This window comes from Lepidochelys kempii, chromosome 2 (assembly GCF_965140285.1).
Source record: "Lepidochelys kempii isolate rLepKem1 chromosome 2, rLepKem1.hap1, whole genome shotgun sequence".
Lineage (NCBI taxonomy): Eukaryota > Metazoa > Chordata > Testudines > Cheloniidae > Lepidochelys > Lepidochelys kempii.
Window position 1 is genome coordinate 2,583,091 of NC_136381.1, and position 125,149 is coordinate 2,708,239.

At 58.0% G+C, this 125,149-nt stretch overlaps 4 protein-coding genes across 15 annotated transcripts; 2 read left to right on the forward strand and 2 right to left on the reverse strand.

Moving 5' to 3' along the window:
* Nucleotides 1–40,512: 40,512 nt before the first annotated feature.
* On the reverse strand, nucleotides 40,513–49,367 carry CATSPERQ (catsper channel auxiliary subunit theta). Its single transcript, XM_078851920.1, has 6 exons — nucleotides 49,253–49,367; nucleotides 48,026–48,123; nucleotides 47,591–47,783; nucleotides 47,408–47,493; nucleotides 46,428–46,553; nucleotides 40,513–40,731 (listed from the first exon to the last, which is right to left on the reverse strand). Exons 1-6 carry the CDS (start codon nucleotides 49,365–49,367, stop codon nucleotides 40,513–40,515), a joined length of 837 nt encoding a protein of 278 aa, XP_078708046.1.
* Nucleotides 49,368–57,683: 8,316 nt separating this feature from the next.
* FBXL6 (F-box and leucine rich repeat protein 6) lies at nucleotides 57,684–74,607 on the reverse strand. Of its 5 annotated transcripts, none has more exons than XM_073329862.1 (10): nucleotides 74,527–74,607; nucleotides 71,581–72,153; nucleotides 68,615–68,773; nucleotides 68,320–68,383; nucleotides 67,797–67,928; nucleotides 66,224–66,331; nucleotides 65,553–65,666; nucleotides 61,032–61,263; nucleotides 58,790–59,030; nucleotides 57,684–58,225 (listed from the first exon to the last, which is right to left on the reverse strand). In XM_073329862.1, exons 2-10 carry the CDS (start codon nucleotides 72,111–72,113, stop codon nucleotides 58,084–58,086), a joined length of 1,725 nt encoding a protein of 574 aa, XP_073185963.1. In that variant the 5' UTR covers nucleotides 72,114–72,153; nucleotides 74,527–74,607; the 3' UTR covers nucleotides 57,684–58,083. The 5 variants fall into 5 exon arrangements, with proteins under 5 accessions (XP_073185963.1, XP_073185964.1, XP_073185965.1 ...); XM_073329863.1 differs by having other exon boundaries at nucleotides 71,581–72,235; XM_073329864.1 differs by lacking the exon at nucleotides 74,527–74,607 and adding an exon at nucleotides 72,938–73,165.
* Nucleotides 74,531–88,066, forward strand: SLC52A2 (solute carrier family 52 member 2). 7 transcript variants are annotated; one of them, XM_073329869.1, is made up of 7 exons: nucleotides 74,531–74,656; nucleotides 77,323–77,496; nucleotides 77,885–78,023; nucleotides 79,615–79,724; nucleotides 79,800–79,939; nucleotides 83,068–83,926; nucleotides 85,603–86,374. In XM_073329869.1, exons 4-7 carry the CDS (start codon nucleotides 79,720–79,722, stop codon nucleotides 86,009–86,011), a joined length of 1,413 nt encoding a protein of 470 aa, XP_073185970.1. In that variant the 5' UTR covers nucleotides 74,531–74,656; nucleotides 77,323–77,496; nucleotides 77,885–78,023; nucleotides 79,615–79,719; the 3' UTR covers nucleotides 86,012–86,374. The 7 variants fall into 7 exon arrangements, with proteins under 7 accessions (XP_073185970.1, XP_073185969.1, XP_073185975.1 ...); XM_073329875.1 differs by lacking the exon at nucleotides 77,323–77,496 and having other exon boundaries at nucleotides 74,539–74,656; nucleotides 85,603–85,726; nucleotides 86,282–88,066; XM_073329870.1 differs by lacking the exon at nucleotides 74,531–74,656 and adding an exon at nucleotides 75,768–76,246.
* A 6,187-nt stretch (nucleotides 88,067–94,253) lies between these two features.
* Nucleotides 94,254–107,196, forward strand: LOC140906258 (riboflavin transporter 2). 2 transcript variants are annotated; one of them, XM_073329877.2, is made up of 4 exons: nucleotides 94,254–94,369; nucleotides 100,253–101,068; nucleotides 101,927–102,050; nucleotides 102,271–107,196. In XM_073329877.2, exons 1-4 carry the CDS (start codon nucleotides 94,257–94,259, stop codon nucleotides 102,481–102,483), a joined length of 1,266 nt encoding a protein of 421 aa, XP_073185978.1. In that variant the 5' UTR covers nucleotides 94,254–94,256; the 3' UTR covers nucleotides 102,484–107,196. The 2 variants fall into 2 exon arrangements, with proteins under 2 accessions (XP_073185978.1, XP_073185977.1); XM_073329876.2 differs by having other exon boundaries at nucleotides 94,256–94,369; nucleotides 100,253–101,260.
* Nucleotides 107,197–125,149: the final 17,953 nt, after the last annotated feature.

A 125,149-nucleotide genomic window follows, 5' to 3' on the forward strand; every position in this document is an offset into this window, starting at 1 on the left:
ACTCCTCCGGAGCAGCTCAGGGGCCTTGAGAGGGAGCAGGGGGCACCAGGGATTCCCAGCCCGTCCTGGGTGCATGGGCCTAGCCTGTCTGGAGCACACCCCTGTGCCTCCCAGCCCTGCACACGCCTCTGGCTGGCACAGCCAGAGAGACGGCCCAGGCCCTGCGCCCCCTCCAGTGAACAAGCAGGCCTGTGTACCCCACGGATACACACCGGTTCCCACCTGCTAGAGCCGCTGGGGGCTGGGGAGGAGGGACAGGCCCCCTGGGCCCCCCTGCAGGGCGCGGTGCCTCAGCTCCAGGTCAGCCTGGGAGCCCCCAGCCTGGCTGTGTGCTCTCTGACCCAGTTCTCCCCATCCGGCCTCTGAGCCCGCGGGGAAGGGAGCCCACGTCGGAGGGGGCCCCTGCTCCTGGGCCAGAAGCCCAGGGAAGGGCCGGACCCGAGGCCAATCCCCCGTACAGCCAGGCCCAGCCTCAGCCCCGCCGGGAGGGCCTGACCCCCCTCCCCAGCATCACCCTTCCCCCAGTGTCACCCACCGCCCCTGTCCGCATGCGGGAAAAGCTCTAACCCGGACCCCAGCCCCGCCCGGCTGCCCCCGACGGGACCTGGCGGGATCCGGCCCCGCGCGGCGCGGATCGGGGCCCTGGGCGGGCGCCCAGCGCGGTCTCGACTCGGCCCCTCCCGGCTGCGGGGCTAATTGCGGAATAATCAAGCGGCGAGGCGCATGTGGCCGCCTGGGTAATGTGCCATAAACCCCCCTCCCCTGCCAATTCCCGGCTGCTGCCGCCCGCCCGCCCCCGAGCCGGGGGGGAGGCCGGGGAGCCACATGCGCCCCTCGCAGCCCGCGGCCCCTCCCGCGCCGCAGCCGGTGATTTATCACTTCCCGGCGCCCTGGCGTGGAGCAGATGCGCTGGCGGCGCCGCTATCAGGGTCCGGGCCGGGGGAGGCTGCGCGCACATGCGTCCCCCCACCTTTAATTAGCCCCCAGCCGGCCGGGGCCGCCCGGAGCCGCGCGCTCCTGTCCCCGGGGCGGCTCCGCTCAGCTGCGCCCCCAGCGCGCGCCTTAATTGGCCTCGGGCCCCCCCAGCCCACAGGTGGGCGCGGGCCGGGCCGGGCCGGGCCGGGCCGGGCCGAGGGGCCCCCGCGTGGGCCGAGGAGCGTCCGCCAGCCGGGCGGGGACCGGACAGCGCAGCTCCCGGCTCTCTGCGCCCAGGCTGCGCGGCCCCTGGCCCGGCCCTGCGCTGCGCCTCTGTCCCCGGAGCGGGACCCCGGCCCCGGCCCTGCGCTGCGCCTCTGTCCCCGGAGCGGGACCCCGGCCCCGGCCCCGGCCCTGCGCTGCGCCTCTGTCCCCGGCCCCGGCCCCGGCCAGCGAGCCTCGGGCTCGGCTCCGGCTCCGCCAGCCGCGCACAGGCCTGGCCCGCCGGTGTGCGGGGACTGGGGCCCCCCGGCCGGGGCAGCACCCGGCTAGACCCTGCTCCCCACCCGGCCAGCCTGCCTCCTGCAGCCCGCGGGTGGCACCTGCTGGCCAGGGCTCAGCCAGCCCCGGGCTGTCACTGAGCAGGGCAGGGAGCGGTAGAGTCTCCGCGTGTCCCCCCCCCCCCCAATATACACCCCAGCCCTGCCTCTTGTGGCCCTGCAGAACCCTCTGCTCACTGGCTGGGCCAGGGCAGGGCATACCTGGCTCTGGGCTTTACCCCTGGGTGACGGGGACAAGACACTGCTCCGTGCCTCAGTTTCCCCATCTGTCATATGGGCTCCTAACGGTTCCTCTTGTCGGGGGCTCTGAGGTGCCTGGCCTTGCATGGAAGCCCTGAGCACCTTTCAAACACTCCCTCCATCTCCCCCCTGCCCAATCTATGATGATCCACAGGTTGCCACTGAGACCGGAGAGCTCCAAAGCAAACTCAGGGCGCTCTGAGGAGTTGGGCCAGTGACTCCGCAGGGGCCACTCTCCCCGGCCAGCCCTGCCCCACTGCCCCAGTGTGGTGCTAAGGGCCACTGAGCTGCAGAGAGGGAGCAGGCTCTGGGGAGGGGGCAGTGGGGGGGGCGTTGCTGTCCTCTCTGTCAGCTCAATCTCCCCCTTCAGGCTTCAAGTTTAATCTCCACTCGCTGGCCCGCACTGGCTGGGGGCTGTTAAAGAGCTGCCACGCTCCACCCCAGAGGCAGGGCCAGCGAGTCCCTTCTAGTGCGACTTGGGACCCTGGGGGAGGAAGGTGCAGAGCGAGGAGGCCAGAACAATTCCTCACGTTCCCCGAGTGCCCTCAGTCCTAGGCTCCCGGAGGACGTACCCCCGTGAGTGAATTTGGCCCCGTGGCCTCCTGGGAGCTGGGCCGGGATCAGTGACCCCATCGTACCTGGGATGGAGCTCATGCACATCACACGCTGTGACTCTGGGGAGGCCCATTCACAGGAGGGGCCGGTGTCTGGTTCTCCTTCAGGGATGGCACAGCCTCTCCTGGCCTTTCTGGCCTCGGGAGCCTGAGCCAGCTGGCTGTGGGGCTTTGCACCCTCCAGAGCTCCCAGGGTTGGGCGAATCATGACTCATGCATCAATTGCTGCTGCAGCCGCAGAGAGACTGGTGCTGGCAGCATCTCTGAGCTGCATTTAAAAGGGTATCAGGCATTGGCTCCCTTACAGCCTCAGGGGATACAACTTGTTCTAAGGAGAGTGATCACTTTAGATAAGCTATTACCAGCAGGAGAGTGGGGTGGGGGGGAGAGAAAACCTTTTGTAGTGGTAAACACCCATTTTTTCATGGTTTGTATAAAAAGATCTTCTACACTTTCCACGGTATGCATCCGATGAAGTGAGCTGTCGCTCACGAAAGCTCATGCTCAAATAAATTGGTTAGTCTCTAAGGTGCCACAAGTCCTCCTGTTCTTTTTGCGGATACAGACTAACACGGCTGCTACTCTGAAACAACTTATTCTGGTCCCCCGCTGAGATCCAAGCCAGGCCACTGGCTGCTGGGTCTGTCCGGGGTCCTGGATCCCTGGTGGTGTAGCTACTTGGGACAGGTTTCAGAGTAACAGCTGTGTTAGTCTGTATTCGCAAAAAGAAAAGGAGTAAATTGGTTAGTCTCTAAGGTGCCACAAGTCCTCCTTTTCTTTCTACTTGGGATACTGGCTTTCAGGGGGGAGGCAGAGGCCTTGGCCTGCTGTTAACAACCCCTCTGTGAGGCAGCAGGGAGGGGGGAGTGTTGACCTGGGAATGTGCCCTGGGGATGGGAGACCTGAGAGCCTGTCACCTGAGCCAGGAGGGGGAGGGGGAGGTAACACCTCTGCCCAGGAATGTGAACAGAGGCTGCAGGAGGGAGCCTGCTGGGGGGGGTTAGTTTCAGTTTTGTGCTGGGTGGAGGAACGCAGGGAACCCCAGGGCTGGGGTCTAAGCTCCCTGCTCCCCGAGAAGGACGTGACTGAGTGGTCCTGGTTGTACCCACTAGCTCTGTTGTGGACTGTGTTCCTGTTGTCCAATAAACCTTCTGTTTTACTGGCTGGCTGAGAGTCTCAGTGGATCCCAGGAAGAGGGGTGCAGGGCCTGGACTCCCCCACACTCCGTGACACCCTCCCTCCCCCAACTCTCCACACCGACCAACCCAACTTCCTGCAACGCCTTCAGGGCAGCACCGCCCAACAAGAGTGTGCCAAGCAGCAAGATAGCTGGGGGGTGTTCAAAACCCGCTGGGCCGGGTTCTCCCTGCCTGGAACCCGTGTGGTCATTAACACCAGGGCTAATGGTTCCCGCTGTGACAGGGTGATTGGTACCCACGCAGCATAGTGCTAGGGACACGCGCTCAAGGTGGCAACCGGGGGCACTATGTGCCCAGTGCCGTGACATGGGACACACCTAGCGAGGCACTAGGGTTGCGGGATGCTTGCCCAGGGCGGTGGCATCAGATGCGTGCCCAGGGCCTCTTCCCCACTGCCCTGCATTGCTCTGGGGCCCGTGTGGAGGAGAGGGGCAGGGCAGGGCAGGCTGTCAGTCCCGTGGCAGCCGCAGGGCTCCGTGCTAGGAGCCGGCTGGAGGGAGTCAGTGTAGGAGCCTGCGCCATGCTGCCGGCCCAGCGGGGAGGCCACAGCCTGCTCGAGGGGACAGAGCCATGCTGGGGCCTTGGAGGTGGCCCTGCGAGCCCCAGGGAGCCACAAGGGCCGGGACACACACGGGCGTGGGAAAGGCCTCGCTGGGCAGCAGTGGGGAGACTGGGACACGAGGGTCCTGACAGCCACCCGTGGCCATGGCCGGGCCAAGTCAGGCTGGGCAGCTTACACAAGCCAACGCCCTGCAAATCAGTCAGGGCACTGATTGGCTGGGAAAGATTCTCGGCCACTTGAGGCGATTGTTGGCTGCTTTGAGATCGGCTAGCGGAGGGCGGGGAGCTCAGCTCTGTGGGGAAGCCGCTGGCTGGCTGGGAACGAGCTGGTGGGGGGGGTGTCTCTGGCCAGACTGGGGCAGATCTGGGGCAGGGCCCCTTGGCTTCTCCATCGCAAACCCCACTGTACTGTCGGGACCCTTGTGGCGTGAGCCATTTGATAGATGGTGGTCACAGGCCTTGGCTGGTTAGAGGGATTATGTCAATTTCACACCTGGCAATGCAATCACATCTCTGCCGGTGCCCCTCAGTCCTGACCCGCAGCCCCCTGCCCCAGCCCTGGGCTCCCCACATCCCTGCCGGTGCCCCTCAGTCCTGACCCGCAGCCCCCTGCCCCAGCCCTGGGCTCCCCACATCCCTGCCGGTGCCCCTCAGTCCTGACCCGCAGCCCCCTGCCCCAGCCCTGGGCTCCCCACATCCCTGCCGGTGCCCCTCAGTCCTGACCCGCAGCCCCCTGCCCCAGCCCTGGGCTCCCCACATCCCTGCCGGTGCCCCTCAGTCCTGACCCGCAGCCCCCTGCCCCAGCCCTGGGCTCCCCACATCCCTGCTGATGCCCCTCAGTCCTGACCCGCAGCCCCCTGCCCCAGCCCTGGGCTCCCCACATCCCTGCCGGTGCCCCTCAGTCCTGACCCGCAGCCCCCTGCCCCAGCCCTGGGCTCCCCACATCCCTGCCGGTGCCCCTCAGTCCTGACCCGCAGCCCCCTGCTCTTCCAGCCTGCTTCTCTTCAGGACACAGGCTGCTGGCTTTGCTACCTATATCCCCACTTGGGGCTCTCCAGGCTGAGACTCCACTAAACTCATCTCACGTGAAAGACAGGTCAGATTCCATCACACGAGCAGGGGCCGTTGACAAGGGCTGCCCCTCTGACCGCCCCCCTCCCATGCCCTTTGCCAGCCCAGATCTGAAGAGCCCCCTAGTCCCAGCCTGGCGCAGCGCCCCAGGGCCAAGTGGGTGCAGAGAACTCGGCCCTGCCACTGGGAAGCCAAATGCAGGCGCTTCCTAGCAGGAAAACGCAACAGTTCGTGTGAGAGGCGCTAATGGGCCGACCCTAGCCTGCCTCCATTCAGCATGGCTGAGCCCCGGCAGGTGTTCGGGAGGTGGGGGGAGCGGGAGCCTTTTCAATAACCCGCTGATTTGCTTGGAGAGGCCTCATTGTGGGCTAAGCGCTGCTCTTCCTTCGCGCCAGCCCGCCGTGCCGGAGCCTCCCTCCACCTGCTCCAGCCGCACAAGCCCCTCATTAGCGCTGAGTGCCGCCAGGAGAGGGGCCTTTGTTGGTGCAGGGGGAGGGCCGGATGCCGGAGCTGCCTGGGCTCTTTGCTGGCGGTTTCAGGGGCAGAGGGGAGGGGGACGGGGCAGCCGGACCTGTGCCCCTCCAGATGGGGCCGGGGCCTGGCCCAATGCCTGCCTGGCCCGGGCTCTGCAGGCCCAAGCCTTTGGCTCTCACACTGGCCCTGAGGAGGGGGGCTCGGACCCCCTTCCTGGCACGGAGTCCCTGGGAGCCCAGCTGGGTGTGGACAGCGAGGCTGTGTCCTCACCCTGGGCCATGCAGGGCGGCAGATGGGGCTGGTCCCCAGGCAGAGCCCCTGGAACCTTGGTACCCTGGGCCTTGCTTTGCCAGCCCTGCCCCCGCCTGCAGGGGATGCAGTGGCGGGGGGGGGGTGACGGGAGGGGCGGGGGGTAGTGACGGCCCCTTGGGTGTGGCACTGGGTGATTGGGTCGCAGGGCTGGCGGCTGGGAGAGGGCAGGGGAAAGCCAGGCTCTGGATAAGGAGCTCGGCGTGTGGGACCAGGACCCCTGTGATCAGCTCATTTCAGCAGGAGGGGGGCTGGGCTAGGGACTTCCCATGGCTCCCCACACCGAGGCAGCCTGGGAGGAGATGGGGCTGAGAACTGCTCAGGGTCCTGCCTGGTCAGAGACCATCAGACGGGGCGGGGAGGCAGGGCTGAGGGAGAGGGAGGAGACAGAGGCAGGCGGGGCGGGGGGGTGGGGAAGATGGGGGGAAGGGCAGCAGGGAGGGGGAGGCAGTGAGGAGATGGGCAGGCACGGGGTGGGGCAGGCAGCGGGGAGAGGAGAGGCAGTTTGAGAGGGTGGAGGTGGGGGCAGGCAGTGCGGATGGAGGAGATGGGCAGGCAGGGTGGGGGAGGCAGGGTGGGAAGGCAGTGGGGAGATGGGGGCAGGTAGGGGTGGGGGGGCAGGCAGCAGGGGGAGGCAGTTCGGGGGGAGGTGGGGGCAGGGGCAGGCAGGGGTGGGGGTAGGTGGGGCAGGCAGTGGGCAGGCAGGAGTGGGGGAGGCAGCGGGGAGGAGGGTAGGGCAGGGGGCGGGGGAGGGGGCTGGCTCCTTTCTCTGGGGCTGATGAGTTTGGTTCCAGGAGCCCCTATCAGCCCAGCCAGCTGGCGGCTCCCGGGCCTGCCTGCCCTAGATAAGGCCCAGCGCTCCCTGCCTAAGCCTGATTAGTCAGTGCTGGGAAAGGAGCCGGCATTAAGCGGGGCTTTGTTGGGAGAATTACAGGGAGCGGTGCCTGGGCAGGGGCTGATAGCGGCACTGGGCTGCCCAGCCTGCTCGGTGCCCCATGGGGATGGGCCCAGGGGGGATCTGGGGGTGGAGCCTGCCTGGCCTGTGCGGGCAGACAGCAAAGAGCCTCTGTCCAGCTCTGCTGGGCCACGGGTCCCCTGGGTTGCAGCGGTTTGCTCTACAGCCCCCGAACACTCCCGGGGGGAAGGGCCAAGCCCCATTTCATAGCCCGATAATCTGGCCCTATGTGGGGAAACTGAGGCACCGGGTGGTGTGTACCAGGGAGTCAGCAGCAGAGCTAGGAAGAGAACCCAGGAGTTCTTCCAGCCCCCCTGCTCTAACCACTAGACCCCACTCCCCTTCCCGAGCTGGGAGAGAACCCAGGAGTCCTGGCTCCCAGCCCCTTGCTTGCACAGCTTGCCCCAACCCCAGTGTTGGGAGCAGCTGCTGTCAGGCAGTGACAGCCAGGGATTCCCGTGACAGACCCTCTCCCCCTCTGGGCACAGCACTGGGGGGAGCCGAAGGAATCGGTGCCCAGGGGCCTCTCTCTGCCATGCCCCACCGCCCTGGTGCCCCTGCATAGCCCCCGCTCCCCATTGGTGCCTGGTCTGGGAGTCAGGTCCTTGAGCCTGCCCAGCTGCCCTGTGAGTGGGGAGCCGGGGCAGCAGGCAGAGGGGCCTGGCCAGCTCCCTAGCCAGGCCCGGGCCCTCCATCGGTCCCTTGCCCATCCCGCCACCTTCTCCCCACCCTGCCAGTCTTGTCTCCTGAGAGCGAATGGCTGTATCTCCCCCCAGGACGGCCGCCTGCCCCCCTCGGCGGGAGGGCGTCCCCGACGGGCTGCGCAGAGTGCTGGGGTGCTCGGGAGTTTCTTACACAGGTTTCTGCAACACCGAGCGCACGGCTTTGCGCCGTCCGCAGGAGGACGCGGGACCCACGGGCCTCGCACACGGGCGCGCTACTGGGGCCAGATCCACAGCTGGTGTCGGGGAAGTCAGGGGCACTGCACACCTTGGTACCAGCTCCGAATCTGGCCATTGTGCCTAACAAGCCCTGGAGAACGGGCTGCCACGTGGCATCCCAGGGCGCGATCCTGTGGGGTCCCTGAGTTTCCATAGGGCAGAGTTAAGGGGGTTCAGGTGCCTTCGCTGAGGGTCCCCTTGCTGGCTGAAGGTTTCAGCTCTGGCCCAACCACCACAGAGCCTGAACCTAAAACACTATGCCTGCGGCTTGGGGCACAATGGGCACCGTTCAGGACATTCAGGCTTCCTGGTGCCCTCCCTCTTCCTCACTGAGTCCCTGGGTGCCATCCCCAGCTCTCTGTGCTATCAGCCAGCCCAGCCGCCCCTCACCATCGCCCCCTCCTCACCTCCTAACCCCACGGGGTCACTCATCCCACTGCTGCTGTGTGGTTGTGAAACGGCAGTGGGTTCCACCCCAGAGGAGGCTGCATTGCAGCAGTGATGAATATGCATAGTAACAAACCGGCCAGTGTGCATGTCCTCCATTGCCCTCTACTGGGAGGAGCCCGAACTGCTCCCCAGTCATCCCCCCTATACCGCTAACCGCTCTGAGATGCCAAGTGGCAGGGCAGTGATTTGGGAGCCGGAGGCTCTGGGCAGGGTCTCCACTGCATGTGAAAGTGCCGGGTGGATAATGCAGGCGATTTCCAGCAGTCAGCTGCCCCTGTGGCAGCTGGGACCATTTGGGATTTGCAAGGTTCTGCGAGGGTTTCTAGAGGTGCCCAGATACCATAGTGATGGACACGCTACACACCTGGCTGGGTCGCTGGATCTGCTGCTCACAAACGGGGAAGAATTAGTGGGGGAAGCAAAAGTGGAGGGGAACCTGGGGGACAGTGACCATGAGATGGTCGAGTTCAGGATCCTGACACAGGGAAGAAAGGTAAGCAGCAGAATACGGACCCTGGACTTCAGGAAAGCAGACTTCGACTCCCTCAGGGAACGGATGGGTAGGATCCCCTGGGGGACTAACATGAAGGGGAAAGGAGTCCAGGAGAGCTGGCTGTATTTCAAGGAATCCCTGTTGAGGTTACAGGGACAAACCATCCCGATGAGTCGAAAGAACAGTAAATATGGCAGGCGACCAGCTTGGCTTAATGGTGAAATCCTAGCGGATCTTAAACATAAAAAAGAAGCTCACAAGAAGTGGAAGGTTGGACATATGACCAGGGAAGAGTATAAAAATATCGCGCAGGCATGTAGGAATGAAATCAGGAGGGCCAAATTGCACCTGGAGCTGCAGCTAGCAAGAGATGTCAAGAGTAACAAGAAGGGTTTCTTCAGGTATGTTGGCAACAAGAAGAAAGCCAAGGAAAGTGTGGGCCCCTTACTGAATGAGGGAGGCAACATAGTGACAGAGGATGTGGAAAAAGCTAATGTACTCAATGCTTTTTTTGCCTCTGTCTTCACGAACAAGGTCAGCTCCCAAACTGCTGCACTGGGCATCACAACATGGGGAGTAGATGGCCAGCCCTCTGTGGAGAAAGAGGTGGTTAGGGACTATTTAGAAAAGCTGGACGTGCACAAGTCCATGAGGCCGGACAAGTTGCATCCGAGAGTGCTAAAGGAAATGGCGGCTGTGATTGCAGAGCCATTGGCCATTATCTTTGAAAACTCATGGCGATCGGGGGAAGTCCCGGACGACTGGAAAAAGGCTAATGTAGTGCCCATCTTTAAAAAAGGGAAGAAGGAGGATCTTGGGAACTACAGGCCAGTCAGCCTCACCTCAGTCCCCAGAAAAATCATGGAGCAGGTCCTCAAAGAATCAATCCTGAAGCACTTACATGAGAGGAAAGTGATCAGGAACAGTCAGCATGGATTCACCAAGGGAAGGTCATGCCTGACTAATCTAATCGCCTTTTATGATGAGATTACTGGTTCTGTGGATGAAGGGAAAGCAGTGGATGTATTGTTTCTTGACTTTAGCAAAGCTTTTGACACTGTCTCCCACAGTATTCTTGTCAGCAAGTTAAAGAAGTATGGGCTGGATGAATGCACTATAAGGTGGGTAGAAAGTTGGCTAGATTGTCGGGCTCAGTGGGTAGTGATCAATGGCTCCATGTCTAGTTGGCAGCCGGTATCAAGTGGAGTGCCCCAGGGGTTGGTCCTGGGGCCGGTTTTGTTCAATATCTTCATAAATGATCTGGAGGATGGTGTGGATTGCACTCTCAGCAAATTTGCGGATGATACTAAACTGGGAGGAGTGGTAGATACGCTGGAGGGCAGGGATAGGATACAGAAGGACCTAGACCAATTGGAGGATTGGGCCAAAAGAAATCTGATGAGGTTCAATAAGGATATGAGCACGAATAGAGGGACATGATCGTTCCCCTCTATTCGACATTGGTGAGGCCTCATCTGGAGTACTGTGTCCAGTTTTGTGCCCCACACTACAAGAAGGATGTGGATAAATTGGAGAGAGTCCAGCGAAGGGCAACAAAAATGATTAGGGGTCTGGAACACATGACTTATGAGGAGAGGCTGAGAGAACTGGGATTGTTTAGTCTGCAGAAGAGAAGAATGAGGGGGGATTTGATAGCTGCTTTCAACTACCTGAGAGGTGGTTCCAGAGAGGATGGTTCTAGACTATTCTCAGTGGTAGAAGAGGACAGGACAAGGAGTAATGGTCTCAAGTTGCAGTGGGGGAGGTTTAGGTTGGATATTAGGAAAAACTTTTTCACTAGGAAGGTGGTGAAACACTGGAATGCGTTACCTAGGGAGGTGGTAGAATCTCCTTCCTTAGAAGTTTTTAAGGTCAGGCTTGACAAAGCCCTGGCTGGGATGATTTAATTGGGGATTGGTCCTGCTTTGAGCAGGGGGTTGGACTAGATGACCTCCTGAGGTCCCTTCCAACCCTGATATTCTATGATTCTATGATCTCCATGGAGCATTCCCTACCCCACCAGTTAGCAATGGCCTCTTAGGCTTTTTCCTGACTCTTTATGGCACCTTCCAGCACCTGTGATGGCCACTTCTTCCACCTGGCTGGGGAAACCCTTCTCCAAACACCCCACCCCCACCTTGGGGCAGGTTGTAACGCAGATACTGGTTCTGGCGGGACCCAACTGAAAGTGCCAATTCAGGACACATTGCTTCGAGCAGGGCAGTTACAGCCCAAGGCTGGGGTTTCTGTGCACACCAAGGCAAACCAAACCAGCCAGACGGAGAGGACTTTGGTTTTACCCCACTGACTAACCACATGTCACACAAGCAATTCCCTTAGACACTCCAGTTTCCCAGTATCCCCACCAGTGCCCCTCGTTATGGGGACGAATGGTTACGTAAACCAATACCCCAGTAAAAGAAAAAGGGTTCTCTCGATCCCAAAGGACCAAGCCCCAGACCCAGGTCAATATACAAATCAGATCTTACCCACAAATCACGCTGTTGCCAATCCTTTAGAATCTAAAATCTAAAGGTTTATTCATAAAAAGAACAAGATAGAGAGGATAGCTAGAATGGGTTACATGGAATCAATGACAGACAGTGATGGCCAAGTTCTTGGTTCAGGCTTGTAGCAGGGATGGAATAAACGGCAGGTTCAAATCCAGTCTCTGGAGAACACCCACAGCTGGGATGGGTCCTTCAGTCCTTTGTTCAGAGCTTCTGTTTGTAGGAAGGTCCCTCCAGAAGTAAGAAGCTGTACTGAAGACAAGACGGAGATGAGGCATCAGCCTTTTATAGTCTCCTACAGGTGTAAGAACCCCTCTTTGTTCTGACTGTGGAAAATTACAGCAAAATGGAGTTTGGAGTCACATGGGCAAGTCCCTGCACACCTTGCTGAGTCCCAAGGGGTGTCTGCCTTCTCTAAATGGGTCAGTTGAACAGCAGATGGTCCTTAATGGGCCATCCAGCAGGCTAAGCAGAGCTGACCCCAACTTGTCTGGGGAGTCACCCAGAAACAGAGCAGAAGTTTGAACTACAGACAGTATAAAGCCAATACTTATACCCAGTGGTGAGCTGGAGCTGGTTCGCACCGATTCATGCAAACTGGTTCTTAAATTTTGAAGCCAGTTTAGAACCAGTTCTTAAAGGGGTGGGCAAACTCCAGCCCGCGGGCCACATTTGCCCGCGGGACCGTCCTGTCCGGCCCACCTGAACTCTTGGCTGGGGAAGCTCCCCTGAGAATCCCTGTTTAATTTTTACTCACCCGGCAGTGCTCTGGGTCTTTGGTGGCACTTCGGCGGTGGGTCCTTCTGTGCCGCCGAAGACCTGGAGCGACTGAAGGAACCGGTTCTTCAGCTTTTGGCAGCTCATCACTGCTTATATCTTTAAATTCAAAAATGATACATGCACCCAGATAGTATAATCCTAACCAGCCAACCATAACCTTCTCTTAGACGCCTTATTTGACCCTCTTTATACAAGATTTGGTGCCACAACAGGGTCTTGGTTGCATCAATGTTCTATACGGTCCCAGTTCAAGTCAATAAGGTCACACAGGTCTCTCTGCCAGTCCCAGTTAGGTGGTGTCGGTGTGAGAGCTAGCTGAGCCTGGATCAGGGCATGTCAGTGGCCAGCAGTGTGACCTGCCAGCTGAGTGCTGACTGCCACACGGGTCTGATGGCAGGGAGGGTGTCTCCTGGGGCGAGGGGCCTGCAGGGGCTGGGGACCTCAGGGAGCCTGGCCGTGTAGGGGAGAGGGCCCCAGGACTGCTGGGGTTGAGGGGAAGGTCAGTTAAGGCTCGGAGCGCTCTGGGGTTCCCCTCTCCTGGGGGCCCTGCAGCGAAGGCCTGGCTCTGGGCACTCAAGGGTTAACACTGAGGGTTTGATATGCCTGCACACGCTTGGGGTGGGTCCAGGTGCTGGTAATTAGCTGCTTCTGCTAATTGGCCCCTCAGAAGTCAGTCGTGGAGCAGGTCAGCTGGTGTGAGGCCTGCGCCGGCCGATTGCTCATGGCAGCGTTAATGAGACGGAAAGTTCTGCTCGGCAGCCTGGTGCAGTCCGCTCGGCCCTTCCCCGAGCCCATCTGCTCCCCCACCGATGCCGCTCTCCTCCCCACACTGCCAGCTGGGGACCCCGTCCCCCACCTGTACAGGGACCCCATCCCCCGCCATCTGCATGCAGCCACTGAAGGGATGCAGCCATGGGGCACAGTGGAACCCAAGTGAAACCACTGGGGGGGTTAGGGCAGCTGAACGGAGAGGGAGAGCGGGCTGGGCATGGTGGTTGCACTCCAGATCTTGCACACAGGGCCCTGGCTTCGTGCAGGCCACAGGCTGTCGGATCAGTTTCCCTCTGAAAAGGGAACCTCCCTGCAGCACAGCGCCCCCTAGCACTGTGCTGGGGTACTGGGGACAGCACAGATGGAGGGAGAGCGCCCCCTAGTGAGCCACACGTACTCTTGTTGGGTCACGGCAGCCCTTTCCGCGTGCATGGAGCTGGGATCCCTGTGTCCTAGGAGGGGTGCTGGGAATGTCGATCTGGGGCTCTGGGTGACCAGTCACCTGGCTGGGCTAGCTGGGGCCAACACTGTCCTCAGGGATGTACAGGGTGGGTTCTGCCTCCCCCGGTACGAAGTCTCCCTGGCAGTGCCCCCTTTCCTGTGCCCTACGCAGGTCCCACACTTTTCACAAGGGCGAGCCTCCCAGCTCCATGGAGTTGAGCCCGGACCTCGGGTTTCAGCATTCCTGCCTCACCATGGTGCTCCAATGGGTCCACATGCAGTCAGCCCGTGGGAGAGACTTCACCCCATTGGGAGCCATGCAGCCAGCAGGGATCTGCAGTGTCGCAGAGCAGCCTGTTCCCAGCCAGCCGGCATTTACCGTCAGCTGGGATCCAGGATCGGCGGGCTGGACAATTTATAAAGCCGGGGGGAGATGCTGAACTCTCTGGAGGGACCTGTCCCATTCGGAGCGTGAGGGTGGCTTGCCCAACCCAGAGGATGCCCTCCCTCTGCCCAGCTGCTTCCTGCAGGCTGAAGGTGAGCCCAGTAAGGAAAAGTCTTCCCAGTGGGGACCGACAGAGAACAAGCGCTGACCTGGGTCGTCCCCGACCCCCAATGCCTCTGCTGTCCGCATGCCCCAATCCGGGCTGGGCAGGCCGTCCCCAAGCGGGGGCTGAGCCTCACTGGGGATTCCATCCCCACCCAAAGGAGAGCCTTGGGCTGGGCTCTCTCTAGGCTGAGCAAGAGGGATGCTCTTCTCCGGAAAACACCTGGAGCGGAGCGTTCTGCACAAGGCAGCTCATTGAGACCCAAAGCTGCTGGAGGTGAAACTGGTCCCCCGGGGCCGGGCGGTTCTGAGAGCGAACTGGCCTCCACGGGAGACCAGCTGCCAGCCCTCGACCCAGCGCAGCCCCGTGTTGACAGGCTAGCTGAGGTGCGGGATGGGGCTGTTAGTAAACAGCAAGGAGCCCTGGAATAGGGAGACCACCAGGGCAAACTGATGGCGATAAAATGCCCAGTTCTGAAAAGAGTCAGAAGGTCTGGCCCTGTCTAGGAGGGGAAGGAAGGACACCTGAGGGCACCCCCACCCCTGCTGGCGGTGATCCTCTGCCAGTGGGCGTGGCTCGTGAAAAGTGGACCCCAGCTCTCTGGACTGGCCAAGTGCTGGCAGGCCTGGCCATTGGGTGGGAAATACCTCACCAGCCAAGCGTGTCTCCAAGCCCTACACTGGCTTCTCTTTGAACCCTTCTCTTCAGCTCTGTCAGTGAAAAGTCCCTTTGGTCTTACAATCGGCAGGGCTCAGTGCTGTGTGCTGAGGGGAGGGCTGAGTGGCGGTGCAGTTAGGGATGCACTGGTAATGACGGCTTCTTGGAGCAGCTAGTCCTGGGACCCACAAGGGGAGAGACAATTCTTGATTTAATCCAAAGTGGAGCCCAGGATCTGGTCCAAGAGGTGACTATAGCTGAACTGCTTAGTAATAGCAACCATAATTGTAATTAAATTTAACATCCGGGGTGGGGAGAGGGGAGGGAGAGACAGCAAAGAAGGCTGACATGGTAGCATTTAACCTCAGAAAGGGGAACTACACAAAAATGAGGAAGCTAGTTAAACGAAAATTAAAAGGCACAGTCCCAAAAGTGAAATGCCTGCGAACTGCATGGAATTTTTTTTAAAGCACCATAATAGTGGCTCAAATTAAATGTATACCCAAAATTAAAACACACAGTAAGAGGACCAAAAAAGTGCCACCGTGGCTGAGCAAACAAAGTAAAAGAAGCAGTTAGAAGTAAAAAGGTATCTTTAAAAATTGGAAGTTTAATTCCTACCAAGTAAAATAGAAAGGAGCATAAACAAGTAAGTCAAGTGGAAAGTCTACTTAGCCAGGCTAAAAAAGAATTTGAAGAGCTACTAGCCAAAGACTCAAAAACTAACAGCAAATTTTTTTAAACACATCAGAAGCAGGAAGGCTGCCAAACAACCAGTGGAGCCACTGGACGATCGAGATGCTAAAGGAGCACTCAAGGACAATAAGGCCGTTGCAGAGAAACTAAATGAATTCTTTGCATCGGTCTTCACGGCTGAGGATGTGAGGGAGATTCCCAAACCTGAGCCATTGCTTTTAGGTGCCAAATCTGAGGAACTGTCCCAGATTGAAGTGTCATTAGAGGAGGTTGTGGAACAAATTGACAAATTAAACAGTAATAAGTCACCAGGAACTGATGGTATCACCCAGGAGTTCTGAAGGAATTCCAGGCCGGTGAGCCTAACTTCAGCATCAGGCTAATTGGTTGAAACTATAGTAAAGAACAGAATTGTTGAACATGATTTGTTGGGGAAGAGTCAACATAGCTTTTGTAAAGGGAAATCATAGAATCATAGAATCATAGAATATCAGGGTTGGAAGGGACCCCAGAAGGTCATCTAGTCCAACCCCCTGCTCAAAGCAGGACCAATTCCCAGTTAAATCATCCCAGCCAGGGCTTTGTCAAGCCTGACCTTAAAAACCTCTAAGGAAGGAGATTCTACCACCTCCCTAGGTAACGCATTCCAGTGTTTCACCACCCTCTTAGTGAAAAAGTTTTTCCTAATATCCAATCTAAACCTCCCCCACTGCAACTTGAGACCATTACTCCTCGTTCTGTCATCTGCTACCATTGAGAACAGTCTAGAGCCATCCTCTTTGGAACCCCCTTTCAGGTAGTTGAAAGCAGCTATCAAATCCCCCCTCATTCTTCTCTTCTGCAGGCTAAACAATCCCAGCTCCCTCAGCCTCTCCTCATAAGTCATGTGTTCCAGTCCCCTAATCATTTTTGTTGCCCTATCAATCATGCCTCATCAATCTACTAGAATTCTCTGAGGGGGTTAACAAGCATGTGGACAAGGGGGATCCAATGGATGTAGTGTACTTGGACTTTCAGAAAGCTTTTGATAAGGTTCCTCACCAAAGGCCCTTAAGCAATGTAAGCTGTCAGGGGATAAGAGGGAAGGTCCTCTCCTGGATCAGTAACTGGTTAAAAGATAGGTGTGACATTATTGACACAAACTGTGACCATATAGATCATTGTTGCAACCAAGATCCTGTATTGGCACCATACCTTGTACAAAAGAGGTCAAGTAAGGCGTCTATGAGGAGGTTATGATTTGCTGGTTAGGATTATGCGATCTGTACGCATGTATCATTTTTGTATTTAAAATTATACGTATTAGTTCTATACCATCTGTATTTCAAATTCGTGCTCTGCTTCTGGGTGGCACCCCAGACAAGGAGGTGTCAGCTCTGCCTAGCCTGCTTGATGGCCCATTGAGGACCATCCGCTATACAACTGACCCATTGAGAGACTCACCTGGTGACTCAGCAAGGCATGCAGGGATATGTCAATGGACAGAACTCTGAGGCTTTCAAGCCACAGCTGGGCAGTTTGTATTTGAGACAAAGGAAGCACAAGCCACATGGCAGAGGATATAAAAAGCCCTGGAAATGCCTCCATCCTGTCTTCAATCCTGCTTCTGACCTCTGGAGGGACTTTGCTACACTGAAGCTCTAAACAAAGGACTGAATGACCCATCCCAGCTGGGGATGGACTCCAGAGACTTGATTTGAACCTGCAGTTTATTCTCTCACTGCTGCAAGCCTGAACCGAGAACTTAGCCGTTACTGTATGTCATTGATTCCATTTCACCAATTTTAACTCTCATCTATATTTCTTTCTTTTTATGAATAAACCTTTAGATTTTAGATTCTAAAGGATTGGTAACAGCGTGATTTGTGGGTAAGATCTGACTGGTATATTGACCTGGGTCTGGGGCTTGGTCCTTTGGGATCGAGGGAACCTTTTTTCTTTTACTGGGGTATTGGTTTTCATAACCATTCTTCCCCATAACGAGTGGCACTGCTGGGGATACTAGGAAACTGGAGTGTCGAAGGGAATTGCTTGTGTGACTTGTGGTTAGCCAGTGGGGTGAGATCGAAGTCCTTTCTGTCTGTCTGGTTTGGTTTGCCTTAGGGACACCAGCTTGGGACTGTGACTGCCCTGCTCTAAGCAATTTGTCCTGAATTGGTACTCTCAGTTGTGTCCTGCCAGAGGCCACATTATTACAATAGGAAACAAAGGGTAGGAATAAATGGTCAGTTTTCAGAATGAAGAGAGGTAAATAGTGGTGTCCCCCAGGTGCCACAAGTCCTCCTTTTCTTTTTGCGGATACAGACTAACACGGCTGCTCCTCTGAAACCAGTCCTATTAAACGTATTCATACATGATCTGGAAAACAGAGTAAACAGTGAGGTGACAAAATTTGCAGACCATAAAAACTACTTAACACAGTTCAGTCCAAAGGAGTTTGTAAAGAGCTACAAGGGGATCCCACAAAACTGGGTGACTGGGCAAAAAAATGGCAGATGAAATTCAGTGTTGATAAATGCAAAGTAATGCACATTGGAAAACATCATCCCAAATTACACATATAAAATGATGGGGTCTAAATTAGCTGTTACACCTCACGAAAGAGATCTTGGAGTCATTGTGGATAGTTCTCTGAAAACATCCACTCAGTGTGCAGCGGCAGTCAAAAAAGCGAACAGAATATTAAGAACCACTAGGAAAGGGATAGAGACCAAGACAGAAAATATGTTGCCTCTATATAAATCCATGCTATGCCGACAGCTTGAATATTGTGTGCAGATCTGGTCACCCCATCTCAAAAAAGATATATTCAAATTGGAAAAGGTTCAGAGAAGGGCAACAAAAATTGTTAAGGTATGGAACAGTTTTAGTATGAGGAGAGATTAATAAGACTTTTCAGCTTGGAAAAGAGATGACTAAGAAGGGATATGCTAGAGATCTATAAAATCTCAACTAGTGTAGAGACAGTGAATAAGGAAGTCTTATTTATTCCTTTGCATAATACAAGAATTAGGGGTCACCCAATGAAATTAATAGGCAGCAGGTTTAAAACAAACAAAAGGAAGTATTTCTTCACCCATCGCTGTCAACCTGTGGAACTCCTTGCCAGATGATGTTGTGAACTGGGTTCCAAAAAGGATGAGGTAAGTACATGGAGGATCGGTCCACCAATGGCTATTAGCCATGATGGGCAGAGATAAAACCCCATGCTCTGGGTGTCCCTAAACCTCTGACTGTCGGAAGCTGAGAGTGAGTGACAGGAGCTGGATCACTTGATTCCCTGTTCTGTTCATTCCTTTTGGGGCACCTGGCACTGGCCACTGTGGGAAGACAGGACACTGGGATAGATGGACCATCGGTCTGACCCAGTCTGGCCGGTCTTATGTTAACTGAGGACCCTGCTTCCATGGAGGCATAGGATCTGTGTGCACTGCAGTTGTCCAGTGGTCAAGGGATTGGGCAGCTGAGTGTGATTCAGGGGGGTGTACAGACAGATGGAAGGGAACTGTGCCCTGGGGCAGGGAAGAACTCTGCAGGTAACTATCTCCATAGACTGAGATCTCTGCTCTGCCCCTAGGATGCAGGGAGCCCACAGGTGGGGAGTGCAGACGGAAAGAGTGGGTCTTGTGGAGCCCAGAATGGGGCACTTGTGCTACCAGCATCCCATCGTGTGGGGTGAGTTTCCCACAGCGGGCACATACAAGCCTCCCTCACGCTGTAAACAGGCGACAGTGATTCACCCTGCGCCCCTTGGGTAGCCCCCAAAGTGTCCCAGGGAGCTGCTCCCAAGCCCGGGGAGCACCTGGGAGAAGCACGAAAGGTCTTGTTTGAAAATGTAAGCCGTGGGCGCCGGAGGCTGGCAGCCTGGACTGAACGGCACCGAACGAGGTGACAGGTCGTGCGGGGCTGGGCCGTGACGGTGCAGGAGAGTCGCTCGTGTCTGACGTGGCAGAGCAGGGGAGCCGGCAGCGGGAGGCGAAGCGAGGGGTGACCCGGTCCAAGCAGCAGGCCGGGAGAAGGAGCTCTGCAGCAGCATTGCCGGGCAGGGCCGGGCTGCGTTTGTCCAGGCCAGAGAGCCGGAGGTTGCACTAATCGAGACGTGAGCCGGTGAGAGCCTGGGGGAGCGTTTTAGCTGCGTGGACGGAGGGGAGAGGCCGGATCCCAGAGATGCTCCACAGAAAGAACTGGCAAGACTCAGCCACAACCTGGCTGTGAGGCCTCGAGACGCCCCGGTTCCAGGCTGGCGTGACGGGCAGGACGGTGGGGTTGTCCACAGTGATCAAAGTGATGGAGGCCCCGGGGGTTGGGGCCAGCTGCAATGGGCGGCCTGGCTGCACGTGTCTCCATCTCCAAGGCAGCCAGAGCAAAGCCCGGGGCTGGGGGCTGGGAGTGGTCCTCTGAAACACGGACAGAGACACAGGCTCCTGCGCACCTCCCCAACAGCCACAGGTACCACACACTGATAGCAACACCCACGCACACCGATACCGACAGGCCCTGACACCCGCGCACACCGAGCCTGCGCACTGTGACACCCGCACACACCAACACCTGCTCGCCCTGACGCCCATGCACACCGGCACCCCCGACACCTGTGCACACCGACGCCCGCACACACCAACGCCTGCACCCCCTGACACCCGAACACACCGACACCCGCACACACCGACACCTGCACCCCCTGACACCCGCACACACCGACACCTGCACCCCCTGACACCCGCACACACCGACACCCACACACACCGACACCTGCACCCCCTGACACCCGCACACACCGACACCTGCACCCCCTGACACCCGAACACACTGACACCCGCACACACCAACACCTGCACCCCCTGACACCCAAACACACCAACACCTGCACCCCCTGACACCCGCACACACCGACACCTGCACCCCCTGACACCCGAACACACTGACACCCGCACACACCAACACCTGCACCCCCTGACACCCAAACACACCAACACCTGCACCCCCTGACACCCAAACACACCGACACCCGCACACACCGACACCTGCACCCCCTGACACCCGCACACACCGACACCCACACACAGCGACACCTGCACCCCCTGACACCCGCACACACCGACACCTGCACCCCCTGACACCCGCACACACCGACACCCACAGACACCGACACCTGCACCCCCTGACACCCGAACACACCAACACCCGCACACACCGACACCTGCACCCCCTGACACCCGAACACACCGACACCCGCACACACCGACACCTGCACCCCCTGACACCCGCACACACCGACACCCGCACACACCGACACCTGCACCCCCTGACACCCGAACACACCGACACCTGCGCACACCGACACCTGCACCCCCTGACACCTGAACACACCGACACCTGCGCACACCAACACCTGCACCCCCTGACACCCGCACACACCGACACCCACACACACCGACACCTGCACCCCCTGACACCCGCACACACCGACACCTGCACCCCCTGACACCCGAACACACTGACACCCGCACACACCAACACCTGCACCCCCTGACACCCGAACACACCAACACCCGCACACACCGACACCTGCACCCCCTGACACCCGAACACACCGACACCCGCACACACCGACACCTGCACCCCCTGACACCCGCACACACCGACACCCGCACACACCGACACCTGCACCCCCTGACACCCGAACACACCGACACCTGCGCACACCGACACCTGCACCCCCTGACACCTGAACACACCGACACCTGCGCACACCAACACCTGCACCCCCTGACACCCGCACACACCGACACCCACACACACCGACACCTGCACCCCCTGACACCCGCACATACCGACACCCGCACACACCGACACCCGCACACACCGACACCTGCACCCCCTGACACCCGAACACACCGACACCTGCGCACACCGACACCTGCACCCCCTGACACCTGAACACACCGACACCTGCGCACACCGACACCTGCACCCCCTGACACCCGAACACACCGACACCCGCACACACCAACACCTGCACCCCCTGACACCCGAACACACCAACACCAGCGCACACCGACACCTGCACCCCCTGACACCTGAACACACCGACACCCGCACACACCAACACCCGAACACACTGACACCCGCACACACCGACACCCGAACACACCGACACCTGCACCCCCTGACACCCGCACACACCGACACCCGCACACACCGACACCCACACACACCAACACCTGCACACACCAACAACTACATGCGCTGACGTCTGCACACACGCCAGCCCACGCTGCTGTTGACACCTACACACACATGCCGCAAGAGCCGCACACGCCAACTCCCGTGCACAGTGCTGCTGACACCTGTGCACTCTCTGACACCAGCAATGACACCAGGCACCCGCCCGCCGACACACAGAGGCGCACGAGCTCTGCCGCCCTCCCGCACCGACATCGCTGCTCACACCCACCGACACCCGCATCCACTGACGCTGGCAGCCGCCGACACCGGCCTCGCCAGGGACCAGCCCCGCCCTTGGGCAGCCCACAGCGACAGGCCCGCTGCTAGGGGCAGGACAAGCCGCTTCTGCTCTGTATCCGATCCTGCTCCCCCCGCCCCGCAGCGGCTGGCCAGACCCAAAGCAGCCCCCGCAGCGAGGGGGAGCCCCCATCTCTCCCTCCCGCGTTCCCCCGCCCCCCTCCCACCCCGTGGCCCTGATGGCTCCAGCGAGAGGCTGCGGCGCTAATGAGGCAGCTGGGGGGGCAGGGGGGGGTTGAAGGAACTCTTGGCCAGGTGGCTGCAGCGGGGAGGTGCTGCCGGGCGGCTGCGCAGGAATCTGCCCCCCGCCACTCCCCCCTGGCTGGCAGGGGGAGCAGATGCTCTGGCAGCTCATTAGCTGCTCCTCTGCCAGGCCCGGCTGCCAGCTCCCATCTTCATCACCTCGCACCAGCTCCTTTGTTACACAGCCCCCACCCCCAGGTCCCCCGTGCACATGTCTCTGTGCTCTGGGAGGGAGCGGGGTCTAGTGGTTACCGTGTCGGGGGAGGGGGAGGGGGAGCCAGGACTCCTGGGTTCTCTCCCCAGCTCTGGGAGGGAGCAGGGTCTAGTGGTTAGAGTGTGGGGGGAGGGGGAGCCAGGACTCCTGGGTTCACTCCCCAGCTCTGGGAGGGAGCGGGGTCTAGTGGTTAGAGTGTGGGGGCAGGGGAGCCAGGACTCCTGGATTCTCTCCCCAGCTCTTGGAGGGAGTGGGGTCTAGTGGTTAGGGCGGGGGGGGCGAAGAGATGGGGCAGCTGGGGGCTCAGACTCCTGGATTCTATCCCCGCTCTGGAAGGAAGTGGGGTCCAATGGTGAGAGCAGGGCACTCTGGGAATCTGGACTCCTGTGTTCAGTCCCTGGCTCTGGGAGGGCAGTAGGGTCTAGTAGTTTGGGCCAGGGAGTTGGGGAGGCTGGAAGCCAGGACTGACTCAGTATGATCCTGTTAAAGTCACAGCCCCATCTGTGCCTCAGTTTCCCCATCTCCATCGTGAGGCTGGCTGGTGCATGGGTTAGTGGTGGCTGGAGGGCAGAGCCAGACTCCAGGTGTGTTTTGGATCGTGGGGCCGGTCTGTGCCCTCAGTTCCATGGCGGGACCCCAGCTCAGCCCCATGAGTGGAGCTGGGGGCCTGGTCTCTCTGCACACCCAGCGGGGCTGGAAGTCTCCCTGCTGCAGCCATGCTGATTGGCCCTGTGTGTAGGCTGTGATCCAAGGGACACCCCAGGTCCTGTTCGTCTCTGCTCCGCCCTGCCTGGCCTGCCCCACACTGCAGCGCTCGCCCCCCAGCCTTGAGAGGCTGCACCTCCCTGGGGCCCAGCAGGTGCCAACCAGCCCCACTGTTCTGCACAGACCTGGGGCACCGCAGCCTAGTGCCCTGCCAGGGGTGTGTGCTCTGCCCTGCCCTGCAAGGAGCCTGGGGCTTGGAGAGGGGGCTGGCTGGTCGCCTGGCCCAGCAGCCTCCGAACTCTGGTGGGGAGAACAGCTCATGCCCACTGTGAGGCAGCAGGAAGTGGGGAGTGTTGACCTGGGAATGTGGCAGGGGGGTTTCACTGGGGATGGGAGACCTGAGAGCGAGCTGTAGCTCACGGAAGCTTGTGCTCAAATAAATTTGTTAGTCTCTAAGGTGCCACAAGTCCTCCTGTTCTTTTCACCTCTGCCCGGGAAAAGGTAGGGGCTATGAGGCTGGGGCATGCACCTGGCAGCCCTGGCCTTCGCCGTCCTCTCTTCAGCTAGTCTCACCTGTGCCATATGGGGGCGGGCGAGGCGAGGGGTCATAGAATCATAAAATTATAGAATCATAGAATCTCAGGGCTGGAAGGGAGCTCAGGAGGTCATCTAGTCCCACCCCCTGCTCAAAGCAGGACCAATCCCCCTCTAAATCATCCTGGGTCCCCACTGACCTCTTCAGGGACCCAGGAACTTGGGCATTGGGGGAGGGGCTGCTTCACAGGGGTGTCCCCCCCACAATTCCAGTCACCATGCAGGGTGACTCCTTCCTGAGTCTTCCTCGCCGGAGGCAGGGGGACCCCGTGGCTACAGCAGGATCCCGCCCCCATTACCACGGGCCCTGAGCTCTGTCCCCACGGCGGGATGGCTCAGTCCAGGGGGAGGCAAACTCTCCATGCAGAGCGAGCTTGCTTCCTCCACCTCCCACAGGGCACTAGCACAGGGAACCGGCTCTGGGGAGGAGCAGACCGGCCTTGGCTGCTGTGAACAACCTGTTCTCTGGGCCACTCCCAGTGACTTGCATGGGGCTTGGGGGCACCAGGAATGGCCAGGCCAGAAGGGACCAGTAGAACATCTGGTCCAGCCTCCTGCCTGGCACTGGCCAGAGCCCCTCAGCCAGGGACACCCTGTCACGGAGTCCCCGGGAGATGCTCTGGAACTGCTCCCCATGAAGCCAGTCAGGACTCTGGGGCAGTCTCCTTCCTGTGAGCAGCCTGTCTGCAGGACACACAGCTCACACGGCTTCCACCTTCCTGGGTTTGACCTCGGAGCATTCAGCATCCTCTGCCCCTCCGGGCGCTTCCCACGGCGAGTCTGCTCAGGTGGGGTTCTGGGGAAGCCAGAGGGTCCTGCCCCACAACTCCGCAGTCAGACGTGACTCTCAGCCAGCCAGTAAAAGAGAAGGTTTATTAGACGACAGGAACATGGTCTAAAACAGAGCTTGTAGGTGCAGAGAACGGGACCCCTCAGCTGGGTCCATTTTGGGGGGCAGTGAGCCAGACAACCACATCTGCCCTTCACTCCATGTCCCAGCCAGCCCCAAACTGAAACTCCCTCCAGCCCCCCCTCCTCTGGGCTTTGTTCCTTTCTTGGGCCAGGTGGTCACCTAATTCCTTTGTTCTCCAACCCTTTAGCTCTCACCTTGCAGGGGGGAAGGGCCCAGGCCATCAGCTGCCAGGAAACAGGGTGTCGGCCATTCTCTGTGTCCAGACCCCTGCACACACCTGCCCTCTAGGGCTCTGCAACCATCATACACCCTTATCCCACCACCTAGATACTTAAGAACTGCTTCAGGGAAACTGAGGCACCCCCACAATATTCGGAGGAAACATTAAGAACAGTCCCTCTTCGTCACACACCCTGTCCAGCCCAGCGCTCCCGGCTGAGCCAGAGCAGAGCAGGTAGAAAGAGGCACCCTGGCTGGGGTTACAGCCTCCAAGTGACAGCGAATCCACCCGGCCCGGAGAACATTTCCAACATACAGGATGAATCCCCAGCTCACAGTGAGAGCTGGAGCCCAGCTCAGGGACAGGAAGACACAGATTCCTGTCATAGAATCATAGAAGATTAGGGTTAGAAGGAACCTCAGTAGGTCATCTAGTCCAACCCCCTGCTCAAAGCAGGACCAATCCCCAACTAAATCATCCCAGGCAGGGCTTTGTCAAAGGAAGGAGATTCCACCACTTCCCTAGGGAACGCATTCCAGTGTTTCACCACCCTCCTAGTGAAAATTTTTTTCCTAATATCCAAAACCTCCCCCACTGCAACTTGAGACCATTACTCCTTGTCCTGTCCTCTTCTACCACTGAGAACAGTCTAGATCCATCCTCTTTGGAACCCCTTTTCAAGTAATTGAAAGCAGCTATCAAATCCCCCCTCATTCTTCTCTTCCGCAGACTAAACAATCCCAGTTTCCTCAGCCTCTCCTCATAAGTCATGTGTTCAAGTCCCCTAATCATTTTTGTTGCCCTCCGCTGGACTCTTTCCAATTTTTCCACATCCTTCTTGTCGTGTGGGGTCTAAAACTGGACACAGTACTCCAGATGAGCCCTCACCAATGTCACCAGTCCCAGCCCTGCCCCTGGCCACAGGCTCACTACTCCCCTCTCTGTGCCAGGGCCCCTCCTCTGCAACGCGGGAAGTAACGCTCCTCCCCTGCCTCACATGGGGGTGTCAGGCAGAAATCCCACTGGGGCGGCACACCGTTGCATTTACACCCTGCTCGCTACTGTAACCATCTCGGTACAAGGTACGCCTGGTGAGGGACCACTGAAAACTCAACACGTGCTGGTCAGTATCAGCCTGGTAACGTGTGTGTGGCAACGTTGTGTGATACGATTCCCCTGTCTGGTGTGATTTACACACGTGCCAAACCCCACCCCCCTCCCCAGGCAGACGTTGGCAAACAGGCCTGTCCTACACCAAGGAATGGGTGCTCCGCTTAATTTGCATTTAAGAGTAAACAGAGTCATCAAACAGGGAGGGAAGACAAAGTAAGTTCAAACAGGTGAGGAAAAGCAGCAGGGAACATCCTTCCACACAGACTCTGTGTCTCCTGGTGCCCAGCTGGAAAACTTTTTGAAGAGGGGTCCTGAAACTATAGAACTGAGGGACAAACACCACACGCCCCACACACCCCCTTCACCCTGGCCATTGCATTCACCGCTCCCGAAGAGACAAGGGAAGCAGGCCTTGGACTCTAGGGGAGGAGCCCTGATCTGAGGGCTTGGTCAGGAAGACTGTGCAGGAAGCATATGGTGAGAAAACTCTGCTTGGAATTGAATGTCCTTTGTTAAGGGAGGCCCCAGTAAGTGTTTTATCTTTATTTTTCCTGTCACAGTTTCTGACTTTTTATGCCCCATTACTTGGACTCACATACCATCTCTCTCTTTGTAGTTAATCCACTTGGTGTATCGTTTTGTCTATTCCCGTGTGTTTCCGTTGAAGTGGCTGGGTAACTGCATTTAAGAGAACAGGCTTGCGTCCATTATTCCCTTAAAGGAATAATGAACTTAATAAATCTGGACTGTCTAGGAGCGGGCTGGGCAGCACAGGACGTACATTTCTGAGGGAAGTCCAGGGCCGGGAGTGTGTTGGGGTCACCCTGCAGTGTAACCCAGGCTGGTGAGAGCTGGGGTGTGTGTGACGAAGTGGGACTCTTCTTAATGTTTCCTCTGAATAGTATGGCGGTGCCTCAGTTTCCCCTAGGCAGTTCTTAAGTATCTAGGTGGTGGGGTAAGGGTGTATGATCATTGCAGAGCCCTAGAGGGCCGGTGTGTGCAGGAGTCTGGACACAGAGAATGGCCGACACCCTGTTTCCTGGCAACTGATGGCCTGGGCCCTTCCCCACTGCGAGGTGAGAGCTAAAGGGTTGGAGAACAAAGGAATCAGGTGACCACCTGGCCCGGGGAAAGGAACAAAGCCCAGAGGAGGAGGGGCTGGAGGGAGTTTCAGTTTGGGGCTGGCTGGGACATGGAGTGAAGTGCAGACGGGGTTGTCTGGCTCACTGCCCCCCAAAATGGACCCAGCTGAGGGGTCCCGTTCTCTGCACCTGCAAGCTCTGTTTTAGACCATGTTCCTGTCGTCTAATAAACCTTCTGTTTTACTGGCTGGCTGAGAGTCACGTCTGACTGCGGAGTTGGGGTGCAGGACCCTCTGGCTTCCCCAGGAGCCCCACCTGAGTGGACTCGCTGGGGGGAAGCGCCTGGAGGGGCAGAGGATGCTGAATGCTCCGAGGTCAGACCCAGGAAGGTGGAAGCCGGGTGAGCTGTGTGTCCTGAAGACAGGCTGCTCACAGAAAGGCGACTACCCCAGAGTCCTGACTGGCTTCATGGGGAGCAGTTCCAGAGCATCGCCCAGGGACTCCGTGACAGTGTGACGGGCAGGTTGCAGTTACACAACCGCATCTGGGAGTGACCTGCATGCTGGAGGCTGGTTGTGAGCAGTCCAGGTTGGAGGCTACAAGAGCAAGGCATTGCAGGGCACCCCAGTTACTGGGCAGGGGTGACACAGCCCCTGGCTGCTCTGGCTTCTATCCTGGTATGTCACATCAACCCTCCCAGGAGCTGCTTAGATGCTACTCTGGTGAGGCTGTACACAAGCCAAGCTGGCTAATCAGCTCCTTAGAAATGAGGGGGAAATACACGTGCACTGTACGGTTTTTCAGATGACAGGATAAGGGAATTTCTCACATGAATTGCTGACTTAGCAGCTCTCCCTGGATGGACAAATGGCTTCAGAGCCCCGGGGGAACATGACTTAACCCCAGCAAAACCAAAGGGGTGTCAACATTACACCTTTAGGGAAAGCTTGGAAATTGGCTTAGTTTACTAATGGGTGTGGGCTGGGGGCGGGGAAGAGAGCACGTGTGTGTGCATGTGTGTTTGTACGTGTGTGTGACACAGAAAGAGCATTTCACAGCACCCTGCTTTTAAAAATACCCCTTTGGCCGTGGGGTTTCTAAGGTGGTGTAATGCAGCAGGGAGCAGGGTGGATTGACCGGGGAGTGCCATTTAGTTCTGCTGGGACTGTCTGCAGGGGGGATGGGAGAGCAGGGGATGACTCCACTGGAGTGAGGAGACCTGAGCCTGTCACCTGAGCTGGGGGGGGTGGACCCAGGTGACACCTTTGCCCGGGAAACTGGACAAAGGCTGGAGGAGGAGCCAGGGGGAGGAAGAGTGAGACTGGGGGAGGGGGGTTTTTTGGTTTCAGTTTTGGGCTGGGTGGTCAAACGCAGGGAACCCCAAGGCTGGGGTCTAAGCTCTCTGACCCCCAGAAGGACTTGACTGGGGTCCTGGCTGTACCCACAAGCTCTGTTTTAGACTGTGTTCCTGTGGTCCAATAAACCTTACATTTTACTGGCTGGCTGAGAGTCACGGTGAATCCCAGGAAGAGGGGTGTAGGCCCCGGACTCCCCCACACTCCGTGACAACTGGTGGTAAAGGTGGGATCTACCGCACCTCGTGGATGGCACTTCCTGCAGTAAGTGACCGGGGAGTGTCACGGAGTGTGGGGGAGACCGGGGCCTGCACCCCTCTTCCTGGGATTCACTGTGACTCTCAGCCACCAGTAAAATGGAAGGTTTATTGGACAATAGGAACACAGTCCAAAACAGAGCTTGTGGGTACAACCAGGACCCCTCAATCACGTCCTTCTGGGGGAGCAGGGAGCTTAGACCCCAGCCCTGGGGTTCCCTGCGTTCCACCACCCAGCACCAAACTGAAACCAAACCCTCCCAGCAACTCTCTCCTGCAGCCTTTGTCCAGTTTCCCGGGCAGAGGTGTTACCTCCCCCTCCCCCTCCTGGCTCAGGTGACAGGCTCTCAGGTCTCCCATCCCCAGTGAAACTCCCCTGCCACATTCCCAGGTCAACACTCCCCCCTCCCTGCTGCGTCACAGGGAGCAGTAAAATGAAGAGGGATTGACAAGGACCAGGCGTGCTGAAGGCTCAGAGAGGAGCAGTTTTTGGGGGGCGGTTACCCCTGGGAGTGTGTGACCAGTGAGAAGGACTTTTGCAGTAACAGGGTCCCCCGGGGGATTGCAGTGAGTGGTCCCGGGGCGGAGGAGTCTGCAGCTCGACCCTGGCAAAGAGGTGGTGACCTCGAGAAGGACTGGCACCCTCGGGGTTCTCCCTGGAAACTGTGGGGAGCAGCGAGCACACAGGCCTGCGAGTGGCCAGCAAGTAGATACATAGCAAGCGCCTTAAGAGTGACCTGGTGGAGCTGTGCAGGCAGAGGGGGCTGCGCATTGAGAGGCTCACCAAAGAACAGCTGATTGCCCAGCTGGAGGAGGGAGATGGCTGGATCGAACCGATCCCTGTCTCTGAGGGAAGCCGCCTGGCAGATGCAGCGCAGGCACCAGTCTGTCCCAGCAGGGAGTGAACAGGAGGCTGCTGAGGGCTTCCCGAGACCCCTCCGACCTATGTCTAGGGGAAGGGCCTGGAGGAGCCCAGTGATTACTGAGGGCACTGTGACCCCTGTGGCCAGCAGGGGATCCTCCCAGCAGAGCGCCCCATCCCTGGAGCTGAGGCAGCTGCAATGGGAGAAGAAGCTAAAACTGAGAGTTGGAGCTCAGGCGGCGGGAACTGCAGGAGGAGCAGGAAGAGCAGGAAAAGCAGCATCAGGAGCAGGAAAAGCAGCGTCAGCATGAGCTGGAGGAGAAGGAGAAGCAGAGACAGCATGAGCTGGAGTTGGCCAGGCTGAGGAGCAGCGAGACCCCGGCTGCAGTGAGTGATGGGGGACCCCGGACAGCACGGAGCTTTGATAAGTGCCTCCTGGCTCAGTGTAAGGATGGGGAGGACATGGATGACTTCCTGGATGCCTTTGAGATGGCCTGAGAGCTGCACCAGGTTGATCCTGCAGACAGGCTTTGGTTTCTCACCCCCTTATTGGACCCCAAGGCCGTGGCATTGTACCGCTGACTGGAAGGGGCAGAGAAAGGGGATGACAGACTATTCAAAAGGGTCCCAGGCCAGCTCCTCTGGGGGGCTGGATGTCCCGGACTCAAGGGTGGACACGGGGCTGTCCCTGCGGAACAAGTGCCTTGTTCCCCTGGAGGTGGATGAGAGGAAGGTCAACGGATACTGGGATATGGGCACGGAGGTGACGCTGGCCCAGCCTGGGTGATGCCCAACACCTACCTGACCCTGACGGGGGTGGGTGGGACCCCATTCAAGGTGCCCATAGCGAGGGTACATCTGAAACAGGGGGGGCCAAGGAGGGCCCCCAAGGAAGTGGGGATGCACCACCATTTGCCCACTAAGGTGTTAATGGGAGGGGACCTGGAGGACTGGCCAAGCAAACCCCAGGGTGCCCCGGTCATGACCCGTAGCCAGAGCCGGCGAGGGGCTCTGCACCCTGACCTTGGGGTGGGTACCTTGCCCAAGGTGCAGGACTCTACCCCGGAGGGGAAGGAGCACCGAGGGGCACGGCTCAGAGAGGCTGTGGCCTCAGACCCAGCCAGTGAGAGGGAACTGGTCCCCATCCCTTCCCCAGCCGCTGAGTTTCAGGCCGAGTTGCAGAAAGATCCCTCCTTGCGGAAGCTCAGGGACCTGGCCGACCTCGGTGTGGGACGGACCATGAGGAGAGGCTGCCAGGAGAGGTTCCTGTGGGAGAAGGGGTTCCTGTACCGAGAATGGGCTCCCACAAGGGAAGTAGAGTCCTGTGGGATCAGGAGGCAGCTAGTGGTCCCCCAGAAGTATCGCCGCAGGCTCCTGTACCTGGCCCTTGACATCCCCCTCGCAGGGCACCAGGGAATCCGGCGCACCCGGCAGAGGTTGCTACAGAACTTTTACTGGCCCGGGGTCTTTACCACGGTCCGGCAGTATTGCTGATCCTGTGACCCCTGTCAGAGGGTGGGGAAGGCCCGGGACAAGGGGAAAGCGGCTTTGAGACCTTTGCCCATCATAGAGGAGCCTTTCCAGAAGGTGGCCATGGACATCGTGGGGCCTCTCAGCAGGACGACCCGGTCGGGGAAGAAATACATTCTGGTGGTGGTAGATTTTGCCACCCGCTACCCCGAGGCAGTGCCCTTAGCTTCCATCGAAGCAGACACCGTGGCCGATGCGCTTCTGACCATTTTCAGCCGAGTGGGGTTCCCCAAGGAAGTCTTGACAGAACAAGGATCCTACTTCATGCCGGCCCTGCTCTGGTGCTTGTGGGAGAAATGTGGGGTCTGGGACAACTGGGCCTCAGCTTATCACCCCCAGACCAATGGGCTGGTGGAGAGGTTTAACGGGACGCTAAAGATGATGCTGAAAACCTTTATGAACCAGCACCCGCAGGATTGGGACAAGTACTTACCTCACCTGCTGTTCGCGTACAGGGAGGTGCCTCAGGAGTCTACCAGGTTCTCACCTTTCGAACTGTTATATGGCAGGAGGGTGAGGGGGCCCCTAGACCTGATGAGAGACGAATGGGAGGGGAAGGCCACGCCTGACGGGGAATCCGTGGTGGAGTATGTCCTGACCTTCCAAGAGAGACTCGCTGAACTCATGGGCCTGGCCAGGAAGAATTTAGCCAGAGCCCAAAGGAAGCAGAAGGCCTGGTATGACTGTACAGCGCGGGCCCGTGCCTACACCACCGGGGATCCGGTGATGGTTCTCATCCCCATGAGAAAAAACAAACTACAGGCCACTTGGGAAGGTCCCTTCAAGGTCATCAAGCTAAGTGGGGGGAAACACAGGCAGGGCAGGGGATCTGTTGGGAGTGGCAAGGTGCTGGGTAAGGAAAGTCTGGATGAGCCCAGGCAGCCTTGTGAGCTGATGGCTGTGTCTAGTCAGCAGGGTGGGAAGGCGAGGAGAGTGGAAGATGAGTGTCCCTGGCCCTTACCTGTTACCTGGGTGGAGAATTGTGACAGTGAAGGAAATGTGCCTGTGTCTGTCAGGGGTATTGACTTGCCTATGGAGGGAGCTACCCTGGTCTCCAAGCAGTTGTCTGTGACCAGCCCTGTGTGCTGGGACAAGGGGAATGAGATCCCAAGCTGGGTGTCTGGGAAAGGAGAAAGTGTGTCCGGCTCTTCTGTGTCCGTGGAGCAGACAGAAGGGGCCTTTCAGCCTGTGATGGTTGAGGGTCGTGCAGTTGTCTTAGAGCTGGTTCTGGATTCAGCTAAAGCACAGGAAGGGAAGGGTCCTAAGTTTGTGTCTGCTCGGGAGAATGGCCCTGTAACTAGGTCGCATCCAGTTAGTGTCTACATAAAATCCCAGAGACCAGACAATTCTGGTGCTTGTATTTTGCCTGTTGCTAGTGTGTTGTTGGAAAGGGTGCAGCAACTCTGTCTAATCAGGGTGAGATCCTAGCCAGGGCACAAGGAGAGCGTGAAGGTGTGTGATTGTGTTACCTACTGAGGGAGTGGAAACCTGTAGCAAGAAGGAAAAGATTCCTGAACTTGTGTGTGGCAAAGGGAAGGAGAATGCTTCTGACCTTTTATCTAGGGAGTCTGTCAGTTTGCCTGAAAGGGGATTGTGTAGGAATCCGCCGGATGGCCAGAGGTAATTCTGGATGTAAGGGAGACCCAGAAAGAGTCTGTTGTTGCTCAGGAAAGTGTTTCTCTAGAGCAAGCCCTAGGTGAAGAGGGTAAGGGCAGAATTTCTGTGAGGGGTGAATTGTTGTATAGAAAAGCCCTAGGGAAAGGAATCCTCATGGAGTCTTTGCAAGCAGTTTACTGCAACTGAGGGGTGTGAAAGTGATTTAATCAAGAAAGTTTCAGTTCCTAACAGCCCAAAATTTTCTGTTGTGAATGGATCCACTGACTGTCCTGTTGAAAGATCCAGTGTGGATAGCTTTGAGAAGGTCTCAGATGAAGTGAAAACTGTTAAGAAAGTTAAACAGTCCGAAAACCAAGTGGCTGTGTTTGGCCAGCTTGTTGGGGAGAAGACCCAATCCCAGTTTGACCCCCTGGGGTTTTGGGGTGGCCAAAGGGCACGGGCCGCATAAACCTTCCCACATGCGGCCTGTGAGTGCTATCGACCACCCCGGACCTAAGGGAGGGCGTGAAACTGGAAGGGCCTTGTGTAACTCCTACCAAGGAATGGGAGAGATGCTGGGGCATCCATGGGAATGTTGTGGCTTCGAACTTCCCCAGGTCACTGGCTAAAGTGACCCCGCTCAGTTCAATCTTGAAGGGGGGAGAGATGTGACAAAGTGGGACTGTTCTTAATGTTTCCTCTGAATAGTGTGGGGGTGCCTCAGTTTCCCCTAGGCAGTTCTTAAGTATCTAGGGGGTGGGGTAAGGGTGTATGATCGTTGCAGAGCCCTAGAGGGCAGGTGTGTGCAGGGGTCTGGACACTGAGAATGGCCAACACCCTGTTTTCTGGCAACTGATGGCCTGGGCCCTCCCCCAGGTGAGAGCTAAAGGGTTGGAGAACAAAGGAATCAGGTGACCTCCTGGCCCGGAAAGGGAGGGAGGGAATTTCAGTTTGGGCCTGGCCGGGACATGGAGTGAAGGGCAGACGGGGTTGTCTGGCTCACTGCCCCCCAAAATGGACCCAGCTGAGGGGTCTTGTTCTCTGCACCATGTTCCTGTCATCTAATAAACCTTCTGTTTTCCTGGCTGGCTGAGAGTCGCGTCTGACTGCGGAGTTGTGGGGCAGGACCCTCTGGCTTCCCCAGGACCCCGCCTGAGCGGACTTGCTGTGGGAAGCGCACGGGGGGCAGAGGAGGCTGAATGCTCCGAAGTCAGACCCAGGAAGGTGGAAGCTGGGTGAGCTGTGTGTCCTGCAGACAGGCTGCTCCCAGAGCGGAGACTTCCCCAGAGTCCTGCCTGGTTTCGTAGGGAGCAGTTCCAGAGCATGGCCCGGGGACCCCGTGACAGGCTGAAGCTGGCATCGGATGAAGCTGGATGAAGGATCAAGGATGAAGCTGGAAACGGAGTCAGATGTCAGGCCAAGGGTCATGCAAGAATCGATCCCTGGAATTAGGGCAGGAGACTGGGACCTGCTGCACCCAGCAGCTGGTGGCCCAGACAAGGCGTGGGAGAGGAACAAGAAGCTTTATGCCCAGTGGTGTCCAATCAGCCGTCTACTGCTAGTCACCTGACCCAGCTGCGTCAGTGGGCGCAGCTCTGGCGGTGGGGTGTTCACTGCGGTTCCCTGGGCTGGCCTTGCTTGGCAGGGGTGCAGCGGGTTAGGCTGTTGCTTGGCAACCCTGGGGGCCTGGGTTCCAGACTCCTGGTGCCTGATGGGGAGGGTCTGTATGTGCACTAGTGGGTGCCTGGGGGGGTCTCTGCATGCCCGGGGAGGTGTCCGTGTCCTCAGTATTGCAGGTATCTGATGTGTTTCTGCAGGTGCCACTGTGCATGGGTGGGGGTGTGCGCACGGGTACCTGTGTAGGTGCATGCCCGTGTGACACTCTACCTGTGTGTGAGCTCAGTGACACTGTGCCCCCCGGGCTGGGGAGCTGGGGGTCAGCACAGCCTGCCCAGGCTAGGGACTGTAGCGAGGCTGGGCAGCCGGGCGGCTGGTTGCACGGAGGCAGGAAGGACCATGTGGGGCAGCGTGTTTGACTGTGCATCCCGCATGGCTGAGGCCAGCCCTAGGGTCACTCTGCCCCTGCAGCCATTCGCTCCAGCATCCCAGCGCCAGCTAACCCCCAGGGGGTCAGGAACGCCAGCCAGGAGCCCAGCGATCCCTGCTCGGCTGCATGCTTGGAGCGGGGCCTCTCCAGAGCAGGGTTGGCTCGTCTCCTGGCGAGGCGGCACTGGGGAGCCCTGCTGGAGACGGGCAGGGGGACATCTCCCCCCCTCCGTTAGCACTGCGGCTGCTGGGCATGTGCCCGGGAAGGAGGAACCAGAGAGGCTGGAAATGAATCTTCATAAGCAAAGATCTGCTCCGTCCCGCACCTACCCCCAGGCCTGTGGGGACCCTGAGTGCCCAGGGAGCAGCTGCCCTGGGGGCTGTGGATGACGTGTGGGTATGTGGGGCTCTGAGGGGGCTATTAGGGGACTGGAACACATGACTTATGAGGAGAGGCTGAGGGAACTGGGCTTGTTTAGTCTGCAGAAGAGAAGAGTGCGGGGGGGATTTGATAGCAGCCTTCAACTATCTGAAGGGGGTTCCAAAGAGGAGGGATCTAGACTGTTCTCAGTGGTAGCAGATGACAGAAGGAGGAGTAATGGTCTTAAGTTGCAGTGGGGGAGGTTTAGGTTGGATATTAGGAAACACTATTTCCCTAGGAGGGTGGTGAAACACTGGAATGCGTTACCTAGGGAGGTGGTGGAATCTCCTTCCTTAGAGGTTTTTAAGGTCAGGCATGACAAAGCCCTGGCTGGGCTGATTTAGTTGGGGTTGGTCCTATTTTGAGCAGGGGGTTGGACTAGAACCTCTTGAGGTCCCTTCCAGCCCTGAGATTCTATGATTCTGTGACCCCACCGAAGCCGTAGCTCTGGGGGCGTTCGCTCTGTCTGTGGAGCTGTGCACACGCATGGGGAGTGTCAGCGGCAGATGGCACGAGCCCAGGGAACTGCCATGGGGCTTGTGCCTAAGTCCATGGGGGTCTGGCAGCTCCGAGAGCCCCTCACACCATGTCCATGCCCCTGCCAGCTCAAAGCTGGGGCCTTGAGCTCTCCTGGGACAATGCAGCTGACAAGGCCTGAGATAGGGAGATAAAGGGCCCTGGAGCTTGGGATCAGACTTGGCCAAGGACCCACCAGGGGAGCCGCCATGTGCCACCCTGCAGCAGTTGGGGAGCAGCCAGCCTGGGCCCCGCAACGCCCTGGGGCGAGCACAGAAAGCAGAGGGGCTGCTGGGAGGGGGGCAATCAGCAGGATGCACAGTGGGCCAGGCTGGACGCCAGGGCTCAAGTGCTGCGGTGACGTAGATCGGTAGCTGGGGGATGGGAGGCACGGACGATACCTGGCTGCAAGCCTCAGTCTGTGGACTGTGTGGGTCTGATCCCTTGGAGCACGGGCTCGGCCATCCAGGCCCCCAGGCAGGTCAGGGCCACCTGGGCCTCATCCCCGTAGGATACGCCTCGCCCGCGGGGGCAGTACGTGGGAGAGGTAGCCCTACCAAGATGGACAGGCAGCCTCTGTCCGTGGGAGGCTCCGCGCCCGGCTGTGTCTTCCCCATGGGGGGCCGCTTTGCTGCCACTTCTCGTGAGCTCAGATTGGGGGGAGCCGGGGGCACTCAGCCCCTCCCCCTAACCAGGCGGCATTAGAACCCGGCACTGCTTCCCCTGCCATCTGGGCAGCCCCGTGCTCCCCTTGGCCTGCCCCTTTGTGTCTGCCCCCGGGCGCCCGCCCCGTCACTGGGCACAAATGAAGCGGTAAATAAAGAAACAGATCCCCTCTCCTCTAGGGAATGCCACAGGCGGCTGGAGCGGCGGGGGCAGCGGCTTCAGATGGAGTCTGTTGCCTTTGTGCACTTTATAAAAGCAATTAAAGGGCTCTGGCTCCCGCAGCAGCGAGAGCCGGGGTGGGGGATGCGGGCGGGCGGGCGGGCTGGGGTCTCTCCCTTACACTTGTAGAAGTGCAGTGGAGGCTGCGGGGTGAACTCGGGCTCAGCAGCCTGCCCTGGCGAAGTGCCAGGCCCCTGGCGGGCTCCTGCCCAGCGGCCACGTGGTGCCACCCTGCTCAGGCGGGACGGGCTGGGAGGCCCCCCCGAACGGGTCAGCCCATTTCTGGGCCTCGCGCTGTACAGGGCACGGTGCACAGAGCTCCCATCGGGGCGCCTGGCCCGGGGAGTGCCCTGGGGCACGAAGGGGCAGCATCCCAGCCAGCCCCATGAGAACACTGGCTTGGACAGGCCTCATCCGGGGAGAGGGGGCTGCCTCGCAGGGCTGACCTCCAGCAGGGCAGCACCAGCTCAGAGGGGGCGCAGTGCTGCAGGGCCCCCCTCCCTCCACAACCCACACAGCTGGCAGGGACGACTGTGCGACAAGACACCCGCTCCCAGGCCCCAGATCTATTGCTTCCCCCCCCCAACTCCCGGACGGGAGATGCTGGGAGGGCCCACGCATGCCCAGGTACCCACCTCTGCTGCCCTCACACGCCAGCCTGCTCCCCTCTCAGGGACCCACTGCAGGGAGCAGCCCCTGCCCCATATGTCTTGTGGGCAGATTCTTTCCCAGCCCCCTGCTGCCTTTGCTCTGGGGAGATGCCCAGACACTACAGTGGGGGGGCATGTGAGTACCCCAGACTGGTAAACAGCCCTCCTTCCAGTGGGTCAGGTCCCTGGCCCCTGTCACAGAGGGGCAGCTGGAGGGGCCTTGCAGCGCTGATGCAGGCCGGCTCGATGGCTGGCGCCAGCTTGGCAGGCACTAGAGGGGGGAGCGGGGCTGGGATGCCAGCAGTGGGCCTGGTGTCAGAGAGAGCTCCTGAGAGCAGCATCTGGGCAGGGTGCCGCTCGTGGGCTCAGCAGCTCCCCTGGGAAAGGCCCAGCCCAGAGCTGGCAGCTGCCCACGGCCCCCCAGAGAGCAGGTTTGGCATGTCCTGGAGGGAGGCCGCTGCTGAGGAATACCAATGAGCCAGCCATTCCCACCCCAGTCTCTCAGATGCACACAGGCTTTGTCTGCGCCAGGATGGGACCCAGGGGCCCTGGCAGTTGTGATTGATGAAGCCAGGCCCCCCAGCATGGATGGCGCATGTTGGCTGCAGCATGGTAAGACTAATGAAGGGGGGAAACTGACGCTCCCTCCCTTCGGAAGGGGGCGAGACCAGCACCTCCTTGGGCTGCTCGGATCGGCGGGAGAGAGCCCGGCTGGCTCTGTGGGCTGGACCTAGTGGGCCCCACGCAGAGATCTTCCCAGGCTGGGGACCAAGGGCTGGGGGGAGCAGGGTGGCAGGAGGGTCAAAGGGAACCAGAGATACCTCTGCACTAGTGCCGTTGAACGGTGCCCCAAAGCACCCGCACGAGGGGGCTGGGCCCAGCCGTGCATGAGGTGGGAAGGGGTCATAGAATCATAGAAGTTCAGGGTTGGAAGGGACCTCAGGAGGTCATCTAGTCCAACCCCCTGCTCAAAGCAGGACCCACCCCAACTAAATCATCCCAGCCAGGGCTTTGTCACGCCTGACCTTAAAAACTTCTAAGGAAGGAGATTCCACCACCTCCCTAGGGAACCCATTCCAGTGCTTCACCACCCTCCTAGTGAAATAGTGTTTCCTAATATCCAACCTAAACCTCCCCCACTGCAACTTGAGACCATTACTCCTCGTTCTGTCATCTTCCACCACTGAGAACAGTCTAGATCCATCCTCTTTGGAACCCCCTTTCAGAGAGTTGAAAGCAGCTATCAAATCCCCCCTCATTCTTCTCTTCCGCAGACTAAACAATCCCAGTTCCCTCAGCCTCTCCTCATAAGTCGTGTGTTCCAGACCCCTAATCATTTTTGGTGCCCTCCGCTGGACTCTCTCCGATTCATCCACATCCCTTCTCTAGTGTGGGCCCCAAAACTGGACGCAGTACTCCAGATGAGGCCTCACCAATACTGAAGAGAGGGGAATGATCACGTCCCTCGGCCTGCTGGCAATGCTCTTACTAATGCAGCCCAATATGCCATTGGCCTTCTTGGCAACAAGGGCACACTGTTGACTCATATCCAGCTTCTCGTCCACTGTGATCCCCAGGTCCTTTTCTGCAGAACGGCTGCTGAGCCAGGTGGTCCCCAGCCTGTAGCGGTGCCTGGGATTCTTCCGTCCTAAGTGCAGGACTCTGCACTTGTCTGTGTAGCTGTTCTGCACTGTCAGAGGAGGGCAGGGCATTCAGCTCCTTTGCCAAGTCCTCCTGGCCCCTTTCTGCTCCCCGGCACCCCGCCAAACTCTACAGCTGGCCATGCCCGTGCAGGTTTGAACCCCACTGACGGTGCCAATGGGCCATGTTGGCGCCTGCTTGGACCGGTACGCAGCTCCGTCACCGCCTGCCCTGTAACATCAGGGGCCTCTGCGCTGTGGGGGTCTGGGTCAATTCCCTGCCATCAGCCGCCTGCCCACGAGCACCAGCTCTCACTCTGGCTCTCCCCAGCCTTGTAGGGCAAGGGCAACACCCCTTCTGGTCCTGGGTCTCCCACATCCACCCTCCGAGTTCTTAATGCTCAGGCCCTGGGACCGTCCCCTCTGGTGCGTCAGCATGAAACCAGCCCCCCAGACACCAGCTCACTTTGGGGCACGCGCTCCCCCCAGTTTGCACCCCAGTGACCGGCTTGGGGGGAAAATAAACGTTTATTTCATGGGAAAACTGCAGATTCCCAGAGGAAATAGGGCTGTGGGGGGAGGGGAGCAAACCCACCGAGTTACACAGACAGTAACGATGCACCCTCGGGTGTTACACTTCCAGCCTAGACAAAGTCCTGGGTGCAAGTAGCGTTCCCTGGTGCCCTAAACCAGTCCCACCGTGTCCCTGCAGCTACAGGAGGGCTCCCGGCTTCCTGGCCAGCCTCCTGCCGCGGGACTGTGCCCCAGGGCTGCTCACTCAAAGCCCTTCCATTGTGGCCGGGTTTGCGGTTGTTTGCGTCACTCGCTGTAGAGACTCCAGTGGGGAAAGTTCCCTCCTTTCTCAGTGGCCGAAGCCTGGCGCTTCCTTTTCCCGCAGTTTTATCCTGGGACGGACAATGGCTCAGGGCCCGAAGCCGGGCTCATCCGCTAGCCCCTCCCTGCCAGGCTGCGAGGTGGGGCTGGTCACATTGCTGTTGCAAGGGCCTAGGCACACATCCCTTCACCCCTGACCTGGCCGCATGGTGCCTGCCGGCTGGGAGGGGCCATGCCGCAAACTGACATAACACGCCAACGGCTGGTTTAACTGCTTATGGGCGGGTGGGTTTAAACCTCTGGTTCTCCCCCTGGGGTCTCTGGACCCTGATTGCCCAGGTGTGCTGAGTGCCGGGCCCTAGAGCGGGGCTGGGTCGGGGACCCAAACCATGTGTTTGCTGCACAGCCCCTTCCAGCCGTCCAGCCCCACTGCTCCCTCCCGCCCACCACCTGCACCACACAGGCTGAGGGCAGAGGAGTTGGTTCTCCGTTGCCCTCTGCCGGGACCATGGGCCGAGAAACTGGAACTCCCGGCCAGCCTAGGGGAGCGCCTGACCCCAGGGTGGCTGCACCGCTGGCTCACCAGACCTGTCACTATCCCGGGGCAAAGCTGGCTGAGCAGTGGGCCCCTCTCCCCTCCCGGCTGTGCTCTGGCCATGGGGGAGAGGCAGCGGAGAGTCCAGGTGTCATGTCTTGGGCAGGCTCTTTCCTGGCAGGGTGACAGACGCTTGTCTGCTCCCCGTGTATGGGGCGTCCCGATGGAGGCCTGTTTGCAGACTGAGCCAGATGCTGATTAAGAGATTGTGAAAGCTACACGAAAGACGGATCCAGGCAAAGACACCCGGGGGTGGGGCCGGGGTTCGTGAATAAGGCAGGTGGATGGTTCTGATACATCTGGGGATGCAAACAGGTGTCTGGGATCTTTCTCGGGGGGCAGGGAGCTGCCAGCTGCCCCGTCCCACTGGTGGAAGATGACAGCCAGGCCTGGCTGTCCAACGCTGGAAGGACTCAGAGGGAGCGTTGCTCTCGAGGTGAAAGTATCTTGTTAAAGAGCTCGAGGCTCCAGAACGTGTCCGATGGTTTTCTTTGACAGGTGGCCATTTGCTGCCCGCCTGTCTCCTGCCCATCACTCGGCTCGCTGAACCTTGTGCCATGGCCTCTGCCTCGGTTTCTCTAGAGCCGTCTGGGAGCGCTGGGTGTGCGTCCGTGCGGTGACGGGGCAGCCGGCGTCACTGTTCCCAGGGAGCTGCAGGTGGGTGAATGCCGCGTGCCCAGCGGAGCAAGGGCCGGGTGCTCCTGGGGGCGCTCCGAGGGCCTGGGACTGGCCTGCCGGGGACGGGGGGGCCTGGCAGGCAGAGCGGGGAGGGCTTGTGCAGCTGGTGGCCGGCAGAGCTGGGGAGCTGGTCCCGGCCGGCACAGATGGTCCTCACACTCGGGGCAGGTGTAGTGCAGTGCCGCACAGCCCTGGGTCCCCCCCGGGCAGCATCACACCCCTCCCCTAGTGCTCTCCGCTTCCTCCCCATCCCCAGGGGGCAGTTTTCTTGGCTGCTCTCCCCATCTAACCCCTCCCACCTGCCCCAATGCCTCCTCACCTCCCTGCCCCCCCCACCCCTCACCTTCTCCTCACACACCCCGTCACCCTGCCCATCCCAGAGCTGTCCCTCTTGGTCCTCACCTGCCTCTGCAGCAGTGCAGGGTGGGTGGCAGTGAGCGGGTGGGCAGTGGCAGGGGGCTGGGTATTGGTGAGGGGGGGTGGATGGCAGTGAGGGGGTTGGTGGTGAGGGGAGTGGGCAGTGGCAGGGGGCTGGGTGGTGGCAAGGGGGGTGGAAGTGAGGGGGTGGGTGGCAGTGGTGGGTGGCGGGTGAGGGAGATAGGCAGTGACATGGGACTGGGTAGCAGCCAAGAGGTGGGTGGCAGTGAGGGGTTGGGCAGTGGCAGGGGGCAGCGGGGTGGCAAGGGGGGGTGGAAGTAAGGGGCTGGGTGGTGGTAAGGCAGCCAGGGGGTGGGCAGCAGCAGGGGAGCTGGGTGGTGGCGAAGGGGGTGGCAGTGACATGGGGGTGGGTGGTTGTGAGGGGGGGTGGGCGATGATGTGGGGCTGGGTGGGTGGTTGTGAGAGGAGGTGGGCGGTGATGTGGGGCTGGGTGGTGGTAAGGGGGGTGGGCGGCAGCCAGGGGGTGGGCAGTAGGAGGGGCCTGGATGGTGGTGAGGGGGATGGGAGGTGACGTGGGGCTGGGTGGTGGTGAGGGGGGTGGGCAGTGACGTGGGGGTGGGTGGTTGTGAGGGGGGTGGCAGTGAGGGGGTGGGTGGGTGGTTGTGAGGGTGGGTGGCGGTGATGTGGGGCTGGGTGGTGGTAAGGGGGGTGGGCGGCAGCCAAGGGGTGGGCAGCGGCAGGGGCCTGGGTGGTGGTGACGGGGATGGGCGGTGATGTGGGGCTGGGTGGTGGTGAGGGGTGTGGGCAGTGGCGTGGGGGTGGGTGGCAGTGAGGGGGTGGGTGGTTGTGAGAGGAGGTGGGCGGTGATGTGGGGCTGGGTGGTGGTAAGGGGGCTGGGCGGCAGCCAGGGGGTGGGTAGCGGCAGGGGCCTGGGTGGTGGTGACGGGGCTGGGCGGTGATGTGGGGCTGGGCGGTGGTGAGGGGGATGGGCAGTGGTGAGGGGGCTGGGCGGTGGTGAGGGGGCTGGGCGGTGGTGACGGGGCTGGGTGGTGGTGACGGGGCTGGGTGGTGGTGACGGGGCTGGGCGGTGGTGACGGGGCTGGGCGGTGGTGACGGGGCTGGGCGGTGATGTGGGGATGGGCGGTGGTGAGGGGGATGGGCGGTGGTGAGGGGGATGGGCGGTGATGTGGGGTGGGTGGTGGTGAGGGGGCTGGGCGGTGATGTGGGGCTGGGTGGTGGTGAGGGGGCTGGGCGGTGATGTGGGGCTGGGTGGTGGTGAGGGGGCTGGGCGGTGATGTGGGGCTGGGCGGTGGTGAGGGGGTTGGGCGGTGATGTGGGGCTGGGTGGTGGTAAGCGGGGTGGGCGGCAGCCAGGGGGTGGGCAGCGGCAGGGGCCTGGGTGGTGGTGACGGGGATGGGCGGTGACGTGGGGCTGGGTGGTGGTGACGGGGATGGGCGGTGATGTGGGGCTGGGTGGTGGTGAGGGGGCTGGGCGGTGATGTGGGGCTGGGCGGTGGTGAGGGGGATGGGCGGTGGTGAGGGGGATGGGCGGTGGTGAGGGGGATGGGCGGTGATGTGGGGCTGGGTGGTGGTGAGGGGGATGGGCAGTGGCAGGGGGCTGGGTGGTGGTGGGGGGGCTGGGCGGTGATGTGGGGCTGGGTGGTGGTGAGGGGGCTGGGCGGTGATGTGGGGCTGGGTGGTGGTGAGGGGGCTGGGTGGCGGTGAGGGGGTGGGCAGCGGCAGGGGGCTGGGTGGTGGTGAGGGGGCTGGGCGGTGATGTGGGGCTGGGTGGTGGTGAGGGGGCTGGGCGGTGATGTGGGGCTGGGCGGTGGTGAGGGGGATGGGCGGTGATGTGGGGCTGGGCGGTGGTGAGGGGGCTGGGTGGTGGTGAGGGGGCTGGGCGGTGATGTGGGGCTGGGTGGTGGTGAGGGGGCTGGGCGGTGATGTGGGGCTGGGTGGTGGTGAGGGGGCTGGGTGGTGGTGAGGGGGTGGGCAGCGGCAGGGGGCTGGGTGGTGGTGAGGGGGCTGGGCGGTGATGTGGGGCTGGGTGGTGGTGAGGGGGCTGGGCGGTGATGTGGGGCTGGGCGGTGGTGAGGGGTGTGGGCGGCAGCCAGGGGGTGGGCAGCGGCAGGGGCCTGGGTGGTGGTGACGGGGATGGGCGGTGATGTGGGGCTGGGTGGTGGTGAGGGGGCTGGGCAGTGGCAGGGGCTGGGCGGCAGCCAGGGGGTGGGCAGCGGCAGGGGCCTGGGTGGTGGTGAGGGGGATGGGCGGTGATGTGGGGCTGGGTGGTGGTGAGGGGGATGGGCAGTGGCAGGGGGCTGGGTGGTGGTGGGGGGGCTGGGCGGTGATGTGGGGCTGGGTGGTGGTGAGGGGGCTGGGCGGTGATGTGGGGCTGGGTGGTGGTGAGGGGGCTGGGTGGCGGTGAGGGGGTGGGCAGCGGCAGGGGGCTGGGTGGTGGTGAGGGGGCTGGGCGGTGATGTGGGGCTGGGTGGTGGTGACGGAGATGGGCGGTGATGTGGGGCTGGGTGGTGGTGAGGGGGCTGGGCGGTGATGTGGGGCTGGGCGGTGGTGAGGGGGATGGGCGGTGATGTGGGGCTGGGTGGTGGTGAGGGGGATGGGCAGTGGCAGGGGGCTGGGTGGTGGTGGGGGGGCTGGGCGGTGATGTGGGGCTGGGTGGTGGTGAGGGGGCTGGGCGGTGATGTGGGGCTGGGTGGTGGTGAGGGGGCTGGGTGGCGGTGAGGGGGTGGGCAGCGGCAGGGGGCTGGGTGGTGGTGAGGGGGCTGGGCGGTGATGTGGGGCTGGGTGGTGGTGAGGGGGATGGGCGGTGATGTGGGGCTGGGCGGTGGTGAGGGGGATGGGCGGTGATGTGGGGCTGGGTGGTGGTGAGGGGGATGGGCAGCAGCCAGGGGGTGGGCAGCAGCAGGGGGCTGGGCGGTGGTGAGGGGGCTGGGCGGTGATGTGGGGCTGGGTGGTGGTGAGGGGGATGGGCGGTGATGTGGGGCTGGGCGGCGGTGAGGGGGCTGGGCGGTGATGTGGGGCTGGGTGGTGGTGACGGAGATGGGCGGTGATGTGGGGCTGGGTGGTGGTGACGGAGATGGGCGGTGATGTGGGGCTGGGCGGTGGTGAGGGGGCTGGGCGGTGGTGTGGGGCTGGGCGGTGGTGTGGGGCTGGGCGGTGGTGAGGGGGATGGGCAGCAGCCAGGGGGTGGGCAGCGGCAGGGGCCTGGGTGGTGGTGAGGGGCTGGGTGGTGGTGAGGGGGATGGGCAGCAGCCAGGGGGTGGGCAGCAGCAGGGGGCTGGGCGGTGATGTGGGGCTGGGTGGTGGTGAGGGGGATGGGCGGTGATGTGGGGCTGGGTGGTGGTGAGGGGGCTGGGTGGCGGTGAGGGGGTGGGCAGCGGCAGGGGGCTGGGTGGTGGTGAGGGGGCTGGGCGGTGATGTGGGGCTGGGCGGTGGTGAGGGGGCTGGGCGGTGATGTGGGGCTGGGCGGTGGTGAGGGGGCTGGGCGGTGGTGAGGGGGCTGGGCGGTGATGTGGGGCTGGGTGGTGGTGAGGGGGCTGGGCGGTGGTGAGGGGGCTGGGCGGTGGTGAGGGGGCTGGGCGGTGATGTGGGGCTGGGCGGTGGTGAGGGGGCTGGGCAGCAGCCAGGGGGTGGGCAGCAGCAGGGGGCTGGGCGGTGATGTGGGGGTGTCTGTGGGCACACGTGTGTGGGTCTGTGTGTGCTAAGGCAGGGGCAGGCAGGTGTGTGTCTCTACGCACCTCAGCCCAGCACGGAGGAGCCCAGGAGGACCTGGCCCCGGGGCAGCTGCCAACCGGAGGGCAGAGCCCTTTGCCAGGAGGAGACCGGCTGGGCTCAGCCGTGCCCACGGCTGGCTGCCAGTCACCTGGGCTGCGTGAACACGCACTCTGGCCAGGCCAGCCCCAGCACCCCTCCCTCGCCAGCACAGGGCACCTCCAAGCAGGCGCTGGGCTAGTGCTCGACTCCCCGCGCTGCCCTGCAGTGACGGGCGCTGCTCTCTGGGCTGGGGGCCCACCGGCCGCCGGCATCCTTCACACACCTCAGCACTCTCGGGCTCCCCAGCCCCATGGCCAATGGGGAAACTGAGGCACAGACAGGGACGGGACCTGCCCAGTGTCACGGAATCCCCTTGGTCACCTCTTACCCCGACCCGCACATCCTCCTCCCCCAGTTGCAGGGCCCAGTTCAGCCAGAACAGCGCCGGGGGGCCGGGGTGTGTGTGTTTGATCCTAGGGCTTTGCAAACCGCCCCCACACCCCCCCCCACACACACACAGCCCAGGGCTCGGAGCCACCGAACTGGTTGGAGTGTGACGTGCCCCACCTAGCGGGGGAACATGGCATGGCAGCCCCGTGGCTAGGAGAAGGGAAGGCAGCAAGCCGCAGACCTCAGCCGGCGAGGCAGGGACTGGGCCCCCATTAGCCCAGGGGCCAGGACTTGCTCTGTCTGGGGGGCCGTGCAGGGCAGCTCGCACAGGGCAGTGCCATGGGCCGAAACATTGCCCGATGGTTTCCAGCAGGCCGGAGCAGAGAGACGCAGCCAGGTGCCCCTGCCCTGCATGGCTGGAGCATCCCCCAGGTCCCCAGCACGGGACAGGGATGGTCTCGCCCATCCCCAGCCTCCATGGACAAGCGTGCCCACAGCCTAGACAGCCCCAGCCCCCTCCTGGCCAGCACCTCAGGCCTGGGCCAGCCCTCGGGGGAGGAACCGGGCCAGCTGGGTGATGCTCTGAACAGGCGGATCTGGGGGAGCCCGGAGCACTGCGGCAGCCTGGGGGCGCTGCAATCCCCAGGGCTAGCTCTGTGGCGGGAGAGGGGCGGGTTTGAGACCCCTGGGGGGTCAGGCAGCTGCTCCCTCCTAGACGTGACGGGGGTCGGCCCCTTGCAGGCCCGGGGGCTCTTTTCAATTGGGTGGTTGGCACAGCCGTATGGCCGATCGCCCAGGGAGTGACGTGGGAGGTGCCCGCCCTCACCCGGAGGAGGGACCATCAGACACAGCCTCTGAGGCAGGACGTGGGGCTGCTGGCCAGGCCGAGGTGCCCAGGCTGCTTCCCGCGGCCCCCACTCCCGCGGCCCCCCATTGGTTCCATGTCCCCACCCAAGGGCCAGCTGTGGAGGGGCGGGGGGAAGCCTGGCTGGCTGTGGGGCTGGCAGGGGGGTGACAGTCGGCGGCAGGGTGGGGGAGGGATCGGGGGGGAGATCTGCAGGGTGGGCCCCAGGGCTAGGGATGGGGCAAAGCCCCAGTGGATATACTGCAGGGGCCGCTCCCACCCCCGCCAGCCCCAGAGTGGGGGGGACCAGCAGGGTCCCCCAGTGCAAACAGCTGCGAGCGGAGAGGGAGGCCAAGTTTTACTGGGGCTTGGCCCCCCCCTCAAACCTGCAGGTCCCTGTCCCGCTCCAGCGGGGGCCGGTGGCGGATCACGTGGTGTGTGGACACATCCAGGTAGTCGAAGTAGTTGAGTTTGAGCTTGCGCGCGATCCGCCTGCCCAGAAACTCCATCTGCTGAGGGGCGACAGGCAGGGCAGGGGGCATGAGGCCGGGGCAGAGGCCCAGGGACAGTGGGTGGGCACCTGCAGGGTGGGGACATGAGGCCAGGCGAGGGGATGTGGACGGAGATGGGCGTACCCCCACCAAGCACCTGCCCCAGGGTGTCTCCCCCACACCCTGGAAGAGGGCACTCAGCATCCATGGCCCCTTCACTGCTTGACCTTGCCATGGGGCCTGGGAACACGAGCACCCCCAAACACCCCCCTCCCACACACACACACTTGTCCTGAGAGCCCCATGCTCCAAAGCAGCCCCCCGGCCTGCCAACAACTGTGCAAACTCAGCTGGGCTAGCAGGGTCAGGGTTGAGGGGCACCAGCAGAGCTCAGGGTTTGGGGGGAGCCCACGGCTGGGCTGGCAGGGGCCTTCAGGTTGGGAGTGCGGGGCGCTGGGAGTGCGGGGCTTGGGGGGACCCAGGGTTGGGCTGGCAGGAGCTGTGGGTTGGGAGTGAGGGGCATGGGCAGAGCTGGGGGGGCAGGGCTGGGCTAGCAGGGGCTGTGGGTCGACCGGCAGAGCTGGGGGGCACCCAGGGCTGGGCTAGCAGGGCTGTGGGCCAGAAGTGAGGGGCACCGGCAGGGCTTGGGGGGCACCCAGGGTTGGGCTGGCAGGGGCTGTGGGTTGGGAGTGAGGGGTACAGGCAGAGCTGGGGGGCACCCAGGGCTGGGCTAGCAGGGCTGCGGGCCAGGTGGTGGGGTGGAATTGAGCTCTCGCTGATCTCTCAGGTTCACAGCAGGCTCGTGGCTTTGGTGGCGGCATGCACCAGGGTCCAGCGCGGTGCCCGGCAGAGCAGGGCCAGGCCGGGCTGCTCACCTCGTACTTGTCGGACAGGCTAGCCAGGGCCAGCACCTCCAGCCCGTAGCCGTTGATGATGAGGCTGTAGAAGCATTTCCCGTAGGCTGCAGGACAGGACAGGACAGAGGCAGCCGGTGAGGGGTGAGAGTCCTGTGCAGGGGGCGGCTGCCCCAGGCCCCTCTCCCTGGGCAGGGGCCGTACCGTCCGTCTGGGCCGTCAGCCGGACGTAGATCTGGTACAAGGGCCCCTCCTCCCACAGCTGCCTCTTGATGTAGATCTGGTAGCAGCCCCGGGCGTGGTTGATGACCAGGTGCCGCTTGTGCATGGAGCTGAGGAGGAGCCAGAGGCCGACCAGGATCCCGTAGATGAAGAAGCCGGAGTAATCCTGGGAGACCTGTGGGGGATGGACCTGGGAGCCAAGACCCAGAGCTGGGGGGTGGAGGCAGGGCGAGCAAGCGAGAGGGACCTGCTGGCCACAGCTCCCAGGATGGGGAAGTAGCTGGAGGACTTGGGGGTGAGGGGTTCCCAGTTAGCTATAACCCACCCCGGGGGCGGGGAATGGAAACAATGCCCTTTGCCTGGCCCCAGTCGGGGGGCTCTGGGGCACAGCCTGGGACCAGCCACGGGCTCTCCTACCTTCTCACTCTTGAGGTAGAAGACACCGCCCAAGACACAGAGCAGGAAGATCAGGGCCCCCTTCCACAGCGTGTCCTTGTAATACTCCATGACAAACACTGGGGGTGATAGAGAGAGCTCAGCATGGGGCCAGGACCCAGACCCACCTGTCCCCATGCAAGCAAGGCCCCAGGAGAATCACCACACTGGGGGGACAAGCCTGGGGCTGCCCCAGGCAGGCCAGCAGCAAGGATCAAACCTGGGACCTTCAATTCTAAGACCAGCTCACTCTGTCCCCTGAGCCAGAGGGCCGAGCACACAATGGGAGCAGGTGGCAGGCTCTTCCCTTTGGCGTGTGCCAGTCAGCGTAAGGTGCCATAGGCACTCGCGCCAAGGCAGTGAGTTCCCTGGGGCAGGCAGAATGCCAGAGGGTTCCAGAGCAAGGAAGCTGAACGGTTGCACAATTTGGAGCAGGGAAGGCAGCGCATTTGTGGGTTCCAGATCACAGTCTGGAGCAGGGAAGGCAGAGCAAGTGCCGGTCCCAGAATGGGCTCTGCAGTATGTAATGCAGAACTCTTGCTGGCTCTGGAGCAGGAAGACAGAACAATTGTGGTTTCTGGAGTGGGGAAGGCAGAACCTCTGTGGGGTCCGGAACAGTTTCTGGAGGAGAGCAGACAGAAGCAGGTTCCAGAGCAGGTTCTGGAGTGCAGGAGCCAGCATGGCAGTGAGTTCTAGAGTGGGCTCTGGAATGGAGGACAGACGATTGCTATTTCGGAGAGGGGAAAGAAGAGTGTTTGCAAGCTCCAGAGCAGAGTATGGAGCAGGGGAGGCTGGTTGTGGAGCTGGGAGGGCAACCCTTGCTAGTTTTGGAGTGGGTTCTGGAGCAGGGAAGGCAGGAGGCGTGTGGATTCTGGAGTGGGGCAGGCTGAACATTTGTAGGTTCTGGAATGGGTTGTGCAGAACGTTAGTGAGTTCCAGAGCAGGCAGGAAGCCACTGGGTTCTGAAGAGGAGTAGGCAGAGCACCAGTAGGTTCTGGAGCAGGGTGTGCAGAACATTAATGGGTTCCAGAGCAGTTTCTGGAGTGCCGAAGGCGGTCTCATGGTCCCTCTTCATGACACACCAACCCCACGACGCTGCATCAGACACATCCTCCTGTGGGCATCTCAAACACCTCCAGGAGCTTCGGGTGATGTGGGACCATGTACCCTGGAGACCTCCAGGGCCTGGTGCCGGGGAGTGCTCCTCACCATTGGGCTGCTGCACCTGGAAGGGGTAATGCGCGTTCTGCTGCATCCTGCGTGCCAGGGTCCTCTCCACATTGAAGAAGCTGAGGTTCCAAAGCATGAAGGCACCTCGTAGCATGGCTGCTCCTGGGAGGTGGGCGTTCGCCCACACCAACGGGGGCTGTCAAGGGAAGGGCGAGGAGCCAGTCAGCAGGGAAATGCACCCTGTGCTACATACCGTGAACCCTGGAATTCATCAGGCCCATGTCAGCAGTGGGGAAACTAAGGCACAGAGCTGGGACGTGCCTCCACCAAGTCACCCTGGAGTCAGTGGTAGAGCTGGGAAAAGCCCCAAGAAGCCAAGCCCCAAGTTAATATCTCATGTTGCCATCTGGGAGGATCCCAAAGGGCTCCATAGACTCTGTCCACAGCCACCACTTCCCCAGCCACTGATATGCAGCCACCTCTGGGGTGGGATGCAGCAGCTGCTTAACAGCCGCTGTAACACCACACAACAGTAGGGGCAAAAGAAGCCCCGATCTACTTGAAAATACAGGGGGAACTGAGAGGCAGAATGGAATCCCCCGAGCTGGGCTTTGGCCAGGACATCAGCACGTCACAAAAACCGGGGTGGGATCTCAAAGGACCACAGGCAGTTAGGACCTTGGACTCATCTCAGTCAAAAGAGCACATCCAGCAGCAAGTACCCCAAGCATTGCTGACAGCAACACAGCATCCCCAGTGCCATGCTGGGGCATTGAGGTCAGCGCTGACTCAGAGAGGAGAGCACCCCCTCTCGAGCTCCCTGCAGCACAGCACCCCTCGCACCACCTGGGTCCTGGGGGTCAGCACTGATTCTATCCTGAGAAGTCTCCCATCTAATAACTGACCTGCCCCAACCCTGCTGAGCCAGTACGAGCTGAGAACATCACAGCCCCAGCTGGGGGCTCCGGAGAGACACCCACTGCTGTACCCATGACCCCACAGAGACTCTGCCACGCTCAGCACAGAGCCCCCCGGTCCCAGCACTTGCCAAGTCACCTGGCCAATTGTCAGTTCCCCCTAACCGCAGGAGCTGGAGAGTGCCGGGCTGGGGAACAGCGGGTCAACGAAGACTGATTCAAGGGCCTTGTCTGTGGCAAGGGAGGCTCAACAGCAAGGCCCTTGTGGGTGGCGGGTGGCATGGAGTGCACTGCTGTGCCATGGCAACCGGCCCCTGTGGGCTCTAGAACAGGCGGACAGAATTCTAGAGAACCCAGGACCCTGTTTCCGTGGCAGCTGTGCTCAGAGAAGGGCAGTGCCAAAGCAGGCCGTGTCTTCAGCCCCGGGCACCAGGCTCTAGAGGAGGAATGTGGGAGGGCATGGGAGTACGGGGGGGGGCTTGGGAGGGACTAGCACCAAGACATTGGGCAGCATGCACATTGGCATGTGGGCCTGGGGGCAGCCTGGCTCCAGCTAGCACCCCATGCTTTCCTCGCTGGCTCCTAGGGAGCCTTGCCTTTAAAAGCCAGGACCTCCTGGCTAAGCACTCAGCTGCCAGCATTTCAGTGGGAAGGTCCCAGGCACCTGCTAGGAACCAACCCGACTCAGCAGGCGCCAGGCGTGGCCAGGCCAAACAACAGCTGCTGAGCACCCCTTACTCCTGAGGGAATTCTGCACCACTGCGCATGTGCAGAATTCATGTCCAGTGCAGAATTTGTTTTTCTGTGCAGAAAATACATTCTGCCTGAGAAGTGCTGCAGTTCTGCCTTTCTCCCACCAGAGGCTGCTGTAGCACCAGAACAGACTAACAGCTGACCACAGTTGCATTCATCACAGCACCCTGCCCACAGAGCCAGGTTAGGAGGTCTGACAAAGTGGGACTGTTCTTAATGTTTCCTCTGAATAGTGTGGGGTGCCTCAGGTTCCCCTGTGCAGTTCTTAAGTATCTAGGGGGTGGGGTAAGGGTGTATGATCACTGCAGAGCCCTAAAGGGCAGGTGTGTGCAGGGGTCTGGACACAGAGAATGGCCGACACCCTGTTTCCTGGCAACTGATGGCCTGGGTCCTTCCCCCCTGCAAGTTGAAAGCTAAAGAGTTGGAGAACAAAGGAATCAGGTGCCCTCCTGGCCGGGGAAAGGGACAAAGACCGGGGGGGGGGCTGGAGAGAGTTTCAGTTTGGGGCTGGTTGGGGACATGGAGTGAAGTGCAGACGTGGTTGTCTGGCTCACTGCCCCCCAAAATGGACCCAGCTGAGGGGTCCTGTTCTCTGCACCTACAAGCTCTGTTTCAGACCATGTTCCTGTCGTCTAATAAACCTTCTGTTTTACTGGCTGGCTGAGAGTCACGTCTGACTGCGAAGTTGTGGGGCAGGACCCTCTGGCTTCCCCAGGACCCCACCTGAGCGGACTCACTGTGGGAAGCGCATGGAGGGGCAGAGGATGCTGAATGCTCCGAGGTCAGACCCAGGAAGGTGGAAGCTGTGTGAGCTGTGTGTCCTGCAGACAGGCTGCTCACAGAAAGGAGACTTCCCTAGAGTCCTGCCTGGCTTCATGGGGAGCAGTTCCAGAATATCGCCCAGGGACTCCGTGACAAGAGGCACAGGATGTGTGTGTGTGTGGGGGGAGGGTCAGAGAGTCGTGCACATGGGGCTGCTGGGGGGGACACAGAAGCTAGCAGGGTGACAGCATTGAGCCAGGGGCTGAGTGGGAGGGGGCTGCAGGGCCACATGGGGACAGGGGCAGATGTGCTTGTCTAAATGGGAGAGGCTTGGGATCAGCCAGGGTCTGCATGGGGAAAGCTCCCCAACAATCCCTCCACCCCCCACAAATCTGTTCCATACTTCTCCCACCCACACCCAACACCCCTCCAGGTTCACTCCAAGGCTCCTTCTCCCTCCCTCAGCTCCTCCATTACTCCTGACTCCCCCAAGCCTTTGCACTGCTTTTTCTGGGGGGTGCAGGCAGTGGTGAGCTAGAGCCGGTTCGCTAGAACTGGTTGTTAAATTTAGAAGCCCTTTTAGAACCGGTTGTTCCACAAGGGAGAAACAGTTCTAAAAGGGCTTCTAAATTTAACCAGCCAAAAGTGGCGCCTTAAGTGCTGACTCCACGGGCGCTCCATCCCTGGAGCCTCCACGGGGAAAATCTGGTGGGTGCAGAGCCCCCACCTGCAGCTCCCCACCCCGTGCCTGGCCCCAGCTCCCCTCTGCCTCCGCCTCCTCCCCTGAACACGCCGCCCCGCTCTGCTTCTCCGCCCCGCCCCCGGCTTCCCAAGAATCAGCTGTTCGGCGGGAAGCCAGGGCAGGCTGAGAAGCAGGCGGCAGCTTCACGTTCAGGCCCAGGGAGGCGGAGGCGGAGCAGAGGTGAGCTCGGGGGGGGGGGGGGGATGAGGAGGGCCGCCTGCACCGCAGCAGGTAACCTGGGGGGGGGGGGACGGAGTAGGGGCACCGCTCCCCACCCCAGCTCACCTCCACCTCCCTGGGCCTGAGTGTGAAGCCACCACCTGCTTCTCAGCCCTCCCTGGCTTCCCGCCGAACAGCTGATTCGTGGGAAGTGGGGGAGGGGGGCAGAGAAGCAGAGCCGGGCGGTGTGTTCAGGGGAGGAGGCAGAGTCGAGGTGAGCTGGGGCTGGGCATGGGGCAGGGAGCTGCCGGTGGGGGCTCTGCACCCTCCAAATTTTGGTCCAGCCCTGGAGCACCCAGGGAGTCAGTGCTTAAGGCGACACTTTTGATGTGATCAGTGTGGGGAGCAGCCGTTCCCCCTGCTCCCTCCCTAGCTACGCTCCCCCACCACCTAGGAGCCAGAGAATCATAGAATCATAGAATATCAGGGTTGGAAGGGACCTCAGGAGGTCATCTAGTCCAACCCCCTGCCCAAAGCAGGACCAATCCCCAATTAAATCATCCCAGCCAGGGCTTTGTCAAGCCTGACCTTAAAAACTTCTAAGGAAGGAGATTCTACCACCTCCCTAGGTAACGCATTCCAGTGCTTCACCACCCTCCTAGTGAAAAAGTTTTTCCTAATATCCAACCTAAACCTCCCCCACTGCAACTTGAGACCATTACTCCTTGTCCTGTCATCAGCTACCACTGAGAACAGTCTAGAATCATCCTCTTTGGAACCACCTCTCAGGTAGTTGAAAGCAGCTATCAAATCCCCCCTCATTCTTCTCTTCCGCAGACTAAACATCCCCAGTGCCCTCAGCCTCTCCTCATAAGTCATGTGTTCCAGCCCCCTAATCATTTTTGTTGCCCTCTGCTGGACTCTTTCCAATTTTTCCACATCCTTCTTGTAGTGTGGGGCCCAAAACTGGACAGAGTACTCCAGATGAGGCCTCACCAATGTTGAATAGAGGGGAACGATCACGTCCCTTGATCTGCTGGCAATGCCCCTACCTATACATCCCAAAATGCCATTGGCCTTCTTGGCAACAAGGGCACACTGCTGACTCATATCCAGCTTCTCATCCACTGTAACCCCAGGTCCTTTTCTGCTGCCAAGGACCTGCCAGATGCTTCCTGGGAGCTGCCCCAGGTGAGCACTTCCGGGACTCCCCACCTCGCCCCCCGCCAGGTCCCTCTGGCTCTTAGGAATAGGGTGGGCACCCACTATGGTGGCCCACGAGACCCTCCTGCCTGGTTCTGGGGACAGGGGAGGGGGGTGGATGGGGCAGGTGTCCTGGGGGGGGGGCGCGTCAAGGAATGTGGGGGGGTTGGATGGGACAGAAGTCCTGGGGGGCGGGGGTGGGCAATGACCCCCTCGTGGGGTGAGGAGGGAACCCATTGTTAAGATTTTGGCCGCTCATCACTGGGTGCAGGAAATATGGTCCTGTATTGTAGTTTAAATGAATTACTCCCAGTTCTGTAATAATATGCCTAGTAAGCAATCTGTTTGTCAAAAAACATTGTCTGAATCCTTTTTTGTTGTCTGCATTGTTACAGATACACTTGCTGAAACGTATTTTGAAATAAATTACCAAAATAATGGAACTGGTGTGATTATATTGTGTTATTTTGAAAAATAAAATATGCAGAATTTTAAAATATTGTGCACAGAATTTTTAATTTTCTTGGCATGGAATTCTCCCGGGAGTAACCCATGGGCCCAGTAACCATGGGTGGATGAATCTGGGAGCCAAGGACACCTATGCCTCTGCGGCGGGAAGGAAAGCCCTGCAGAGATTGCCCATCCCTTAGTGACTTGAAGGGCTCAGGGTCCCCAGGCCTCTGGGGAGGCAGGAAGGGTGGCCGGTGGGCCCTGCTCTTAGCCTGCTCTGCGTAGGCTCTCACTGGAGCTGTCCCCATGGGAGAGGAGCACCTGCCAGGCATGCATTAGGCCACGTGACTGACAGTCGGCATGGGTCCTTTCTTGGGCAAGCTAGGTCCCAGCTCTAGAATGGGGACAAAGCTTCCTTTCTCCTGGCCCCAGATCCAAGCTGAGTTGGCATCACACTGGCTCCTTTGAAGGCCTTTGAAGTAGCCGCATACAACCTCTCAACCCTGGCCTGCCTCCCACTATCCTATTGGCCTTGGATCTCTGCACTCAGGATATGGCTGGGCCTTCCAGAGAAATACAGGAGCAGGGCCCTGCCCTGGGAGATCACAATCCCCCCATCCTCCAGCACTCACCTGCCACCTGCAGAGCTGGGCTGAGAGGAGGTGATGCGGGGCCTGCCCAATCTGGGCACAACTGTGTCTATGCGTGGGGGGGGGGGTGGTTGGTCCCTGGAGCGAGGGGCCAGGGAGGGGAACTGAGGCACAATGGAAGGGGAGGTCAGGGGGGGTCCCTGGAGCGAGAGGCTGAGGAAATCAAGGCACAGTGGGGTGGAGAGGCAGACAGGTTACCCCGCCCATACGGCTCCGGCCCGTACTTTGGAGCCCGGTCCGGGAGCAATCAGTTCAGTTGGGCTGGGGGGCAGGAACAGCAGCAGCTACTCCTCCCACCCCTGGGTGGCGGAGGCCGGTTACTGCAGGTAACTGGACTTTTAACATCCAGGCAGCTGGGCTGCCAGTTCCCCTTCTCAACCAGATGTTCCCCTCGAAAACTGGACCCCTGGCAACCCTACCCCTGTATCTGACCATCTTCACTGGAAGGGGTCGAGTGGGGTGTCAGCCAAAAGCTCAGAACTAGCTGACTGTCATGGCCATTGCAAGAGGTCTGGACGGGAAACGACTTGCAAGGAATGTGATGTGCAGGGTCCTGGCTTTCCAACCTGCTGAATAATAGACTCATAGACTTTAAAGTCAGAAGGGACCATTATGATCGTCTAGTCTGACCCCCTGCACAACGCAGGCCACGGAATCTCACCCACCCACTCCTGTAACAAACCCCTCACCTATGTCTGAGCTACTGAAGTCCTCAAATCGTGGTTTATAGACTTCAAGGTTCAGAGACTCCTCCAGCAAGTGACCCATGTCCCACGCTGCAGAGGAAGGCGAAAAACCCCCAGGGCCTCTGCCAATCTGCCCTGGGGGAAAATTCCTTCCTGATCCCAAATATGGCGATCAGCTAAACCCCGAGCATGTGGGCAAGACTCACCAGCCAGACACCCAGGAAAGAATTCTCTGTAGTAACTCAGATCCCACCCCACCGAATATCCCTGGCTGGGATGATTTAACTGGGAATTGGTCCTGCTTTGAGCAGGGGGTTGGACTAGATGACCTTCTGGGGTCCCTTCCAACCCTGATATTCTATGATTCTATGATCCCACCTCAGGCCATTGGGCAAATCTACCGCTAGTAGTCGAAGATCAATTAATTACCAAAATTAGGCTATCCCATCATATCATCCCCTCCATAAACTAATCAAGCTTAGTCTTGAAGCCAGATAGGTCTTTTGCCCCCACTGCTCCCCTTGGAAGGCTGTTCCAGGACTTCACTCCTCTGATGGTTAGAAACCTTCATCTAATTTCAAGTCTAAACTTCCTGAAGGCCAGTTTATATCCATTTGTTTTGTGTTCACATTGATACTGAGCTTAAATAATTCTTCTCCCTCCATGGTATTTATCCCTCTGATATATTTACAGAGAGCAATCATCTCTCTTCTCTGCCTTCTTTTGCTTAGTCTAAACAAGCCAAGCTCCTTGAGTCTCCTTTCATAAGACAGGTTTGCCATTCCTTGGATCATCCTAGTAGCCCTTCTCTGTACCTGTTCCAGTTTGAATTCATCCTTCTTAAACATGGGAGACCAGAACTGCACACAGTATTCCAGATGAGGGCTCACCAGGGCCTTGTATAATGGTACTAATACCGCCTTATCTTTACAGGAAATACCTCGCCTGATGCATCCCAAGACTGCATGAGCTTTTTTCACAACCATATCATGTTGGCAGCTCATAGTCATCCTGTGGTCAACCAATACTCCGAGGTCCTTCTCCTCTGTTACTTCCAAGTAATGTGTCCCCAGTTTATAACAGAAATTCTTGTAATTAAAACCTAAATGCATGACCTTGCACTTTTCACTATTAAATTTCATCCTATTACTATTACCCCAGTGAAACTTGTCACCTGAGCAGGCAGGTCTGAGCTATCAAGCCATGCTGAGAACAAGGCACAGCCATGGAGACAGCCGGGATTTCCTGGCTGGCCTGGCCGGAGAATTACAGACGGGAACCCCAGGCGAGCTCCTGGAAAAGGAGTCCTGGGCTCAGAGCCACTAGCCTGTGATTATATAAGCAGAAGTGGTTCTCCATTACAGGACAGACTTTGTCAGGGGACGGGGGAAGGTGTCTCATTAACAGTGGGCCTGAGCTGTAAGGACTGGCCGGGGGTGAGAAATCCCCTATTAGACAGGACAGGAACTTGCTAACGAGTGTCGACTTTTGATTGCGTCTTTTGTTGTTCCCTTGCCTGGAACCTTACGTTTCCAAACCCTTCTACTTGCTTTGATTTGAATCTCTGGCTCAGGCTCTGTTAAATAAACTTCAGTTTGGTTTCACTAGAACCCTAAGTGCCTGGTGCTAAGGAGACTGATGAACTGGGGTAAGACCTGTGAACTGGGGTGTTGTGTCCATGGAGGTAGCAGGTCAGTGTGCACTGCAGGTGTCCAGAAGACAAGGCACTGGGCACTTGGGTAGAACAAGGCCGGGTGTATAAATTGCTGGCCTGTATAAAGAAGGAGCCGGGCTGGAGAAGTTTCCCTGGGGGCACAGGCAGGGCTCCGTCCTGCTATGAGCCAGTGATAGCGATTCATCCCAGAAACCCTGACAAATGCCACAACCTAGCCTAGGAATTCAGCTCAGGAGAGGTATGGGCCAGAGAGGTGGTCTGTGTCCTGAGGTCCTCCAAGCCTCACAAAGCCCCTGGTGGAGAAACAGGGTTACAAAAGCCATGTGTTTGCTGGAATCCACTGGGCTTGATGGGCTGCAGTTCCCCACTCCTCCTGCCCCCAAGGGCTCTGACTCCCTGCCAGGCTGCAGCAGCGGGCAAGTCCCTCCCCGCGGTATCTGCGCCAGGCCCTGGGGACAGACCCACGAATTCCCTGCAGGAACAGCCCTTTATTCTGTAGCACCGGGCGCTGTGCTGGACAGTACAAATGCTGCAAAATCCAAGAGGAATGTCATACAAAAAGGGGCGCTATCAAAATGGGAAGCAGGGAACCAGGGACAGCTGCTCCTCCCGGGGGAACAGGCTGCTTGCTGCTACAGCACCAGGTGGGTGCCCAGGTCCCAGGTGCTGGCTGTGAGCTGCCCAGCACCCTGAGGGCATGGAGCCCCACTGCTCTGCCCACACTGCCAGGAATGTCCCAGTGAAACAGCAACGCCTGGCACTCAGCCTGTGCGTGGGGTTGCTCCAGATGCAGGAGCAGGGTCTGGGCCTCAGGCTGGTCTCTGGAGAGGGGAGGTGCTGGTGTCATTACGACGTATCCTGTGCAGCTGCCGGCTAGTCGGTGCTGGCCAGCAGCTTGCTCAAGCACTGGCGGATGTTGTCCTGGCCCCGATACACCTTCTTCATGCCTCGGGGCAGGTAGCGGCAGGAAGACAGGTTGAGGTAGCTCAGGGCAGGACAGCAGATGATCAGGGCACTGTGGGGGAAGCAGAAATGCCTTGAATTGCACCCCTCAGCGACATGGTGCTTCCCCCTAGACTTTAGCCCGTGGAGCAGCAGACCCAGAGCAGAGCAGAGCCATGGTGGGAGGCTGACGGAGGCAAGGGGCTGGCCCACATGCAAGTGGTGGCACAAGAGAAGGTGGGAACTGAGCAGAAGGGCCCAGCCAGGAAGAGGTGGCCCAGTGGGGCAGGGAAGAGCCAAGCAGGGCCGCAATGCGGAGGGAGAGCGGGGCAGTGAAGGGACTTGGGGTGCAGAGCCCTGCGTAGCAGGAGAGGCTGGTTTTCGGGGTGGCATCTGACAGGGGGAGAGGAGGTGCAGCAGCTGAGCTGCGAGCCAGCCACGCACAGAGTCACTTACACACAGCAGCTCTCCTGGCAAGAGGGAGGACAGAGGGCAGCTTTGCAGCTCCTCCCCAGGGGGGAACACAGCTGTGGCTGATGAGCCCCAAGCCTGGAAGTGCAGAGGGCTCCCAGCTGGCTGTGCGCTATGCGGATCTCCCTCTGCCTGCAGCCCTACCAGCCCCTCTGCCAGCACTCACCTGACAGTGCTCACAGTGACCTTGGTCCCGGTCATATTGAGGGATCGCAGGGCTGCCCGGCCACTGCCCTGCCCAAAGGCGGCCATGGCAAGCTCCAGGTCACGCTCGCTGAAGCTCTGCCCTGCCAGATCGAGCTCCTGCAGGCTGTGGTGCCACTTCCAGGTGAGCAGATGGCTGCCCTCCGAGGGCAAGAGCAGGTGGTTATCGCTGCAATATAAGCCCAGGTATAGCTGCTCTAGATCTGGGATGCAGAGAGAGATACAAAGTTACTCAAGAGAGTTAAGTCCCAGGCTGACTGCGAGGAGTTCCAAAGGGATCTCCCAAAGCTGGGTGACTGGGCAACACAATGGCAGATGAATTTCAATGTTGATAAATGCAAAGTAAGGTACATTTGAAAACATCATCCCAACTGTACATATAAAAATGATGGGGTCTAAATCAGTTGTCACCACTCAAGAAAGATCTTGAGTCAGTGTGGATAGTCCTCTGAAAACATCCACTCAACGTGCAGCGGCAGCCAAACAAGGTAACAGAATGTTAGGAACCATTAGGAAAGGGACAGATAATACGACAGTAAATATAATGCCTCTATATAAATCCTTGGTTCACCCACCCCTTGAATATGGCGTGTAGTTCTGGTTGCCCCACCCAAAAAAGATACATTAGAAAGGGAGAAGGTTCAGAGAAGGCCAACGGAAATGATCGGGGGTCTGGAATGGCTTCCGTCTGAGGGGAGATTAAAAGGCCTGGGACTGTTCAGTGTGGAAAGGAGATGGCTAAGAAGGGAGATGACAGAGGGCTGTAAAATCTTGACTGGGGTGGAGACGGGGAACAGGGACATGTTATTTACCCCTTCACATAACCAGAACCAGGGTCACCCAATGACATTAACAGGCAGCAGGTTTAAAACAAACAGAAGGAAGTATTTCTTCATACAACGCACAGTCAGTCCGTGGAACTCTTTGCCTGGGGATGTTGTGAAGGCCAAAAGTGTATCTGGATTCAATAAAGAGCTAGATAAGGTCCTGGAGGATAGGACCATTAATGGCTATTAGCCAAGCTGGTCAGGGATGCAGCCTCATGATCTGGGTGTTGCTAGCCTCTGACTGCCAGAAGCTAGGAATAGATCATGGGGGATGGATCACTTGATAATTGCCTTGTTCTGTTCATTCCCTCTGGGGCACCTAGCATTGGCCGCTGTCGGAAGACAGGCTGCAGGGCTAGATGGGCCATTGATCTGACCCAGTATGGCCGTTCTTATAAGATGGGGAGGGTTGCTTTAGAATAACTATATCCTCTCACATTTTCACAGCACCAGGCACCCCGCCACATTTACAATGGTGTCAGCTATGCTCAGGGCACAGGGCAGGGAGCTGGGACTCCTGGGTTATAGCCCCCTCTCTGTGCCTCAGTTTCCCCACCTGCAAAAGGGTGCTAATGACACCACTTCCCATTTGCAGAGCGCTGCGAGCACTACAGACCCACAGTTCTCTATACACATGGAGTATGAGCTAGCTAGCAATCACCACTGCCTCTAATCCACCTCTGTCTCTAGTCCTCCATGACGTTATTCAGAAATCCCTCAGTGGACTTTGCTCAAGCCAAACTCAGAGACCTTTTCTCTCTCCTCCTTGCTCCCCAGCTCCTTCCTCCCTTCTAACCCTGGCCGCCTGCGTGCCTCCACCTGAACTCACCGCCGCTGGGACAAGAGCCTTCTCCTCTTCAGCGGTTGCTCTCTAGAAGAGCCTTCAGTGCGTCCCCTGTGTCTCAGCAGCTCTGCAACTCATCTCCGCTCTCGGCCCCCTCACTCTGCTGCTGTCCTTTCCGACGGTATCACGCACTGACCCTGCACAACTCTGGGGACATAGCTGGCAGGAAGGATGCTGTGCAAAGCAGGACCCTACACCTCTGGAAAGGCTGTCCTTCTCAAGGCTCACCTATTCCAAAGCCCTGCTGAAATGCAGCCACTTCTGGGGTGGACAGCAGCTACTATTCCACAGAGCCCAAGGGCCCCCGAGACCTAGGCAAGGCAGGTGGACAGCAGTGCTTCCTCACCTGAGTGCTGCACAGAGGGGCTGGCCAAGGGCCAGGCACAGAACCAAAGCTCTCCGGCGTCTACACAGTGCTACGCATTAGGCTCAGGGCCTCACCAGGAGGGCAGAAAGACTGTCCCTAGCTGTACCAGATGCACCTGTCCTCCACACAAGATGCCCCCCCCAAAGATGGGGACTCCAAGGCTCACCGGGGCACGGCAGCTCCTGCAGCCCCTTGGGTGTCACACGGAAACAGCCCCGCAGGTCCAGCACCCGCAGCTTGGTGGAGGCCTGCAGGATCTTCTGCAGGACACTGTCACTGACGAAGGAATAAGAGGTAGTGGCCAGGCACAGCTCCTCCAGCTGAGGGAAGCCCAGGGAGGTGGGGGCAGACCGAGGGCTCTGTTTCAGGGTCCAGATCACATTGAGCAGACGTAGCACCTGGAAGGGAAACAGATGGGGGCAGGAATGACCCACCAACCCCAAGACAACAACCTCCCAGTCAGCCAGATTGGCTGACAACGATGGCTACCGGCAGGAGCAACCCCTGGCCTGCTCCATGCAGGGCTGCCTCAAAGAAGAGGCAGCAAACATTGGGCAGATGCAACTCCTGATGCATCGATACAGTGCAGCCCATTGACACCAACACTACAAAAAGAAGGATTCTAGGTGGACTCCTCCTGAAGGTCGAGACAGCAGACTGGACTTCTACATAGAGTGCTTCCGCCGACGTGCACGGGCTGAAAGAGTGGAAAAGCAGCATCACTTGCCCCATAACCTCAGCCGTGCAGAACACAACGCCATCCACAGCCTCAGAAACAACTCTGACATCATAATCAAAAAGGCTGACAAAGGAGGTGCTGTCGTCATCATGAATAGGTCGGAATATGAACAAGAGGCTGCTCGGCAGCTCTCCAACACCACTTTCTACAAGCCATTACCCTCTGATCCCACTGAGAGTTACCAAAAGAAACTACAGCATTTGCTCAAGAAACTCCCCGAAAAAGCACAAGAACAAATCCGCACAGACACACCCCTGGAACCCCGACTTGGGATATTCTATCTACTACCCAAGATCCATAAACCTGGAAATCCTGGGTGCCCCATCATCTCAGGCATTGGCACCCTGACAGCAGGATTGTCTGGCTATGTAGACTCCCTCCTCAGGCCCTACGCTACCAGCACTCCCAGCTACCTTCGAGACACCACTGCCTTCCTGAGGAAACTACAATCCATCGGTGATCTTCCTGATAACACCATCCCAGCCACTATGGATGTAGAAGCCCTCTACACCAACATTCCACACAAAGATGGACTACAAGCCGTCAAGAACACTATCCCCGATAATGTCACGGCTAACCTGGTGGCTGAACTTTGTGACTTTGTCCTTACCCATAACTATTTCACATTGGGGGACAATGTATACCTTCAGATCAGCGGCACTGCTATGGGTACCCGCATGGCCCCACAGTATGCCAACATTTTTATGGCTGACTTAGAACAACGCTTCCTCAGCTCTCATCCCCTAACGCCCCTACTCTACTTGCGCTACATTGATGACATCTTCATCATCTGGATCCATGGAAAAGAAGCCCTTGAGGAATTCCACCATGATTTCAACAATTTCCATCCCACCATCAACCTCAGCCTGGTCCAGTCCACACAAGAGATCCACTTCCTGGACACTACAGTGCTAATAAACGATGGTCACATAAACACCACCCTATACCGGAAACCTACTGACCGCTATTCCTACCTACATGCCTCCAGCTTTCACCCTGACCACACCACACGATCCATTGTCTACAGCCAAGCTCTACGATACAACTGCATTTGCTCCAACCCCTCAGACAGAGACAAACACCTACAAGATCTCTATCAAGCATTCTTACAACTACAATACCCACCTGCGGAAGTAAAGAAACAGATTGATAGAGCCAGAAGAGTTCCCAGAAGTCACCTACTACAGGACAGGCCTAACAAAGAAAATAACAGAACGCCACCAGCCGTCACCTTCAGCCCCCAACTAAAACCCCTCCAACGCATTATTAAGGATCTACAACCTATCCTGAAGGATGACCCAACACTCTCACAGATCTTGGCAGACAGGCCAGTTCTTGCCTACAGACAGCCCCCCAACCTGAAGCAAATACTCACCAGAAACCACATACCACATAACAGAACCACTAACCCAGGAACCTATCCTTGCAACAAAGCCCGTTGCCAACTGTGCCCACATATCTATTCAGGGGACACCACCACAGGGCCTAATCACAGCAGCCACACTATCAGAGGCTCGTTCACCTGCACATCCACCAATGTGATATATGCCATCATGTGCCAGCAATGCCCTTCTGCCATGTACATTGGCCAAACTGGACAGTCTCTACGTAAAAGAATAAATGGACACAAATCAGATGTCAAGAATTATAACATTCATAAACCAGTCGGAGAACACTTCAATCTCTCTGGTCACGTAATTACAGACATGAAAGTTGCGATATTACAACAAAAGAACTTCAAAACCAGACTCCAGCGAGAGACTGTTGAATTGGAATTCATTTGCAAATGGGATACAATTAACTTAGGCTTGAATAGAGTGGCTAAGTCATTATGCAAGGTAACCTATTTCCCCTTGTTTTTTCCTACCCCCCGCCCCCTCAGACGTTCTTGTTAAACCCTGGATTTGTGCTGGAAATGGCCCACCTGGATTATCATACACATTGTAAGGAGAGTGATCACTTTAGAGAAGTTTCAGAATAACAGCCGTGTTAGTCTGTATTCGCAAAAAGAAAAGGAGTACTTGTGGCACCTTAGAGACTAACCAATTTATTTGAGCATGAGCTTTCGTGAGCTACAGCTCACTTCATCAAAATGTATACTGTGGAAAGTGTAGAAGATCTTTTTAAAAGATTAGTTTTTAGATTGGTTAGTCTCTAAGGTGCCACAAGTACTCATTTTCTTTTTTCACTTTAGATAAGCTATTTCCAACAGGAGAGTGGGTGGCGGGGGGGGGGGGGAACCTGGATTTGTGCTGGAAATGGCCCAACTTGATTATCATACACACTGTAAGGAGAGTGCTCACTTTAGATAAGCTATTACCAGCAGGAGAGTGGGGTGGGGGGAGAGAAAACCTTTTGTAGTGGTAAACACCCATTTTTTCATGCTTTGTGTGTATAAAAAGATCTTCTATACTTTCCACAGTATGCATCCGATGAAGTGAGCTGTAGCTCACGAAAGCTTATGCTCAAATAAATTGGTTAGTCTCTAAGGTGCCACAAGTACTCCTTTTCTTTTTGCGAATTCAGACTAACACGGTTGTTACTCTGAAACCTGGTTCCCATCATGGGGATAGGAGGGCACAGGAGGATTAAAACAGCCAGTGCAGACCAACCCTACCTCCTCCCCTCCCTGCCTGCCTCCCACGAGGTGACAGGCACCCTGCTCCAGGCACTAATCCGAAGACAGAGGGAACAAACAGATCCTGCACTGTGTCCTAGAAAGAAAAGGAGTACTTGTGGCACCTTAGAGACTAACCAATTTATTTGAGCATAAGCTTTCGTGAGCGACAGCTCACTTCATCGGATGCTAGTGTCCTAGAACTGGCTTGGACAGGCTCTAGCAGCGGGCAGGAAGGGGTTCCTCTGAGGACATCCTGAAGTCCTGTCCCAGAAGGGGGCGGATGGCAAGATCTTCCCAATCGCAATGGGCACAGTGGGAGAGGCGACCCCTGCTCAGGGCCTTCCAGAAACGAACCAGGCCCTGGATGTGCACTGGGAAGGCAGGTGCAAGGCCCAAGCATTTGGGGATAGGAGCCAGGGCCGCAGGAGCCAGGCAAGGTGCTGATGCAGCTCTCAGTATCGCAAAGCTTGGGGTGCCCCGGATCTAACCAGTGAGCCCCAGCAGCGTTAAGCAGAGCCTTGCCATGCAACAACATCAGAAGAACTCCCTCCTGATCACATCGGCCATGGCAGCGCTGAGCACAGCACCAATAAAACTGGCCATGCCCTGCAGCGTACACTACAATCGTCTAAGCTACATCTGTCAAGATGCCCAGGGAAACTGGAGAAGGGGTGAGCTACAGACATTACCTCAGTGGCACACACTGCTGGGGTGGGCAGAGCTCCGGGCAAGGGAAGAAGCAGATCTGAAGGGGTGCCTGGTACCTTGGGTTTGGGAGGTCGGAAGGGGTCAGTGTGGGAGAAGGCAAGGCAATGCACGGCCATAAAGCAATGCCAGGACATACAGGCGTCAGGATATACAGGCGTCACCTGCTGAAAAGCAGCTGTCTGGCTGTGAATGCCTGCGAGCCCCTCCTCCGGGGACTGCCCACCCTCTCCAGGGAGAGAGCACCCAGCGGTAGGGGACGCCCTCAGGCGTCAGGAGATCTCTCCTGGCTGCAGGGGCACACTGGGGCAAGCGCACTGCATTGAACCGAGCACCATTTGGAGCCATGGGTGACCACACAAGCTGCTAGTGCAGTGGAGATGCAGACCAAACAGGAAAGGGTCAGGAGAATGAACCTACCTGAGCTTCCGGGAAGCCTGTTAAACCAGAACTGCCATGTGTCCAAGGGCAGCAAGCATGGCACTGCCCGGAACCACCCAGCAGGGGAAGGAATAAATTAGCATTGGAGCCGCAGGGCAGCAAAAGGTTACCAGGGTAGGGGAAGCAGAGGGAGGAAGATCAGAGGAGGAGCATGCAAGTAGGGAAGGAGAGCTCACGGGTACCTGCAGCTGCTGGCAGGCTGCCTGCAGCTGCTCTACTGAGAGTTGAAGGTGCTGGCTGCTCTGCTTGATCTCCGTGTTCACCTCCAGGAGCCGCAGCCCAAGGCAGCAACCACTCTGCAGAGGGGGCGACAGGTTCAGAGAATGAGGCACTCCCTGCTGCTCTGTCAGTCTCCGTGCCCACCCGCCTTGCTGAACCTTCCCAATGTGACCCAAGCGTAACTGAGGCAGTGACATCCGCAGATAGCCTGCAACAACAGCCCTGAGAGGTATGATCTGCCCTGTTCATCGCAATGGTGTGTTAACCCTGAAACCTAATGATACAAAGTGAGATGCTAACCATTTCACAGCTGATCAGAGCTGCCAGAAAGAGGAATGATTACAATGGAAATCTGAAACTGACTCCATGGCATCTCATTTCAGAGTCATGAATGGAAAGGTCCCGGCTTGTGGGCAGAGCCTGGGAAAGCACCACTCCCAATTCAACGCCCGCCTCTTGTTGTTCCAGTCTCAGCAGAAGCAGCTTCACGGGTCTCATAAGCCTCTGCCGAAGCAGGCTGAGAAAGAGTCCCATCCCACATACGTATGGTGCAGTCCAGCTCTGACAGGGAACGCTCGGGCAAGGCCAGCCCCTCTACAACTCCCACTCCCCAGGCGGTCTTTGCCAGGCTTACCGAGAGCGTGGTGACGATGGCATTCATCCGGCTGCTGTACGTTAGCCAGAGCTGCCGGATCCGAGAGCCAGCGGCCTCCAGAAAGCTCACCACAGCTGAGGAGTCAACCTGGGAACAAACCAGAGAAGGCCACCCAGGGAGGGGTTACTACCCAGCACTTGGCAGCGACATCCTGCACAATGCTCAAAGCCATAGGAGGAGGGGCTGGCTAATTAGCAACAGGAAAAGATCCACTGCTGTACACAGCTGCTGGCTACGGCAGATTAGGACGCCCCCGTCTGGGCCAGGGTAAGGGGCTCGTCAAGCCATGTCTGGGAGGGGGCTGGGCGCTGTCCCATGCAATGGAGTTGACAGTCTCGGAGCAGGCGCAGTGGGTTTGACTGGCTGTAGCTCAGTGTTCTCCCATTCCTAGGGGACCAGAGGGCTGGCAGATGGTTCCTTTCTGGCAGGGCACACAGTGCTCCCCGGAGGGTGAACGGGGAGACTTTGGCAAACCAGTAAAGTGCCTGAAACCACTATGGCTTATTGCTAAAAGCAGCCAAGTCAACGGGCTGTAAATTGGCCAAGTCAGCAGGCTTAGCTTAACCAAGGTGTGGGGGGGGTGTCTTTGGATGCCACAGAGAGGGCAGCTTGACCCCGAATCCTTTCTGTTAAGAATTGTGTTGAAGTGGCTGATACATGCATTTTAGAAGATCAGGATGTGCCCCAGGAATGTCTACTGGGGGCCTCAAGGCTGCAAACTCTGGAAAAACCCACACCTGGTTAATCAATAATCATAAGGAACCTTTTGCTGGACCACTGAAACTGCTTGTAACAAGTTTCAGAGTAGCAGCCATGTTAGTCTGTATCCGCAAAAAGAAAAGGAGGACTTGTGGCACCTTAGAGACTAACCAATTTATTTGAGCATAAGCTTTCGAAAGCTTACGCTCAAATAAATTGGTTAGTCTCTAAGGTGCCACAAGTCCTCCTTTTCTTTTTGCTTGTAACAAGTTTTCTTTAGGGGACATGTCTAATGTATAAATAAGGGGGCAAAGTTTGAGGTAGTTGGACTCTTTTTGGACTCTCCCTCTGGATACATCTTGCAGTCCCCACCGGCAGACGGAAGATTTGGCCACCGGAAGCCTGCAGCTGTGTCACTTGAGAGCCACACTCAGCTTTGGTAATTATCAAGGGTTGGGGTGTTTTACTAACCTTTTGCAGACGTGTGTAAGTGCTTGAGACTAAGTAAAGTTTAGCTGTAAGTGAAAGCACTCTTGTGTTGTCCTGTTTGTGCCAGCTATCTATCGGTCGGATGGCCGTGTCTCCCCTGATTTATTCCCTAACACCACCTCGCACCGAGTAAAAGTTACCAAGAGCTTTGGGTTGAAAGAACCCCGGGGAGCAGGGGGCTGTGCAGGATGGGCCTCACGACACATTTCCTAGTCTCTCACCCACAGCAGGTAGCAACAGTGACGTGGCTGCAGCATCGCCCCGCAGGACGGCACCCTTGTATTTCTGGGAGGGCCTCAGGGGATCCCTGGCCAAAACTGACCCCCTCTCCACCCCGGCTCAGCAGAGCCCCACACGCCCCTACCTGGGAATTCTGCAGGTTTAAGCTTTCCAGCCGGGGGCAGCATTCGGCCACTGCACTCAGGGACTCGGTGGTCACTCCACTGCAGTGGGTCAGCTTGAGGGATACGAGAAGGGGGCAGGACTCCGCAAGGGCCTGTAACAAGAGAGGGTGGTGAGCCAGCCAGTCCTGCCATCCCACGAGCAGACCCTGTAAAAGGCAGGCTACACGCAGGCTGGGGGATTCACGTTCTCCACCTCGCTCCAATTAAATTCTTTGCAAAGAAGACGATTCTGATCTCAGTTCTTCCAGGCTGACAGGGGCTATGTGACTAATAGCAGAGAGGGCCCCAAACTTGGAGCCCGAGGGCTGGATATCCTTTGCATGAAAAGGACAGAACTTTGTGCCACTGGCTCTTAGTTGCAGAAAGCCTCCTGTTCTTAGAGCTATGGCTACATCTATCCAAAACCAGGGATCGGAGCGGGACAGTCGGTGTCCAAGGGCAGAAGGGCATGATATCATGCCAAACTGAACCCTGCCTTCTCACCTTCAGGACAACAGGCACGTGGCTCTTCCAGTGGCAAAGAGCAAAGTCCCGGAGAAGTGAAAACCTGCATGGAGGAAACAGAGTTAATCTGGCTGCCGAGCCAGCATACATCCAGCTGTCCAGAGGACGGTATAAAGGGAGGAGGGGAGAGGAGCAGGAGTAGGGGCAGCACAACGTACAGCCCCTACGGGGAGCTGGAGTGGGAAAAAATGTGGGGGTGACACAGCAGGAGAGGGCCAAAGCATGTGTCATGCACAGGGGATAGGACACCCCCCATCTATAACGCAGCACCCACCTGTTCTGGACCAGCCACTCCATCGTGCTGAGGATTCTTTTCTCGGTCTGGGGAGGCTGCTTTTTGCCAGGCTCCACCCAGCAGAAGCCGATTGACACCTTCTGCCACAGCATGGGATTGGAAGCTGCCCCGTACCACAGCCGGCACACACGGGCCACCCTGGGGATGGAGACACCCGTCACTGCAACGGCACATGCCAGGTTAGACAGGCAGTGGAGGTGGGACTAGAGCCATCTCAGAACAGAGGGCCCGCAGGGGCCCACTGCCAGGGGGTGAGAGCCCAGCTAATTGTCAGGCAGAGCTTTTCAAGGGGGTAAGACCCCCTTCCCCCAGCCCTTCCACCTGAAACGTCGCTGGGAGCCCCCCGGGAAATGCCCCTCAGGCTGGAGTGGTGGCAAAACAGGCCGCGTGCGGGCTCCAGGGCCTCTGCCCATGGAGAGTCGGTGATGCACACACTCCATGAGTGTCACTGGCCACCCACTATCCACCAGGCCCTTGCTCTTGGGCTTTCATACCTTGCACATTATAGGGCCAGCTGTCCATGCCACTGAGGTGCCCGAGACTGAACAAGAGGTACCACTGGCCATCTCCACTGAGGAGTAGACTCCGGCCCGTCCTCCTCCTTGTTGAGTGCCAGCACGCACTGGTGATGCCCCTTAAGGCCAGAATCAAGCTACTGGGTCAAATTCAGCCATGGAGTAGGAGGCAGCAACACCTGGTGACTTCAGCAGGGATCTGCAAGCGCTTGCCCCAGGACTGACTTTGGTCCCAGGTGTCCTCAGTCCGCTGGTTTACAGTGGGGTTCTGGGGACTGAGATGACAGTGTTGGGGGTTGGTTTGCCCCCAGCGACACCCTGGACTTATCAGCCAGGCCCTGCTCTGGGAGGTTTATATTTCGGCTTGGCAGAATTCACTTTTTATTCTTTTTAATTCTCACAAATAATATCAATGGTCTAGTTAATACTTAGTCCTACCAGGAGTGCAGAGGACGGGACGCTCTGACCTCTCGAGGTCCTTGCCAGTCCTACCGTTCTTGGATTCTGTTTATTTTTAAGCCTCTTTTTAAGACTTTTACCAATTTACGTTTTCACGGTCATGTGACATTATGGGGGGCGGGCGTTGAGCACAGACAATAATTATTAAACAAAAGCAGCAGTTGAGATTCAAAAGTTAAAGCTACCTAAGTGGCACCTCTGCTCCAGCTCCCTCAGTGCCAGTATTACGACACGCTTTATACAAAAGGGGCATTTCTCTTACTTTGCCCGTCTGTACACGCTGATTATTAGCACTGGGAACACCTTTTCCTCGGTTTGTGGGTGTGCATGCTGAAATCAACGTTTACCACTGTCTACCAATACAAATCTAATCTTTCCAAGCCCATTTAGATTGGTTCAAGTGCCCAGAGGCAGGGCACCTGCGCAGAATGTCCATGTAAGATTCCCCTGGGGATACTGGAGGCCCATAATGCAGGGGCTGCAGGCCAACCCCCTGAGGCCTTGAGCTACCTCACTACCCCATCAGGTGGGACCCAGGAAGGTGGAGAGACAGGAGGGGAGATCACTGCTGATATGCTGCATGCTGATAAAACAACATGGTGAAACGAGCTTCAGAAATACCTTAGAGACGTTGTCAAGTGAGGGGTTTCTAAGCTCTGGGAGAAGAGCCCCCTCATGGCTGCCTGTCTTCTCTTCCTGGACTAGTGCTTTACAAAACTAGTTCAAAGCCACGTCGGTGATATGACACACGATGCCAGGGGGCCTGGACGACTCTGGTACGTGAATCCCACCACTCTAGGCATAAGGCTGTGGGTCTGCAAAGTGCCCCCTTTGTACTCGACTGCCCAGCTCCTGGTCCGTCTCGAAGATTGGCTCCACTGAGCATTCATTACGATGGGCCAGGGCAGCATGCAGGGCCAATGCAGCCATGTGATTCTGAGCGGCATCTTTGCTGCTCTTTTTCCCTTCGCTCTTGAGTGTATTTGTCTTGTTTTGTCTTTTAGGGAACGGGATTGGACTTTAACATCAGAAGCAATGCCAGCTCCAGCCTATCTCTACTAATGTTGTCTCTCTTCCCCCCAGGACAGTTACTGCCATCTTTAACACCAGCTGAGTGTCTAACGGAGGGTTGTTTCTAAAAACTTGCTCCAGCGAAAGGGAACAAGGGATGCTGTTAAAATGATTACGATCTGACATTTCAAATGCTTTCTCTTTTTACCCCCTCCCTTCTTTTCTGGGTCTTTAATAAGGGTGCAAAGGACGTTTAATGGAGTGTTTTCCATGGCCCCTATGCAGGCTGAGGTCTCTGCATACCAAACCCCGAACCTCATTCAACACGATTTAATGCTGTACAGGTACAGCATCTTGTTAACACCTTTGAGTCTTTGGGCCCCTTTATTCCATCTAAATGAATATACCTTACAGCCCCCATTACCAGAGGATCTGAGCATTGCACACTCTTCATGGATTTAGCAATTGATCCTCACAAACGGCCCTGGGAGGCAGGGCACAGCTACTGTCCCCTCTGGAGAGAAAGGGAACTTAGACAGAGAGACGAAGGCCAGATTTTTAAAGGTATTTAGATGCCTAGTGGGATTTTCAAAGGCATCTAGAACCTAACTCCCATTGATTTCAAGAACTTTACAAAGCTGGCTGTAAGTGACTTGCCCGAGGTCACACAGAAAGTCTGTGGCACAGCAAGGAATTCATAGATTCCAAGGCCGGAAGGGACCATTGTGATCATGTGAATGGAACCAAAGTCCCAAGCTAGTGCCCTAATCACTGGACCATCCTTCCTCTCATCACCCCGGCCCCCCCACTCCCTCCGACCCCAGCAAAGCAGGACGCAAGGATGGAATGCCAACCCAAACAGAGAAAAAAGCCCACGAGCTTGTTCCCGTAAGCACTGAGTGACTGTGCAGTGCTGACCGCATGGTCCCCGCTAACCCACTTCCCAGTACCTCCACATACCGGCAGAGCAAGGGCACGGCCCCCTCAGAGGCCACCAAAGACTGGAAGATCCGCACCAGGATTTCCACTGGGAGGCGCTCTCCCCAGGAGGCCCCAGCAGCTGCCCCGCTTTCCGCAGCCTGGCCCCCAAGTACAGGCTCCTTTGCAGTTGGAGCCCCTCCTTTCTCTCTCTTTCTCTCTCCTGCCACGCCGGTCCTTTGGACATGCTGCAGCTGCTGCTTCTTTGCTAGCGCTTGGTGCTTTCTCTTTGCCACTTTCCTGGGTGGGCGGTCTTGCCCATCGCCTATGTTGGAAATGATCAGCAGCATATCATTGTCCGTCTCATGAACAAAGTAGTCTGGGGCCACTCTCCTGGGGGCCTTGAAAGCCTTCTTCTTTTTAGAGGCCTTGCTGGCATCCCCTGGTCCTGGTCTCCCACTTGCTTTGGTGCCCTGCTTCTTGGAAGCATTCTGCCCTGTGCCGGACGGTTCTGAAGAAGTCCCAGCTTCTCTCAAGTTCTCTGCTGTCCTGGGCTCTTCCATAGTAGCCCGCATAGGCTGGGTTAATCGGCAGGGACAATCTGGCAGCACATTTCTGGCAAAAAAGACAGGTGACAATCACTGCTAGGAGCATTCGGGTACTTTTGCTGCACGTTCCTACCGAGGCACCCTGGGATCTAAGTGAAAACCAACACAGGCCAAGGACAAAAGCTGAATCTCACTCACTGGTTCCAGCCTCCGAGCGTTCACTGGTGGACAGGGCGTGGCGCTCAAAATGACAGGATGTGTGTTCTATTCCTGGCTCTGATGGTGATGTTCGACCCCAGGTGACCCACCTCACCTCTCTGCCACTCAGTTTCCCCAGCTGTAAATTGGGAATGACCATTAATGGATTTTACGACCAGAAGGGACCATTCTGACCATCTAGTCTGAACTCCTGCATAGCACAGGCCAGAGAACCCTACCAGTGAGAGTCTGGATCCAGTCTGAGCTAGAGCGTATCTTCTAGAAAGACTCTAACCCAACACACAAGGGATGGCCTACCCAGAGCACGGAGAGATCGACGGGGGGAAATAAAGTATTACTGTTCCAACCAGTCATCTCCCTGCTGCCCAACTTTACATGCATGGCCCTAACTTCCCGCTTCCCCCACACAGCGCCTAATGAACTCCTGTCAGTGCCCCTGGAGACATCTGCCTATCTTCAGAGCTTCGCACCCTGGGGTCACCCCTAGCCCTGCGCCCCGTTTTTGATCTGCCATGGGAGTGACTTGCTGGTACTTGTGGCTGGGCACGCTGCAGGAGCTGGGTGACACTCCAGTAACCGGCATAGCACTGGGGGCAAATCTGCATTTATGTCAATGTGGTGGGTGAATTTACTGGTGGCGGATGGGGGCGGCTTGCCAGCCGGAGACAGTGGGGGGCTGTCCTTGCCCTGTCTAGCCAGAGAATGGCACTGCTTCAGGCCAGCACTGGGGGGGCTGGGATCCTCCTGCACAGAGCCCTGCTGGGAGCCCCACGCTGCTGGGTCCGGCCCAGCGGGAAGGGCAGAAGGGGAGGTGAAGACACAAGGCCTGAATCTGCAATGCTCAGAAGGGGCAGTGGGGGTGGGGGAGGAGGGACGGGACTCGGGGTGGGGGAGGGGTGAGAGGTGGGAGGGGTGAGAAGGGGGTGAGAAGGAAGAGGGGGCGGTGGGACGGGACTCAGGGGAGGGGAGGGGGAGAAAGGGGAGGGGGCGGGACTCGGGGTGGGGTGAGAAGGGGGAGGGGACGGTGCGGGTGAGGGAGGAGGGACGGGACTCGGGGTGGGGGAGGGGTGAGAAGGGGAGGGGGCGGTGCGGGTGGGGGAGGGGGGATGGGACTCAGGGTGGGGGAGGGGTTAGAAGGGGAGGGGGTGGTGCAGGTGAAGGAAGAGGGGCGGGACTCAGGGTGGGGGAGGAGCGGTGGGGGAGGGGGGACGGGACTCGGGGTGGGGGAGGGGTGAGAAGGGGAGGGGGCGGTGCGGGTGGGGGAGGGGGGATGGGACTCAGGGTGGGGGAGGGGTTAGAAGGTGAGGGGGTGGTGCAGGTGAAGGAAGAGGGGCGGGACTCAGGGTGGGGGAGGAGCGGTGGGGGAGGGGAGACGGGACTCGGGGTGGGGGAGGGGTGAGAAGGGGAGGGGGCGGTGCGGGTGGGGGAGGGGAGACGGGACTCGGGGTGGGGGAGGGGTGAGAAGGGGAGGGGGCGGTGCGGGTGGGGGAGGGGAGACGGGACTCGGGGTGGGGGAGGGGTGAGAAGGGGAGGGGGCGGTGCGGGTGGGGGAGGGGCGGGACTCGGGGTGGGGGAGGGGTGAGAAGGGGAGGGGGCGGTGCGGGTGGGGGAGGGGGGACGGGACTCGGGGTGGGGGAGGGGTGAGAAGGGGAGGGGTGAGAAGGGGAGGGGGCGGTGCGGGTGGGGGAGGGGGGACGGGACTCGGGGTGGGGGAGGGGTGAGAAGGGGAGGGGGCGGTGCGGGTGGGGGAGGGGGGATGGGACTCAGGGTGGGGGAGGGGTTAGAAGGTGAGGGGGTGGTGCAGGTGAAGGAAGAGGGGCGGGACTCAGGGTGGGGGAGGAGCGGTGGGGGAGGGGAGACGGGACTCGGGGTGGGGGAGGGGTGAGAAGGGGAGGGGGCGGTGCGGGTGGGGGAGGGGAGACGGGACTCGGGGTGGGGGAGGGGTGAGAAGGGGAGGGGGCGGTGCGGGTGGGGGAGGGGGGACGGGACTCGGGGTGGGGGAGGGGTGAGAAGGGGAGGGGGCGGTGCGGGTGGGGGAGGGGGGACGGGACTCGGGGTGGGGGAGGACCGGTGGGGGAGGGGTGAGAAGCGGGGGGGGGCGGTGGGCAGGGAGGCCCCAGGGTGACGCGGTAGCGGGGATCCCGGGAGGAGGAGGGGGCCCCCCCCGGGGGTCCCGCGCTGAGGATTGTGGGAAGGGGCAGGGGAGCCGCGCGCTGCTGACCGGGATCCCCGCGCGCCGCCGGCTCCTCAGCCAGGGGCCCGCCAGGCCGGAGGTTGCGGCGCCTTCCGGGTCCGTCACTTCCGGGGCGGGGCCGCCTCGGGGAACCGGGAAGGAGGCTGGAGCCGCGTGTGTGAGTGAGAGAGAGAGAGAGAGAGAGAGAGTGGGGGGAAGTGGGGGCTGGGGGGCGGTGAGGAGGGGGGAAGTGGGGGCTGGGGGGCGGTGAGGAGGGGGGTGGGGAAAGTGTGGGCAGGGGGGAAGTGGGCTCTGGGGGGACAGGACAGGGGAAGTGGGGGCTGGGGGGCGGTGAGGAGGGGGGCTGGGGGGTGGTGAGGAGGGGGGGAAGTGGGGGCTGGGGGGACAGGACAGGGGAAGTGGGGGCTGGGGGGCGGTGAGGAGGGGGGCTGGGGGGTGGTGAGGAGGGGGGGAAGTGGGGGCTGGGGGGCGGTGAGGAGGGGGGTGGGGAAAGTGTGGGCAGGGGGGAAGTGGGCTCTGGGGGGACAGGACAGGGGAAGTGGGGGCTGGGGGGCGGTGAGGAGGGGGGCTGGGGGGCGGTGAGGAGTGGGGGGAAGTGGGGGCTGGGGGGCGGTGAGGAGGGGGGTGGGGAAAGTGTGGGCAGGGGGGAAGTGGGCTCTGGGGGGACAGGACAGGGGAAGTGGGGGCTGGGGGGCGGTGAGGAGGGGGGCTGGGGGGTGGTGAGGAGGGGGGGAAGTGGGGGCTGGGGGGCGGTGAGGAGGGGGGTGGGGAAAGTGTGGGCAGGGGGGAAGTGGGCTCTGGGGGGACAGGACAGGGGAAGTGGGGGCTGGGGGGCGGTGAGGAGGGGGGCTGGGGGGTGGTGAGGAGGGGGGAAGTGGGGGCTGGGGGGCGGTGAGGAGGGGGGTGGGGAAAGTGTGGGCAGGGGGGAAGTGGGCTCTGGGGGGACAGGACAGGGGAAGTGGGGGCTGGGGGGCGGTGAGGAGGGGGGCTGGGGGGTGGTGAGGAGGGGGGGAAGTGGGGGCTGGGGGGCGGTGAGGAGGGGGGTGGGGAAAGTGTGGGCAGGGGGGAAGTGGGCTCTGGGGGGACAGGACAGGGGAAGTGGGGGCTGGGGGGCGGTGAGGAGGGGGGCTGGGGGGTGGTGAGGAGGGGGGGAAGTGGGGGCTGGGGGGCGGTGAGGAGGGGGGTGGGGAAAGTGTGGGCAGGGGGGAAGTGGGCTCTGGGGGGACAGGACAGGGGAAGTGGGATGGGATGCGGGGGTCCAGGGGGACGTGCCCGGAGCCCCGCGGCGGTCACAACCCATAGCTGTGCCCAGGGCTTGGCCTGGGGGGCTGGTGAGCCCCCTGGCAGGAGCAGAGCCAGGGGCCTGGCCTGGGGAGATTCCTGTCCGTGGGGGGAGCTGGGAAAGCCCCCAGGGCCCCCAGCCCAGCGTAGCCAGAGCCCAGGCAGGCGTGGGCTAGGGGCAGCATGGGGCTAGCAGACCCCAGAGCAGCTGCTGTGAGGGGCTTTTAAGCCATTGTACAGACCAGCAGCTCTGGCCCTTTCTGGGCCAGGCCCGCCCCCCCCTTGCAGGACTCGGATTTGTCCCCCCGCCCCCCCCCCAGTTTCACCTCACTTCAAAACTGCTCGCTTCAAAAATCAGACACACACCCAGCAGTGTCAGCCAGGCCAGGACTGAGCATGGCCTCCCTTCTCCCTATCGGCATCAAATCCGTCACCTGGAGTGTAACTATCCCACGTGCATCTCAGGGTACAGTGCAGAGAGCCGTGTAAACAAGTCAGGGTGTGACATTGGAGTTTGTCCTGACTTCTGTAGCCTGTTGTAAAACTAGGCAAATCTCAAGATGAGTTGATGTACCACCCCCGTACCCCCGCTAGATCTCTCAGGACCCCTGCGGTACACATATCCCGGTTGAGAGCCACTAGCATATATAACTCCTAAATAACACAGGCCATAAGGAGTGCAGTCAGGGGTGGGTCTGGGTGGGGGGTCACTTGGGATCCAGCCAGCTCAGTCCTCAATCAAGCAACTCTGACCGGCTGGCTGTGGGGTTCTCAGAAGAAGCCAATAAACTAGCAGATAAGAGGGGCCCATTGGGTGCTTGGTGGGGATTTCACAACACTTTTGATAAGGCTTCTCCACAAAAAGCTGTTGGGGAAATGAATAACCCCTGGTAGGAGGGGAAGCCTTGTGGTGTGTTGGCTGCTGGCTGGGTGGGACGAAGCAGGGAGCTGTGGTGAGCAGCAGCTGGCCTGTTTGGATAGAGGTTGATAGTGAGTGACTTGTTTGGCTGCTCCATGGCCATGTGCATGATTTAGAGGAGGGAGTGACCGGGGGTTGATGAAATTCACCAATGCCCCTAATGTTGTTATGCCAACAAAACTACACAGGATAGTTTCAGGGGACAAGACAAGATGTCACGTTTATTATAACACAATTTGATTTAAGACCAATAACGAATATCTAATACCTATGTATACACAGACACACCCCAAATGTTCTGCAGCTGCGGTATAGTTACCAGTCCTGAATGTAGCTTGTGGCGGCTCACTGGCCAGGAAAGCCGGGCACAAGGAAGAGCTGGGTCTCTGTTGGGCATGCACTGATGCCCTTCCATGTTGGCAGCAGAATGTTACCCTCCAAAGTCTTCCATCTCATCCATCCTGTTTGTAGGCTTTAGTTTGAATCCAGAGTCTATAGTTCTTGCTGTGTCATGCTTCCTCTGGGTTCAGTGTGACTGATCACCCGTCAATTGCAGACGTGACTTTCAGCCTAGGAGCTGGCTTTGATGTTTCTTCAATTGTACTTTTGTTTTTTCTTTTTAGGGTGGACTCTTCTTTCTTTGTCAGGGCTGTTGTCTGCATCTTCAGCCCTTGGTGTTTACACATTATTTCATCAGGACAGGCTGGGGCTGGAGGTTGATTCCATCATCCATCCATCCCTCATCCCCACATCTAAACTACACTAATCAGATTACAGCAGGGTTTAGCAAAAATGAAGTGAGCATTTTAAAATGGGTTACAACATGGACACATGTAAGGAATGGCAAACAGGGAGCAGAAGTTACAATGTTGAAGCAGTGCAAGTTTCAGTAGTTTTAGCAGCAATTGGATTGAAAGTGAAACTCAATTAGCCAGTTATTGGGGTAACCGGTTTTATGAATGAATGTTGTTTCATTCATGAAACTTTGCTTATGAAGTTATATTAATAAAGTGAACAATTAAAACCAATTTCATTTGTCAGTTCTACAAGGTGTGTGAGAGGCACAGCTCCAGGTGGGGATGAGCACAGTAAAGGACTGGGCAGGTGGGATTAAGCGTGGCCATGGGTAAGGCAACGTGCGCCGGCGGAGATGATGTCTCACGCTGATGGGCTCTGCATTTCCAGGACTTGCCAGGAGGGAACTCAGGAGGTGTTGGGACATCAAGTGGTGCTGGAGTCTCAACTCACAGGCTGTCTGGCTGCCTCCCAACCATAAGGAAGAATCTGCTGAGGCTGCAGAGAAGGGCACTGAGGCTGGCCAGAGGTATGATGGGGTAACTTAGCCCTGGGATGAATGAGAACTGGTCCATCCAGCTTTCTTCTTCCTCCCATAATCTGCGCCCCTGGAGTTATGCAGGGACACTAGTGGCAGGTCCATTTAGCTCAGGTTAAAGCAGGTCCTGGTTTGTGGAGCAGACTCGTATGGCTTCCTGCGCAGGAGGGCAGGGAGATCAGTGCTGGGCTGGATCTGAAAGCTGCTGATAGCTTTGCAGCCGGGGCTGATGCTGGTAACTGTCGGGTTAAACTGGCAGCGGCTGGATCTTGTGGTTTTTGGAATCTTCTCTCTGCCTGCTCAGAAACGCCCATTGCACAACTTCCCCCAGGTCCCGTTGCACAGCGGGCACTGTGCACGCTGCCCGGGGGGAAGGAGCAGTGCACGTCTCTGGAGCAGCGGGGTTTGTCCCGGTGCTAGATGCTCATTCCAGCATCAGGGGAGCACCTGGCGCTCCGCTCTAGCGCTCAGCACGTTCCGTGCCCTGAAGAGCTTTTGACTGTGTACAAGACGAGGCAAAGAGCAGGGACGTTTGCAGAACCTGAATTCCTGAGACGTGCTGGGCTGTGTGATTTCCGGGGCAGCTCTGCATTTTTGACTTACCCACTCCTTCCTTGTAATAGGAACAGCCAGTTGTTCCCTCTCCCCCCTCCCCCACTTCTGTATCAGTGCAGTTGAGCAGGGGGCTGTTTTTAATCACAGGATTCCAAAGGGATCCGCCATCCTGACTTGTGACATGCCTGCTCTGTGCCAGCTGCCATAGGGTGACTGCCAGGAAGTCCTCCCAAGGGTGCAGTACGGGACTCTTGCTCCAGTAACACTTCAGTCACTTACCTTGTCCCATGGTCCCCTGAGATTAACCCCCTGAAGGGGCTAGAGGAAGCAGCATCAGGCTGGCTGGGAGGATGAGGAGCCGATAGGACATTCTGGGTTGTATCTGGAGCAGTGAGGGGCTGTCACCACTTGCCCTGCAGCCTGGGGTGCCTCCCAATGCTTTGCTACTGTAGGTCCCAACCTGGGCTCCTCAAACAGCCAAACAGCATGCAGGTCACACCCTGAGTGTGTGTGTGTAGCCACAGCCCTAGGCCAGCAGCTCTGACCCCAGCAGCCTGTCAGCAACACACCAGCCACACTCTGGCTTCCAGGAGCCTTGGGTTACAATCTTCAGGGTGATCCCAGCACACTCCCAGTCCTGCATTCCCCCCACTTTCTCCCTCTACACAAAGGTGGTTCTGCACTGTTCAGCCCTCTCCTCCTCAACAACCATCTGCTCCTGTAAATGAAGTTACCCAACCAATTCACAACGCTGGATTCGTTTTAATTAAAGAATGAAACAAATTTGTTTATTTACAAGGAGGGAGATTTTGAGTGAGTACAAGCATAAGGCATTAAAGTCGGAAATGCTTACAAGAGAGATAAAGATGAAAGCGTTCGGACGTGCACGCTCAGTACATTGTCCCACTGCACCGCCCCTGCTCAAGCCCTGGCCGCTGGAGTTCAGCATGCTGGGCCCTGGTAGGACAGTTCCAGCCCCAGCACACCAAAATGTCGGCTCTCTGGTAAAGGATGTTGTCTCTTTCAGCAATGGCTGGCTGTGGGGATCCCTGCTCCAGCAGCTCTGGACTCCTCGTTGCCCTTTGCCTGGCATAGCTCAGGCTGTTGGATTCGGTTTTGGATCCACCAGTCTATGAGGTAACCCTTTGCAGAGCTGGTGCTATTCACCAGTGGATGAGCTGGACCTGACCTTGTTCTCTTCTCTGTTGCCAGGGCTGAGGGAATGGCTGCGTCTGTGATGGGCCAGGCCATGATCACCCACGTGCTGGTGGCCCTTTTCGGAATGGGCTCCTGGGTCGCCGTGAACTCCTTGTGGGTGGAGCTCCCCGTGGTGGTGAAGTGGCTTCCAGAAGGTGAGGAGCAATGGTGTGCTAGGAGCTGATGGGTGGTGATAAAGCAGCGCCTGCGGGCCCGGCATGGGTGATGCCCCAGGCTTCACCTGGCACGTAGGAGCAGCCGCAGTGGGTGGTCAGGTGTCTTGCCTTCTGCTGTGCCATTCATCTCTCCTTTCTAGCTGCCACAACGCCCCGAAGCCAGCGGAGAGGAGGAAAGTGTTTAATGGGGAATTGCTGTCGTTACACAGTAACATCCCTGGGATCGTGAATGGGGCTGGAGGGGCTTAGACAATCCCCGTTCTAGGGAAACAGCTGAGAACCTGCTAGTCCGGGGCTCGGCGACTAGGGGAAAAGTCGGTGTTCTGGGGGCTGGGGAGTTCTCACTTAGCCCCTCCCCAGCAGCATGAGCCCTCCGAATGCTGCGTTAGCCTGCATGGCTGCGACTGCCCAAGCACGGGGGATCCTGCAGACCCTGAATAACCCAGCTGCTGGCCTGGGGTTCAGTCTGCCACTCCGCCCGAGCCAGGCACCGGGAGAGCAGCTGGAAACCTGCCGCCGGCCGTTTCCTGGACTCAGAGGGGCCAGCATCCGGTGCTGGTTGCGCAGAGGTGTTCTGCCCTGGAAGCATGCTGCACGTGTTGTTTTAGCTAGCGCCAGCTCAGAGCTCCAGGCAACAAACACGAGGTGCCAGCCGACCGGGCGGAGAACAAAGGCAGGAAGGGACAAACTCCTCCGGCTTCCAGAGGGTTTCCCGGCCCAGGGCGAAGAGTCATTGGAGGGTCCTTGGTGGAGAGGGAGGCAGCAAGGACACCGCTGGTGTGAACACGAGCAGCTGCCCTCTGGGCTCTGGATTCCTAGCTGGAGCCTGAGTGCAGAGTGTTGCCGTTGGACTGGGAACACAGGCCCCAAGGGAGCTTTGTCCTGCTCCCCAGCTGCTGCCCCGGACTGCTGTGGGGACGAGATGGCGGGGCTCAGCCGGCCTAGTGAAGAAGAACTGTGGAGTCCCTGGTGTCCAGCAGAACTTCTCCCCCAGGGGAGCCCTGCCTGGGGGGTGGTTGGGTTATCCCGGTCTCTGGGAGTGTGGATCTGGTGCTGGGAGCCAGCAGGTGCTGCCCAGCTCTGGCCCAGGCTTGCTGCCTGGCCTTGGCGTTCTGCCCTCCACCCGCACTTCCTGGAGGAGAACAGCCCTTAGCCTGTCGCTCGGGGGTGGAGACTAGCGCGTGCTGCGCTGGGGAAGGCCATCGGGGCAGACTGACTGGGTGTTTCCGGCATGCTGGGGCTGGCTCGTTAGCGGGATAGAGAGCGGTAGGCAGCTATTTCCAATACTCTTCTCCTGGTCCAAGGGCCGGGGGGCTCCGACCCAGTAAGTTAGTATTAGGGCTGTTCCAGTTCCACCCCCTCCCGTCCCCCAAACGAGTGACGCTCTGTTCATGCTGATGAGGGATTCTGCTGGGATCTGCACCGGCCCCACGGACGGCCCTGCGACAGCGACACCATGAGCGCAGGGAGGCAGCTCTTTGCCCGTTGCCTGGTCCGAGAGGGAACTCGCTGCCCCGACAGCAGGATCCGATCCCCCAGGCAGAGAGGGGCCTGCTCGCCTCTTCTGTAGCCGGATTGGCTAGGAGGAGCTGGCCATGAGGATCATCTGGCCTGGGGGTTCCAAACTCTCCCATGGGGTGGGCCACACCTTGGCGAGTCTGGCAACCCACTCCCCTCCTCCCTCCCCCCCCCCCAGCACTCGCATGTGGCAGAGATGGTGGAGGAGGAGCTGGGAGATTTCCTGGCTGATGTGCCCAGTGCCTAGGGAGTTACTTGCAGGCTCCTTTTGTTCCTCATTTAACTCCCCTTCTCTGCCACCCTGCACACACATGCCAGCCACCTGCCCCCCACACATACACTACCCAGCCTCTCGGGGGCCCTCTTCTCCCCTTCCCCTGCTCCCTTCTGATGTGGTGCCTGCACCCCCTGGGGCAGCTGTTTCTCCCCCTCCTCCGTGGAGCCGCAGCTCCAGCATGCCTCCCTCCAGGCCCGCCTCTGTCCCTCAGAGCCTGCATTGCTTGGAGCCAGCCCCTGGTGAGCAGCCAGCCCTCTGCACGCCCCCCACAAGTACTCCATGGGCCACGGCAAGGGAGCCCTGGGGCTGGAGAGGCCCTAGCTGCAGGAGACTGTCAGGCCAGCCCCATGGTCTGCACAGGCAGCATCCTGGGGGCGGGAGGCAGGCTGGCGTGCTTCCCCTGTGGGGTTATTGAAGGTGCCGGAGGCCTGGTCTCTGTCTCGTCAGGGCCGCCCACCTGAAGGCAGCCTCTGCACCTGCTGCAGGCACATGGTGTTCCCAGCTAAGCCCTGCCTGGGGCTGGAGTTGCTACCAGCCGTGCCAGCGGAGAGTGGGTCACGTTCCTGGCAGCGTAACCTCCCCGAACGAACGGCTGGATTCCCTCCATGGAATTCACATGCAGGCCCTGGCCTGGCCCCCTGCTGCTAGCAGCCGGCTGCCTGGGGCTCCCCTGTGAACAGCTGTGTTCTCGGCCCATCCCCACTGGTCCCCAGAACCCTTGCACAGTGAAGCGTCTCCATGCAGAGGCCCAGCACTCTTGTGGGGAGGCGGGGGGGGCAGCAGCAGAGCTGTGCCAGTTGCTTTGCTAGCAACGTTTCGTTAGCTGCAGAAGGGCCAGCGTCTGCCGTGGCCCTCTGTGCAGCTTCCCCCCGCCCCCCTCCTCGCTATCTGCGGGGAGATCAGCCCATGGGCTCCTTTCCCCCGTAGGTAGGGCTGCACTGTGCTAATCCCACGGGAGGCTGCATAGCCCCATGGGAGCACTGCCTTCTCTCTCTCCCCTCACACAACCAGAGCCGGGACGACGCAAAACCCAGGCGCTGGCCCCTTTCGGGTGCTGCCCTGAAGTCTGTTTGCAGCCTCTGCTTCCCTCTCTGGCCAGGGACGAAGGTGGGGGGCACGTGCTGGTCTCCAGGGAGCGAGGCGAGGCGGCTCTGCTGGCCTGCAATAGAAGGGGGAAGAATTACAGGCGGCATCACTCTGGACTGGGCCCTGGGGTGCCTGGCGCACCGAGGAGCCGGCTGCCCTGCACAGCAGCAGGGCGAAGGGCTCGGGTCGGCAGGGTGTCCCTAGTGCTACATCTCTCCCCCTCCAGGCTGGAATCTCCCTGCATACCTCTCAGTCCTCATCGCCCTGGGGAACGTGGGCCCCCTTGCTGTCACCCTGGCTCACAAGCTGGCCCCTGGGTGGCTGAAGGAGCGCTGGGTCATCCATGCCATCCAGGTGCTGGGTGTGGTGGCAGCCCTCTTCATGGCTCTCTTCTGGCACCGGACGGCGATGGTGGCGGGGGAGCCCCACAGTCTGGCCTTCCTGCTCCTGGCCTTCCTCCTGGCCTTCGTCTGCTGCACCTCCAATGTCACCTTCCTGCCCTTCATGTACCAGTTCCCCCAGCCGTTCATCCGCACCTTCTTCGTCGGCCAGGGCCTGAGCGCTCTCTTCCCTTGCGTGGTGGCCCTGGCCCAAGGGGTGGGCAAGCTGGAGTGTCGCAACGCCACCTCCGGCAACGGCTCCCAGCCCCACTACCTGGAGGAGAACTTCCCGGCGGACACCTACTTCTGGCTGATGTCCGCCATGCTCGCTGTCTCAGCGCTCTCCTTCCTGGGGCTGATCCTGCAGCGCAGCAGCTCCACCGCCGGCCAGGAGAGCTCTTCCAAGGGCAGCGTGGAGACGGAGGAGTCCTTCCCACTGCAGGACGGCACCCCCACATCGGACAGCGCCGCAGAGATCGCCAAGGACGCCCGCCCCCCGGCCCAGGCCACCTCCTTCTGGACGGGCCGGAACATCTGCCTGCTGGTGCTGCTGGGCGTCTCCAACGCGCTGACCAATGGTGCGCTGCCCTCGGTGCAGAGCTACTCCTGCCTGCCCTACGGGAGCGCGGCCTACCACCTCTCCGTGGTGCTCAGCAACATCGCCAACCCCGTGGCCTGCTTCATCGCCATGTTTGTGCTGTGCAGGTAGGGCAGGGTGCTGTAGGTGATACATGTACCAGCCTCCTCCCTTACACCCCTCTTCACCCTTGCCCTGGGTGTTGGTCCTCATCCCAGAGTGCGCTTCAGCACCGTCTGACCCCGCCCGCCCCCCCCCCCCGCCTGAGAGGGGGCCGTGCTGCGGGGCAGGATTGAGGGGCGTTGGTGCAGCTGTGGGGGGCCTCTGGACTGGGCCAGCAAGGGGAGCTGCACACCCAACTCTTAAGATGGTGGCCCTGTGTTAGGAGTTGGGTGCCCAGCACGTACCTGAGTCGTTCCTGATGATGTCCCTAGTGAGCAGCCAAGCGGGGTCCAGGGCTTGTGCACGTTAAATGTTTGTAAAACCGAGACCATATCCCCACCTCCCACTCCAAACCTGCCAGGTGCCCCCTATTGTCCAGTTGCCAGTGGGGAGGGGGCAAGCTCAGACTGATCGGGCAGGGGCCAGTGGGAGTCGGGGGATATTTATGGAAGGGGGGGGGCTGAGAGGAAGACTTGCCCAGCGGTTAGGCCCTAGGACTTGGGAGAGCTGAGTTCAGCTCCCTGCTCCGCAACAGACACAATGGGTGACCTTGGGCACGTTCCTTAATATCTCTCTGTCTCCGTTCCACACTTCACAACTCCCCCGGATGCTGTGAGGATAAACGCAGGGAAGGTTTGAGGTGCTCAGATATGACAGGGGTGGGGACATATAACTGCTATCTGTTGACTGGCTCTAGGGGGGCTGAAGCCCCCATCATCCCCCATTGCACAGCTTGGCCCCTTCCTTTCAGCCCCACTTTGCCCTACATTGGTCCAACACCCCCTCACCGCACAGACTCCCCTACCCCTGCTCCAAGCCCCCTATCTCCACACTGCTCTTTGCCCCCCACCCCACATGTCCCCACTGCTCTGAGCCCCCTCTACCTACACGTTCCCACTGCTCCGAGCCCCATCTGCCCACACGTCCCCACTGCTCTGAGCCCCCCTCCCCACACGTCCCCACTGCTCTGAGCCCCACCTAGCCTATGGGGAAGAGGCTCTTCACAGAGCAGGCTCAGAGAGGTGTGATGTGGCCCATTCATCTCAATGAGGTGTTCTCAGCTGGAGGAGGAGGTCCCATGGAGATGATGCAGGCTGACCCATCACCTTGGGGAGGTGTGAATTGCTCCAGCTGAGCAAGTTCTTTCTCTGTGTCCCCCCCCCCCCCCCCGGTCAGGTATGTCTACACCTAAAGTGCCACAGTTGTGCTGCTTCCCTGCTTCAGTGTAGACGGGAACGGACTGAGCTCAATCCCTCCCCTACAGAGCTCTGCTCTGAGCCCCAAGTGTGCACAAAATAACTTAAGGTACCTGTTGATTTAGTAACATGCTGGGGTTGGGGGAGGGGTTATCGTGGGAGCCCCTTTCTCAAATCACCCCAAATCTTGCTCATGAGCTCTGCCCGGCACCCCACAGAGCGCTTAGCACCCGCAGGAAGTGCTGCCCGATCTAACACGTACGGAGCTGGTGCGCTGCTCTGACCTCAGCAGTGCCCAGTGCTGCTCAGACAGCAGGGCAGTGCTCCTGTCCCCTGCCCCCACTCGCCCCATTGGCCCCCAGGCCGATATTCAGACTGGCAGCTCCGGCACCGAGCTCGTCTGCAGCCCGCGACTGACCCTCGTTTGTCTTCTCTCTACCCCCCAGGTCAGCGGTGGGCTTGGGCGTCATCTCTGTGCTGGGAGGCGTCTTTGCGGCCTATCTGATGGTGCTGGCCGCGCTCAGCCCCTGCCCTCCCCTGCTGGGCAATGCCGCAGGAGTCGCCCTGGTGGTGAGTACGGTGGAGTCCGGGCCCCGGTCTCTCCGAAGGCCTCTGCACCGGGCTGCAAAAGGAGCCATCAGAGCATCCCCTGCTGTTGGGCTGAGGCTTCGCTCCAGGCACTGTTCTCTGGGGCACCGTCCAGTTGGCCTCTGGAGGGGGCTTCAAATGAGGGGGCTTCCCAGGGCTAATGTCTCTCTGCCCTTGGGAAACGTCCCTCCGGTCTCCTCCCATGGCTCCCGGTTCTGCCCCTCCTGCCCTGTTCTGCTTCTCGGGGTTCAGTCTCCCGGTGTCTGATACCAGGCTCACAGGGCTGGAGAACTGTCTGAGAGTCCAGGCAATGCCCGGGATCCCCAGGGGCTGGTGAGTGCTTTCCCCCCCGTGCCCACCGCTGGTGGGTGACCCCTGGTTCTCAGCCCGGCCACCCAGGCCTGTTTGCTCCCAGAGGGTCTCGGGCCCATGAGGTGGGGATGGCTGCATTGGTCCTGTCTGTCGCGACCCCTGGGTTCCCTTGGGTTGCTGTGGTCGGCCCCCGTTACTGGCTGAGGCCATGTCTGTCCCCGACAGGTGCTGTCCTGGATCCTGTTCCTGGGGCTCTTCTCCTACCTCAAGGTGGTGATCGGCAGCCTGCTGCACGAGGCCGGCCATGCGGCGCTGGTGTGGTGTGGAGCGGTCATCCAGGTGGGCTCCTTGGTGGGGGCCCTGGCCATGTTCCCCATTGTCAGCATCTATCACCTCTTCCAGAGCGGGCAGGACTGTACCGACAGCTGCGGGGCATGAGCTGGGGGCAGGACACGGCAGCCCCATGGGGGGCTCTGCCCGGATGGAACTGGCACCCGCTGGCCTCTGCCTTAGGGACGTAAGAATTGCTGTAGAGGTTCAGAGCACTGGGCCATCTCGTCCCGCAGCTCCTGGCCAATAGCTGATGCTTCAGAGGAAAAGCCCCTGGTGCCCCGGCCAGCTGGGAACCTTTGCCCTCCCGGGGGAAGGCTGGCTCCTCCCCTGCTGCTCGGAGCACCGAGGGCTGTGGGCCGGTCACGCTGTCCTACAGACCAGGGGCTCGGAGGCCTGCCCAGCCCTGCTGCCTGGGGAGAGGGGTAGCAGCCCTGCCTTGCGGCCTGGTTCCCTGGGGCTGGCAGCTGCTGCACTCGCTGCTTCTCTGGCTGATTGTTAGGACGCACAGAGCTGGGGCTGGGGTGGGGGAGGCTTTGCTGACGCTGCTGACGCTGACGCTGCCAATGTCCCACTGTCAGAGCGGGGGGCCCCTGTGGCGCAGGACTAGGCTCCACGGGGTGTCATTCCCCCCTGCAGGGGATCCCACAGCAATGGCCGCTGACTGGATGGAGCCGCTGGGCGCCCTTCTCCTGCACCGTTCCACTTGCCCTGCGGCCTCCCCCAGCCATCCCAGCCCCCGCCCAGTGCTCTCAACACTCGTTAATCCTGAGCCCCCGCTGCCCCCGCCCTGGGCGTCCCTTCCCGCACCCTGCCCCCAGCGCTCCATTCCTGGGGCCTCTCCTCGGCACTGACCGAGCCCTCGGCTGAGCCTGGGGTTCTGGCGGACGTTAACGCTGGGGCTGGGGCTGCCCTGTGTTCGATACCCTCTGTGCTGTGTTAGCCCCACGGAATTAACCCCTGCTCACTGAAGAGTGGTGGGATTGTGGGGAGCCCAAGGAGGGGCTGGGCTCTGATCCCAGCCAGTGCAGCCTGCTCCCTCCAGTCTGCCCCAGAGCTGGTGTCTGTGCCCTGCCTTCAGGAGGATGTTCCCCAGCCACCTCCTGGGGGTGGGGGGTGCCCTGATGCCCAGCCAGCCCCATGCTTCACTCCCAGCAGCCTCTTCTCCAGCACGGAGCTGATCAGCCTCAGCCCAGGGAGTTTATCTTGGCAGGACAATGGGCAAACAGTTTTGCCTGACCCTCTGCAGGTCTGCATGGCTCCTGCCCCACAAAATTGGGGGGATGGGGGTTCCCCACTGCGTGTGGCGGGGGGAGGCGCTCCGCTCCCTGAGCAGCCTGGGACCAAAGCCAGCAGGGAGCCTCCATGCAGAAATCTGCAGCCTTGGGGGTCTCCTAAGCCATGCCCTGTCTTTCCAGCCTGTGCAGGGTGGCACACGCTGCCTGGTTATTAGCCGTGTCACCTCCACGTGCCCTGTTGAATGTTGCCCGGTGTGCTCATGCCACTGTGTCTTACTGGCTCCTGCAGGGGCTCCATGGGGCTTTGCTTGGGGCGGGCAGGCGGGCAAGCAGCAATCTGTCCCTGTGGCGTTAGAAAGATGGTGATTTTGTGTAGACGCTGACCCCCCGCCCATGGGCCAAGGCAGGGGTGGAACAGGAATAAAGTTTCGTATCACAATCACTGGGGCTTGGCACTGGTGTCCCTGGGCAGGGGCCCTGGCCTGGGGGGGCCTGGGGCTGACGCGTCCCCCTGGGGGGGACTGAGCTAGCTGCACGGATTGCTCGTCACGGCGCCATTCTGGGAGCAGGCGACGGGATGGGTCACTTGATGATTCCCTGGTCTGTTCACTCCCTCCGGGGCCCCTGGCATTGGCCACTGTCGGCAGACAGGACACTGGGCTAGATGGACCCTTGGTCTGACCCCGTCTGGCTGTTTTTATGCAGCTACTGGGGCGTACGGGGGTCCTGCTCCTCCAACCTGCCCAGGCGCGCCAGCCCCCGTGGAGGTGGCTCCCCACTGGAGGGCCAGGCCCGCCTGAGCAGCAGTTGTGTGTAGGCCCCATGCAGGAAGGAAGCCTGGCTCCAGGGGGGTGCAGTGTGCTCTGGTGCCAGGGCCCCCCGTGCGGCCCACGCAGGTGTGAGCACTCCCCAGTTAGTGATGCCCCGGGGCAGCGCCGTGGCCCGGCTCTGGGCCTCGGGTGGGTCTGGCTGCTGAGCGTCAGGCGCTGTCCATGCAGAACAGTGCGCCCTTTGTCCGTGCGATGGAGGGAGCTGCAGGCAGCAGCCGTGCCGCACCACGAGGGCGTTTGGGCCTGGGGCCGGCTCCTGGAATGCTCTACGGCCTTCAGATTGCTACAGCCTCTGGCAAACCGCAGCTGCTCTCCACAAGCCGGTGTGATCTCGGGAGCACGTGAAGCACAGGGCTGTGCCGGGCCTGGAGCCAGGCAGCAGGGGCACCAGGAGGACAAGTGACGGGGGCTGCGTGACCTGAGAGCCTTGGGGGCGACGTGTCCTGGAGAGCATTGCCGGGATGCAATGGCCGTAGAGGGGAGCTCCTGGGGAAGGTGGCCTGAGGTGGGGAGCTGGGCTGGCTCAAGAGGGGAGGAAGGCTGCAGGACCAGGGGTGGGGTGGGGGGGAGGCAGGAGGCAGCTCCATGTTGGTCCCTGCCTGCTGCATGGGGAAGGGTGCCTGGAAGGCTGATTGTTGGGCAGCTCAGGCAGTGGGGCGCATGACTAGGCCTGCCCTGGGGGCTGTTCTGTGCTCTGCATAGCGTAGGGCAGGGCTGGGGCCAAAGTCCCTTTGAGTGTGAAGTCAAAGTCCCTTGCCAAGGGTTCTGGGTACTACCGGAGCCTTCATGTTCTCGGAGGCCAACAGCGGGGGAATCTGTCCGCTCCTCCCCTCCATGGCTGGGGAGAAGATTGTGCCCCATCTTGCAGGCCCAGGGCTGGCCAGGGCGCCCCACACATCTGGGGCTGCTGGGCTTGGATCCTGCAGCTTATTCCAGCTGGTGAGGGAGCTGCCTTGTTAATGTTTCCCCTGGCCCCTGCTGCCCCACACTACTCTGGTTCCCTGCTGAACGGGGCCGGTTGGAGAGATACCTGAGACCATGGCTTCCCGGCAGGGCTGCATTCCACTGTGCCAGTGAACCTGCCAGCCCAGAGGCCCAGGCTGGTGTGTGCGGGAGATGGAAGTTTCCCCACAGCTGGGTCTGGCCTGGGGAACTCACTGCCACAAGAGAGAAGAGATCCCGCAGCCTCACTGTACTCAGAGCCACGGGCAGGGTCTAGCTTTGGGCCTTGTCTCTTCCTCTGTGGGCTCTTCAAAGCCATCCCTTCTCTCACCCCCAGCCGACAGATCACTCCCATTTCTCTTCTCAGCTGGGCGCAGTTTAGATCGGTTGGTGGCATCCGGATGCCCTGGTGCTGGGCCTGGAGAAGCACCTGCCTGGGTGTGAGTGGTGTGCCGCTGGCCTGGGCCCTGGAGAGAGCCCTAGTGCGTAGGTAACACTCCCACCCCTGCCCCTCTGTGGGAGCTGGGGTCAGGGTTGGGCCAGTTTCATAACTGCTGCGCATTGACACGTGCCTAGAGCTCAGCTCACTTCCCCTGGGCCGGCTCCATCCTTCCACCGCTCCCCCCAGCAGCTGGCAGTGCTCAGGCCCGACTTCTGAACACGCCTGACGGGGCCAGTGGGCTCCTCCAGCCTGGAGGGAGACGCAGAGGAATCAGCTCCTTCCAGCCACATGGACTCCAGGGCTGACACCCAGCCAGCTCTGGGGTGGAGCATGGCAGGGGCACAGCACTGGTGTAGAACAGGGCCCAAGGAAGAACCCCATATCCTTGGAAACGACGGGGTGTTAAATAAGCCAAACAGAAAACCCTCTGCTGGGATTTGGCTGTGGCAGCAGGGGGCTGGTGCTCCGGGCCCTGGGAATTACAGCGGCTCGCAGGCTCCAGGCCCAGCCTGTGGGCACAGTGCAGTCGGTTCTGCTCTGACTCAGAGGGGAGAGCCTGAGTCACCAGCAGCCCTCCCGGCCCAGCCAAGGCAGCGCCAGCCCAAGGGTGCTGGGCTTGTGCAATCAAGCCAGGTGCTCGGGCTGTCTGGGGAAAGCAGCGCCTCTCACCCACTGCAGGGGTGCAAGACAGGAGCCCTGGCGATGGAAGCGGTCACTGATGGTGCCCATGCTGCGTGGGGCAATGCCAGCCCCCCCCTTTGAAAAAAGGCTGCCCCAAGCTGGGCTGGCTGCCTGGTACCCTCTGAGACCTGGATGCTCGTGTCACACCGAGCGTGGTCAAGGCCACAACTCGTGCCCTCAGGAGTGGCCAGCCTGGTGCCTGAGGATGCTGCTCCGTGCAGGGAGCTCCAATGTGAAGCTTTCCTGTCCTGCAACTTCAGCTTCTTGAATGCAAGGTGTGCCCCATCCATGCCAGGGTTGGGTTGCCCCTGCCCTGGTTGGGGGCTAGGGTTGTGGCTGCCACTCCTGGACACCCCTACCATAACGCCACTATACAAGGCCATGCTGTGCCCAGGCTTTGGATACGGCAGGCAGGGCTGGTCGCCCCAGCTCAAAAAAGCAACGTTAGAACTGGAAAAGGGCAACAAAAATGACGAGGGGTCTGGAACGGCAGCCGGATGAGGAGAGATTAATAAGACCGGGACTGTTCAGCTTGGAAAAGAGACGAGTAAGGGGGGATATGACAGAGGTCTATAAAATCAGAACTGCTGTGGAGAAAGTGAATAAGGAAGTGTTATTTACCCCTTCTGATAACAAGAACTAGGGGTCACCCAAAGAAATTAACAGGCAGCAGGATTAAAACAAACCAAAGGAGGTATTGCTTCATGCAACGCCCAGTCAACCTGTGGAACTCCTTGCCGGGGGATGTTGTGAAGGCCAAGAAAACAGAACTAGGCATCTCGGCAGAGCTGCGTGGGCCCTGGGGCTGTGCCGTTTCTGTTGCCTGGGGCGTCTATTCCCGGCCTCTGCATGGAGCTCTCCCTCGGCTGGGCCATGCCCCCACTCACCCTGCAGGAGGGCACTCAGTGGAGAATAGTATTGCCCTCCCCCATGTGCCCGCCTGGAAAGCGTTAATGCCAAGGGGGGTGGACTGTGAAAGGGACTCAGGGTGCCCTGGCGGGGGTGCGGGGTGGGGCTGGGAGGGCACAGCAGGATGCGCAGGGCTGAGCTGCTGTTTTGCTGATTCATCCCAGCTCAGCTCCCACCTGTGCCAGGCGGGGGAGAGAGCTTCCGTTTCCCTGCAGGGCCTTCCCTGGGCACGGGGCCAGCCTGGCTCTCACAGCACCCACGGGCCTGTGCTCAGGGGCATGGGGGTGCTGCAGCCGCCTGCTCTCCGGGGCGGGGAAGGCTCCGGTTTTTATCGGTGAATTTCCATTACGCTGCACAGGCATGAAGCCAGGGAAGAGTATTTCCCTGGGTGATCCGGGCATGGTCCAGCTGCGGCTCGAGAACGTGGGATCCTGTGGCTGGAGGCTGGGCCCGAGGGAGAATTTGACACGTGATGGTGCTGGTGTGTGTGTTACAGGTGGTCTGGATTTAACGTTCTGCATCTGCCCCGTCGTTCCATCATCGTCTGACGCTCCCCGGAATATCCCGCAGCTGTGAAATCCAAATCAATCCAAATATGCTCAAAAATGGACACCGATTATCCGCCAAATCCTGCCCAGCCTGGTCTGTGTGAGCAGCTGCTGCACCTGGGCAGAGCGCGGCACCACCCGCCCCGTGGCCGCTCTGCAATGCCAGGCTGGGCACCTCTTCCTGCCTTAGCCGCTGTGGGCACCGACCGGCCCCTGCCACAGGGACTCACTGCTGACGCATGAGCGAGCTGTGTCCCCCGGGAGAGGAACCTTTGCCCCCCAGGATCCCAGCAAGTAAAGCCACCTCCTGTCCCTGGAACAGTCCTGGCTCAGCTGCCGGCACCGGCTCAAGTGTGCGATGGGCTGGGGCGGCAGCAGGGTCCAGCCTGGGGGGTCAGGGGCTTCCGGCTTCTCAGCCCTGCTGCAATGCTGACTGGCCATGTGAGTGCCCCGCCAGGGCTTGTCTCCAGCTCTGAGGATGGGGCTAGTCCCCGTGGGGCCCCTCGCAGCAGCAAACAGCCAAGCTAGGTCGTAATGACTGGACAGGTGCTTCTTGAGCCTGCTGGCCACAGAGAGCACCCAGAGCGATGCTGTTAGCCCTCCCCATGCTGGCTTCATGCACAGCGCTTCCTTCAGGCACTGCAGTGCTGGGGTGTCCACGATCCCCAGCACTGAATGAGGCAGGGCTCTGGGGGGAGGGCTGTGCACTGAATGAGGCAGGTCTCTGAAGGTTGGGGGGCTGTGCACTGAATGAGGCAGGGCTCTGGGGGGGAGGGCTGTGCACTGAATGAGGCAGGGCTCCGGGGGGTGGGGGCTGTGCACTGAATGAGGCAGGGCTCCGGGGGGTGGGGCCTGTGCACTGAATGAGGCAGGGCTCCGGGGGGCCTGTGCACTGAATGAGGCAGGTCTCTGAAGGTTGGGGGGCTGTGCACTGAATGAGGCAGGGCTCTGGGGGGGAGGGCTGTGCACTGAATGAGGCAGGGCTCCGGGGGGTGGGGGCTGTGCACTGAATGAGGCAGGGCTCCGGGGGGTGGGGCCTGTGCACTGAATGAGGCAGGGCTCCGGGGGGCCTGTGCACTGAATGAGGCAGGTCTCTGAAGGTTGGGGGGGCTGTGCACTGAATGAGGCAGGGCTCTGGGGGGAGGGCTGTGCACTGAATGAGGCAGGGCTCCGGGGGGTGGGGGCTGTGCACTGAATGAGGCAGGGCTCCGGGGGGTGGGGCCTGTGCACTGAATGAGGCAGGGCTCCGGGGGGCCTGTGCACTGAATGAGGCAGGGCTCTGGGGGGAGGGCTGTGCACTGAATGAGGCAGGGCTCCGGGGGGCCTGTGCACTGAATGAGGCAGGGCTCTGGGGGGTGGGGGCTGTGCACTGAATGAGGCAGGGCTCCAGGGGGTGGGGGCTGTGCACTGAATGAGGCAGGGCTCTGGGGGGTGGGGGCTGTGCACTGAATGAGGCAGGGCTCCGGGGGGTGGGGGCTGTGCACTGAATGAGGCAGGGCTCCGGGGGGTGGGGGCTGTGCACTGAATGAGGCAGGGCTCTGGGGGGTGGGGGCTGTGCACTGAATGAGGCAGGGCTCCGGGGGGTGGGGGCTGTGCACTGAATGAGGCAGGGCTCCGGGGGGTGGGGGCTGTGCACTGAATGAGGCAGGGCTCCGGGGGGTGGGGGCTGTGCACTGAATGAGGCAGGGCTCCGGGGGGTGGGGGGCGGGGCTGTGCACTGGCATTACAGCCAGTATCACAGGACGTCTGCCCCAGGGGGCCAAGGTCAGATACGGGCAGCTTCATTCTGCTCTTGCCCAGCTTGCAGCCCTGGCACCAGTCCTTCCACACTGCGTGAGGTGGATTCTGGCTCCGCCTGGGAGCCCCAGCCACGGCCCAGGCCCCCGCTGCATTCGGTGCTGCACAGCCCCAGAATAAAGAGCCCACCCCTGCCCCACAGAGCTTCTGATCTAAGTCCAGGAGGAGAGACACCAGCCAGACACAGGCAGACCCATAGGAGAGTCACATGCACTGCGCCCAGTTAATTTCACCCGAGGCAGGTTCACCAGCTGGGCCAGGTGCCTCTGCGGCCCCCTCCATCTCCCGCCGAGCGAAGTGGCTTCATGCCATCCCCCGGCTGGGCTCCGTCCCTCCTCACCCCTGCTGCGGCTGGGCCCCAGAGCCATAAACCCCCCGGGCCAGGCGGTTACACGGGCCAGGGCAGCCCGCGCTCCCCTGCCCACCTCCAGGGCAGCATCCCGGCCCAACAGAGGGCCAATCTCTGCCACTGCCCCGGGCAGCATGTTACGTAGGCAGAGCAGCCAGGAAAGGCTAAGGCAGCAGGGCGGGGCCCCGAGCCTTCCACTTCCAGCTCAGAGCAGTCAGCGGGCGGGAGGACAGGCCAGCTCTGCGAGGTAGGAGAGGGCAGGAAAGCAGCCGGGGAGGGGACCTGCGGGCAGCCGGGCCAGGCTGCCAAGGGACAGGGCGGGGATGCAAGAGGAGAGAGGGGAGATGGGGGAGCTTTTCGGGAATGTGTAACAGGCGGCGTCTGCCTGTGCACATACGTGTGTGTGTGTGAGAGAGAGAGAGAGATGCCTGTCGGGTGACATGGTGGGTGTGTGATGACACCTCTCTGGTGACATGGTGGGTGTATGGGCATGTGTGTATGTGTGTGATGATGCCTGTCGGGTGACATGGCCGGTGGTGTGCATGCGTGTGTGTGTGTATGTGTGAGATGATGCGTGTTGGGTGACATGGTGTATACGTGTGTGTGTGTGAGAGAGAGAGAGAGATGATGCCTGTCGAGTGACGTGTGTGTGTGATCACACCTGTCAAGTGATTTGCTGTGGGTGTGCATGTGCATGTGTGTGTGTGTGATGACACCAGTCAAGTGACATGCTGTGTCTGTGAGCATGTGTGTGTGTGTCTGTGTGATGATGCCTGTTGACTGACATGGGGGGGTTGTGTGTGTGTGTGCGAGAGAGAGAGATATGATGCTTGTTGAGTGACATGGGGTGGGGTGTGTGTGTGATGATGCCTGTTGGGTGACATGGTGTGTGTGTGTGTGTGTGTGTGTGTGTGTGTGATGACGCCTGTTGGGTGACATGGTGTGTGTGTGTGTGTGTGTGATGATGCCTGTCGGGTGACATGGGGTGTGTGTGTGTGTGTGTGTGTGTGTGATGACGCCTGTCGGGTGACATGGGGTGTGTGTGTGTGTGTGTGTGTGATGACGCCTGTCAGGTGACATGGGGGGTGTGTGTGTGTGTGTGTGTGTGATGACGCCTGTCGGGTGACATGGTGTGTGTGTGTGTGCGTAGGTGGATGGGTGTGCGGTGACACCTGTCGGGTGACATGGGGTGTGTGTGTGTGCGTAGGTGGATGGGTGTGCGGTGACACCTGTCGGGTGACATGGGGTGTGTGTGTGTGCGTAGGTGGATGGGTGTGCGGTGACACCTGTCGGGTGACATGGGGTGTGTGTGTGTGCGTAGGTGGATGGGTGTGCGGTGACGCCTGTCGGGTGACCCAGGGGGTGTGCGGTGGTGCCTGCCAGAGGACCGGCATTGCAGCCATTTGTCCCGTGGGCAGAGCCCCAGCTCGCAGCGGGACACCAGCCCTGGGTGGGGACCCGTGTGAGTGCACAGGGTACAAGGTGCCCAGGGGTGACGGTGCAGAGCCCTCTCCCACGGGGACCCCAGCCAGAATCCCCTCGTGCTCACGCTCACGTTCACGCTGCCGGCGCCGCACACGCACCTGGGGGAACGGACACTGGGGCTGACTAGCTGGACACGTCCCAGTGGGGATTCATCCCCCAGGGGAAGGGGAGACCCGCATTGCTTGGGGCCTAACGTGACCCCAGAGACCAGGCTGCAGCAGGAAGCCTGCCCTGCCCCTGGAGGAGGAACAGATGAGCCCCCACGGGGCCTTTCCTGCCTCTGAGCTCTGGGGCTGCAGCTCATTTACCCACCAGGGGCTTTTCCCAGCAGGGATTTAGCTCCATCCCCCAGGCCGGGGGAGCTGAGTGACAGTATCTGACAAGACAGGAACGGACTGCTGGCCCCATGCATTGCCCCAGATGGTCCAGGTGCTGGACTCTGCCTCGGGTCAGTCAGATCCTGGGGCCCAGCCCTCCCCCTGCCCCCCCCCAGGGGCCCAGCTGTGTCTGTTGTGTGCTGGATGCAGACTGAGCAGCCAGAGAACGGGGGGTGCACAGTGAGGAGGGGAGGTCTTGCCCCCCCTTGGGTCACATCCCAGGCTCGCTCAGTGTTGGGGGGGACTGCAGGGGTGGAGGGGAGCAGGCAGAAGCTGGCAGTCATGTGCTGCCTGGGGGAGGGCTTCCCACACGCACCCTGGCTCCCCCCACGGGGAGAAGGGCTCAAGACACCCCCCACTCCTGGGCCAGGCCCCCCTTGTGCAAGGTGCTGCAGAAACACAGATCAAAGCTGCCAGCCTGGGTGTAAGCTGGACACAGAGCCCTGGGGCAGCCCAAGGAAAGGGCAGCACGAGTCGTCCCACAGGGCTCGGGGACGATGAGCAGCGTCGTAATGAAGGGTTAATTGAGCGCTACAGCGTCAAGGGGTCACTAGGCCGCTCCCCCCCACCACCAGACCTGCAGCCCCCGGGCCGTGCCAGGCGTCCCTGGAATCCTTTGCGACCCTTCCCAGAGCGCGGGAGCAGCTGGAAAAGGAGGGTTAATCTTGGCCGGTCCTGGCCGCTGGCTCTGCTCAGCCCCGTGAGAGGGTCGAGCCAAACGGGTGACCCCAATGGCCGGACCTTGGCCCAGGAATTCAATGCTGAGCGTAGCGACTCCCTGGGAGCTGCCTGCAGCCCCAGAGCAGGAGTTAAAGCCTAACCGAGCTGTGGTCACTTATTACAGGGCCGGGGGCGTGTGGGTGTCTCTGTGGGGGTGTGCACGCACGTGTGTCTGTGTGTGTGTGTGTGTCTGGGGGTGTGCACGCACATGTGTCTGTGTGTGTGTCTGTGTGTGTGTCCGTGTGCCTCTGGGGGTGTGCACGCATATGTGTGTGTGTGTGTGCGTGTGTGTGTGTGCGTGCCTCTGGGGGTGTGCACGCACGTGTATCTGTGTGTGTGTGTGCGTGTGCGTGCCTCTGGGGGTGTACACACAGTGTGTGTGTGTGTGTGCATCTGGGGGTATGCACGCACGTGTGTCTCTGTGTGTGTGTCTGCACACACATGTGTCTCTGTGTGTGTGTCTCTGGGGGTGTGCACGCACGTGTATCTGTGTGTGTGTGTGCGTGTGCGTGCCTCTGGGGGTGTACACACAGTGTGTGTGTGTGTGCATCTGGGGGTATGCACGCACGTGTGTCTCTGTGTGTGTGTCTGCACACACATGTGTCTCTGTGTGTGTGCCTCTGGGGGTGTGCACGCACGTGTGTCTGTGTGTGTGTGCACACACGTGTGTCTCTGTGTGTGTCTCTGGGGTGTGCACGCACGTGTGTCTCTGTGTGTGTGTGCACACACGTGTGTCTCTGTGTGTGTGCCTCTGGGGGTGTGCACACACGTGTGTCTCTGTGTGTGTGCCTCTGGGGGTGTGCACGCACGTGTGTCTCTATGTGTGTGTCTCTGAGGGTGTGCACACACGTGTGTCTCTGTGTGTGTGTGTGTCTGTGTGTGTGTGTGTCTCTGGGGGTGTGCACGCACATGTGTCTGTGTGTGTGTGTGTGTCTCTGGGGGTGTGCACGCACGTGTGTCTCTGTGTGTGTGTCTGCACACACGTGTGTCTCTGGGGGTGTGCACGCACATGTGTCTGTGTGTGTGTGTGCACACACGTTTGTCTCTGGGGGTGTGTACACACATGTGTGTGTCTCTGGGGGTGTGCACGCACGTGTGTGTGTGTGTGCGTGCCTATGGGGGTGTGCACGCACGTGTGAGTGTGTGTGTGTGTGTGCGCACGCACGTGTGTCTCTGGCAGTGTGCCTCTGGGGGTGTGCACGCACATGTGTCTGAGTGTGTGTGTGCATGCACGTGTGTCTCTCTGTGTGTGCCTCTGGGGGTGTGCACGCACGTGTGTGTGTGTGTGTGCACACACGTGTGTCTCTGGCAGTGTGCCTCTGGGGGTGTGCACGCACATGTGTCTGAGTGTGTGTGTGCATGCACGTGTGTCTCTCTGTGTGTGCCTCTGGGGGTGTGCACGCACGTGTGTGTGTGTGTGTGTGTGCGTGTGTGTGTGCGTGCCTCTGGGGGTGTACACGCACGTGTGTCTCTGTGTGTGTGCCTCTGGGGGTGTGCACGCACGTGTGTCTCTGTGTGTGTGTGTGTCTCTGGGGGTGTGCACGCACATGTGTCTCTGTGTGTGTGCCTCTGGGGGTGTGCACGCACGTGTGTCTGTGTGTGTGTGTCTCTGGGGGTGTGCACGAACGTGTGTCTCTGTGTGTGTGTGTCTCTGGGGGTGTGCACGCACGTGTGTCTCTGTGTGTGTGCCTCTGGGGGTGTGCGCACACATGTGTCTGTGTGTGTGTGTGCACACACGTGTGTCTCTGTGTGTGTGCCTCTGGGGGTGTGCACGCACGTGTGCTTGTGTGTGTGTGTGTGTGCGTGTGTGTGTGTGCCTCTGGGGGTGTGCACGCACGTGTGTCTGTGTGTGTGTGTGCACGCACGTGTGTCTCTGGCAGTGTGCCTCTGGGGGTGTGCACGCACATGTGTCTGAGTGTGTGTGTGCACGCACATGTGTGTGTGCGTGTGTGTGTGCGTGCCTCTGGGGGTGTGCACGCACATGTGTCTCTGTGTGTCTGTGGGGGTGTGTGCGCACGTGTGTGTGTGTGCCTCCACCCCCAGAGGCATGCACACACACACGCACACACACACAGAGACACACGTGTGTGCACACCCCCAGAGGCACACACACACGTGTGTGTGCACACCCCCACAGGTACACACACACAGACACACGCACGTGCACACCCCCAGAGGCATGCACACACACAGACACACAGACACATGTGCGTGCACACCCCCAGACACACACACACACACAGACACATGTGCGTGCACACCCCCCAGAGGCACACACAGAGAGACACACGTGCGTGCACACACACACTCAGACACATGTGCGTGCACACCCCCAGAGGCACACTGCCAGAGACACACGTGCGTGCACACACACACACAGACACACGTGCGTGCACACCCCCAGAGGCACAGACACAGAGACACACATGCGTGCGCACACACACACACACTCACACAGACACATGTGCGTGCACACCCCCAGAGGCACGCACACACACACACGTGCGTGCACACCCCCAGAGGCGCGCGCACACAGAGACACACACACACGTGCGTGCACACCCCCAGAGACACACACCCCCAGAGACACACACACATGTGCATGCACACCCCCCGAGACACACGTGTGTGCACACACACAGAGACACACGTGCGTGCACACCCCCAGAGACACACGTGTGTGCACACACACACACAGAGACACACATGCGTGCACACCCCCAGAGACACACACACACACACAGACACATGTGTGTGCACACCCCCAGAGACACACACACACACAGACCCACACACACAGAGACACACGTGCGTGCACACCCCCAGAGACACACACACACACAGAGAAACACATGTGTGCACACCCCCAGAGGCACACACACAGAGACACACGTGCGTGCACACCCCTGTGTGTGTGCCTGTGGGGGTGTGCACGCATGTGTGTCTCTGTGTGTGTGTGTGTCTCTGGGGGTGTGCACGCACGTGTGTCTCTGTGTGTGTGTGCCGCACATGCTGCGCATGTCCGTGCGTTGGGGTGTGCGTGCATCCCTGGGACTGGGCTTCCCAAGGCTGGTCCCATTGGGAAGCTCGCTGCTCCTTGCTGCCTTGGGGTTGTGGGGGGAGGTCGAGCATGGCACGCAGGCAGGAGGAGGTGGTGCTGGGGGTTACCCTGGCTTGGAGGGGCAGGGCGTGGTGCACAGATGGGAGGAGTTGATGGTGGGGGGTACCCCGGCTTTGGGGGCTGGCAGGGGGTTGCCCCAGCTTTGGGAGGGGGCAGGGGGTTATCTGGTGGTGCTGGGGGTTACCCTGTCTTGAGGGGCAGGGCGTGGTACACAGGTGCGAGGAGGTGATGGTGGGGGTTTACCCTGGCTTTGTGGGGGCAGCAGGGGGTTATCCGGCTTTGGGGTCACATCCAGGCTGCTGCGCTGGCTTTCCAGGGAGCCCCTGTCCTGGCCCTGTGCTGGGCCTGCAGCTGTGCCCCCACCCCGGGGCCCTGGCCGCATGCCCGCCGCTCTGATTTAATGCCTCCCTCTCTGTTTGGCTCTCAGGCCCAGCGTGCCGGCGGAAGCCATGGCACTGGTGGTGCACATCCTCGCCTGCCTCCTGGGCACGGGCTCGTGGGTGGCCATCAACGGCATGTGGGTGGAGCTGCCCCTCCTTGTGCCCCAGGTGCCGGAGGGCTGGTACCTGCCGTCCTACCTCACGGTGCTGATCCAGTTCGCCAACGTGGGGCCGCTCTTCGTCACTCTCATGCACCACCTCCAGCCCGGGCAGCTCAGCGAGGCCGGCATCCTCTACACCATCATCAGCCTCGGGGCGCTGGCCTGCGTCCTGCTGGCCTTCTTCTGGCAGGAGACCAGCGTGGTGGGGGGCGCAGCCCACAGCACCGCCCTCCTCATCCTTCTCTTCTTCCTCTCCCTGGTGGACTGTACCTCCTCCGTCACCTTCCTGCCCTTCATGTTGCGATTCCGGGCCCGGTACCTGACCACCTACTTTGTGGGCGAGGGGCTGAGCGGCCTGGTGCCCGGCCTGGTGGCCCTGGCCCAGGGGGTGGGGGTGGCCCGGTGTGTGAACGGCAGCCTGGCGGGGAACGCATCGGGCACGGGGCTGCGGACGGAGTACCAGCCGGCCAGGTTCTCCATTCGCTTCTTCTTCCTCTTCCTCGGCGGCATGATGGGCCTGTGTCTTGCCGCCTTCGTCCTGCTCAACCACCTCCCGGCCGCCCGGCAGGAGCGGGCCAAGGAGCGGTTCCGGGCCCAGGCCCGGGTGGAGGCAGGCTCGGGCCTGCAGGCCGTGGTGGAGGAGCAGCCCACGGTCAGCCCCAGCGAGAGCTGCTGGCTCAACAGCTACTTCGGCACCGGCAGGTACTCCTGGCCCCAGGTGGCCTACATCTTCCTGGTGCTGGCCTGGGTCAACGCGCTGACCAATGCGGTGCTGCCCGCAGTGCAGTCCTACTCCTGCCTGCCCTACGGCAACTCAGCCTACCACCTCTCGGCCACGCTGGCCGCCATGGCCAACCCACTCGCCTGCTTCATCGGCATGTTCCTGCCCAACAGGTGGGCGTCCCGGCGGCCACGCAGACGTGCTGCTCCCCCAGCTGGGGGGCGCCCCACACCCGGCCACCGGAGCTGCCCTCCCATGGCACCAGGAGCACGTGGCTTGGCACCGGGCTGGGCAGCTGCAGGAGCTGAGTTTAATGCCCCTGCTGCAGAGGGTGCCCGGATGGTCCAGGGTCACCAAGAGGGCTGAGGGGAGACTGGCACCACTCTGGGTGGGGGTTGGGGCAGGCTGGCGTCACTGGGGAGCTGGGACAGGCGGGTATCACGGGGGGGTCATGGCCTGGGGATAGGGTCTGGGGTCACTGCGAGTCAGGGCGTGGGGGTTGGGGTAGGCTGCCTGGGGGAGCTGGGGGAGCTGGAGCAGACAGCTATCATGGGGGGGCAGGACCTGGGGGTCTGGGGCAGGCTGGGGGAGCTGGGGCAGGCAGGTATCACGGGCGGGGGCAGGGCCTGGAGGTCTGGGGGACCTGGGGCAGGCAGGCATCACGGAGGGCAGGGGAGCAGGACCCGGGGGTCTGCGGGTAGGGGCTGGCATCACTGGGGGTCAGGGCCTGGGAGTTGGGGCAGGTGGGTATCATGGTGGGGCAGGGCCTGGGGTAGGGGCTGGGGTCACTGGGGCTAACTGACGCTTCTCCCTTCGCCCCCCGGTGCTTTGCCCCCCAGGTGTTTGCTGACGCTCGGCCTCCTGTCCGCGGCGGGCTCCGGGTTCGGCTGCTACCTCATGGCCATGGCGGTGCTGAGCCCATGCCCGCCCCTGCTGCACAGCCACGCCGGGGTGGTGCTCGTCGTAAGTCAGCGCAAGCCCCCGCTCCGGCCCTCTGCCCTTCGGCCAAGGGATCCCGACTCCGCCACGGGTCCCTGGCGTCGGCAGGCAGCTGCGCAGTCCCACTGCCCCCCGTCCCCCACCCCCAGGCCCGGGATGAGTAGCCTGCTTGGTGCCCCCATAGGGGCCGCGTTGGGAGGCCAGGGCTGGGCCTGCCTGACGTGCCGCGCTCTCCCCTGCCCAGGTGCTGTGCTGGGTTCTCTTCGTGGGCTCGCTGTCCTACGTGAAGCTGATGATCGGTGTGATCCTGCGGGACGAGGGGCACAGCGCCCTGGTGTGGTGCGGGGCCGTGGTGCAGCTGGGCTCCATGCTGGGGGCCCTCACCATGTTCCCGCTGGTCAGCGTCTACAGCCTCTTCCACTCCGGAGACCCCTGCAACACCCGCTGCCCCAGCTGAGCTCCGTGCGTCCAGCCTCAGCGCTCACTCGCGGGCCCAGACGGGGCTTCCCCGGGAACACTCCTCCTACTGGCACTGCACCACCGCCCTCTGCTGAATGAACTGCGCCATCCAGCATCATCAGCCCTATACTGCTATCAGCTACTGGTGATGCTCCATTAACCCCCTGGTAGATCAGGATTATGTCCATTTTACACATGGGGAAACTGAGGCACTGGGAGGTGAAGGGACTTGCCCAAGGTCACCCAGCAAGTCAGTGGCTGAGATGGGAATAGAACCCAGGAGTCCTGCCACCCGCTGCTGTGCAAGATGACAGGAGCAGCCCAGTGTCTTCAGAGATCCCCATCACCTGGGTACCGGAACGTGTCACCGGGCTGCTCTTGGTCAGCTGCTGAGCTGCCTGGTAAAAGCTGCTCCAGGAAACAACTCCCACTTCCCCCGGGGGGTTTGAAACATCAGAGCCAGGATGGGCTGGGACCAACTGTGCTGCCCCAGAGCAGGTAAGGACTGGACCCTGCTCCCCAGCCCGCCGCCCTCCCTCAGCCTGTCCTGAAATGGACAGTGGGGCCTGGCCTCCCCGCTTAGACTAAAGGTCACCAGGTGTGAGGTGTATGAAACCCATTGGTCAGGGTGTTTGTCCCCTCTAGCTGCTGGGCCACAGAGGATAAGAGCCTACTACTGCTGCAGCAGCCCATGACCAGAGTGACTCCTCTAGCTCAGACAGCAGAATTCTGTGCTGTGAAACCGAAGGGCCCCAGTTCTAATCCTCCTGCCTACGTGTGCTCGAGCCATTCCCTGCTAGGCAGCCCACCCCCTGTGGGCAGCTAGCACCAAGCAGGGCAGCAGGTTGCTCTTAGTGTGGGTCGTAGGAAAGGCTGGGTGACCATGTTGGGGGGAAGGGGTGACCCCAACAACTCCCCAGTGAGGTGCATTGATTCCTGGGTAGAAGTTTGGCTCCCCTTCTGTGTCCAATCCAGCTGGCAGGTTCCCAAAGAAGCTCCCAGAGGCCATTGTTGTGGCTCGGGTGATTCAAAGGGGGAGCGTGATGGGTTCCCTGGGATGCTGCAAAGTGGTACTGTGGTACCACTAAGCTCTCTGGCTTACTCACTGGGGCTCCCTCTCACATGGTGAGGCTGTGGCAAGCTGCAAACCCCGCCAGGTCCTGAACTCACCCCGCCATCCACAGGCAGGGACATGTCCAGCTGAGTTACATGACTGCTTCTCCCAGCCACTTATGAGCTAACAGCAGAGAGACTCCAGCCAGTTGCCCCCAGAGCTGTACCATCCTGCCCTGATCACAAGCCTGACCAGTGTAAGTTTATAACCCAGCCCGCCCGCTCCTTCAACGTGGCGAGGACACGCACCAGTTTTTGGATACTAAGCAGAAGTTTCCCCAGCACTTCAAGCAAAATACACGGTTTTAGTTAAAATATAAAACACGTTTATTAACTCCAGAAAGATCGATTTTAAGTGGTTATAAGTGGCAGGCAGAAAAGGACAGAGATGGTTTCCAAAGAGAAGAAAATAAGTGCCCAGTCTAAATTCTATAAACTAAAGAGCATTGGAAAGAAGCATGTCCTCACCCCACTGCCGGTTACAGTCCTTAACGCTCAGACGTCCCTCCTGACGTCTGAACCAGTACCCTCCGATGAGCTTCATCTTCTCGGCATCCCAGTTGTTTCCAGTGTGGGGCGGGGGGCATGGGGGTGGACAAAGGCTCCTCATGCTGCAACTGTTCCTTATTTTGTACCTTTGGCCCATGTGCCTGGCAGAAGCCAGCCCTGCTGGGCCCCGAGTCACGGTGACCGATCAGTTCCCATTGTGTGGTGCTTGGGCAGTTGAGTCACACATTTGATTAATGGGTGGTCACTGGTCAACCCCGCCCGGGGCAGGGATCCTTTGCCGGTAACTAGGAACCTTACGGCTCGTTTTGGTAACACTCATACAGCACAATCGCATACCTGGGTACACACTAATGATACACCTATTGAAATAGAACAACTGGTTTCAGCAGCTCTTGACTTTTCCTATGATACCTTACATGGGTGCTTTGTCTGGACTATCACAGCCATGTAGGAATGATGACTAGGGGGGTTCAGTGTCCTTCTGAGGTACAGTGTGTCACAGGAAGGGAGGGCAGCTGGTGCAAAGGATTTTGGGGTGACGCTCCCTGAAGACACCCAGCCCCCCTTCCCCTTCAGGGATCTAAGGGCAGAAGCAAGTGGCCCAGGCATGGCCCGGCAGCAGGTGAGCAGGGTCCTGCAGGACGTCTCTCCCCTGCCTCGGCGCCCAGGGAGCAGGCGGCCCCCAGAGCCCAAGAACCCGTAAGCAGCAGCAGCCATGAGCTAAGAAGCAGAAATTCACAGCCTCACATTCCCTCTAAAGCACATCACACCATGCCCTAGCAGGACCCAGCGCCACCAGAGGAAAAAACAGATCTTAAGATGTTTACAGAAAACGTTGCTTGAAGCCTCCTGTCTGGCAAGGACCCACGTCTCACCAGCTGTGACTGTCAAATCCCCCCTTCTATTGTTCTGCCTTCACGGTCCCCACTTCTCCAGGGTTTCTCTGTAGGGTCTGGCTGGCTGGTTCCTTGCTTGGTTCTGTCTGTTGCGTGGCTAGTCTTGCAAGGTGTAAGTCAGCCAAGGTGGTGGGGTCTGAAGGGGCTAGGACTGGTGAGAAGTACTGTCTTGTACTTTAAAATGACGGGTGAAGGCCCAGCTACGCAGGACTCAAGTTTCGCTGTATGAACTGGGGTCCACAAGGAAGTGCTTTGGGACCAACTCCAGGACACGGCCCAAGAGCAGAGGTGCCAGACCTCGGCACCCAGCCCGTGACACCGGGCAGAAACTGGAGTCCCCGGATGACCTGATCCTGACTGGCCACCAGGGAAAGCTCCAGTCTCCTTGGGAGCGGGGAGCGTTGTGTGCTCAGCATGTGTGTTCTGTTGTGGTGACTGGTAATCAATAGAGGTTAGGGTTATTACTGTGTGAGGCTCTTTCTCTGGGAAAAGGCTCCACAAACCCACAGAAGAGAATGTCCTGAGCCCTAGGAACGGGGTAAGGGGGGGCGGTGCCTAAATGAAGCAGGTTATGCCTTGAGCCCACAGAACCGTAAAGGTGGGGTGCCCTAGAGTATGCGGGTAACAGGGACTTGCCCACATCCTCAGGGCACGGTCAGCACTTTCAGCCAGAGACAGGGGGGAGGGGGGATGACACATGAGGGGGGGGCCCCGCAGGGGGCCACGTGGCAGGGCCTCCAGGCGGTGCACGAGGGAAGAGGGGCTCAGCCGCTTGGAGGGGGTGGGAGACCCTAGAGAAACAGCAAAGCAGCCCCATCAATCTTCTCATAAGAACATAAGAACGGCCAAACTGGGTCAGACCAAAGGTCCATTCAGCCCAGTATCCTGTCTACCGACAGTGGCCAATTCCAGGTGCCCCAGAGGCAGTGAACCTAACAGGTAATGATCAAGTGATCTCTCTCCTGCGATCCATCTCCACCCTCTGACAAACAGAGGCTAGGGACACCATTCCTTACCCATCCTGGCTAATAGCCATTAATGGGCTTAACCTCCATGAATTTATCCAGTTCTCTTTTAAACCTGTTATAGTCCTAGCCTTCACAACCTCCTCAGGCAAGGAGTTCCACAGGTTGACTGTGCGCTGAGTGAAGAAGAACTTCCTTTTATTTGTTTTAAACCTGCTGCCCATTAATTTCATTTGGTGGCCCCTCGTTCTTGTGTTATGGGAACAAGTAAATGACTTTTCCTTATTCACTTTCTCCACACCACTCATGATTTTGTGGACCTCTATCATACCCCCCCTTCGTCTCCTCTTTTCCAAGCTGAAAAGTCCTGGCCTCTTTAATCTCTCCTCATATGGGACCCGTTCCAACCCTCTCATCATTTTAGTTGCCCTTTTCTGAACCTTTTCTAATGCCCGTATATCTTTTTTGAGATGAGGGGACCACATCTATACGCAGTATTCAAGATGTGGGCATACCATGGATTTATATAAGGGCAATAAGATATTCTCTATCTTATTCTCTGTCCCTTTTTTAATGATTCCTAACATCCCGTTTGCTTTTTTGACTGCGACTGCACACTGCGTGGAGAGCTTCAGAGAACTATCCACAATGTTCTTCAGAGAACTATCCACAATGACTCCAAGATCTTTCTCCTGATTAGTTGTAGCTAAATTAGCCCTCATCATATTGTATGTATAGTTGGGGTTATATTTTCCAATGGGCATTACTTTACATTTATCCACATTAAATTTCATTTGCCATTTTGTTGCCCAATCACTTAGTTTTGTGAGATCTTTTTGAAATTCTTCACAGTCATCTTTGGTCTTCACTATCTTGAGCAGTTTAGTATCATCTGCAAACCTTGCGACCTCACTGTTTACCCCTTTCTCCAGATCATTTATGAATAAGTTGAATAGGACTGGTCCTAGGACTGACCCTTGGGGAACACCACGAGTTACCCCACTCCATTCTGAAAATTTACCATTTATTCCTCCCTTTTGTTCCCTGTCTTTTAACCAGTTCTCAATCCATGAAAGGATCTTCCCTCCTATCCCATGACAACTTAATTTGTGTAAGAGCCTTTGGGGAGAACAGGACATAACAGGTCATTGCGGGGAGAGGGGGGAGTGTCACTATATGTGAAAGAAAATGTAGAATCAAATGAAATAAAAATCTTAAATGAATCCACATGTTCCATAGAATCTCTATGGATAGTAATTCCAGGCTCTACTAAGAATATAACAGTAGGGATCTATTATCGACCACCTGACCAGGACAGTGACAGTGATGATGAAATGCTAAGGGAGATTAGAGGGGCTATCAAAATAAAGAACTCAATAATAGTGGGGGATTTCAATTATCTCCATATGGACTGGGTACATGTCACCTCAGGATGAAATGCAGAGACAAAATGTCTCGATACTTTAAATGACTGCTTCTTGGAGCAGCTGGTACGGGAACCCACAAGGGGAGAGGCAACTCTCGATCTAGCCCCGAGTAGAGCACAGGATCTGGTCCAAGAGGTAACTATAACAGGACCGCTTGGAAATAGTGACCATAATATAACAACATTTAACATTCCTGTGGTGGGAAGAACACCTCAACAGCCCGACACTGTGGCCTTTAATTTCAGAAAGGGAACTACGCAAAAATGAGCAGGTTAGTTAAACAGAAATTAAAAGGTACAGTGACTGGGGTGAAATCCCTGCAAGCTGTAGGGACACTTTTCAAAGACACCATAATAGAGACTCAACTTAAATGAATACCCCAAATTAAAAAACAGAGTAAAAGAACTAGAAAAGAGCCACCGTGGCTTAACAACCATGTAAAAGAAGCAGTGAGAGATAAAAAGGCATCTTTTTGAAAATGGAAGTCAAATCCTAGTGAGGTAAATAGAAAGGAGCATAAACACTGCCAAATTAAATGTAAAAATGTAATAAGAAAAGCCAAATAGGAGTTTGAAGAACAGCTAGCCAAAAACTCAAAAGGTAACAACAAAATGTTTTTTAAGTACATCAGAAGCAGAAGCCTGCTAAACAACCAGTGGGGCCCCTAGAAGATCGAGATACAAAAGGAGCACTTAAAGACGATAAAGTCATCGCAGAAAACTAAATGAATTCTTTGCTTCAGTCTTGATTCTATGATTCTTCATGGCTGAGGATGTTAGGGAGATTCCCAAACCTGAGCCGTCTTTTGTAGGTGACAATTCTGAGGAATTGTCACAGATTGAAGTGTCACTAGACGATGTTTTGGAATTAATTGAGAAACTTAACAGTAACAAGTCACCAGGACCAGATGGCATTCACCCACGAGTTCTGAAAGAACTCAAATGTGAAATAGCAGAACTATTAACTATGGTTTGTAGCCTGTCCTTTAAATCAGCTTCTGTACCCAGTGACTGGAAGATAGTTAATGTAATGCCAATATTTAAGAAGGGCTCTAGGGGTGATCCCGGCAATTACAGACCGGTAAGTCTAACGTCAGTACCAGGCAAATTAGTTGAAACAACAGTAAAGAATAAAATTGTCAGACACATAGAAGAACATGAATTGTTGCACAAAAGTCAACATGGTTTCTGCAAAGGGAAATCATGTCTTACTAATCTATTAGAGTTCTTTGAGGAGGTCAACAAACATGTGGACAAGGGGGATCCAGTGGACACAGTGTACTTAGATTTCCAGAAAGCCTTTGACAAGGTCCCTCACCAAAGGCTCTTATCTCTAGCCATAAGCACGCCCCGTCCTGTGCACAGGCGATGGGCAGACCTGTACCAGGCAAGGGGGGAGAGTGACTAGATTGCAGCTTGGCTGGCTCAGGACTATCTCCCATCAGCCTGACCCACCTCCAACCCAGGCTGGCCCTGCAGTGCCGGGAGAGGGGTATCCTTGGCATGAGACCTTTGCCCCAAGGCTGGAATGGCTTGGGGCAGGGCCAATGGGACATGGAACCAGTCACCACAACAGGCCCCACAGCATTCCCGTCCTACGTTCCACCGGGCAGACCCAGCCCTGCCCTCCTGTGGGCCAGAGACTGTCCTGGCGTCCCCGGGCGATGCTCTGGAACTGCTCCCTACGAAGCGAGGCAGGACTCTGGGGAAGTCTCCTCTCTGGGAGCAGCCTGTCTGCAGGGCAAAAAGCTCACACAGCTTCCACCTTCTTGGGTCTGACCTCGGAGCATTCAGCATCCTCCACCCCTCCGTGCGCTTCCCACAGCGAGTCCGCCCAGGCGGGGTCCTGGGGAAGCCAGAGGGTCCTGCCCCCCAACACCACAGTCAGACGGGACTCTCAGCCAGCCAGTAAAACAGAGGTTTATTAAACGACAGGAACATGGTCTAACACAGAGCTTGTAGGTGCAGAGAACAGGACCCCTCAGCCGGGTCCATTTTGGGGGGCAGTGAGCCAGACAGCCACGTCTGCCCTTCACTCCATGTCCCCAGCCAGCCCCAAATTGACTCCCCCTCTAGCCCCTCCTCCTCTGGGCTTTGTCCCTTTCCTGGGCCAGGAGGGCACCTGAGTCCTTTGTTCTCCAACCCTTTAGCTCTCACCTTGCAGAGGGGAAGGGCCCAGGCCACCAGTTGCCAGGAGACAGCGTGTTGGCCATTTATGTACACTGGCCCTTTGCTCTGCAACAATTACACCCCCTCATCCCATCCGCTAGAGACTTTAGAAATGCCTAGGGGAAACTGAGGCACCCCTACAGTATTCAGAGGAAACATTAAGAACAGTCCCACTTCATCACAGAGACACACACACACACACACACCCACCAGGCACAGAGCCCCCAGAGGACTCCCCAAAACCCAGGGCATTGGCCAGTGCTCAGCTGACTGAGTGGGGCATACAGATAGCTCCTTTCCTGGGGTGAAATCATACCAGCCAGCACCTTTCTGCCCCTTTGCCATGGTGTGGAGGTCGCTGGCATGGGGGTTGGTGCAGCACAGGGCTGGGCTCCCAGCCGGTCTCTGCCTGGCCAGCGCAGTGCCAGGCCCTCTGGGGCAGGGCTGGATGAAAGCAACCCACCTGCTAGCATCACGCTGTGGCCAGGGCACCCTGAGAACCCGTGCTGGGGAGGCTCAGGGACGCCAACCCCAATTTCTCCCCTAGGTGGCAGCATCTCCAAGGGGACCATGAGCCTGAGCACTGGCAGGGAACCGACCCGCTGGAGAGCCCGGGACCCAGGAGTCCGGTGTCGCACCTGTCCAGCAGCCCCTGGGCTCTGTGGAGCCGCCGTGGCTCCTCTCCCCTTCCTAGCCCCACTAGACCGGCCTGGTTCCCCCACAGTGTCCTGGTGGGAGCAAAGGAGGGCGGGCGGGGGGCAGACGTATCTGTGGGGGGTGTCAGCCCATCCTGTGCCAAGGGCAGGGCCCCAGGGCCTGGGACAGGAGGGGGAGGTGACGGGCCGGCCCAGGGTGGGAGTTTCACAGGGGGAGAGCAGCCAGGCAGCGTTGTGGGGGCCACAGCTACGGTTCCACGGACACGCGGATGCCCAACATGGGGTTCCGTGGGGCTCAGTGTCAAAGGTGCTGTGTGCCTGCAATTTGTACTGGGCACTGCAGGTGCTCGGCACCGCCGGGGGGGAGGGTCAGGCCCACGGGGTCTCGGCACCGCCAGGGGGGAGGGTCAGGCACACGGGGTCTCGGCACCGCCGGGGCAGGAGGGTCAGGCCCACGGGGTTTCGACACCGCCGGGGGGGAGGGTCAGGCCCACGGGGTCTCGGCACCGCCGGGGGGGAGGGTCAGGCCCACGGGGTCTCGGCACCGCTGGGCGGGGGGGGGGGGGTGTGACGATGTGACTCAGCAGGGAGGGGGGAGTGTTGACCTGGGAATGTGCCCTGGGGATGGGAGACCTGAGAACCTGTCACCTGAGCCAGGAGGGGGAGGGGGAGGTGACACCTCTGCCCAGGAATGTGAAGACAGGCTGCAGGAGAGAGCCTGCTGGGGGGGTTTGGTTTCAGTTTGGGGCTGGGTGGAGGAACGCAGGGAACCCCAGGGCTGGGGTCTAAGCTCCCTGCTCCCCCAGAAGGACTTGACTGAGGGGTCCTGGTTGTACCCACAAGCTCTGTTTTGGACTGTGTTCCTGTTGTCCAATAAACCTTCTGTTTTACTGGCTGGCTGAGAGTCTCAGTGGATCCCAGGAAGAGGGGTGCAGGGCCTGGACTCCCCCACACTCCGTGACAGGGGGTCAGGCCCACGGGGTCTCAGCGCCGCTGGGGGGGGTCAGGCACCCAAAATCAGTACCCATTTTTGGAGCTGTGGCCTTGGTGAGCAGGCACACAAGAGGACCAGTCAGGAACCCAGGCCATACCTCCAGCCGGGACCCCCTCTCCAGCAGTGGGTGCCTGCTGCTTGCTGGATTCGCCTCCTCGCTGGAGACAGCAAAACCATCAGGACACGTAGGGCTGGCTGTGGGGCCCCTTCTGGCCATGGGGCTCCTTCTGCAGGGTTCTGCTTTGGCCTTTGAAATGGGCCAGCTGCCACCACACAGAATCACTGTAACAGAATCATTCCCTGGGGCTAGGGGGTGTGGGGGTCGCCACGGGGTCTCTGTCCTCAGCTTCCAGTCCAAGCCACCGGCCTGAATGTCTTAGACCAGCCATGGCCCCAGGGGATTCCAGCCAAGTGCAGCCTAGTCCCGGTCTGGGGGGTGCCCAGGCAAGCGGCTTCCCTCCTCAGCTTGGTGAGCAGACAGCGGGGCTGGTTCAGTGGGAATACGAGGGAACAGATTCCTCCGTCCCCGGGGCAATCACAGCCCCACACATAATGTAGGCACGGACTTGGGCACATAGATACCCAGATTCCCTGGCCAGACAAGACCAGTGTGACCATCCAGGCCAGAGACCCGCCCCCAGATCATTCCCAGAGTAGAGCTGTTAGAAACACAGCCAGGCTGGATTTTGAAATGGCCAATGATGGAGAATCCACCAGGACCCTTGGCAAGCTGGTCCAGTGGTGAATTACTCCCACTGCTAAAACTTCACTCCTTGTTTCCAGTCTGAATTTATCTCGCTTCAACTTCCAGCCATTGGATGGTGTTAGACCTTCCTAGACCTTCCTCTGCTAGACTGAAAAGTCCATTCTTACATTTCTGTTCCCACACAGGTACTTACAGACTGTGATCAAATCACCCATAACCCTCTCCTTGTTCAGCTAGATAGCTGGAGCTCCTGGAGTCTCAGATTTTCTAACCCTTTAATCATTCTCGTGGCTCTTCTCTGAACCCTCCCCAATTTACCAACATCCTTCTTGAATTGGGGGCCACCAGAACTGGGCCCAGGATCCCAGCAGCGCTCGCACTGAATGCAGAGGTAAAACCTCTCTGCTCCTCCCCGGGGTTGCCCTGTTTCTACACTGTAGGATCCCATTACCCCTCGTGCTCACAGCGTCACACTGTGTTCAGCTGATTATCCACCATCACCCCAAATCCTGCTCTGAGTCGCTGCTTCCCGGGACAGAGGCCCCCAGCATGGACTCACGCCTGCGTTCCTGGCCTCCAGCCTGAATTGCTGCAATTCATTCCCTGTGGGAACAAGGCCGCTTGCCCTGGCAGACCTCCAATTGCTGCAGAGGCCAGCCGCCTGTCTGCTCCGCAGCACGGGTCACTGTGAGAGCTTTGCCCGCTCCTGCAGCCTCAGCACTAATCCCGCACTGAGCAGAGCCTCGTTCCAGGTTATGGTCTCTCTCCTCCCGACCCTCAAAGCCTCCTGCCCTGGCCTGGCCCAGTGACCCAAGAAACCCTGCCCTGCAGCAGCCGGGTCCCACTGAGACAATCAAACTGCTGACAGACGGACGGGGAGGCCGAGCGCAGGACGTGGCTATTAACCGGGAGCCGAACCTAGGCTGGGCTCCAGCAGCCCTGTCCATGTGGGAGGCGCTCTGGCATGTCAGGGGCTGGTGTAGGATCCACACACCGGGGGGCAGGGGCGTGTAGGGGGGCTGATGTAGGATCCACACACTGGGGGGCTGGGGCGTGTGGGGGGGCTGGTGTAGGATACACACACCAGAGGGCTGGGGCATGTGGGGGGCTGGTGCAGGATCCACACACCGGGGGGCTGGGGCATGTGGGGGGCTGGTGTAGGATCCACACACCAGGGGGCTGGGGTGTGTTGGGGGGCTGGTGTAGGATACACACACCAGGGGGCTGGGGCGTGCAGAGAGCCAGGTTAGGACACACATCAGGGGGGCTGGGGCGTGCAAGGAGCCAGCGTAGGTATGACATTATGAGTGTTATATAATATCTCATTGAAAGGTGACAGGGCCAGAAAGAGCTAATTAACTCACAGACTGACCTGACCCATGGCCGGACTGTAGAGACTGGTTAGGAAAAGATGAAAATGAAGAGAGCTGTGAAATGCAGTCAGCATGGTTAGAGATAGACGAGTAGATGTTTGCTCAGGTCTTGTGACGTCCGCAAACAAGCCTTGTCTATGGCTACGGCTTTGATTCAAAGATTAAAAAAAAAAAGGAATATTGACATTTAGGAAGACACTGGAGTGACAGAGTATTATTGTCTATGTCTCTTTGAAGGTTGTGGTAACCTGTGTCTGAACTGTTAAAGGGATAAATGACCCTGTGCTAATTGCCAGGATGTTTGGGAGAAGGAAAGTCAAGCCGATTGTTTTCTCAGGCCATAAGGCTGCAGGAAATGTATAAAACCCTGGGACACGATCCTTCTTCATCTCAGATCTGCTTTGGGTTTCAAGAGGGGGAAACCTTAAGCCATCAGGATTGAGATCCCCAGTCACTGACTGGAGTCACCCTGAATGTGGACATTGGACTATAACCTCTGGACTATTTCTAAGAGGACTTTTGGCAACTACAAGCTCATCTCTGCTCTGTATCTGGACCTCAAGAATTGAACTCAAATCTGTCTGTATATTGATCTTTTAACCAACGAGCTCTCTCTTTTCTTTTTAAATACATTTTAGTTTAGTTAATAAGAATTGGCTATAAGCGTGTATTTTGGGTAAGATCTAAGTTATAATTGGACCTGGGTGTGTGGCTGACCCTTTGGGGTTGGAAGAACCTTTTGATTTATATGATGAGGTAAGATTTTCAGTAACCAACATCATATCTGACAGGTGTGTCTGGATGGAGGCCTGAGGCTGGCTACTTTAAGGGAACTGCATTGTTTGGACGTCTGAGTACCCAGGGAGGTGCTGTAGAAGCTGCTTTGGGCTGGCTGGGTAAATCTAACTATTGCAATATCCATCAGCGTTTCGGGTTTGTCTGCCCTGGTCTGTTTGCAGTTCAACCTGATTGAGCGACCTCAGCTGGCTCCCGCGGGCAGCATGGTCACAGTGGCATAGTCAGCAGGATCCACAGAACCAGGTCAATTAATGGCCAGGGATCAGGAGGCAGGAGCACAGCCGTTACCTGATGCTACAGAAGATGCAGAAAAAATTAGACTGCAAAAGGCAGCAAATAAATTGCAACTTGAGCATGAACAGAAACTAGCAGATCTTCGATTGCTGGAAAAGCAAAAGAATGCTGAATTAGAAAGAGAAGCTGATAAAAGAAAGAAGGAGGCTGATGAGAGAGAAGAGAGAGCTCGTAAGGGGCGTCTGGAGCTGCTGGCTGCTGAAGAGAAAGCTCGACAGACAGCCAAACTTCAGCTCCAAGTCATGGAAGAACAGAGAAAGTCATCACCACCTGGTACTCCACTTCCTCACCGCCACAAGAAAAACTGGGAGAGGATGTGTCCCATTTACGATACTGAGGATCTAGAGGAGTTTTTGTCTACCTTTGAATGCCTCTGCAATCTGTACCAGATCCCCGATGATCAGCGAATGCCTGTCCTGCTGACCAGACTGACTGGAAAAGCCAGGTAGGTATTTAATGAACTGGGGGAACAAGAAGCCTTGGATTATGAGCGGTTTAAAGATTCTGTGTTGAGGCGGTTCAAGGTTACTCCTGATTCTTACCGTTTAGAAAGTCTAAAATGTCCAATGATTGTACTTCTGTAGAATGTGCTCATAAGCTGATGGGTTTTGTTAAAAAGTGGGTTGTGGGAGCAAAGGCACAGGGGAGTTTTGAGAAACTGCTGGATTTGATAACTTGGGAACGGTTCTTAGAGATTGTGCCTGACCAGGTGAGAGCAGCTGTGTGTGATAGGGACTCTGAGTCAATCCTATGGGCTGCAGAGATTGCGGATGCCCATACCCAAAACAGGGCTTGGGAAGGGTATAAACCCCAGGAGAAAATTAATCACTGTTCTCCCCAGTTCAAGAGGAGGGAAGGATTTAAAAGTAAACCTGGCCCTGATTCTTATAAAGGAGCTCATGGGGGCCCAGAGCAGAAAAACTCCTACTCCAAGGGAAAACAAGCGGTACGTCATTTGTCTGGTACACCTGGGCACATCAAACCAGAGCGTCCAATGTAAAAAATAAAACCCCAAATGCCACTGTAAATGCTAATCCTGTTACTTTAAACTCACAGGCAAGCAGCACAGAGCCCAGCGCTGGTGCCCTGTGTGCAAATGCTGTTTCTGTGGTTTCTGAAGAATTTGACCTTAAAACTCATATTAAAGCTAAATATGGGAAAAATAATGCAGAGGTTATTAGCAGGGCAGAAGTGAATGGAGTGAGGTGTGTGGCATGGAGGGACACCATAGCAGATATTACGTTGGTTAAAGCAAGTCTTGTCAGGGAGGAAGATTATTTGCCAAGTGAAGGTGTAACTGTTGTAGCCCTCTCTTGAGTATTTTGTCAGGGTGCCTTTGGCTAAAATCCACCTTAAATGGAAGGGATTTGAGGGCACCATGATTGTGGGAATGAAAAACACAATCCCTAAGGATCTTATGATTGAAATGAGATGAAAGCTATGTTCAGTCAGGTTAACATGAACCAGGCACAGGAGAGGATTAATCCTAAGATTGTGTCTATGGAGAGTTTTTCCAAAAGTTTGTCTTTCGAAAGTAGCTGTTTGACTGTGAATGAAGTTTCTGAATGTCTATCTGATGTTCCAGAAGTAAATCTGGAATTAGATCAAGCAAAGGGAGAGGAGAACAAGGAGATTTTGGATGAGTCTAGGCAGCCTAGTGAGCTGATGGCTTTGTCTAGTCAGCAGGGTGGGAAGGCGAGGAGAGTGGACGATGAGTGTCCCTGGACCTTACCTGTTAGCTGGGTGGAGAATTGTGACAGTGAAGGAAATGTGCCTGTGTCTGTCAGGGGTATTGACTTGCCTGTGGAGGGAGCTACCCTGGTCTCCAAGCAGCTGTCTGTGACCAGCCTTGTGTGCTGGGACAAGGGGAATGAGATCCCAAGCTGTGTGTCTGGGAAAGGAGAAAGTGTGTCCGGCTCTTTGTCTGTGGAGCAGACAGAAGGGGCCTTTCAGCCTGTGATGGTTGAGGGTCGTGCAGTTGTCTCAGAGCTGGTTCTGGATTCAGCTAAAGCCCAGGAAGGGAATGGCCCTAAGTTTGTGTCTGCTCGGGAGAATGGCCCTGTAACTAGGTCGCATCCAGTTAGCGTCTATGTAAAATCCCAGAGACCAGACAATTCTGGTGCTTGTATTTTGCCTGTTGCTAGTGTGTTGTTGGGAAGGGGTGGAGCAACTCTGTCTAATCAGGGTGACACCCCAGCTGGGGCACAAGGAGAGCAGAAAGGTGATTTAATTGTGTTACCTACTGATGGTGTTGTTGCCGGCACCCAGTGCCCAGAGACAAAACAACAGCAGGGGTTCGTTACCCGGTATGCTTCACCCAATAATCACAACAGGGTGGAGAAGCAGAAAAGTTTATTTGCAGCTGCAAACAAGGTACAGGGAGAATAGAATCTCAAATCCTGCACATCAGAGCAGGTTATTACACACACTTTTATATTTTTTAATGCTACTGCACTACACATTAGCCAATCAAAACTTTGCACAAATACTCTGCCTTCCTTATATGGGTTACAACAATGTTTATTTTCTGCAACCTTTAACAAGCATTTTTAGCAACTTAAACAACCAGCACATTTTGTCTGGCCTCGTAACTGTTTTTTTTATTATTTTTAATTTGGCGTCAGCAAACCTTACACTATAAGGCATTATTTACAACTGCAACATTGTTTTAAGAGCAAAAGAGCTTACTTAAATCAGCCAGGCCTGAATTTTATTAAGGGGGGTTGAGAAGAAGCCCTCCTCCAAGGAGGAGACCTCCTTGACCCTTATGGCCTTCCATCCCCTCAACTTAACTAGTGGCCATGCCCTGGGGTCTCCAACAATTCCCTTTTTTGAGAATACTCATTTTTATTTCTTGAGTCTTTTCATTTTTATTTATTTACTAGTGGGCTATGCATAAAATTAAAATTTTTAAAACTATGCAAAATAAGCATTTTTACACAGGACCACATATAACACAGTAAACATAACATGATTAATACAGGGAAAAAGACTTAAATAATAGGCTAAACAATCTACTTAGCCACGGGGAAAGGCCCCAACCAGAAAATAGAGAGAGTAGCCAATTTTTTCCAGTTTGCTGACGAATGCTCTTTGCCAGCTGCTTTAGGCGTTGTAAATTAGCTTTTACGGCTGGCCCTGCATCTGTTATATTAAAGCAACACATGCCTGCAAACTCCTGGCATAGGTGACCATGGCATAGAAGCAAATAGTTTACAGCCAGCCTGTTTTGTAGCATATTTTGACGTACTTTCCCTAACTCATGTGAGAGTTGGGCCAGGATGGTTGAGGTTAAATTAATGGCCTTAAAGATACCAACTAAGTTAATGGCCTTTGCCACCGTGCAGGCAAGGTGCTTTACGGCGTGAGAATTATGCACCGCAAGCCCAGGGATACCACCTAAGAAAAGGCCAGAGCTGCTGCCTCATTTTTTGAGAAGAAGGTTACCTCTGACCTACAGGTGGAATCAAGGGGAATAGCGTCCCTTTTATGATGGGCAGATAACTGCGGAGGGTATGGAAAAATTAATGGGGCCACGTGACCAAGAGAGCAGGGACCCCCAGAACTATTGGCCGGGACACAGGAATATGCATGTTTGCCACATATAAGGAACCACCCTGCTGGCAATTTCATGTGCCCGTAGGCAAAGGAGATTTTTACATTGTTATTACATTTAAGTTTTTTATTGGTGAGATTTTTCCCAATGTGAGTAGCATTTACAAACCTCATACAAGAGGGGGCAAGGGTTGTATTGGCTAGGAAATAAGAAAACATGGAGGCATTTAACTTATACTGGGCAGATTCAAGGGTATATAAATCAGTATAAGTAAATGTTTTATTTATGGTTTTTAACAGGGAATAATGCTGAACCAGGGTTGGGGCTGCACATACACCAATAAAACAAGTCTCCATGATTGCACCCACTGAAAATGTATGTGGCAAACAAAACGACATTGCGTTTACTGCACTCTGGACCAGTGCCAGCCAGGTATTTACGGGTACAATGCCTGAAACAACAGTACCAGTTAGGCACATGGCCAAGAGGGGGAATAAAATATACCCTTTTATCTATTTTCCTGCCTTTTCGGCGGGCTGCCGTTTAAATAGTAATTTTAGTTTAAGATTTTTAGTGGAGGGGGCTGAATGCACGGTTTACCTTTTAGCCGGGGGGGGGGGGGTTGACACCTCTTTTAGCTGGGTATAATGAATTTAATTTTTGTGTTCCTTGACCTTTGCTGCCGTGTGGGAGACCAGCAGGACGGTATAGGGTTTTTTCCACTTTTCCTGGAGGGGCTTGACTTTTTAGGTACGTACGAGCACTGAATTACCAGGCTGCAGGGAGTGGATGGGCGAATTCAAGGGTAGAGGCTGGGAATTCTTAGTATACCTGTGAAGAGACAAAAGAACAGCAGACAGGGAACACATATACTGAGACAGAAACCCGTTTTTTAATTTTTACTTTTTTCCTGACACAACCGGTGTACCATTTATAGACCATGCCCTTTCAAACATAATTTTAAAGGGACTGAGCCCTAATTTACCCTTTGGGAGAGCACGGATCCGGAGCAGAACTAGGGGCAGGGCATTAGGCCACCGTAGGGAGGCCTCCTGGCATAATTTTGAGAGATGTTGCTTAAGGGTTTGATTGGTTTGCTTCACTACCCCACTGGCTTGTGGTTTTTAGGGTGTATGGAGCTTTTAGGGGATTTGTAAGGCGTCTGAGATGCTTTGGATGATTTTTGACATGAAGTGTGTTTTATTGTTAGATTTTATTCACTGGGGAAGTCCAAAGCGAGGAATAATTTTTTTAACAAACTTGAGAGCCATTGTTTTGGCAGTGCAATTGTGATATGGAAAGGCTTTTGACCATTTACTGAATTTATTCACTATAACAAGGAGATATTTGAATCCTTGGGTCCGGGGAAACTTAGTAAAGTTTATTTGCCACACCCGTCCGGGGCCCGGAGTGGGTTTCAGGGCTGCTGGTGGTACTGGGTGTCCTGGTCGGGGATTATTTTTTTGACAGACTAGGCATTCCGCCTGTACCTGGGCAGCCAGGGGTCTGAGTCTGGAGGTTATGAAGTACTTTCCCATTAGTTGGATGAGTGCCTCCCTGCCAGCGTGAGTGGTTTGATGTCATTTTTGTAATACTGGCAGAATTGGGCCCTTTGGTAAGAGGACTTTCCCTTCCGGGGAATTAAGCCATTCCTTTTTTTTTTTGGAGACCAAGTTTGTCAGCTAGCTGTTTTTTTTTTTTTTTAGAATACTGAGGGGTCGGGAGCTCCCCCACTGATGGGATCAGGGCATGCACATAGGTGTTCTCAGTCTGAGGGGATGGCAGGGTGGCAGCATGCTTTGCCTCTCTATCTGCCCTGGCATTACCCCTGGTCACATCTTGATCCTCCCTCTGAGGGGCCTTACAGTGTACCACTGCCCCTTCCGAAGGGAGTTGCACGGCCTCTAGGAGCCGGAGAATTTGGGGCCCATACTTGACTGGGGAGCCTTGGGCTGTCAGCATTCCCCTCTGCTTCCACAGGCCAGCATGGGCATGCAGTGCACCAAAAGCATATTTGGAATCAATGGAAATATTGACCCGGTTTTTTTTGGACAGTTTGAGTGCACGGGTCAGGGCCACTAGCTCAGCCAACTGGGCAGAGGTCCCAGCGGGCAAACTTTTAGCTTTCACGGTGTTATTGAGGGTCACAATAGCATAACCCGCCCTTTTTTGCCCTTTAGTACCATGCTGCTACCATTAGTGTACCACTTATAATTTGCATTTGAGAGGGGCACATCCTTCAAGTCCGGGCGGCTAGAATATTGGGCATTTATGATTTTTAAACAGTCATGTTTTTGTTTTTTAGTTTTTGGTAAGAGGGTGGCAGGGTTAAGGGATGGACAAGGCTGCAGTGTGACCTTAGGGTTTTTTAAGAGCTTTGCTTGGTATCTTGCCATACGCGCTTGTGTGAGCCAGAGGCCGCCCTTAACATCCAGTAAAGCGCGTACCATGTATGGTGTAAAAACCTGTATTGTTTTCCCTAGTGTTAGTTTTTCTGCTTTTGCCAGGGTCAGGGCGGTGGCTGCCACTGCCCGCAGGCACGCTGGCCAGCCCTTGGCTACTTGGTTTAATTGTTTAGAAAAATATGCCACCGGACGTTTTTATGCTTTTAGCAGCTGTGTGAGTACTCCCAGAGCCACCCCCTTTTGTTCATGTACATACAACTGAAATGGCTTGGAGAGATCTGGCAGACCTAGAGCTGGGGCTTCTATTAGCCTTTTTTTTTTAGGATTTTAAATGCCCTGTTAGCCTCTGGGATCCAATGAAAGGGGTCATGGTTTGCTCCTTTTACCCAGTTGTACAGGGGTTTAGCCCATAGTTTAAACTTCGGGATTTATATTTTACAGAAGCCTGCCATTTCCAGAAATGCTTTGAGCCACTTGCGATTACTTGGGATAGAAACTTGGCATATGGATTCCTTCCTCTCATTTGAAATCTGGCATTTCCCCTGCCGTATGTAGAACCCTAGGTCCTGTACCTGCGGGAGAGCAATTTGAGCCTAACTTTGTGCTACCCGATATTTTCGGAGTTTCACAAAATTTAGGAGACTTACGGTGGCTTTAAGGCAGGGAGTTAAGCCCACGGTGGCAATTAACAGATTATTTACATATTGCAAAAGGAGGGCTTTCTTATTATCCCACTCCTCTAGGTCCCTGGCCAGAGCCTGGCCAAAGAGGGTGGGGGAATTTTTAAACCCCTGTGCTAACACTGTTCAGCAAAGTTGCTTTTTAACTTTGTTTCGGTCCTCCCATTCGAAGGAGAAAATTTCCTGTGATGAGGTGTCAACTGGGATGGCAAAAAAAGCATTTTTTAAATTAAGAACTGAAAAATGGGCATACTGTCCCCCTATAGAAGCCAATAGGGTATACGGGTTAGGGACAAGAAGGTGCAAAGTCTTAACCCATTCATTAACTGCCCTTAGGTCTTGTACCAGCTGGTACGTGGCATCAGGTTTCTGTACGGGTAAAATGGGAGTGTTCCAGGCTGACTGACATTCCTGGAGAATACTGTACGTTAGAAATCGATTTATGGTTTCCTGTAACCCCTTTCTGGCTTCCTTCTTGATTGGATATTGCTTTACCCGCACCTGGCCTTTCCCGGGTATGAGCTGGACATGAATGGGGGGTTGGTGAATAGCTTTTCCTGGGATCCCTGATGCCCACACAAGGGGATACACTTGAACTTCCCACTGGTCCCATTCTGGGGCTTGCATAGCTGAGGGTTCAACTGCAAGGGTCATAATCCATGCATTTTCAGGGGGTAAGCTAAGGGTTATTTCATCTTGAGTAAAATGCAGGGTGGCACCTAGGCGACACAGCAGGTCCCATCCCAGCAACGGCGTTGGGCATTCAGGGAGGTATACCAGCTTGTGGGATATTGTTCTGTTTCCCAAAGCATAGTTTGCTGGGGCATACACAAGGCACTTGGTATCTTTGCCTGTGGCTCCTGTCACAGTGAGGGAGTCTGCTACTGGCAACTGAAGAGGTTGATTTACAGCAGTTTGTGCCACTCCAGAGTCCACTAAAAAAATCTATTTTTTCATTTCCCACCCGCATTTTTACTCGGGGTTCTAAGGGTAGGATGATCCGTCTCCCCTGACACCCCTATTCCTGTTCTTCTGTTGCCATCATAGAGGTACCCCCCCTTTCCTTCTTGTTTGGGCACTCATTCTTCCAGTGTCCCTCTTGCTGACACAGGGACACTGATTGCTCCCCAGTTGTCTCTCCCGCGGGCCTGGACGTCCGCGTCCACGGCCCCTTCCTTCTCGTTCACTTTCCTTCGTGCGTGCCTGCCTGCAAAGCCGCTACCATCAATCTCACTTGCTCCTTTTTTCTTTTTCACTTCTTTTAAACTATACACTTGATTTGCTGCTTCTAAAATCTGTGCCATGGTCATACCCATTAAATCCTCCTTTTTCTGTAGCTTTCTCTTAATGTCGGGGGCTGCCCTGCTTGTAAATACTTCTTTAATAATTGCCTCAGTTTGCAGATCATTAGGATCTGCATTGGTATACTGTCGGATCGCGTCTCGAATGCGCTGTAAAAAGGCTCCAGGGCTTTCCTTTGGGTCCTGCACTACCTCATATGGTTTAGTCCAATTATTCTGTCTGACAGCTGCATGACGGAGTCCATACAGTAGCAGCTCCTTATAGGAGGTGAGGTGGGTCACAGCCTGATTGTCATTTGGGTCCCACCTAGGATCCTTTACGGGAACCTGATCATCTGGGGTCGGGATATTGTTACGGTCCTGGTCATATCGCCTCTTTGCTTCCTCCCTTGCTTTAGCTATGACCTGTTCTCGTTCAACCTCAGTCAATAATGTTCGCAGAAGGACATTACAATCATCCCAGTCTGTCTTGTAGCTACTAAGACATCCCTCAAAAACCGATACAAACTTGCTTGGGTTGATAGAAAATTCTCCAGCCTGTGCTTTGAAAGCGGCCAGGTCCATAGGATTAAAAGGTGCATGAGTATAGACCTGCATGGTTAGGGCTGGTCTATCTTCTGCTGCATTCCGAGCAATTTTAGTCTCGGTAAGTAACGGGTATAATCCAGCAGATGGAGCTCGAACCTCACTATGAGCTTCACTAGGAATCTTACTCTGAGCCTCGCTCTGTGTGGGTGGTAGGGGCCGAAGGGGGCACACTCTGTGTGGGTGTAGGGGCCGAAGGAGCCTCACTCTATGTGGGTGTAGGGGCCGAAGGAGACACCGGATCTGCCATTACATTTGGGGTGGGGGTCCGGGGACTGACATTAATTGCTACCAGGCCAATCGGGGTTAAATTACAGCATTGTAAAATATCAGTACGAGACCACAAGGTCATAAACAAGTAAGCATACGAATGCTCATTCCACTTCCCCGTTCACTGACAGAACAGGAGTAACTGGAGGATTGTATTATGATTTAGTGATCCTCCGGGAGGCCACTGTTCCTGGTCCTCTAATTGGTACTGAGGCCAGTCAACCGTACAAAATTGCTTCAATTTACCTTTAGTCGTTGGATCTGATCCAAATACCTTCCAATTTACTAAAATACACTCTAGGGGCGTGCACCGTACCCTACCTCCCGTGCTCTGTTCCTGTCCCATACCTACAGGGTAACTCTGGGCGTCCCCAGGTTCCAACAGAGCATACAATCTGGATTTCAAAAGGTTCCTACCTTATCCAAGGGACCGGTTCTTCACCGTCGCCCACAGCTGCTTCTCCACTATATGAGTGTGTTGCACCGTTGTGCCCTCCGGGGTCGATCAAATCGCGTCTCCTCCGAGGCCCCCAATGAACTCACCGGTGTGCGCTGGGCGTCGATTGTCGCTCCAGAAAGGATCCGGGCAAGGCTAAATAGCAGCCTCATCGCCCCACGTTGGGCGCCAAAAGCTGTTGCCGGCACCCAGTGCCCAGAGACAAAACACCAGCAGGGGTTCATTACCCGGTGTGCTTCACTCAATAATCACAACGGGGTGGAGAAGCAGAAAAGTTTATTTGCAGCTGCAAACAAGGTACAGGGAGAATAGAATCTCAAATCCTGCACCCAGAGCAGGTCATTACACACACTTTTATATTTCTTAATGCTACTGCACTACACATTAGCCAATCAAAACTTTGCACAAATACTCTGCCTTCCTTATATGGGTTACAGCAATGTTTATTTTCTGCAACCTTTAACAAGCATTTTTAGCAACTTAAACAACCAGCACATTTTGTCTGGCCTCGTAACTGTTTTTTTTATTATTTTTAATTTGGCGTCAGCAAACCTTACACTATAAGGCATTATTTACAACTGCAACATTGTTTTAAGAGCAAAAGAGCTTACTCAAACCAGCCAGGCCTGAATTTTATTAAGGGGGGTTGAGAAGAAGCCCTTAGGCCTTCAACAGGGAGACATCCTTGACCCTTATGGCCTTCCATCCCCTCAACTTAACTAGTGGCCATGCCCTGGGGTCTCCAACAGTGTGGAAACTTGTAGCAAGAAGGAAAAGATTCCTGAACTTGTGTGTGGCAAAGGGAAGGAGAATGCTTCTGACCTTTTGTCTAGTGAGTCTATAAATTTGCTTGAAAGGGGATTGTGTAGGAATCCGCCTGCCAAAGGTGATCATGGATGTAAGTGAGACCCAGAAAGAGTCTGTTGTTGCTCAGGAAAGTGTTCCTCTAGAGCAAGCCCTCGGTGAAGAGGGTAAGGGCAGAATTTCTGAGAGGGGTGAATTGTTGCTTAGAGAATCTCCCAGGAAAAGAGATCCTCATGGTAGTCTATGCAAGCAGTTTGCCGCAATTGAAGGGTGCAAAAGTGAGTTAATCAAGGAAGTTTCAGTGCCTAACAGCCAGAAATTTTCTGTGGTGAATGGATCCACTGACTTTCCTGTTGAAAGATGCAGTGTGGATAGCTTTGAGAAGGTCTCAGATGGAGTAAGAGCTGTTAAAGTAAGAGCATGGTAATTTTGTAACGAATGTGTTGCTAATACCAAGAATTGTAAAAATGTACAACGGGCCCAATCTTTTGGAAAATCCCTTAAACATGTTGAAAGTGATACATAAGAACACACCTTATGTTAAAAGGCCTTGCAATACGGATGGTGCACTGTTAATGCCTGTAAACAGTATTGGAACTTTTCACAGGGGAAAAGACATTCCAGACTTGATGTGCTGTATGAAAAGGGAAACTGAGGCACGCTACCATATTGCTTTCACGGCTAAATGCCAAGATTCCTGTACTAT

Excerpts from the sequence above, each read along its gene's own strand:
- CATSPERQ (XM_078851920.1), bottom strand. The coding sequence starts at position 49,367 with ATGCTACGAGGTGCCTTCATGCTTTGGAACCTCAGCTTCTTCAATGTG. Across the intron at positions 47,784-48,025 it reads TCTACCTCAAGAGTGAGAAG|GTCTCCCAGGATTACTCCGG; the intron begins GTAGGAGAGCCC and ends CATCCCCCACAG. Across the intron at positions 47,494-47,590 it reads GCTGACGGCCCAGACGGACG|CCTACGGGAAATGCTTCTAC; the intron begins GTACGGCCCCTG and ends CCTGTCCTGCAG.
- LOC140906258 (XM_073329876.2), top strand. The coding sequence starts at position 94,257 with ATGTTACGTAGGCAGAGCAGCCAGGAAAGGCTAAGGCAGCAGGGCGGG. Across the intron at positions 94,370-100,252 it reads GGACAGGCCAGCTCTGCGAG|GCCCAGCGTGCCGGCGGAAG; the intron begins GTAGGAGAGGGC and ends TTTGGCTCTCAG. Across the intron at positions 101,261-101,926 it reads GGCATGTTCCTGCCCAACAG|GTGTTTGCTGACGCTCGGCC; the intron begins GTGGGCGTCCCG and ends TTTGCCCCCCAG.
- SLC52A2 (XM_073329869.1), top strand. Across the intron at positions 79,940-83,067 it reads GGTGAAGTGGCTTCCAGAAG|GCTGGAATCTCCCTGCATAC; the intron begins GTGAGGAGCAAT and ends CTCCCCCTCCAG. Across the intron at positions 83,927-85,602 it reads GCCATGTTTGTGCTGTGCAG|GTCAGCGGTGGGCTTGGGCG; the intron begins GTAGGGCAGGGT and ends TCTACCCCCCAG.
- FBXL6 (XM_073329867.1), bottom strand. The coding sequence starts at position 72,444 with ATGGTCATTCCCAATTTACAGCTGGGGAAACTGAGTGGCAGAGAGGTG. Across the intron at positions 65,667-66,223 it reads CCATCGTCACCACGCTCTCG|AGTGGTTGCTGCCTTGGGCT; the intron begins GTAAGCCTGGCA and ends CCCCCTCTGCAG. Across the intron at positions 59,031-61,031 it reads GCAGGAGCTGCCGTGCCCCG|ATCTAGAGCAGCTATACCTG; the intron begins GTGAGCCTTGGA and ends TCTGCATCCCAG.